The 144179-nt window shown below is 38.2% G+C and overlaps 5 protein-coding genes, 1 long non-coding RNA gene and 1 pseudogene across 14 annotated transcripts; 4 read left to right on the forward strand and 3 right to left on the reverse strand.

Annotated features, from left to right (window-relative positions):
- The first annotated feature begins 9156 nt into the window (after positions 1 to 9156).
- Positions 9157 to 18154, forward strand: LOC107767664 (uncharacterized). Of its 2 annotated transcripts, XM_016586739.2 has the most exons (12): positions 9157 to 9370; positions 9460 to 9515; positions 9665 to 9698; positions 9957 to 10055; positions 10163 to 10311; positions 11308 to 11346; positions 13998 to 14090; positions 14554 to 14652; positions 15573 to 15653; positions 16715 to 16798; positions 17368 to 17433; positions 17841 to 18154. In XM_016586739.2, exons 1-12 carry the CDS (start codon positions 9301 to 9303, stop codon positions 17925 to 17927), a joined length of 957 nt encoding a protein of 318 aa, XP_016442225.2. In that variant the 5' UTR covers positions 9157 to 9300; the 3' UTR covers positions 17928 to 18154. The 2 variants fall into 2 exon arrangements, with proteins under 2 accessions (XP_016442225.2, XP_016442226.1); XM_016586740.2 differs by lacking the exon at positions 11308 to 11346.
- Positions 18155 to 18675: 521 nt separating this feature from the next.
- Positions 18676 to 30645, reverse strand: LOC107767663 (peptide chain release factor PrfB1, chloroplastic). The gene is made up of 7 exons (XM_075228066.1): positions 30382 to 30645; positions 30060 to 30137; positions 28079 to 28299; positions 27367 to 27570; positions 26471 to 26686; positions 19821 to 20007; positions 18676 to 19188 (listed from the first exon to the last, which is right to left on the reverse strand). The coding sequence occupies exons 1-7, from the start codon at positions 30563 to 30565 to the stop codon at positions 18884 to 18886; spliced, it is 1395 nt and encodes a 464-aa protein (XP_075084167.1). The 5' UTR covers positions 30566 to 30645; the 3' UTR covers positions 18676 to 18883.
- A 2207-nt stretch (positions 30646 to 32852) lies between these two features.
- LOC107767661 (aspartate--tRNA ligase 2, cytoplasmic) lies at positions 32853 to 40782 on the reverse strand. Its single transcript, XM_016586737.2, has 10 exons — positions 40131 to 40782; positions 38792 to 38902; positions 38489 to 38602; positions 37599 to 37889; positions 37421 to 37531; positions 37170 to 37232; positions 34795 to 34874; positions 34559 to 34674; positions 33452 to 33566; positions 32853 to 33210 (listed from the first exon to the last, which is right to left on the reverse strand). The coding sequence occupies exons 1-10, from the start codon at positions 40659 to 40661 to the stop codon at positions 33084 to 33086; spliced, it is 1659 nt and encodes a 552-aa protein (XP_016442223.1). The 5' UTR covers positions 40662 to 40782; the 3' UTR covers positions 32853 to 33083.
- A 20879-nt stretch (positions 40783 to 61661) lies between these two features.
- LOC107804972 (OVARIAN TUMOR DOMAIN-containing deubiquitinating enzyme 12) lies at positions 61662 to 78854 on the forward strand. Of its 8 annotated transcripts, none has more exons than XR_012698047.1 (15): positions 61662 to 62109; positions 64055 to 64398; positions 64484 to 64653; positions 65999 to 66072; positions 66749 to 66803; positions 68167 to 68241; positions 68548 to 68621; positions 68703 to 68751; positions 71003 to 71087; positions 72914 to 72970; positions 73642 to 73845; positions 74640 to 74711; positions 76296 to 76336; positions 76470 to 76562; positions 77688 to 78854. XR_012698047.1 is itself a non-coding variant. In XM_075228067.1 (13 exons), the coding sequence occupies exons 2-11, from the start codon at positions 64071 to 64073 to the stop codon at positions 74708 to 74710; spliced, it is 1038 nt and encodes a 345-aa protein (XP_075084168.1). In that variant the 5' UTR covers positions 61662 to 62109; positions 64055 to 64070; the 3' UTR covers position 74711; positions 76296 to 76336; positions 76470 to 76835. The 8 variants fall into 8 exon arrangements, 2 of the variants coding, with proteins under 2 accessions (XP_075084168.1, XP_075084169.1); XR_012698045.1 differs by lacking the exon at positions 73642 to 73845 and having other exon boundaries at positions 77688 to 78615; positions 78687 to 78854; XR_012698048.1 differs by lacking the exon at positions 76296 to 76336.
- On the reverse strand, positions 77582 to 79404 carry LOC107769138 (COBRA-like protein 7; annotated as a pseudogene).
- A 13852-nt stretch (positions 79405 to 93256) lies between these two features.
- LOC107769140 (uncharacterized) lies at positions 93257 to 98295 on the forward strand. The gene is made up of 3 exons (XR_001644336.2): positions 93257 to 93389; positions 94339 to 94400; positions 97110 to 98295. It is a non-coding gene; the product is annotated as an uncharacterized LOC107769140 (long non-coding RNA).
- Positions 98296 to 110870: 12575 nt separating this feature from the next.
- LOC142168185 (uncharacterized) lies at positions 110871 to 134576 on the forward strand. The gene is made up of 8 exons (XM_075228843.1): positions 110871 to 111155; positions 111261 to 112924; positions 113044 to 113109; positions 113401 to 113586; positions 113640 to 113799; positions 114049 to 115199; positions 134078 to 134172; positions 134332 to 134576. The coding sequence occupies exons 1-8, from the start codon at positions 110871 to 110873 to the stop codon at positions 134574 to 134576; spliced, it is 3852 nt and encodes a 1283-aa protein (XP_075084944.1).
- The last annotated feature ends 9603 nt before the right edge of the window (positions 134577 to 144179 follow it).

Here is a 144179-nt window from a genome sequence, read left to right on the forward strand (position 1 = left end):
TCAACCTTAGTTCACAAACCTTAGAACCAATCCCCAACATCCGGAGTTTATCATAAGACTCGAATCTCACATCTATACACCGTACAAGTCTGAACAAGTCGTATCAAGCCATAACCATACTCCAAGATATAATTATATGATATTTCACATAACTTAGATACTCGTACCAATAATTTGCATCCACATAAGTTGCCCAATAACAAACTCGGTACCGGTAATAAACCTCATATCAAATAAAACCTTGGTCTAAACCTCCGTAGACCGCCAATGATGAAAGAAACACGCAAATACTCATAACCACCTATCAGATCAACAAGTCGTGGAGCTCTCTCGTCCGATAAGAACCATTGCCAAATTCTGAGCTGGCTAATGGCGTTATTCTTCCAACATACCATAATCAAATCCGATAGCACTCATTCTTGGTCTAATAACTTCATATCATCCAATACAAACCGCTTGACCGACATTCCACACCAGCACCACCTCGAGCCACATACCATGTAATCCATGCATCAAACAAGCAACAGCTCGAATGTACCCAATGGTGGAAAGAGAATCAAATGAGAGAACTGACCCACAAGCTCAACAGATACCACCACCAAGAGCCATGCTATGAACCCATCACACATATAGGAGAACCAAAACACATGAAATAAACACAAAGGATCATATCCCAACATAACTCCGTTGTGATGCGTGACCCAATCCAATTACTAGTCCACATGGATTACGCATTGCCCAACTTCTCATACTCACCAAACACGGGTATAACAATAGTAATCACGCGAAGCGTATGACCATAGCCATGAAGAAACGGATAACACAATATACCACAAATAGGAAGACCATAACCAAGGCTTCATCCATCCTTCAACACACCAAGAACCATCTCGCTTCGAATTTCGCTATAAGGCCCAGACGGAACCGCATCATGTGTGCAAATAGTCAACAGTCTCATAACCCATCGTAGTCTAAAAGAGTAAAACATGGAACATATCAGCCACAAATAAGATTAACTCTAACCGAATGACACACCCTTCAACAATAGTCGTGTTGAGCAAACAAATCCGACCAGATGTAGAATATACATCCTCATTAGGCCTACCAGTAGAATCCAAATCAATTCTGATCCTCCCGAAATAGGTAGGTAACCTCTAAAAAGTCCCCAATAACCTATCTATAACACATACAATCAATCGTCCGGCTCTTAACATATCTTCCAAATTCAAACCAAGTAATAATCTACCTCTGAGAACTCTAGTCTCCAAATCCCAAGAATACAAGAATCTTTATACTGGATCCCAACTTGGCCACTCAAATGAATGACACATCCCTCATACAAAATCATCTCGTGAGAAATACTCCCATAATTCTTTCGTGCCACATAGCAAAATCTGAACATCAGCAGCTAATCAACTAGGCGATTACCGTAATACCAGTCAAGCATCTGTAAGTCCAAACACAGTACACCGTCTAAAATGCGCACCTTTATTGGGTGATACCAGATAGTGCGAGCATTCTTCTAAATATCTGAAACCATCCATGTTGTCTAGAACTCATGACCTCCCATTCGAACAGGACCATAATCTCGTACATGTAAACCTCAACCCCATACGTAGCACTATATCTATCATGCCATTATATGAAAACACGAGAACCCCATTATCAACTCTGAATCACAAGTAGGCTATATATTTTGTCAGCTAGAAACCTTCCATTTGACCCCTATCCAAGAGAAAAATCACAAAACGCAACATATTTATCATGTCTGTCAAAAATATCCGGCCCAAGCCGTAGTCGAAACCATCGAGGACTCTTCGAAGAACCTTTGGCACATAACCAAGCCATCAGAACTCCTCTAACTCAACCAAGTTACGTAGATCGCCAACCCAAGAGTATGTCCACAAAACACTTGTAGAGTCTTACCACACAAGGAATCGATCACTTCTACTACTATGCTGATCCAACCCACTACCAAACTATCTTATTTCTTCGAGCTCCTCCCGACTGGCCTTCAAGTTAACACTTCTCCTTGCTAGTACACTACGATCCTTAACCAAAGCTCACCATAAGAGATCCTAGCATGAAACCACGTCATCCTAAAGCCCATAAGCCACGGTATTCCCTCTTAAGCACCTAAAAATACCGCAGCCGAGATACCCACTCTGAAGAGACCTTCTGTGAATTTGAAGCCATTTTTTTAACCTCTCTGATACTGAAATTTAGAATCACTAATATTACAGAAATACCGCAAGTCTCGACACCACCCACTGCAATTCTCAGATCTTAGCCAATATACAAAATTCGGGGAAACTCTCAAATACCACATATAAATCATGAACTCATGAGAATCTTCTCGAGAGTCATCTACTCTACTCTAATCTCCAATGCACCGCTAATACAAGCCGAACAACATGTTATCCATTAGCACATAAATATCTTAAGAAGCAACCCCTACCTTTAAGCAACCGAGTGAATCCCTTCTCCTTGGACATTACGTCCACCACAAATAACAAACCCAAATCAGTTCAAGATTTCCATATATCTATAGAGTGTAATACATCATGCATCCAGAAATTTCTTTACTTGAGTCATCCTCAACATCAACCTCTTCCAGTCATAATCGATCCATCAGTATGCCTCAGACCCAAACCGATATAACACATGACCATGCAATATGATCATCGATATGAGCCTCCCCTACGTGGCTCGAAGCCATATAACATAACATCCGATAACCCACCATACTCTTACTCCATGACTATCATGATCTCACACTGTAATCTAACTAAATCCTTCAAAAGCTCATATTACACTAATCACAAAGTACCTCTAATCATCTACTAAGCGCTTATTCATCCTCGTGACAGTCATGCGAACTTTCTCAAGCGATCCAAACTCAAATTGCAACACATTTAACCCACTGGTAGAAAGAAAACTCTTCACATAACATCATAAGGATCACTCATCCATAGACCACCCCACAGGTGATAACCCATATGTTTAGCCTCAAACTGGCATCTCTTTATGACCCTATCATGGTCACAAACCCTACGTAATCGCTAAATCATCCTGAGTCTGAACTCGTTAACAAGACACAAGAATCTACTTCATCCCACAATGAGCAACTGAAATATCCCTAACACACTCATAACTCAAGATTGTACAACACATCAAAACAGAATTCTAGCATACGTAGTCCTTTGACCTCCCAAGAAAAAAATTCTCCTCGTCACATCTGAACCATCGAAGCACATTCTGCCGTCACACAAAACTCATCATATAGCCATCCAACCACTCGTTGCACCACCAATCCCACTATTAGGGGCACTACCAGACATACAAGTCCAAAAGCACATACTTATACAACTGAAACTATCGAGCCCAAGGCGCAGTATGAATCTGGTCTCAAGTCCTCCAGACTGGCCTATCTCCACAACACCGAGAACACATCTCGCACCTCGTCCATGGCATCATAAGTCATCGATACACAGCTAATACCGAGTGCTCATGTAACATATAAGTGGATGGAAGGAAATCAAAGAGATACGCTTCAAGCTGAATCAGTGTTGCACGATAAGGAAAGAAAGATGGAGAAATTTCCTAGATGCCCTGTAGCCTCTCGAAGATAGGTATGGACGTCATCATACTAACCCGCAAGACTCTACTAGACACTTGCTCATGAATCGTAGAACCTATGAACCTAGAGCTCTGATACCAACTTGTCACGACCCAAAAATTCATCTAGTCATGATGGCACCTAACCCAACCCATTAGGTAAGCCAGGTAACAGTCAACACAACTCAAATGAGAATAATAAGAATCAATAAGTGAAATAACTAAATTTTTATACAATAACCCAAGGATTGGTAGTACAAGTCATGAGCTACTAAGACTTATATTTACAAAGCTTGTATGAAATAAATACAACATATGTTTAGAATGTACATAAACAGATTTCAAAACTAAAACTACTAAGGACAAGTGGTAGCTGTATCCAAAAGCAGGTATATCTTAAATGCCAGCTCCCGTCATCCTCCAAGATCTGCACGCAAGGTGCAGAAGAATAATATAAGTACAACCGACCCCATGTACTGAGGAAGTATCATAACTAACTCCGACGAGGTACTAATGGCAAGAATTATAAATAATACTCTCTAATCACCTGTACAGTTCATAATTCCAACAAGTATACAGAACAGTAATATGATCAAGTCATAAATCACTGATAAAACTACCTTGGAGCACATAATAACTTAACGTACTCTGCTCAGTCAATAATCTAACATAAAAAAGAAAATATGCAAATAAATCAGGTAAACAACCAAAAAATTACAAGTAAAGATAAAATTCAATAACCAAAACATCAATCCATTGCGGTGCGCAACTCGATCTAAATAGAAATCACAACGCGACTCTAAGGCCCACATCAGAATTTCATTAATCGAACCAAAACACAGATCGGCTATCCCAAAGCCCTCATCAACTAGAAAGTCGTCGATTTCTTACACTCCGCGTGTACACCATCAAGAAGAAACATGAGAGGGTGGCCCTAGGGGAATGGATCCATATCCACATGTTGCACGGCGTAGTCACATGCAATCAGCCCAACGTTATCACATGCTCAATATCACAATCCGCCTGGTGTGGTCACATGCTCAATATCACAATTCGCCTGGCATGGTCACATGCTCAATATCATAATTCGCACAGACTCAATATCACAATCCACTCGGCATGGTCACCGGCTCAATATCATAATTAGCCCGGCATGGTCACATGATCAATATCACAATCCCCCTTGCATGGTCACATGCTCAATATCATAATCTGCCCGGCGTGGTCACATGCTCAATATCACAACCCGACCAGCATGGTCACATGCTCAATATCACAATTTACTCGGTGTGGTCACACGCTCAATATCATAATCCGCCCGACATGATCACATGCTACCAGTCCAATCCATACCACACAAAAAGTAGATATACATGAATACATGTACATGATCAATAAATATCAAATTTCATACTCATGGACTTGCATAAGTGACATGCTAAGGTGTATGCATGTGCAAAGTATGCTATCATAGCTCAAATCAGGCAAATACATAATGGAAGTAGCAATTATCAGGTTCAATCAGAAGATTAATCTCTATGTGACCTCAAACATGGCTCAAATAGCTCACAGCATGGTACAAATATAAGAAACATCACAGCATGAAGCTTAGCATTCAATTCAAGTCATATTATAGTCTAAGTACTACCCCGAGCATGAATAATTACCCCGGTGCACGCTCATGGGCTCAACCCCACACATGTGCGTCACTCATACCACATAACTATCACAAATAACTCAGGAAACTAGTGCCTCAACCAAGTTTAGGTAAGATACATACCTCAAACAAGCCAAAACAATAATCTAGAAACACCATCCCGCGCGAATTGAGCTCCGAACGGCTCAAAACTAGCCAAAAGCAACTCAAAAATATCATATAATGCCATAGGAAATAAACCCAAACGATAAAGGTCGAATCTTTAATCAAATACTCAAAGTCAACCAAAAGGTCAACCGGGCTCGCACCTCAAAATCCGACAAAACTCACAATTTTCGATAACTCATTTGAATACAAGCCCAACCATGCTAGTTTCACTCAAATCCAACTCCGAATCAATCTTCAAAATCCAATTATTCACTTTAGAAAAGTTTTGATAAAAAACCCCAATTTCTCTTTTAAATTCATTAATCAAATACCGAAATCAAAGATGAACTCATGTAAAATAATTAAATCTGAGTAAAAAATACTTACCCCAATCCAAATTGTGAAAATCTCCTCCAAAATCGCCCAAATTCGATCTCCCAAACTCACTATGTGATAAAATAACTCAATCCTCGAAATATAAAGTCTGCCCAGGCATCTCCGCATATGCGAACCAAATAGCCACATGTGCGAGTTCCACTGAAGTCCCGACCTCTCACACCTGTGGAACATCTTCCGCTTCTGCGACATCGCAGGTGCGAGGAAAGATCCGCATCTACGCAATCACCCTTCCAGCCTTCCCTCTCGCTTATGCGCCAGAGTGACCGCTTCTGGTCCCGCAGATGTGCTAAGCACTCTGCATCTGCGAACTCCTGCCCCAACTCAATAATGCGCTTTTGTGCCTCATCGACCATATCTTGCGGGTCCGCACCTGCGCCCAAGGTTTCGCAGGTGCGACCACACCAGACCCCTACCAAAACCAGCAATATTCTACATGACCCAAAATGATCTGAAACCCGTCCGTAATGCACCCGAACCCCTCGGGACCCCGTCTGAACATAACAACAAGTCCCAAAATATAACACATTCCTACTTGAGGCCTCAAATCCCACAAAATAATATCAAAATCATAAATCGCACCTCAATTCAAGCTTAGTGAACTATTTCAAATTTCCAAATCCCAGACTTATGCCAAACATGTCTAAACAACTCAGAATTACCTCAAATTTTGCATACAAACTCCAAATGATATAATGAACCTATTCCAACTCCCAGAACAATAATCTGAACCCGATAACATCGAATTCAACTCCCTATCAAACCTCTGAACTTTTCAAACCTCCAAATTTCCAACCTTCGCTGATTAAAGTCAAAATCTCCTAGAAATATCAAAATGCAAATCCGGGCATACGCCCAAGTCCAATATCACCATTCAGACCCATAAGAATCATAAAAACTCCGATCCGAATTCAAATACATAAAATTTAAACTTGGTCAATTGTTCCAACTTAAAGCTTCCTAGTTGAGAATCATTCTTTCAAATCAATCCTAAATCACTCGAAAACCAAAACTGACGATACTTGCAAGTCATAATACACCATATGAAGCTGCTCAGGACCTCAAATCACCAAGAAGAATGCAAATGTTCAAAATGATCGGTTGAGTCGTTATAAATATATTGGCTGCACTTCAGACCTATTTGGCCTTAAGTGCATCTAAAGAGCAATGTTTTCACTTCAGACCTATTTGGCCTTAAGTGCATAAAAATATTAGTTGCATTTTAGTCCTATTTGGCCTTAACTACACCTGAAGTATAATTTTTTTATTTCAGATTTATTTGACCTTAAGTGCATGAAAACAATGGTTGCACTTTAAATCTGTTTGGCCTTAAGTGCATCTGAAGTGCAATTTTTTTACTTCAGACCTATTTGATCTTAAGTGCATGAAAATATTTATTGCACTTCAGACCTATTTGGCCTTAAGTGCATGTTAATTGTACTTTAGACTTACTTGACCTTAAGTGCATTGTACTTCAGACTAATATTTTTTAACTTCAGACCCGATAAGTATGAAGTTAACTCTAAAGTGGGTAGACTTGCAAAATTTTGTGCAAAGTGAGTATAAGTTCAATTATGACCCCAAAACTGGGTATATATGCAAATGCCACTCCGTTTGTTTTTCATCAATAAATTTATAACCAATATTATGCTTTTGCAAATTTTAGTTATGATCAATCCAATAACATGTAACAGTTAAATAATCATTGTCATTAGGACTACGACATATATGAGAAGTGACACACACTTTACAATTAAGTAGTAAAATACACAATATATATATATATATATATATATATTGAAGATAGTCATAATAAAATCTAAAAATATCATTTCTAACTATGTTGTAGGAAAACTTTGAAAAGCATGATTATACATTTCTTGTATATAATGCACAAAATCGTGGTGAGAAGGAAAACTAAAAGGTAAGCCATAGACAATAACTATTTTTGCTATATTTTTGCAATCTATGTCTTTGTTATATGGATGTTGTAAATCACCAGTGGTAGGTTTTAACTGTTATTGGACACAATTAGTACCCCGGCAGATTCACTAGGAGAGCCAATAACGACACTAGGATCTGGTACTAGGCCGACATCTATTCGAGCTTGTAATCATCCAGCTTTGTGTTTTTGCTCCAAGCGTCTCCTTAAAACCCCGTGCCATCTGCTCTTCCGCTGGATCCATGTGCAAATTGCAATCTACATTTGTTACAAGTAGCAACACATGTAATTTTCTATGACATGTTGCCTTAACCTTACCCCTGATATGAGGTACAAGGGAGGTCGAGCTCCAAACTGAAATTTAGTCTAAGTTGGAGCTTTTGTAACTGGACTAGATAATGTTTTATTTAATTCTTCTTCTTCTTTCTCATTAATATTACCCAAATCATTGCCAAAATATCTTTCTAAAGTTTCGTTATCTAGTGGCTCCTCCGAATTAATATCATAAAATTCAACGGGTTGGGTAAAAGAAGTTTTATCAAGATAAGTATAATCCTCTCTACGTTTTTAGTTTTAGGAAGAGGATTAGAATTATTACTAGAACTAGCACCTTTACTATTTTTTTCAGAAAATGAGTTGGGTATGCCTAATATCTTTTTAGGAGCCATAATTTTAAAAATATAATAAAATTAAACTTTAAATTAATTGAAATATAATAAGTTAAATACAAAAATAAATAAAATTAAAAGATGGACTGCGCGTACCAAACGTCTGCGTAAAAGCAGACGATTATAACCGTTACTTGAAGCTTGAAATTTGCTCTAAATTTTGCCCAAATACTTGAAGCTTAGATGATTAGCAAATTTAGAGAGAGAGCAAATTATGAAAAAATTGAAGAAGGATGGAGGGTATTTATTGTTTAGAATTAGGGCCATTATTGTTTAGAATTAAAATAAAAGTTGGGAGAGAGGAGGGGATAAAGGGCTGTTTTAGCCGTTTTTAGTTGTTGTCAACGACCAGTTTTGAAATCAGCCATTGGCCAACAATTAATTTTGTAATAAGCCGTTGGCCAATGACTAGTTTTTTTTAAAAAATAATTTTTAAAATAATCTGGTAGGATACCGAGACGGTATTGATCATCAATACTGCGACCCATCCCATGACTCGTCCTCGGTCTCCCTCCGCTCTAAACCGTCCCCGCTACCCTAACCTCGGACCGAGATTTCCCGTCCCATTAGATAATCTATAATAATAATAATAATAATAATAATAATAATAATAATAATAATAATAATAATAATAATAATAATAATAATAATAATAATAATAATAATAATAATAATAAGAATAATAATAATAATAATTGACATAATAATTTCTGTGTTACATAACTGTCTTTGAACCCCTAAAAACGCCAAGGCATATATCGCCCTTTGGAGCCAAATGCGCAGTGTGGGAGGCATTTAGCAGGAAATTCGTTATCCATTGGCGTCCTTTGCTCGAGCATTAACGACACTGTAAGCTGAAGAGGAAGAGAAACATGATGATCTTGTTTTTGATATTCCTTGCTATCTTCATAGCCTTCTTCATCAAGTTCCTCACTGCTGATGGTAAATACTCATTCATATGGATACATTTTGAATTTGAATCTGACTGTTTAACAAAGGATTGAAATTTCAAAATTTTATTATCTTATCAGGGGACTTTACATTACTCTCCAAAGGGAAAGTCAAACGCGAAGAAATCGAAGATAAGGTCTGAGTTTCTGATTTTTTGGGGAAAAGAGCTTGGTTTGGAGTACTATTCTGTTGATGTGTCTAGTTTACTCTCAAATTTTGAGCCGATACTTTTTGTGTGTTTTTCTAATTATTTATTTATTTTCTTAATTTTGAATTTAAGTGCAGGTTATTTGGGTTACCGGAGCTAGTCGCGGAATAGGTATTTGGTTTGTAGGATGTTAAAGTATTTTATCTTATCTATCTATCTATTTATTTATTTATATGGAACTGGTGTTTACTACATACGTAACAGTTGAACTTACTACATACATAACAGTTGAACTTCTCATCTTTATACTATGCTCATTGGTCAATAAAACTGTCACAAGTTTGTCATCTCACGTTAACGCTGTTACTCAAGTTAGTGTCACTCTCTCAATAAACTAGTTCGTCTGTACATTTGGATATTGGTGAAAAGGGGAGATTCTTGCCAAACAACTTGCAAGTTTAGGGGCAAAACTCATTATATCTGCTAGAAATGAAGCTGAGCTACAGCGGGTCAAGCAACAACTTACAGGTAATGCTTTCTCAATGATGCAGGATAAGCCTCTTGATTTCTTACTTTGACTTACTGATCTTTAAATCCTGGTTTTTGTTTCGCATTATTGTGTCAATTAAAATCAGGAAAGTATGCACCAAGAGATGTGATGATTTTACCACTGGATTTGACATCCGGGGAGGAAAGTCTGAGAGTCGCTGTAGAGAAAGCTGAATCATTTTTTGATGCAGCTGGAGTGGATTATATGATTCACAATGCAGCCTATGAGCGACCAGTAAGTAGATAATATTTGTTTATAATTGAAGCCACAATTAATTGCACTTTCAGTATTGGCCATTTAATTCTCTTGAATGTAAGTCATTTTTTGAATCAGATATTCTTTTGTGCTTTCATTTGGATTCATTAATTATAATATTATTCCTTTTAGTCTATGACGGAAGGTCTCGTTGGGAACAAACTCATCTTATGGAGTCCTCTTACCCAGGAACATTTCAACATCAAATAAACAGATCATTAGTAACCCTGTGAATATCGAGGATATTCAATTCTTTTGCTAGTCCTACAAAGCCTAGAACAAGAGGATGTTTTCAAGAATTGGAAACTCTAATGTTTTATGGAGATGCTTTGGCTAACTGTGTTCTATTTAGCATTTCAATCTAGGCAAATTGTGAACTTCTGCTATGGGCCTTACAATATCAGTTGTGCAACGAAAACTCATCCTTCACTTCTTAAAGATTTTATAGGAGTACTTATCAATCTTTATGTTTAACTTTTGTGCCTCTCCTTTTTTAGCTGGGGATGAAGCAAAAAGATATGAAGTCCAGTTTGTTATATATTTTACGAGGTCACAGTAGGAAGCAAATATAAAAGCAACACCACTTTCACACAGTTTCTTAAAGAAAAGAAAACTACAAATTTGTGGATTTCTTTAAGGTTGAGGGTTGACACTTTCTTAGGATGTTGAATTAAAACTTCAATTATTGTTCATTCTGTCTGGTTCCAATGTAAGCTAGTAAATTTAACCTTGAGTTCCCTTTTAAATTCCTTTGTGCTAAATCTTCTATACTAACTACTACTGAAGTACTGTGGAAGGGTGGGAGAAGAGAGAGAGAAATGACTATAAAGGATCAATTGAAATTTGCAACTCTCTCTTTGTAGCTTGTAGAACTTTAAAATCTGGGTTTTCATTGAGTTTTTGTTTGAATTGACTTTAGATCATTGTTAATGTTACGAAGATGTAGTTAAAAGTTACCGTTCTTCTTTATTCCAGAAATCTACAGCATTGGATGTGACAGAAGAAAGTCTCAAGGTATCATCTTTTATAAAGCTTGTTGTGCAGATAAGGTCCATATCCATGCCTAGCCTATATAAATCCAATATGCTAGTCTGTTCATGGGTTTTTTTCTTAATCATTTCAATCAGAGCTAGCAGCCTCGTAATTCAGTAAATATGCACCCACAATCACAACTAATTTGTTCTAACAGAAGATGTTAAAACACAAGAAAATGTTTGTCAACTGCTATACTATGTCCACAAGAAGAATAGTCTTCAGCTATTATTGTTTATCTGTTGGTTTCCAAAGATAGTTTCAGCTAGCACTACGTTCTTGCAAGACTATTTTGCCTTTCAGTGACTTTCATAAGCAATTGACTTAAGGAAAGAAGATATATCTCCTGAGTTAATTATCTATAAAAAGAATGGGCTGTATATCCTTAGTGTGCAAAAATTAGGAAAGTCTGTTGGAGGGCTCAGGCTTTGGAGTTCCGAAGATATTCTGCAGTGTGAGATTGAGGGCTTATTTCAGGCTGAGGTCAAGACCCTTGAGGTCCTTGAGGCAGTATCACTGTCAAGAAATACTAGTTATCGAGAAGGATGGTGGTTTTGCATGTCAGATTTCTTAGATATGTCGGGTTACAAGGTTCATTCTGTTGCCACCATGAGACAGGAAAGATCATACTGGGGTTGAAAGGAGATGGAGATGACAATTAGGGATTTCATTGGTCTGGCTTAGAATGGATGTGGAAGCTTCTGTACCATAGAAGTGAGAGATAATAAGATTTGTTGTGAAGTATGTGATGCTGGAAGCAGAGAAAAGAAGCCAGTTGGTTATACTGAGAATTGGGTTTTGCAATAGGAGCATCAAAATCCTTTGATCATTCATGCTGTGTGACAAAGTTCAATTAACGTGTTGCTTTTCATATAGTGAGATATGTGAATATATTTTGTATATCTAGGAGAGAGAAGAGGTTTTACATGCTGAAAAGGGAATGGAGGAATGTTATCTTTTTAGCACACTTGTGCACCCAAGTTACCTAGGGTAAGCAAAATGAGCCCGAACTAGTAATCATGAGAAATAGAGAAATCAAAGCCGTGATGAAATTTCTCGGGATAAAGAAAGCTAAGTTTGAGCTCAATTGCTTCCCTTGAAATAGGGGCTCAATATCTTGCTTACCTTACACGTCATGCGCAGAATAGAATGGTCAACTCTAGGGTGATAACACCAATATGAAGTGGATGACATTTTAATGAGAGGATGGTAGTTTGTTCTACTCTGGGGGTCATCCAAATGTGGAGCAGCTTTGCATTTGAAAGGTCTTCCTGAATCTCCATTATCTTTAGTTAATGTGGTAGGTTTATGGGACAACACAGAATTCATATGAGTAAATTGAGTAGTTTTAAGGAGTTGTATTGCTTTTAAAGTCAAATGAGGAGAGAGCCAGAATTTCTTATACTGAAGGATTTGGTTAAAGAAATGGAGAAGAGGCAAAAAATCATAGGTTGTGTAGCAAAGAGAGTTTAGGAGGCCAGGACACCACCGTCATAAAAAAAAAAAAGAAAAAAAAGAGAGAGTTTATGAATGAGAACAGATTGAACTGGTACAGTAATAGCAGGAAGATGGAAAGCCAAAGATTTCAAAGCAATAGCAGGAAGAAAATTGTAATTGTCGCTCACTGTTTTGATTTCTGAATATATGTTGCCCGTGCTGTTCTTGTAGGCTTTGTAGAATCTAGCTTGTAAGCGATGTCAATTTGAGGTGTAATTAGCTGGATGCTAAACTTTTTTTTCCCCTGAATTTGGTGACAACCCCTTCTTAGCGCACAGCTTTATATATATTGATAAATAACTTACTGTAAGAAAAGAACTGTTTCCTGTGGTGGCTCATCATTCCAACATGTAAGTATCTTTTGTTGTCATGTCATCCCTATAGCGGGTATGAGTAATTTTAAGGAGTCTCTTTTATTTCAAAAGAGGGGGTTGTCTTTTGCTCATGCAAATTGAGATAACATGCTATGAAGACGTGGTTAAAGAAATGAAAGGAAGAGGCGAAACTTGGAGGCTAAGAGCAAAGAGAACTGAGGAGGCTTGATCACAGAGTTCACAACTACCACAAAAGTAGGAGAATGGAGGGCAAACAGAATTCAAGCAACAGTGGAGGAAATTATAGATAGTACTTTAAGTCCATTTGGTCTCTAAATATGCATCGTGTGGGCCTCGTAGTTTTTCTAGATGTCTAGCTTGTAAGAGTTGCCAGTTTTGGGTTTGATTAGCTAGGTGCAATAGTGTTGTTTTCTTATTGCAGGCCTTTCCTGGTGCAGTTCTTAATATATTAACTTTTTTTCTTCAAAAGGGGAGCTTTTCTTTCTCCTGGTAGAGACTTTTGTCATCTAACGTATGAGCATCTTTATGTTGTTTTTATCTCTAACAGAGTGAATTATCAGAAAAAGAGTCCTAAGGCTCGTATGGCTCTTGTTTTAGTTTCTTTGAACAGGTTGGCATTGGTTCAGTTTTTATGTTTGAACTATTCTTATATTAGTGTTTTCTGTTCTGAATTTCATGTCCTTGTGGATATCCTCATATCCATCTACCCACTGCGACTTGATAATATATGACATTCGATTATGCATATATGTCCTCATTGTGTTACTTCAAATACTCATATTGTATCTGATCTGTTAGTAGGCAACATTAGATGTGAATGTTGTGGGCCCCATATCGCTGACGCGGATGCTTGTACCTTACATGCTGAAGCAGGGAAGAGGACATCTGGTTGTGGTAAGTAGAATGATCAGAGGTGCCGCACATTTTGGTGACAACAGTTTTCTTGATGCCATAACCTGATAGCAAATCTGTTCCAGCCAAAAATCTACAAATTTGTCAAATAGGCGAAGTAAAACTTTGCAATCTCATAAATAGTTCACCAAGAGTTATACATCCTTTTTTTCTTGGCAAAATTCTCTTGGCTAGGCATGCAAGTGAAACTCGACTATGTCCTTGATCTATAATCAATATGCCTGACATCATAATTCTCAGGGAAAAACTGTGATTTATCATTTTCTTATTAGAATCAGGTAGCTGCATTTTTGTATACCCTCATCGCAGGATTATGGAAAATTTGTCCTCCTTTGTATTTCAATTTCATTGTAATTATGGGCACAAGTGTTAGTTCTCTGTACTTTATATACCCCTGGATGAGGAGAGGGTAGAAAAAATTCATTTGATTTATTTTTATATCCAGATGAGCAGTGCAGCAGGAAAGACTCCTGCACCAGGTCAGGCAGTATACTCAGCTTCCAAATTTGCAGTAAATGGGTATTTCCACACCTTGCGTTCGGAGGTATACATCATAAATCATCTGACGGTTCCTTTCTATACATTAATACAAAATTTTTAGTTGCTTTCTTCAAAGGCTGCAAGATCTATTTGGATAATGACTGAATTTGATAATATGTCTAAAACATTTCAAATGCCACAATTGTATGCTTTTAATTATAGGTGTGAAGTGATAGGTGCCCATCCAAGAATGTGGAATGTTATGTGCTTGGAAAAAGATAAACATGAAATATACCTTTTCCATTGCCTAACAATTTTGTTTTGGGGTTCTAGCAATTACTTTCCATAACCTAACTGTCTTCACCATATCTAAAGGAAGTGAATTTTGAAGAAGACTGATTAAAAAACCTGCTGGTCTATAGTCGCATTACTTGAGCTACATCATATTGAGCACAAAAGGTTGCATCCTTTTGCATCTATGCACCCTTATGTACTCAAACTAGTTAAAGATGTATGGTGTCCTCGTCTAACTGATCTTCATTGAGTCCAGCAAATACTCTGTTCTTAGAGGAATGAGGAAGGATTACTTCCTAGCTATGCCTTCTCTACATATATACATTTCTTCAAGCTTCTGTGGATCCTATCTTTCATGGCGGAAGGCTTCAATTTTTGGTTGATACCATCATTCTTCTTAGTGCTCTATGACTCACTGAAGCTATGTGCTTCTCCTCATCACTTTTCTTTTCCTTTCTTAGTCAATGAAATTATTCAAGTGTGAAACTTTCATATGTACATAACAAACAATGTCCTTTTAAGCTGGTAGCTGAATTTGGGCCAGTATGAAGTTTGATTCCAACATCCACATTATTATCATTATTATTCTACACTTCCTCGATACCTTCATATATGTTCCGGAACCCTTGTTATTATCATCTTATTGCTTTTACTTATCCTAGCATTAATCTAATTCTTTTCCCTTTGCAGCTTTGTCGTAAAGGAATCAAGGTCACGGTAGTTTGCCCAGGGCCTGTAGAAACTCCCAATCCAAAAACTGGTTCAACTGAGGTGACTATCTTTCTCTTAATTCAGATTAGATGTTTTTGTTGCTGAAATTTTACAGTAATACCACTCAGGCTGAGCAATGCTGGTAGTCCATCTTCTGGAACTTCTAGGCAGAATGAAGGGATCTATTATTGGATTTTGCCAGGAGATGAACCATATACTGAGTGGAATTTCCCACGCATCTGTTTTCATGAAATGGGACATAAATGTGAAGTGCAGCTCCTATCTTAAAGTTAGGCTTAGTTATGATATTTATTCTCTCAGTGTTCTGACTTGTGATGATGTTTGAAGCATAATGTGATGAAACGATGGTAGGCTTTTGTCCTTGCCCGTTGGGACCTTTCATTTTAGGTTTCTGATCCTGTCATTTTAAAGATGGAGTCAAAATTTAAAAATTATTAAGGAACTCCTATGAGGATGTACTTCTCCTTTAGCATTCTAAAAAGTGGTTGATTTATGTTTAGTTGTGAAAATTCATTTTAGAGAAGCTATATTGTTGGCATCCTGGCTGTTCATAATGATTATTTGCTGTCAAGTGTAGCTTGGAGGATGATAGTTGACAAATTCACTTACTTTGAGAATCATCTGTTCTCAATCTCTCTCTCCCCTCTGATTTAATATTGTCTACTTCTCCAATCTCTTTTTTTCTTCTCTACTCCTGTCTTGTTAGCACAATAAAACATCTCTCTTGGTACTAAAGCAGTCCCTCATAGGATAAGAATCCGAAGCCTATACTGATGTTAGTATATGTGATGATCGTAATTCTGCCAACACATGCTACCGGAACTAGGAGTATTTTTCTAAACGGAGCACATAATGCATTAAAGCTTTCGTCACTCTCAGATGAAACATCTGCAACTATATTTTGCTACTATGGTACTCTTTGACGGAAAGAACAATTCATCTGATTTGGACCAGATAAATCTCTTCCCTCGACTATGCATATGCTTTCAGTATCAAGTTTCCTTTTGCTCACTTATTTTGATACATTCATAGCATGTGAAGCATGTGGATAATTTTTGCAAATTGTCGTGTTAACTCTTTTATCTTACAATTATATATAGCGGCGTGTATCATCAGAGAGGTGTGCGGAGCTGACAATTATCGCTGCTAGCCATGGTATCAAGGAAGCTTGGATATCTTATCAGGTTTGATCAAGACATTTACTTTAGCAGTTGTCTTTTCAGAAATTTGTTAATCATCGAGGTTCTGGCACATTTATCGTAATTTAAATTGCTACAAGGGTGTATACGAGGGACTAGCAATTTAGCATAAAGATTTTGTGACAAAATGCCGATGCTATAAAATTAGTCGTGATGTGTAGTTAAATTTCTCTTGTAAAGAGTATGTGGCAATAATATGCTTACACATTTATGGCTTATTTACGTTCTTTTTGTGTTTTTATACTCATGTGGTTGTTTTCAAGTAAACTTACTACACCAGCGTCCCCTCTTTGTTTAGTTGGTTGAAGGCTGTCCTGTTACAGTGTCCAATGTCTTTTAGCAATACATAACATGAAATATCTAATAACACTCTGTCTGCTAAATTGATCGAGTGTCTAGTTGTCCCATCCAATTCGCATAAGTAGGACTCCAACGTTCAGTACTTCATATTATACTCTTAATCCGTTCTGTACTCTTTTTTTCTTTAATACTAATTTCTCTTGCATATATGCAAATAGCAACTAGTAGCACTAATATTTTGGGTACTGTTGCAGCCTGTGCTTGCTGTTATGTATTTGGTGCAGTATATGCCAACGGTTGGCTATTGGCTTATGGACAAGGTACTATATGGTTATTGCGCAGAACTTTGGTTATTTCCAATTTGGAACTGTCTCGAGACCAATGGATTATGCATTTAAGTTATAGACTGATAGTGTTAAGTAATATTTACACTATTATAACAGGTTAATAAAACAACAACAACAACCCAGTAAAATTCCACTAGTGGAGTCTGGGGAGGGTAGTGTGTAAGTCATATACACTTGACAGAGAAGAATTTTTACACTATCATTGTACGTGACATGTTATAATAGGTTACTTATTATTATTTTGCGAATCAATGCTTATTATATAGAGTTACCTGGTATTTTTTTTAAAAAGTAATTGATTGTGTAAATTCTTTTTTTACACTGTCAGTGCATTAGCTCATCAGAAGTATTAGAACTCTAATCTTGTGTTTGTTATCCAGATTGGTGCAAAACGTGTGGAAGCTGCTGCACAGAAAGGCAACACATACTCCGTCAACTTGCTTTTTGACAAAAAGAAGGAAAGCTAGATAGAAGTCATGTTGGCAGTGAGAACCATGTTTTCAGCGTTCTTTCTCCTTTTCCTCAACTAACTTAGAGATCGTGGGAGTTAATAACAATCGTAGTCTTGTCATAGCATTTACACATGAAAGTAACTTGCAGAATTCCTATAAATGGTATTCCCTCCGGTTCTTCTTATGTCGTTTTAGCAAAAGATTTGTCATTCTAGAAAATAAAGAAGACATTAATTATTTGTTATTTGATTTTACCCTTACTACCTCAAGAAGGTTATAATATTAATTACTCAATTAAGAAAAAGATAAGAATAATTTAGTCAAACAATTTTTTATGATTACCGCTATTATTTAATTCTTTCCTTCCAGGCTCCGTAATGAAGATTAAAACATTAAACTACGGATAAAAATTACCAGAGGGAATAAGTAAACAATCTCCCCATACCAAATCATTGAAAACCTTTAAAGGATTTATGAGAAAATGCTAAGACCAAGCTAATAGGATATCCATTCGAGTGTTCGACCACCCCAGGAAGGACTCACCTATTTGAGGACCCTTCCCTTTTTGATGGAAATGCGTTTTCATTAATAGTTCACTGAAGAAACGAAAATATATTAACTTATCATACAACAAATTTTGTATGGAATTGAAAACAAACAATAATATAACCATAAGCTCTTGCGAAAATGCATACCGTATTTACTATGTTAAACTCTACGAATAGATTATACCCTGGAAAAAACAAAAGCAGAAAGGGGAAGAACTTGGACCTTTTTGAAGGCATTTATTTCACCTCAGGCACAACCATACACCAATATAAGCTATAATAACATAAAGAATCTTCTTTTGAAACCAAAATGGAAAAAAATAAAATAAAAGATCATGTTGCGTTTGGAGCCTAGCTAGTTTTATTTTACAGAATTTTCTTTCCAACTTTTCTTTTACATAGTGTATTTAATGTACAACAAAATCAACTAACTACACTAGTGTTTGCTGCCAAACTGTACTTGTGCTTAAGGTAGGACTTAATAAAAGGATCTAAGTCACCATCCATCACAGAAGTGATGTCAGAAGTTTCATAACCAGTCCTTACATCTTTCACTAGCTTGTAAGGATGAAACACATAGTTTCTTATTTGCTGTCCCCATTCAGCCTTCACTGCATCTCCTCTTATTTGCTTTATTTCAGATGCCCTTTGCTCCTCAGCAATCACCAACAGTTTAGCCTTCAATCGGCTTAGCGCTTTGATCTTATTTGCTAGCTGTGACCTCTCCTCTGCAATGGTGACATTGAAAACCAGTATAAGCTATATAACAACTACGCCTCAACCCCAAACGAGTTGAGATCGGCTATATGAACCCTCATTGACAATGTTGCTCCATTTAAGCTCATCTCAAGCCAGTAGTATAAGCTATACATTTGGGGGGGAGAAGTCGACTTTGATCTATTCCTTGCATTAGATCTCGTTTGTAACTGTTTATTTTTATTTAATTTGTATTGAATATTCTGAAGATGTGTATTGTTCTTCCACGAATATGCCATGTCTACTCCAGTAGCAGCTAGAATATTATAATAGAGTTTTGCAATTAATAGTACTTCAGAAACTACTTGACAGCGAGAAACTCAGACAAGAAAAATGATCTTTGCCATAGTTTTTAAATCTTGCAAGGGAAAGAGGCAAAAAGATGGGAAGTGAGAAAAAAGACAACGAGCTAAGATCAAAGGTAGCGTCGTGTATAACGATTTTACAACTCTAATCTCTCTGAGTCCATCTGTCAATGTACGCCACAAAGATCAAACATTTATTCACTAGACCCAAAAAAGGTACCCCCTCTGAAAGTCGGAACAAAATTTTTCGCTACAGATGTGCACATAATATATAGAGAAACAGGGTATCAAAGAAGAACCTGTACAGCGAACAGCTACACCAGTGGGAATATGAGTGATGCGAACTGCAGTCTCAACCTTGTTAACATTTTGACCTCCTTTTCCACCTGCTCTTGTAAAGCTGATATCCAAGTCTTCTTCAGGAATTTCAACATCCAATGAGTCTTCAGGAAGAAGAGGCATAATCTCAACACCTGAGAAGCTTGTCTGCACAGTGGCCAGTTCAAAGATTTACATATTGTCCAATGTATGTCAATGAGAAGAAATATTTGGTACAAAGATAGACTAAGATGCACGGTGAAATCAGATAAAGAGGTCAACGAAACAATGATACATTGCTCATTTTTCACACAATGATACATTGGGAACTTTCACAAATAGAGAAACAAGAATAATTCAAACAATCTATTAAAAAAGCCCCCTCATTCAGATTTATACAACATCTGTCCATTTTGGCACACCCCAATATATTTGAAGCCATTCACTAATAAAAATATTCGATGCAACTTCATAACTTTCACCAATTCAAATTTTTATTATAAAATCCATGTCCAGTCAAACAAAATCGGAGGGAGTATTTTGTTAAAACCTGTAGTGCCCGCGAAATTTTGAGCAAGCTCGAGTCTCAGTGACACTTGACCATGGGTGATGCGGGTGTATCATGAGCGGACGACTCTAGGTGAGCATCAGGCTCGGACGATCAGGAAACTAGGTAACAAATTAATGTTGGTCGCAGCTGGACGCGTGGGACAAGCGGGAATAGTGATTCCTTGATGTGACAACAGCGCTATAGAGTGAATATTTAAAGGAATGGTCTACAAGTGAATATGTAACTAGTGATACAGTGACCAAGACCTAGAAGTCTGGACTATAAATAGGAAAAAATGGGATTCTTGTTCCCAAAGACAAAAAACCGAGAATCTAGGCATCTGTCCGAGAGTTTCCATCGTACATTTATGAGCATTTGGCCTATTTATGACCCATAAATGAGGATCTAATAAGCAAACACTAGGGTTTTCTTAGAATCTCAAGGTTCTAGAATATCTTCTAAAAAGGAGCAAAAGCGAGATTGACTACCAAAAAGGTAACACTTGTCTGAATCTCGTTAGATAATGTACTGGAGTATGAGTATAGCATTTATAAAGCGTATCTATGATTTTATTGAAATTAGAAACAATTAATGGTGGTAGCTGCGTGTTGAAATATGATGAACAATGGATGGGTATGTTAATCAGTCTTGTAAGACCATAAGTGGCACGAATACCCTATAGATAACATGGAAATGGTGCGGGTGACTTGAGATATCACCCAAGACCATGTATGGAGGTCTGTGAGTGACATGTTTACTGTAAATGTGTAGATTTATCCGTTGAAGACAAGTTGGGTCAATTGAACGTCAGAAACGTGTCAAGGTCAGTGTTGTCAAAGGCGCGCTTAAGCCCCGAAGCGAGGCTCAAAACATGTTGAGCGCTTCGCCTCACTCTGTGGGCGCTTTAGTATCGCATCAAGGCTCATAGGCATACGTTTACTTGACAATGAGTGTAATCCTGAAAAGGCATCATTAAACAATTGATATTTCACTTTATCGTAAATTTTTTTCAATTTCTTTGTCCATATATTTGTTATTCATGCTTATAATCATTAGTCTTAGACTACATATACATATTTTTACTTTTTCTCCAGTTGCGCCTTTTTTCATTAAAGCCCACGCTTTATTTGCGCTTAAAGCCCCAACAGACCTTAGAGCTTTTTTGCGCTTTTCGCCTTTGTTAACACTGGTCAAGGTTGAGATAAGTGGAGACCTAATCTTTCTTTAAGGCTTTTCCCAGAAGTACATGTTACATACATTTTAAAGGTATGGTTTCAAAAGTGGACGCACGCTCGTCCACACAAGCGAGATTGCGTCTCACCAGGTTTGTGACTATGCATTGATCGAGCTACTTTAGGACTCAACTGATATGTTCTGAAATGGAATACAAACTGTTGATGATATTACACAGTTAGAAATGATATTCATGAAATATAAATCTTTGCGGGTAGAAAACTGTGAAGTCTCGGGTTCGAATCCTAGCGGAGACAAAATTCACAAGGTTATTTCTTCCCATATGTCTAAACTTTGGGGGACAGAGAGTTATGGAATTTGGCTATTGACTGGGATTGTTTCCTTTAGCATTGTTTGACTTCCTTGATGCTACTTGGCTAGGTTTTGGGCAATTGGAGGTCAAGAACAAAGGAAAAAGCATAATTTGGGGTAGAAGACTAGCCCGGATAAGGTAAGAACTTGCTTAACCTCGACTTGAGGGAATATTTTCTAAAAATGAAATTATATGCTACATGCTATGTGTTTGGGGGTGCGACGTATATGCGAGGTGACGAGCGTATATGCGGGCACCAAGGTTATATCATATTCGGGGTAGATTTTAGACTTCTTTATGCCTGCTAGTAGGAGGTAGCAGGTACCCGATGGAGGTCGAAGTGCGCGCAAGCTAGCCCGGAAACCACCGTTATTAAAAAAAAAATCTATCATGATCAGTGAATTACTGTAAAAACTGCTGCCCTATGTGCTGGTGCGATGTGAGATAGACTGATATAAGCCCTGATGGGCAAGAGGATGGATCGTTCGACGTTAAGAGATTATGGTGAAACCGACAGATGAAGGACCTGGCAAACGGGAGGTTGGCTCATCTGCTGTGCAAAGGACATGGTAAGAAAGATTGTGATACGCTAAGGCAAGAGGGAGGCTAGCTTGTCCACCATGAGAAAGATGTGCTGAAACTAAATTGATTTGAGTTTGAGCTTTGTCGATCGGGTGGTTGGGTCGATCATCACATAAATGGCGAACCAGAATGAAAAGCTTAGGTGAAATTGCTGAAGAATATGAATTGCTATGCCTAAGAACCAACTCTGATTTCAAAGACTGATTCAATCATGAATATCAAAACTTATGAAATATTTGAAAAGCTATGGAACATATATGATCCTACCTTTTGGAGAGGGAGGTATGAGACTTACAGAGTACATGTTGTGCTCACGAAGAATCAGAGAAATTAAACAAATTTCGAGATCCAGAAACCTATTTATACGCCTAGCCTTAAGCAAAAGAAATATCATTAGTCCTACCATAGAATTCAGCGTTGAAAGTATGCTGCATCTTTAGCGCAAATGGAACCATTTCTCAAAATAAAAAGGAATCCTCCTCTTGAGGTTGGTAAGCTAGCCCAAAACCATGCTCATGGGAAAAAAGTATGAGGAAATTAAAAGAAACCTTGATGTCTTCGCCCTAAGTGCATGCCAGGAAACTCATTCCTCTCATGATTGGAGACTTTTGTCTATTTTTCTCTTACAAGGATAGGATCATTCGTGACTAGGAGAAAGTTAGAATCATCGCCCATCCCAGACTTCTTTTGGTGAACCACACTTCATGTTCAGTGGTGGCCTATCTGGCCAGGAAGCGTCCCCAGCATCAATCTTTTTCTTTTGTTGTCCATAGAGGCTCATGACACACTGTGGATGTTATGTATAAGTATTGATGGCCGTCCGTATTATTTAACCCCAATGGGTCGTATTTCAGTATAAATGCATATTTTGTTCGTGCTAATTTATTACGAAGATACTGGGATAACTGGACCATATATTGCTCGGTGCATTCGGACGGAAATGCTAATTGGTTCGCTCGGTGGGGGATGGAGACGCCAGGTGCCGATCATGCGGCCCTCTGGATTTGGGGCATGAAAAAATCAACATGAGCCTATTTTGAATAATATCAAAGCTCATTTTACTCCATCAGGGATGACTTTTTTTTGGGTACCAGATCCTTTTCCCAAGAAAAATAAGAGATATTTTCAAATAGATAAGAGAAGGTCAATTTCAGGAAAAAATCTGCATCATTATGTGACCATTTAAGGTAAAGAAGGGATTTCGACTTTTCAACACAAATCACTACTTTTAGCAATGAACCTCACCACACAAGCGAGGGGAGGGGGAAAAGCTCCAAAGTGACCACAGAATGACCATTAGTCTACCACAGTTACAGGAAGAAGATGTCCTCAGAAAATAAAAATACAAAAACTGGAAAAAAATCATGAAACGAGTTGATCGAACCACCAATACTTTCTACTTTAGCTCAATTAATACAACTACCCCATACATGCTCTTGCTCTTTGGACCATAAAAGAGCAAATGGAACCATTTTCTCCCACTTCAGAAGCGTAAGAGAACAATTACATGCTCTTGCTTCGAACCATAAAGATCAAACGAAACCATTTTCTCCCACTCTCTCCAGATTCATCAGAGTTCTCTTTGTTTTTTTATCATGCTCTGAAATTTTTCTCTCAACTTCATCTTATTATACAGTGAGATAACTAGTACCATAAAGAAGCAAGCATAACCATTTTCTCCCATTAGAGATGGCTTCCTAATTCTCAGATGCAGCAACTTTGCTCAAGCTTATGCAGATAATTTACTCTTGATATACTCCCACCGTTCCTATTCATATGAACTTTCTTTAGAACTTTGGAACGTTCCAAAATGTTTGGCACCATCTACAACTTTCAAGAATTCAAATTTATCAAATCATTCAACTTTTAAACTTTGATGTAATATTTTCCCTACCAGAGAAGGTCCAAATATACCCCTGTACTTTCGAAAATGGTCTAAGAATATCCCTCGTTATACTATTGGGTTATTTATACCCCTGCAGTCATACTTTGGGTTCAAATATACCCCTCATTTAACGGAGGGACACCTGTCATCGTCTTATTGGCCAATTCTAAATATCTCCTAATTAATTAAAAATACCCATTATCCATACCCGAAAAACAATTTTATAAAGCAATTTTTTTTTTTGTAAAAACTGGAAAAAAACTGATTTTTTTTTTACTAAAAACTAAAAAAAACGAAAATATTTTTTTTCCAGTTTTTACAAAAATACTTCTTCAAAAAAAACTGAAAATTATTTTTTAAAACAATGTTTTTGTAAAAACTGGATAACAAAACTGAAAAATAATTTTCTAAAGCAATTAAAAACTGAAAAAAACTGATTTTTTAAAACTAAAAACTGAAAAAAAAGAAAATATTTGTTTTTTCAGGTTTTACAAAAATATTGCTTTAGAAAATTGCGTATCAGTTTTTGTTTTTTAGTTTTTACAAAAATAATTGCTTTAGAAATTATTTTTCAGTTTTTTTTAAAGCAATGTTTTTCTAAAAACTGGAAAAAAATATTTTCGATTTTTTCAGTTTTTAGTAAAAAAAAAATCAGTTTTTTTCCGTTTTTAATTGCTTTAGAAAATTGTTTTTCAGTTTTTACAAAAACATTGTTTTAGAAAGTTTTTTTTAAAGCAGATTTTTTTTGTAAAAAATGAAAAAATAAATATTTTCGTTTTTTTAGTTTTTAGTGAAAAAAATATCAGTTTTTTCCAGTTTTTACAAAAAAAAAATTGTTTTATAAAATTGTTTTTCGGGTATGAATAATGGGTAATTTTAATTAATTAGGAGATATTTAGAATTGGCCAATAAGACGATGACACGTGTCCCTCCGTTAAATGAGGGGTATATTTGAACCCAAAGTATGACTGCAGGGGTATAAATAACCCAATAGTATAACGAGGGATATTCTTAGACCATTTTCGAAAGTACAGGGGTATATTTGGACCTTCTCTGGTAGGGAAAATATTACATCAAAGTTTAAAAGTTGAATGATTTGATAAATTTGAATTCTTGAAAGTTGTAGATGGTGCCAAACATTTTGGAACGTTCCAAAGTTCTAAAGAAATTACTGAATGGGACTTCTTAAACATGCTTAAATGCTTATTCCGATTCTGTTGGTATCTTTTATAGAATGTTATTATGATCCAGAATTTATTCTCGGATTTCACTTTTCACTGAACTAACAATTCAATATCAAAAATAAAAAGATCACTCTGTTTTCTTTTTCTCTGTAATACCAACTATCAAATGGTTTCAAGACTAGTAGTCTGATTTCTAGGAAGATATCAGATATGGAGAATCACCCTTTCTCTTTTTTCACAACTAACTCTTAGAAGTTATGCTCAGAAGGTATCCACTTGGCAAATTGATACTTACACTTTAGGAAAAGGGAGAATTATTCTAAAATGGAGCAAACCACAAGGATAGTATATGCTTGGACTGTTGGATCACGTTGAATTTAATAACAAGCTCACTTGGTGCTATAATTAAGTAACAACAATAACAACCCAGTATATTCCCACAAGTGGGGTTTAGAGAGAGTAGGATGTACGCAACCTTACCCCTACCCCGCAAGGGCAGAGAGACTGTTTCCGGTAGACCCTCGGCTAGAGAAAAGATGGAAGAAGCACCGATAGCAAGTAATAACAATACAGGATAATTAGAAAACTAAATCCAAGATAGCAAAAGAGAAGATGAAAGAAGTACTGATAGCAAGTAATAATAGTGCAAGATATTTAGTGATAGCAAACTAGGGTGCTATAATTAAGTATAAAGGATATAATTTTATTTCCCATAACTCATTTGTGAAGCAACAAGATTTCTATGATTACCATTCCTAGGTGCTTTTATTTTGAAGTAGCACACTCAAACTCATAGTAAGTCTTCCATATCTATGTGAGAATCTAGAAAGTAGAGAATATAAGGAATCCCAGAGCAGTATTATGAAAACATAAAGATTTATAACCTGACGAAGGCCTTTAGAGTTGAAAGGAGACTGTCGAACAATCCTGTGAGTTCCTTTCTCCCCTGACAAGTAACCATATGCATACCGTCCTTCAATTTCAATAGTGGCTGACTTGATCCCAGCTTCTTCTCCCATAGACTTCTCAACAACTTTCGTCTTATACCGCTGCTTTTCTCCCCATCTCACATACATCCTGAGAAGCATATCAGCCCAATCCTGCACTGGAATTAATCAAAAATATTCTAATGTAAAAGAGCCACAAAAAAAGTAAAGAAAACTGTAACACAGTGATTTCGCAAGTTTTAAAGACGTGAAACTATGATAAAACAGGAGGACTAGCAGAAAATATAAGGAGCAGAGACCTATAATGAGAAAGAGCAGGACAAGGTTTTAAAGCAAAAATAGAGCACCAATCATGTGTACTCTACATCATATCTTATCATTCTATTTTTTTTTTTTACAAGTGAAGATTAATAATATAAGTCATATCATGCTTTATTTGAGAATCTCCCTCTGATCAAAATGCAACTCCAAAACGTTCAAGTCGCCTGTTCAACCATATATGAAGGCTTTTAAACAGAGAAAACACACTGAGTTGAAATCTATATGGACAATGATAGTTAATGCTCACAGCAAAGAATGAATTTCTACATTGCAGCAAGGCACCTAAGACTGTATTCTGGTTTTTATAAATGACCATTACTGCATTATCGTAATCAGCTAAAATGAAAAAGAACCCTTTCGCATAGCAGGAAGTATATGGGATACTGCCTCACCGCTTCGAGTGAAAAACCATGATGATATTCATGAAAAATGTGAACGAATATGAAATTTTAATCATTGGGGTCCATATGCAATCAATAACTCTAGTCCCTAGCAATCAGATCCAGCATTACCTGTGCATCAGTGCCCCCTGCACCAGCTGTGATAGTAACCACAGCTGCTTCTTTATCATAGGGGCCTGAAAGAAGTTGAGTCAACTCATAACGATCCAGTGCCTTGTTCAATTCCTTTATGATACCAGCAGCCTCCTGAAGAAGCCCTGAGTCAATAGAGTCCATCTCCTCAGTGAGCTTAATAATTGTTTCTGCATCATCAGCCTGTGGAAGTGCGAATTCCTGAATTTGTCATAGTCTGTCGTATTGACACTGTGGATTATGCATGTATATCCAAACAAGTGGTGAGATACCTGAGATGTTTTAGAGGACCGGGAGAAATTCTAAAAGAGCAACAAACAGATCGAAGATTTGCAAATTGTTGAAATGGGTATCAAAGGGAACCAAAAGTAGACAACTGTCTGCACTATACCTTCCTCTTTGATTTTTAGTTTACCATCCAAACTTTGGACAGAAACAAGGAGGTATTAACAAGAAATGAAAGGAAATTCTACAAGTACATCATAAGATTGGTAACCACTCGATTGTTAAATGTCCTTGAACCATTGACCATTTACGGACAGGACAAACCAAAGTTAAAGTTGGCATGCACCTCGCAAGATAATATAGGAACTCCAGTGTAAGATTAATCTAGTACAAAAGATACGTCACCAAAAACAAAAAATAACAACTTCAAACCAGTGCGCGCTCTTTGGGGGAAAAGTGTAGGTACCTGTGTCTTGAAGTCATGGAGAAGCTTTAATTTGTCTTTGTAATCAGTTAAAGCTTGAAGTGTTTCCTGAGCTTTAGCACGATTATCCCAGAGAGAGCTATCAGCTGCTGCTGCTTCTAAAGCTGCAAGATCATGTTGAAGTTGCTTCAGACCAGCAGCAGCTCTAATCTCTTCAACACGCTCGAAGACGGTCTCTACATCCTTCCTTAAAGTATAGAAATCTGTAAGCAAATAAACAGTGAGAACAGTCCAACTTCATAATATTGTAAACGACATATAATGAGCCAAATACTCCACAAAACATTCACACTTCAGCAGAAGATAGCACAAAGATTTTGAGTGCTAGTCAGAAAATTGTGACTGCAGAAAGCTACTTCCTATCCACAAAATTTGAACTTCGAATTTCGATAAAAGTGAATTTCATTCAAAGATGACTAAAACGAGCCCCTTCCCTACACGCGATTCAGAAGGAAGTTCCAGTGGAAATATTTCAAATGTCAAACTAAATTTCATTTCGAAAAATAAAAAACCCAGTTGGATTCTAAGTACAAAAAGAATTACAATCAGACCAGTGAGGTGCATCCATATGCCAAAATACAGACACCTGACCCTATCAAAAACAAAGAAAACAGAGATTCGACTCTCTGCTTTTCCTGAGCCGAGGGTCCATCGAAATCAGCCTCTCTACCTTCACAAGACAGGGGTAAGGCTGCGTACACACTACCCTCCCCAGGCTCCACTTGCGGGATTACATTGGGTCTGTTGTTGTTGTTGTTGTAGATTCGACTCTCCATTATTCATCTCCACCTACTTAATCCATTTCAATTTTCAGACACTTTCTCGTTTTGCCACCCTCGCCAATCGTAATCCTCCTACCTTAATTAAATTCATGTGTGACATCCTCTTTGTTATAAATGAGCCCCAGAATCTAGCTTTAGCACCCCCTATGCCGCCACCTTCAGATTAATATTACTAAGGTCCCTTGCATTCCATTTCTTTCAATTAGTTAACAAATCCCTTTTTTCCTGTGAAGGTTTGCTGGGAATATGGCAACGGTTCCAAAGCAATATTACAGTTGCAATCGTTTTTACCAAAGAAAGCTATGAATCCACCAAATTTTGATACTTATAATGTCAAAGAAACGTAAAACTGATTACAAATATGAGAATAGAACCGTCCATTTCCTTGATGTTGAACTTTTTTGCACAGGTTTCATGGATTACAGCTTGCCTCATTCTCCATATACGACCTTTTAACCCTCACTTCCTTTTTCCAGTAAGGAGTTGAGTATAAGATTATTATGGGGGGGAATTGAGACAGGCTTCGGAACTAAAGAAACAAAACAAGGGGTCAGGATATACTTCGCTGGTTGGCATTACTGGATATGTTTATTCGGGTAAGTTTGAAGGATTCTTGTCTACAGATACTTCAAGAGAGCGTGTTAATCATATTTCAACTGATGAAAAATCTCAAGTTTTAAAGTAGCATAGTATGTGTGAATATGTGGACCCCACCTGTGTGATTATACTTGAGTTTGTTGTTGTTGTTGTTGTTATGTCTGAATACGTAATGTCCTGCTAATAGGTAAGGTTTCAAGTTTTTAATTTCTTCTAGGCCATATTCTCATAATGTTACAAATGCACAGCCATGCAATCATTACATTTGCAGAAGATACTGCAGAAGTAAACTGCTAGAATCAGCTAAGCATAAATACTTCATATTACACATAATCTTTTGTTTTCATAGTTCAAACATTACATCTCAACTTAGTAGTTCGGTCAAAATGCAGACAAGACACATAAAAACAAACTGCAAGAAGATCTAACAAAGTTCAGAATACACCTAAATCATTAATGTCACTATAACAACCCAATAATTTCTTATCAAATTTATTGGAAGAAAAACTCAACAATTCATTATACTATTTCTTCGAGACACGGAAGACAACAATTTAGCATCATGGTAAATAGTACAGCTTTACCTTGCATGGCCCATTCACGCGTTTCAGTATTGCTAACTCCCACCTCAGGCGTTGCAAAAGAAACTGTTCCACCTTCAACTGAATTCATGAAAACACCAAACAGTAGGCAAAAATTTCTTTTCCTTTTTCCGGATAAGTACAAAATACTAACCAAATATAAGGCCCCAAAACAAGTATATTTGTCAGAAACAAGGTGGCAGCCTAACAATTCAAGACTGACAATTACTGTTAAGTTAAATAGCAAAAGGAAAAGGAAAAGAAGGAAGACCCACTAATTGCAGTGCCCTTTTTGGAGTAAAAAGCAGAAGAAAGAAGTAGATACCCTTTGGAGAAGAAATGGAAGGCAGAAATGAGTGAGAGCTGCTGCTCTGTTGTGGAATTCTCAGTCTTCTCCCGCTATGTATTGCTGTTATTCGAACTGATGTTACCACTGTTGGGTTTCTTCTGGTTAAGCTGTGGAATGGCTTCGAATATTGAGGCACTGAACTTTGAACCATACCCTCCATGGCTAAGCTGTATCTGTTTGCCTAGCAAAAGGATAAGAGGTCTCGAATTCTCTTCTTGTCTGTGTAAGGATTAAGGAAGAACTTTGGGACTAATCTATAATTTCCAAAACTTATGCTCTTTTTTTCATGGGTGTGTTTAATCGAAGTTTTGACCAATATTGTTTCTTATCGGGCATGTCTATTTTGGTCCTTCAAATATAATACTTAGCATATTTAGTTCCTTAAGTATGCTAAAGTGGAGTATCTTTAGTCTCCTGACAGAGGTTTTGACCAATATTGTCTCTTATCTTTGAGAGTAGGTCTATTTTGGTCCCTCAAATATAACTCTGAGCATACTTAGTCCCTTAAGTATGCTAAAGTGGAGCACCTTTAGTCTCACTCACACAATATATTCAAAAACTAACACTATTACCCAACTCTGATTCATAAAGCAAATCTTCTGCTATAAAGCAAAATATTTCCTCTCATTTTATTGGATAACGCAAATTATCACTTTAATTCCTCATTTTTAGATAATACCTTCTAAAATTTTGATCTTGAATATATCCCATTTTGTGCCAGTTTTCAATGAGAAAATGACAATGTATAACCGCTATTAAAATAATAGCCGAAAAAATGTATAAAATTTGCAAATTGTTTTGTGTATATATATACATTTAAAAATTTCGGTTGATTTTTTCAAAAAGAAAAGTTAAAATTTGAAAAAAAATAGAGCTGTCAGGATCACTTCTAGGCATATTATTGAAGCAAACGAATAACCAGGTTGTATTATCATTTTTATCCCGTGCCAAAAACTATTTACATCTGGTAACGGAAAAAGTATATAAAATTTGTATATGCTTAAAAAGAAATATATATATATATATATATATATATATATATATATATACAAATTTTATACATTTTTCGGCTATTATTTTAACAGCGGTTATACAGTGTCATTTTCTCATTGAAAACTGGCACATAATGGGATATATTCAAGATCAAAATTTTAGAAGACATTATCTAAAAATGAGGAATTAAAGTGATAATTTGCGTTATCCAATAAAATGAGAGGAAACATTTTGCTTTAGAGCAGAAGATTTGCTTTATGAATTAGAGTTGGGTAACATCGTTAGTTTTTGAATATATTGTGTCAGTGAGACTAAAGGTGCTCCACTTTAGCATACTTAAGGGACTAAATATGCTCATGGTTATATTTGAGGGACCAAAATAGACCTACCCTCAAAGATAAGGTACAATATTGGTCAAAACCTCTGTCAGTGAGACTAAAGATGCTCCACTTTAGCATACTTAAGGGACTAAATATGTTCAAGGTTATATTTGAGGGACCAAAATAAACCTACCCTCAAAGATAAGGGGCAATATTGGTCAAAACCTCGTGTTTAATCAGTACAATTACATTATTTACACCCTTTTAAAAGTCGAACTCTTTCCTCAACTTTAAACTTTAAATAAACTTTAAACAATAGATATTCTCCTTTCTTATTCTATATATGCCATATCTATTTTGCCTTTCACATTTTCAATCATCCATTTACGCAAGCACCTTTTTATATTATATATAATATTTTTTAACCGAGTATTTTACCTATAGTTTAAATAATTTAATATTTTATTATTGATTTTTATTTAAGTTAATTAACGTTATAACTAGAATATCTTTTTACAATTTTTTTGAAAATCTAATGCTATTTTTTATGATTATTTTATATGTTCCATTTCTCTCTTATTCTTTATCGTCTATATAATAAAAGAATTTTGATTGTCGTTAATAAAATATTTTTTTAATTATAATTTAAAATTTATTATAATTTAGAAAATATTGCATTATTCTATTTATAATATTCTTTATCGACTATTTAGAGAAAGGAACTTTTATCCTAGTTTTAATAGTACTCAGAAATTTGTTAGGTGAGGTTATATAGAGTATGCTGGCATTAATTTTGTTCTTTTTGAGCTGTGAACCTGCTCACTTTTAATTTGGTATATTACCAAAAAAAATATTTATAATATAAATAGATAACTTGTTATAAAATTTGGTATAAATCTAATTTACCAAAAAAAATCATTTAAAAAAAACATAAACTTTAGTGTAACGTGCGAATTTGAATTAATTAAATATGGGAGCTTTTGATACAAATGCCTTAAAATATAAACATTGCTGGGTAAATCAATTGCTTTACTCTTTCCCTTTCTCCCTCCCCCACAATTATAGTTGTCTGTGCATCAACACGACAGGAGCACATCCCAGAAAGCAAGGTGATAACCAAGTTAAAACAAATTATTCAAAACGTATTAACTGATATACTCATGGAATTTCGTCAGAAGCAAGCAAGGTCAAAATCGAGTACTTCAATGGATATAAGTTGATTCATTTTTCTTCCATAGCCCCAAAATCAGGCGAGGGAGGGGTTCATGAACAATCATGGCATTTTGTTAATTCTCTTCGAACTACAATGTTCGTGCCTCATAAATGAAGGTAAACTTAGAGCATGTCTAGCGATGAATATAGGAATCAGGGGGCAATCCTTTGTGGGTCACGAGGGAAAAGTGATGTCTTGCGAATATTGTTGAGCGCGCAGAAAAGCATCACCACACGCTCCAGTCCGACTCCAAATCCACCATGAGGAGGAGCACCATATCTTTAACATGCGGGAAAAAAATTAGTTACTAAATTTCAGTCAACTGAGAATGAGCTTATCAAGTGTAATTGGGGCGGATGTCAAAATTTAGAGAACAATTAGAGCAGTTAGTCACAGCTTGAATTTACCAGATGACAACAATTCCAAGAAGTTTAGCAAAATAAGATTAACGTGAGTTGACTAAACCAGTTATGAAAGAAATCTAATAGTAAGGGGAAAATTGATAAGCCAAGAAAAGTACCGGAAAGAATCAATATATGTTGATATTGTCTTCACATCAATTCCACATTCTTCAGCACGTTTTGCCAAGAACTCAGGTACATGGACACGCTGAGCTCCGGAGATAATTTCTTCCCCTGATAAAAGGCAATGGAAAAATGTCACCAAACTCTCCAAGCACACTGCAAGTAGCTTGTGTTTTGGCAGGAAACCCATCTCCACATCAGAAATTGCAGTCATTTTCTTTAATGTTCTAATTGAGGCTCATTTGGACAATATTTGGTTGAAGTAGATAAAACACTATTTAAAGTTGAAATTGAAACAGAATATTTGGAAGTTGAAATTGTACTTGGACATAAAACTTCACTACGAAAAGAAGCCGAAATTTTGTGAATGAACCATTATCTCACTTGAAATACTCCTCAAATAAGTTTTTCAACTTCAATATTCTCTATTCAAGTTGAAGTTGAAATAAGTAATGTATAGAATTGTAAAACAAACACTAAGTTGCAATTATTTGCAAATAATATGTACATCCAAACGCCTACTGAATTCACAAAACATAGAGCTAGACAGCTAGCATAAATTGAGGCACTTGCAGACAAGAAGCTAACAGAATCACGAAAAGGAAGCCCCACAAACAGTGTGTGGAGATGTCAGACATGTGTGAAAATCATTTTCCCTCAAAGAAAAATATCAATTTCAATTAATAAATAAAAAGTACGGTTGATCATGCTCTGATACCATGTTTAAATTGTGTGACCATCTCATATAAAAGCTTCAGTTGTTAGACAAAGCACACTTTTATTTACTCAATTATGTCCTCAACAAAGAATTCCTACCTGACAAGAGGATAATAACACACTCAGAAAAGAGAGGAATATTTACTGAGTAATTGCATCTCATTTTGCCAAGAAAAACAAAATGTGAACTATAACCAACAAAATAGAAATGGAATAAAGAAAGCTCATCCTGTCAGCATAAAGAACTAGAGAAAAACTGGAAATATGAGATCTGTTTCCATTTTTAGGAAAGAAGAAGATAAAACACACTATACCAAACTAGATTGTTTTTGGAAGGAAAAAAGAATCCATCTTCGCAAAATACTGAAATAAAAAAGTTAACATACCTCTAATGAAGACATCAAAAGAATTACTGTAAGCTGGATTATCATAACATGGCATAGTATAGAATGGACGAACTGCCAAGGGATATTTGTGAAGTATATAAAATTCAGTTCCATACCTAGAACAACAAGGAAAAACAGAAAATTAGACCAATACCATCACGAATATCATGCAGAGAATTAAGAACAGAAAGGTGGGGAAGGAAATTTAGATTTTGGGAGATGGAAATGATAAATACTTCTTTGCAACAAGCTGGCCCAGCTTTCTTTCTGATTCTGTATTTAGGTCCCCAAAAGGATCGACTTCAATACCAGCTTCCTGTAATAGCAGAACAACATTAAAAGGTTAAGTAATAACTAATAAATACTCTTGATTGCATGCCTGAGGCATAAGCAGACATGAGATCTCGTGAAGCTTCCTCAGTTCCAGTTCAACCAATTATCCAAAAGAAAGGAAAGCAAAGAATAAAAAAATTCAATATTCACTTATGTGATAGGATTTCTCTATGCAGTATGCACAAGCTCCTAACTCTAGCTAGGTGATTGAACTTTCTCTTTTCATATGACTAATCATTTAACTTCTTACTGATGAAGTTAAATAATGGAATCCTAACCCTTTAAAAGAAGCACCAAGTGATGTTATACTGACCCACGTACAGGCTGTTTGGTGTGACTACAATACTGTCAAAACATTTTTGTGACAGCCACAATAGCATTCAATTGACTGAAGGCATCTTCCTTCACAAAAAGGGTTGAGGGAAGGAAAAGCTGCAATTCTTCCACTTTTACTAGAAGAATGCCCGAGTATTTGCACGCCCAGATCAGAATATCGGGGTTCCTTATCGTTCTTTCTTAATTTTCTTAAAGATTAGTAATTGGGGTTTCTTATTGTTTCAGGCCAATAAATCTTGAATACTCCAATGGTTTCTTCACATTATCGATTGCCAGAGATACTATTATTTTCTGCCGATGCAACAGAAAATCAATATCAAAATTGAAGGATAGCAATCTAAGATCTCCAAATACACCTTGCGAAGAACAAGAATTTCTTAGTTGAAGATGTACCAACTTTTAGTTCTTCAGCCAGAACCCTAAATTCTGTGGATTAACTGTCCTCACACATTTGTTACACTAACTTGGGGGATCTTACTTCTTTTACCAGAACCCCAAACTGTATGGTGAATTAACTGTCATATACATATTTATTACACCCTTAAAAGAAGGATAGTTACATTGAAGAGACAATGCATGTCAATCAAATTTAAGGTAACATGTATGGTTTACTCAACAGCATCCCTACTTACAAGTTATCAGTTCATAATGCACAAATTAGCGGTAATAATATTTTCCAAATGCAGCTGTAGTTTCCTGCTAGGAGGAAGAGGATGGTCCATTCAAAATCCTTATAGACTAGAAAATGGACCTAAGCCTGGAGGGAACTAGGAATGGGAGGATAGGGATCTAAGAAAGCACAAGCAGAACCTTCTCCTTGGTGGTTATCTAAGTTACCCGGACTCGGATGCAGGTGCCCGATACGGGTGCGTATCTAGAGGTCGGATCCATCGTGATCTAAATTTTAAGATACGGGGGTACGGATTCATGTATAGATACGGGTGCAAGGATTTGGCTAAAAATAATTCAAATATCAAATATCTAAATAGTTATAAAAATGTCTAAATTATTAGACATCATGTGAAAAATTACAATGTATTCCAAGAAGGAGAAATAATGATCAAGAGGAGATCCGAGAAGGAGATAAAGAGAAAAGTACTGACATCAAAATTTTCATATACAAGGTATTCCATTTTTTTCAATTTCACCCTAGCTTTTGTTTTGATTTTAGAAATCATTGTATCTATCCCGAGTTTCTTTATTAATTTTGGTCAAAATACCCAAAATCGGTTGACCACATTCAGTACTCCCACACCCCCACACACACCCATGTTGTGTCGACATAGTTGTTGCACCGAAAGTGAAGAGTCCAAACAACTTAGGTGGTTATGGAGATAGGAAGCAGACATGGACAAGCGATCCACCCACAACTACTTGCAATTCATTATAGAAGCTAACCAGCAAATATGGAGCTTATGAAATTTAAAGCAAATAAATGTTCAACAGACGAGGCTGAAAAGGACAGAATTTTTCAAGGCAAAACCAAACAGATACATTCTTCTTTTGAAGAAAACTTTTCCTACATCCGCAGATGTCAATGAGTTGCAGGGAAAAAAAGGAAATCGCCAGAATATCATCTCCTTCTCCACTGTGAAGTTTCCTAGATTCTCTGGAACTATGTTTTCCCCATTATGACAATATAACATGCAATTGACATGGGAACTAAGTGCATGCAGGTGTAGTATCCAAGGATTTACTTTAAACTTTCTAACTCTTTCTTAGTGATAGTCCATTGTCCATAGCTTTATTCTGAGGATTCTATTCAATTTCCTACTTTATTTTGCTACTGCACCTCTGGTGCACAAACTCTTCATCAAAAGGGCCTTTAGCACCAAAACAATAATAATAGCATGTTTGACTGTTGTCTTAAACATTACATCACTGGTCAAAAGTAAATATCCTTCGCGTTGCCAGACAACCAATTTCTGCAACAAACATTTACCTTCAACATTTGAACTCCCTCTTCAAAAGTAAGCCGTAAGGTCTTTTTATCTCCCCGAAAATACTGCATTTTCAATAATAAGTAGTTAGTCCCTCTGAAGAAAGTGATAGTGAAATAAGATAACTGAAAGCTAACGGAAGAAAGTCCCCTTTCGCCACAAATAAACAAGGGAATTCCATTGAACACTCCTATTTGTGGAAGCTTAACTAACCATAAGCAGCATACTAATCATTCAAATCCATCTCAATTACCTTCAAAGGTTCAAAAGGATATTGCCTTCCAATGGCTTCCAGTTCCTTTTTGCATTTGTCATTCAAACTATCAAATATTGTCACAAATAAGCGGTCAACAATATCCATGACCTGCACAAGTAAACATTAAGGTCAAGCTACTAGCAACTTTAGAACATATAAATCCAGTATGTCATACCTCTGAATAGTGTTCTTTAATCTCCATTTCGACATCAAGACCTGTAAACTCACACAGATGTCTGTGTGTGAAAGAATCTTCTGCTCTAAAGACGGGACCAATTTCAAACACACGGCCAAAATCACCACATATTGCCATTTGTTTGTGAAGTTGAGGTGACTGTGCCAGACATGCAGGTTGCCCTTTGTAATCCAGTCTGAATACAGCTGAACCACCTTCACTAGACCCTCCAATCAATTTTGGGGTATGGATTCCAACAAAACCTTCAGACAGCAAAAACTGCCTAAATATCTGCACTTCCGCAGGAGAGAGATTAGCTCTTTATGCTATATTTGGTGATGGACACAACATAAATGTACAAAATAATCTACTGAACTATTTCTTTGCTTTATTTATCAAGTGTTTCTTTATTAACTCCAGAAAGGAGCTGAAATCAAGTCTAACAGCAGTTTCTAAATGCAATTATAGAGGTTCTGACTTGCTTATATCCAAAGAATATTAGAAAGATGATCAAAATGTACAAACAAAGGAAATTCGAACTGGAGCTCATTGTCTCCAGAAAATATTACAGAGAATATTTTTGAATATAATGGAGAGAGGTTTGTAAAAAACCTACATATTTGTTTGTGTAGATCCAACTCAAAGAAAAAATATTAGGTTACTAGTTTTCAATCTCAAATTATCATAAGAAGACCTTTAAAAAGAAGCAAAACATGAGAATATGTAAAAAGGACGTGACACAAGCAAGCACAAAGCAAAATTATTCATATAAACAGAATTGGATGTGTGCGAGTGTCCCTTTTTTTTGTTGAGTATGTGTGGATGTCAATACAGGATAACATTTTTCTCTTTTTCTAAAGAAATAAACACAAAAGGACTCCGTAACGAACATTTTCAACTTGAGATTGGATGCGGAAGATCCCTTGATTTGCAGGTGTGCGCATATCTAGAATTCTGTAGTTCAAACGAGTATCCTGATTTACACGAACAAGCTGCTCTCCTTTCTGCATTTCATATAGAGAAGTTAGCAGAAAATAATTCCACTACCCACACAGACCGTCTTCCATTTTCAGAATTTGTTGCATACTAAAATATACTAATGACCTTTTCCGAACAAGATCTTTCTAAAAGATATGAATGGTGAAGTTCATTAACCAAACATGACACATTACAGGAGAAAAAGAACATAATACCTCTAACGCTTGTTCTATCTCCACCTCGCTTCTAGCAGCATCCTCGATATTAATTGGCAGTGTTGGCACAGCCTTGTTGACACAATAAAGTTTGCTTATCTGAACTTCCACCTAGAACAACCACAGAAGTTATAATAAGTTGAGAACCATAAAACAACAATGAACATATATAAAAATTAAAAGACTCCGTGCATCACAACATTAAGAATCTTCTATTGTTTAGACAATATACCAGAAATTGTAAGCTAAGAACATAAAAGGATAGAACTATGATTTACCTACTTAAATTGGACACTGTTCAAATTCAAAAGTCAAATTAAGCATATGACTCCCTCTTATCCCAAAATAGTTGTCTAACCTTCCTAAAGTTACACTAGTCCATTTGTTATAGAGGAACTTTTTCCCCCATGGGAAATGATTTTCGTGGAAAATGTTTTACCTTGTGAAGCCTGTTTTCTGGAAGATTTTCTAATGTTTGGTTGGGTATTAAAGAAATGTAATATATGGTAATCCTACAAGGAGTAGAAAATGAACTCCATAGAGATACTTTTGATGACATTTTTAAGTATTAAAAGCTCACAACAATAATTATGTGTAGTTGTGAAAACATATGACATGTGTGGAGTCCTTTGGCGTTGCTAGAGATTTATATGCTTGTTGAAAATATAGAGAGCTTGTCGTACATCTTATTTTTATTTGTAAAGTATTTGTCTGAAATGAATTTAAATGGAAACATGGACAGTAAGTAGTCATATAGCCCACCCCCACTTGTTTGCGATTGAGCTGAAGTTGTAGTTGTATTACGAGTTGAGAACAAAGCCGAGATGTTGAATGAATCAAATATTTTGCAGTTAAGAATTGAGCTATTTGTAAAGGGAAATGACGTCCACAAGTGATACAAGTCACTTTCCCTATTGGCGGAAAATAGTCCGTTGAGCAAGTAGCAAAACACTGCACAACAATATGAAGGTAAATATTTTGCATTACCATACACACCTAAGTGCTCAACTTTACTTTACTATGGTCAAAACATGAATCAAATTTTTTGCAATTAAGAATTGAGCTGTTTGTAAAGGGAAATGACGTCCGCAAGTGATACAAGTCATTTTCCCTATTGGTGGAAAATAGTCTGTGGGGCAAGTAGCAAAACACTGCACAGTAATATGAAGGAAAATATTTTCGCAATACCAAACACACCTAAGTGCTCAACTTTAACTTACTATGGTCAAAAACATGAATTAAATCTCTATCTGATTCAGTTACAAAATGAGTCAAATTTATCATCCGTAGACAAAAAGAACAAACAATAATTCAACATATACACATGTACTGTACATACCTGTTGTTGAGTGGCACCCGTAATTGGCTTCTCCGGGACAGTAACAACACCTTCAACATCAACAATGGACTCTTTGCTCAAACTTGTTGCGAATTTCACCATATGCGCACTCACCAACTCCGGCTTTACCGTCAACACGCACTGCACTGTGAAACCTCGTTCCCTCACGACAACGAAAGCTATCTTCTTCCCAACGGGCCGGATCGTCTGAACCCTACCCCGAATCAGGACCACCTGGTCCCTCATTTCCGGAGCAAGTAACTCGACTTTGGTCCATTGGCGACCGGACACCACCTTGGATTGCAGGTCGTTGAGCAGAACGTCTCCGTAGTTGCCTGCAAGCGGGTCCGGTCCTTCGTCAACGGAGACAGCGGATAAGGCAGCGGTGGCAGCAGATGCAGCAGCCTCTTGACGTTTGCGCTGGCGTTCGAGCTTTGCGGCTTCTTTTTTGGAGAGTTTTTTACCTTGATTGCTGCCTTCTTCTTCTTGGGATTGGTTTATTTGAGGGACTTCGGATTCTTCAGACGCCATTGTTGAGACGATTGAGAGTTTCTGTTAGGGTTTCCACAAAAAGGCTTCAGAGTAGGCAGTGGTTTTCTGATTCCTATGAATAGACAGCAAAGTTGTAATCTAATGCTTGTTGGATGGTGGTTATTATTTGTAGTAGTATTTATACCCGCTTGTTACGCGAACAATATATTCTACTATCTTCACAGCTAGCTTAGAGCATGGATGGGCCACTTTTAAACAGTTATTAACTTGGGTAAATGTTTGTCAATCAAAAAATGACTTAAAAAAAATTAAAATCTGTTTTAAAAAAAAGTTAAAATCAATAAGTTAGAAAACATAATTTTTTTAAAATTGGCTTAAAAGCCATATTGCTTTGACCAAGAATATTACATTCTTATCCCTTATAATTTTTCTTAATCCCAAAATTACCTCTAAGTAAAAACCCTACAACATGCTATTTTTTTTTCCTCCATTCTCCAATATTTGTTAATTTCTTAAAGTTCTTAACGTGAAGCAAACAATAGTTTTTTAAATAATATTTGATACATTCCAATATTTTATAAATATTATTCTTTTTGCTTCGATTTTTGGTCGTTGAATCCTTCCTTTTTTTTAATTGGTGTAACTATATTCTAAAATCAAATCATTCAATAAATTTACGTGTTACCCCTGAATTTGAAGTTATGAACGGAAAATATAATATTATAGTCATCATCTTCTTTATAATATTAACAACTTTAAGGATATTTCAGTCATTTTAACAAGAAAAAGTATTTACCGGCACTTGTTTACCAAACACTTCATCAGTTTGTTTTAAGTTTCAGCACTTTTATCCAAACACGTAACTGCTTATTTATAAAATAAGTTCCAACACTTATAAAGTGCTTTTAAGCACTTAACTTAAAAGCCATTTTTTTAAGTCAATCCAAACGGCCCCTTAATCTTATGAATAATATTTTTTTGTCCGCTAAGTTACTTTTTATTATGCTGTCACTTGCTTAATATGATATCTTTGCCTTTTCTTTTATTATATATAGATAATATATATATACACATCCTTTAGTATAACATAGATAATATAGATTCCTTACTTCATCCAAAATATATGAATTTTATTATTTTATTAAAAATGTATCAATTTTTTGATTGTTTTTTTCTACATTATATGGAATAAGCAATTAGACTTTTCTTCTGTTTTATTTTCAATAAAATTTTGATATTTACATTTTTTACTTCGTCCAAAATATATGTTCTTTTTTATTTGTGTAAATGTATCAATATTTTTAGAATATATTTTCTACATTATATGAAATAAGCAATTAGACTTTTATTTTATTTTATTTTTAACTATGTTTCTTGTAATTATTTCAAATTCAAATTAGACTTTTCTTCTACATTTAAATTAAAATTAAAAAAGAGTAACTAATTATTAATAATAAATAATGCATAATGTAATTTTATTAAAATTTAAATTAAAAAAGAAACTAATTATTACCTAACCTAACTAGCTTTATCCTAAAATTGCCAAGTGGGTTCTTATTATGTTGCCACTTGGCTTAATATGGTGTCTTTGCCTCTCCTATTATATATAGATAAATATTTTCTACATTATATGAAATAAACAATTAGACTTTTTTCTATTTTATTTTTAACTATGTTGCTTGTAATTATTTCGAATTTAAATTAGACTTTTCTTCTACATTTAAATTAAAATTAAAAAAGAGTAACTAATTATTAATAATAAATAATACATAATCTAATTTTATTAAAATTTAAATTAAAAAAAAAACTAATTATTACCTAACCTAACTAACTTTGTCCTAAAATTGCCAAGTGAATTCTTATTATGCTGCCACTTGGCTTAATATGGTGTCTTTGCCTCTCCTATTATATATAGATAAATTTAAATTAAAATTAAAAAAGAGTAACTAATTATTAATAATAAATAATGCATAATCTAATTTTATTAAAATTTAAATTAAAAAAAACTAATTATTATCTAACCTAACTAACTTTGTCCTAAAATTGCCAAGTGGATTCTTATTATGTTGCGACTTGGCTTAATATGGTGTCTTTGCCTCTCCTATTATATATAGATAGATTTTAACTATGGTGCTTGTAATTATTTCAAATTCAAATTTGACTTTTCTTCTGTATTTAAATTAAAATTAGAAAAGAGTAACTAATTATTAATAATAAATAATGCATAATGTAATTTTATTAAAATTTAAATTCAAAAAGAAACTAATTATTACCTAACCTAACTAATTTTGTCATAAAATTGCCAAGTGGATTCTTATTACGTTGTCACTTGGCTTAATATGGTGTCTTTGCCTCTCCTATTATATATAAATAGATTGTTACTTTAAATACAATATTTATTTTGATTATTATTTAAATTTTATTGTATGTATCATTAAATTTGTAATGATCAATTTGGTGTGGTCGCGTCATTACCTTATTTTTTTCTCTTATAGCCTTTCCTGATTTACTAAATACTCTTATTTTATCATTTACCCTATATTTTTATATAATTATCACGTACCTTACTTTTTATTTGTAAGGTTTTCAAATGCGATCATTGGCTTGCATTTGCGAGACCTGAAGCACCCGCAAAACTCTGAACTCTCTCAACTCTCTGAAATGCGTCTGAAACTCACCCAAGCCCACGAGACTCCACACCAAATATTCACACAAGTCTAAAAATAATATACGAACTCGCTCGCGTAATCAAAACACCAAAATAACATCTGGAACCAAGAATTAGATATCAAAACACATGAAAATCACAATGAACTTCAAAAACTTCTAAAAACATAACCACGCGTCTGATTCCAATCAAACTAACTCGAAATGACACCAATTTTGCAGACAAGTTCCAAATAACAAAATAGACTTATTTCAAGTCCCAAAATTAAAATCCGAACCCGATATCCGTAAAGTCAACATACGGTCAAACCTAAGTAATTTTTAAACCTTCAAATTGCCAACTTTCGGCAAAATAAGCCAAATCAACCTAGGAACCTTCTAATTCAATTTCGGGCACATGCCCAAGTCCAAAATCACGATATGAATCTATCGGAGCCATCAAAATACCGTTCCGGGGTCATTTTCACAAAAGTCAAACCTCGGTTAATATTTTTCAACTTAAGCTTCTCAAGTGAGAATCACTCATCCAAATTCATCCTGAAACATTCGAAAATCAAATCCAACCATGCACGCAAGTCATAATACACAATTTGATTCCACTCAAGACCTCGAACCATTGAACGGAACCTTAATGCTCAAAATGACCGATCATTGTCATTACATTCTCCCCCTCTTAAACAAGCGTTCGTCCTCAAACATGCCAAGAATCATTCCAAAGCCATCACATCACTGTACAAACTCACCATACACATACACACGGGTGATCCCACGCCACCCCAATCCACATAAGCCCAATGACACCATCTCAACCGAAGATTATTCCTTCCACACATACCGACAAGCCTTATAACCAAATTTCAACATCCACCAAAGACCTGATTCTCACATAAACACACTGTATCAACCTCAATCAGTTGTAATAGCTCATACATAAATTCACACGGTATAACCACACGATGTAATATATCACCCATATGTCCATAACGACAACTCTGACCACAATAGCTGCCCCATTACCAAATCTGGTACCGGTAAATAGCCTCACTCTAAGCATGAGTTTTCTATCATGTATATCCAATATTGCTCTACCTGCTGCTAAGAATGGTCTTCCTAATATTAGGGGTATCTCTTTGTTCTCCTCCATCTTCACCACTATAAAGTCTACTGGAAATACGAACTTATCTACCCGAACTAAGACATTTTCTACTATTCCCTCGGGTATTATAGTTGTTTGGTCTGCCAGCTGCAAAGATATTGGTGCAGACCTTATCTCTCCATGCTCATTTTCCAGTTTCCTATAAATAGATAAAGGCATTAAATTAATTGAGGCACCAGAATCACACAAAGACATATCAAAATTAAAAGTGTCTAACGAGCAAGGTATAATAAAACTCCCTGGATATCCATACTTTTGTGGGAATCTGTTTTGCAAGATTGCACTTCAATGCTATGTGAGCTTGACTACTAATGTTTCTTCTATCTTTCTCTTCTTTGTTAGGATTTCCTTCAAGAATTTGGCATAAGCTGGCATTTGTGAAAGAACTTCTGTGAATGACAAGTTTACATTAACCTGTCTCAGCATATCTAGAAATTTCTCAAACTGCTAATCCAGCTTTTCTATATATAGATTTTGGGGAAAAGGTAAAACAGGCATATGCTCGCTCTCATTAGATTCCTCCCTTATTAAAGTTTCCTCTTTCTTATTTTTCTCAGCTCCCTTCTTGCCTTTCTTTTTCTTATCAACTTCATTTTTCAGCTGCTCCCCACTTTGTTTTTCAGGTATCACCTCTTTTTGGATAGGGGTGGTCTCTTTCACTACTTGCCCACTTCTCAGAGTTACAGCATTTACCGTCTCCTTGGGGTTTCTCTCAGTATCAGATGGCAAAGTACCTCGGATCCTTTCAGACAATATGGTGGCAATTTGTCCCACTTGCTTCTCCAAGTTTTGCAACCCTGTGCCAAGTTCTTTGATAGCCACACCATGAGTATCTAACCTCCCATCTGTCTTGACAATAAAGGACTTCATCATATCTTCTAGCCTAGGTTGATTGGATTGTTGAGGTTGAAACTGCTGCCATTGCTAATTTTGGAAGCCTTGAGCTCCTTGTTTCTGGAATCTGAAGTTGTTTTGTTGCCATGCATTTGCAGTACCCCCAGGTGAACTCCATGAAAAATCGGGGTGCTTCTCACCCATTGCATTGAAGTTATAATTTCCCACAGTATTTACTTCCTCAGTTGAGGCTTGACACTCATGAGTAGGGTGTCTTTTTCCACATATATCACAAGGTGTGTTATTCTTACTTTGTATTGAAGCTAAAGTCAGCTTCCTTATCTCTTTCGCCATGGCATCAAGTTGTACTTACACAGATGTGTTAGCATCAACCTGGTGAACACCATTCGCCCTTCTTCTTTCAGTACTTTCAGAGGGCCACTGATTTGCATCTTCAAATAATTCATCGAGAATAGTGACTATCTCCTTTGGTGTCTTTTTCATCAAAGGGCTTCTAGCTGCATTACTCAATGTTCTAAGTGAGGCCGGTGTCAAACCATCCAAAAATCCCGGAGTTGCATCCAAAGTTCAATTCCATTATGTTGACACTTTTGAACTAATTCCTTGAACCTCTCCCACGCTTCAAACACAGTTTCAGTCTATTTCTGGCGATGGTTATAGATTTCTCTTCTAAACTTGTCCGTCTTAGCTGAGGAGAAATATTTATCAAGAAATTTTCTGGTCATCTCCTCCCATGTTCTAATTGATCCCTAGGGCAAGCTTCTAAGTCACTGCTTTGCCTCATCTTTGAGTGTGAAGGGGAATACCCTTAAATACACTGCATCTTGTGACACACCATTGTATTGAAAGGTGTTCATAATCTCCTTAAAGTCCATTAGATGTGTATTTGGAAATTCGTTTGGGTTCCTTCTAAAGACACAACAATTCTGAAGAGTTTGGAGCAACCCTTGCTTCAATTCAAAATTATTCGCAGCCACTGGAGGTGGTCTAATACTTGATAAGCCTTGGTTCTAGACTGGTCTAGCGTAATCCCCAAGTGGTCTCCCAGCTCCGGGAGCTATATTTCCGAATTGGTCTGCACCCACAGGTCGATTCTAAGCAATTCTCCGAGCCCTCTCCTCTTCATAGACAAGTTGTGCATTTTGAAGAGCATCTTCCTCCGCATCTCGTGCAGATTTTTCTCGTTGTTGGGCTGCCTCTCTTGCAGCCAAATCAACATTATCATCATCTCCAGCCATAATTTCTTTGGTTGAGGATTGCCCAACCTTCTCTATATTCTTGGGGAGATTTCCTTACTGTCGCAGTTGTTTCTCAATTTCTGGTTCGTATGGTAGCAATTCTTTCCCAGAAGATCGAGTCATGTACCAATCTAACATGTAGCATGCGCACAGTTAAAAAGCACCAACGTAAAACAAAAATAAATAAATAAATAATCCTGAATTAGCACTACAAACTATTTCAAACACTATTGATTATCAATCCCCGGCAACGGTTCCATAATTTGACGAGCATAAAAGACACACTTAAATATGCTCGCTAGGCGAATATAGTATAATATAATATCGTATCCACAGGAATTGGAGTTAAATAGTATTTTCGTAGTTTATAGCTTGATTGCTATCCAAGATAATCAACAGTTTAGAATTATATGATTAAAAACTAAAATTAACTAAGAATCTAAAGCTAATTGACGAATGACAATCGAAACAAAAGTAAGCAAAGAAGATATCGATAGGGGAAAATAGGGATTGATTGGATAGGTACAAGATAATTGTCTGGGACTTAACTCTAGTTAATTCACTTCTAATGTTCAAGTGAGTCTCTCGAATTCACTCAATTATTAGTTCAAACATTTAGTAGAAACTCCTCTCTCGATTAAGTTTCAACCTCACAATGTGACTCAATTAAAGCTCGGTGAAGATATGCAAGAGTTCGTAGTGGATTTGTCTTTAGGAGAACCTCTTCTGATTATCCTCCTAACTAGGTGTAAATAATAATTCAACTAGCCTCTTTCGATTACTAAGAAGAATTAATGATTTCAATCAACAAGATAATTCAAAGATATCACAATTATGCCTCTCTCGATTACATGAACATGTGAATATAGATGCAACCAATAAAATACCCAAAACGATTCAATGCATAAAAACTAGAGTTAATATCCATAAACAAATATCAATACACCAAATCCATCAATCCCTAAAGAGAACTACTCCATAGATACGGAGTAATACATCATAAATATAAAGAAAAATATAAAACGATCCAAACTCTTGTCTTGAGTGAGGATTGAATGATGAATCCCTTGTGCTTTCGCTTATCCACCTTCTCTCTAGCCTCCTTAGGTCTTAGATGTGTCAAAAGTCCCAAAAATAATGTTTTCCATGTATTTATACCAAGTAGGGTCGGGCCCAAACGAAAACACCTTTTCCTATGCAAAATAGGACAATTGCTCTGTAAATTTTGCACAGGCGCTCCGCATGGGGCGATGCGCCAGGCGGGGAGGCAGTGGAAAGCTTCATAGAGTTGTTTCTGAAGGGCAGCAGTCATTTTATATAGGCGCGTCGCGCTGCGCTAGTGTAGTTTTCTCACAGTCCAGCTTTTTGCTTCGATTTTGACATCCAGCCTTGGTCCTCGACCCCCGAACGCGATCCCGGCTTAATCCCTTGGGATTTTACTCAGATTTCAAAGCTCCAAATAGCTCAAATTAGCTCAATAACATTTACATACCTCGGAATTCTCCTACAAGGCATAAAATACACAATTAATGCAGAACACTAGCAATTAAAGCTCAAACTAAATTAAAGTGCAGTAAATTAGAGTGCAATTAGCGACTAAAATACGAGATTATAGCCTACCATCAGAGCCGCAAACTTCAAAAGAGTGGGCATTGGAGCTGGTTTGGTATCAGAAACCGGTCAACATTACCCGGTATACATCAAGCTTAGATTCCCATGTACCAACAATATGGCAGAATATGAAGCTAGCATTTTGGGACTCAGGTTGGATGTCGTTATGAATATTCAGAAATTGTTAGTAATCGGAGATTCAGATCTGCTAGTACATCAAGTACTCGGAGAATGGGCCACTAAGAACACCAAGATATCGCCATATCTGTACTGCGTGCAAGATTTGATCAAGAGATTCACAAAGATAGAGTTCAATCATGTTCCAAGAGTTCAGAATGAGTTCCACGATGCGCTGGCTACCTTGTCTTCCATGATACAACATCCAGACAAAATTTTTATTGGTCCTATCCCGATAGAGATTCGTAAGAACCTAGCTTTTTGTGCTCATGTTGAAGAAGAGTTCGATGGAAATCCATGGTTTCACGATATCAAGGAGTATTTGGAGAAAGAAGAATACCCAGGAAATGCTACACACACTTAGAAGCGTACACTTTGAAGATTGGCCAACCATTTCTTTTAGAGCGGAGGAATTCTGTATAGAAGGACTCCTGACTTCGGACTACTTGATGCAGTCTGTCTCCATAGTTCACCTGGCCTTTCTATGCCTGGGGCATGGATGTCATTAGACCAATTGGACACGCTGCTTCCAACGAACATAGATTCATATTGGTAGCCATAGATTACTTCACAAAATGAGTTGAAGCCGCTTCCTATAAATCTGTGACTAAGAAGGTCATAGCCGACTTCGTCCGGGATCGTATTATTTGCCGATTCAGAGTACTTGAGTCAATCATTACCGATAATGCTTCCAATCTCTACAGTGATCTGATGAAAGCCATGTGTGAAACATTCAATATCAAGTACCGGAACACTACATCATATAGGCCACAAATGAACGGAGTCGTGGAGGCCGCCAACAAGAATATCAAGAAGATATTAAGGAAGATGGTGGATAACTACAAACAATGGCATGAGAAAATACCATTTTCTTTTCTCGGATACCGCACCACAATCCGTAAGTCAACCAGGGCAACCCCTTATATACTAGTCTATGGTACCGAAGTTGTCATACCCGTCGAGGCAGAGATTCCTTCCCTAAGAATCATATAGTAGGCCGAGCTCAGCAATGCGGAATAGATGCAGAGCCAGTATGAGCAACTGGATCTCATTGACGGTAAAAGGATGAACACGGTGTATCATGGTCAACTCTACCAGAATAGAATGGCAAGGGCTTTCAGCAAGAAGGTTAGACCAAGGCAATTCATACCGGGGCAATTGGTGTTGAAGCGGATCTTTCCGCATCAGGACGAAGAAAAATAAAAATTCTCACCTAACTGGCAAGGCCCTTACATGGTTCACCGAGTACTGAAAGAAGGAGCACTCATACTTGCAGAGATGGACGAAGAAGTTTGGCCAAAACCTATCAATTCGGACACCGTCAAGAGATATTATGTTTGAGATCATTTGCACTTTCTTTGATGAAGCATGAACTACGTTTGACCCGATTCCCGTTTAAGAGGGGATATGTAGGCAGCCCTGTGGGTTCGGTCACATCATAATAAAATCTTCATTCCCCTCCACGGTCAGGAACTGGGGCAAGATTTCGAGTTTTCGTCAATCTCATTATGTCAAGGATCGCCAAGAAGTGTATCATCGGAAGTATACATTAAACTAGGGCAGAATTTTTAGGGGGTCCTCAAAATTCCGAGTTAAGAAGGACGCAATGTCTCAAAGCATTTCATGGTCTATGATTCGACCAAACTGTTTACTTTTGTTCATTATTTTTTAAAGCAATTGCATTACTTACAAATGATTTACCATAAATGCATATTTTCAAAAAAAACCGCATTTTCTGTAGTAGACAGATGCTACCTAGGGTGACTCGAACAAAGTGTCAAGACAGGAGCAAAGGCGAAATGAGGAATCGAGAACACGAACCGGCCTTTTTCCAAAACACTCACGATTATTCTTTGGATGCAGGCATAATGGACATAACATGCACATCCATAACAAACATATATACAACAAGACAACTATCCTCACACCGACAGAAGTCGCCAAGCACAAACGCATCAAGCTAAGAACCACTTTGCTTCTTCATACTTAAATCGACACTTTTCTTTGCATAGGTCTAAGCACTACCCTCATCACTACATAGGACTAAGCACTGCCCTCATTTCCTTGAATGAGACTAAGCATTGTCTCCATTACATTACATGAGACTAAGCATTGTCTCCATTACATTGCATGAGACTAAGCATTGTCTCCATTACATTGCATGAGGCTAAATATTGCCTCTATTATTGTATAAGGTTAAACGCTACCTTCCTTTGCATGAGACTAAGCATTGTCTCCATTACATTGCATGAGGCTAAGCATTGCCTCCATTATTGCATAAGGCTAAATGCTGCCTTCTTTCACATGAGACCAAGCACTGTCTCCAGAATTGCATATTGCTAAGCACTACCTTCCTCCGCATAGGGCTAAGCACTGCCCTTATTACATTGCATGAGGCTAAGCACAGCCTTCATTATTACATAAGGCTCAGCACCACCTTCTCCTGTATAAGGCTAAGCACTGCCCTCATTACATTGCATGAGACTAAGCGTTGTCTCCATCATTTGCATAAGGCCAAGCATTGCCTTGTGTCATTATCGCATATGACTAAGCATTGCCTGTTCCCTTTATCAAGCAATAAATATCAATGCATCCATGCATTTCATGGGCTCAAATGTCGCCACATTATCCTAAGGCGTCATCCTCGTAGCCTAAGGATATCATGGCATGGCCGGAGGATCTCTCGAAATTGCATATCATTATTCAAAGGCGTCATAGTCTAGAGGCACCATCCTCATGGCTCGAGGACACCATTTCATGGCCTGCGAATCCCTTATCATACGCTTCATTGCCCAGGACGTCATGGTCTAAGGACATCATCCTCATCGTCCAAAAGACAGCTCTAATGGTCTGAAGAAAATTTGCATCATGTTTAAATTAACGCAATAACTACATATATTTGCGTGCATCATGTTTTAAGTTTTGCAGGTAACTCGGGAGGTAACCGTTCTACAAGCAGGAGCAATTCTCGCTCTGATTTCCGTCTACAACGTTCGCATCCTTTTATTACCTCCAATTTAACCGATCACTAGCAATTGATTGTTTCCATCTTGTAAGTACTCAAACGCTTATCTTGTCCATCCATAACGTATAAATTTGCATTCATAACTCCACCTGAAATGATCCGTTATTTATGGCACAACCCTATCCAGAGAAGATATTTCTTAGAAACGTACGATCATAGTTATAGCAACTCCATCGGTTTCGTTCGTCGTTGGATCTAGAACTACACACGGCCTGATTCCCGTAACACCAGGGATATATAGGCAACTCAGGAACCAGGGTTCGACCCCTATTTTTTCAAAAAACACCTCATCCTTGCTCATTCGGACAAAATTGGTCATCATTTTCTTTACCCGACAACTCTTTCATCATTCCCAAGTAAAGAGGGGCAGCTCTTGATACCCAATTTTGCCCTGATATTTTATAAAGTATTTTATATACTTTCAAAAAATTATTTTGCATTATTACCCAATTTACAAGGGTCATATAAGTATTTTCTATAATTTCTAAAGCTTTAAAATTGATTTTCTTGCATTTAATTTGTTCAAATATTCATTAATTAACCCTTTAAATTATTTTTAGGGTAATTTAATCATCCAAATTTATTATTTTATAATATTTTATCTTATTTTTACATAAAAATATTTGTAGTTTTTTCTATTTTATCTACACTAGTTACAATAATAACCTATATTCTATACATAATTGCGTTTATTATATTATTTATGCCAAAATTTTATTTTATAGTTTTTATAATTTTAAGCTATTATTCTCAAGCATTTTACTGCATAAATAATATTTTTATTATTTATTAGCCATTTTCTATAATTTACTTTTTAATGAATTTCGTGTATTTAATATATAGCCCAATATATGGCTAATTTCGGACCAAAAATAGGCCCAAGCTACTTAGCCCATCCCATTTAACCCTTCAGTAGCCCAAACCAAATGACCCCTTCATTTAACCCGGTCGGAACCCATTTAAAACGACCTGCCCCGCTCATTTCTAATCCTGGCCGTTGATCTCTCAAGATCAACGGCCCATGATCACCATGTCTATTTAATTAACCAAACCCACCCGAAACCCTATAATTTATCTAAGACTGCCGCCCCCAAATCCTCTCACCCTCTCTTCAAACCCTAGCCGACCTAGAGATCTCTCATCGCCTTCCTTATACGCGTTCATACGTGGATTCTACTTACCTTTTCTACTATTATCACTCAGTTATGGTAACTTTCGTTACCATTATACTTATGGCAAGTTTGATACTCACAAATCTGGATTTGACCCTATGGATCTGGGTGCGATTGTGGCTCTATACACTTAGGAAGAGAAAATTTCTCTTGGTTATGGCATATCTCCGGTGATTCTGTCGTGATTGGGACTTGTGAAAGATTTGCCCTAAATTCGATTCCAACTAGTGTTTGAAATTCTTACTTCCTCTACTGTTTCGAGTGTGCATGGGATATATTCTTTTCTTTTTTGTGTTTAATCGACTGGTTTTCCTTGTTTGTGTGTTTAATTTTGCTAATATAAAAACCCCCTTCCTCTTGTCCCATAATAGACCTTGACTATTGTTATTCTCTCACTCTCACACCTTATATACTATACTGCACTCTTGATTGTGGCCGGCTGAAAGCCAAGGCCACCGAAATCTTCTCTATCGACCTCCATAGTGCGAGCACTACTCGGGGCTCACTGAAGCTCTGTAAACTCTGACGCACTAGGATTTAGGATTCTTACTGTTCTCTTTCAACTGTTGTCACTGCTGAGATTCTAAGTTACTCACTCTTGTGCTCGTTTATCTTTGCAGCTCGTTAGTGTTCTTGACCCATTACAGCCTTAATTGGCAGTCCTCTACTTATTCATGTAAGTGTCTTCTGCGTGCCAACACTGTTTGAATAGATAAGCATGACGTAAGTTTCTTTGCTATTTGTGAACCCCTAGTATTGTATTGTTGTATGCTTTACTATAATTTTATTGTCTTAGTGATGTTCTGCAGTTCCATGTTCTCTAGTATCAAACTTGATAGGCTTCAATATATGTAGTGTACTCTCATTATGCGCATTTGACTCAAATGGTTTCTAGCCTTCTTAGGTTTTTCCTGATTTGTTATGCTCGTGTTAGCCCTGAATTTTATATTTTCTGCCTGTTATAAGTTAATATTCATGCCCTGCTTTAGATTTTTTGGGACCATTTTGTGGAGACTGATATCTGCCCAGAATTTATTCGAATGTGTTTTACTTTAAGAGTTTCATGCTAAGTCCTTCATATATGCATTGCTACCTGTCAGTTCCTCTGAATTAGTCCTCAACTACATCTATTTTGATTTTCATGCTGAACCTTTACTTGTGGGAATTGTTACTTGTTACTAGAATTGGATCATGATTTGTTTGTCGCGAGTTTCATACTAGTCTTTCCTATAAGGATTCTTTTTCGAGTGTAGGATCAGTCTGACCATGTTTTCCTGTAGATATTCATGATGAGATTTCCCTGTATGAATTGCTACTTCTTATCTACTCTGAGTTAGTTCCAAGCCAAACTTTGTTTTAGGCTTTCACGTTAAGTACCTCTCCTGCAAAAGTTTACTTGAAATATTCCTTGACCACATTCTATCATATATGTTTCATGCTAGGCTCCCATATATGAACTTCTACTTAGTTTCGGATCAGTTTTGGAGAATGTTAGCCCCGAACTTTTGTTGTCATGTTCCTTGTGATCAAGTCTTAATTATTCTAAAGTGTCTATTGTTACCTTGAGCTAATTTAATGAAATTGTAACCCATCTGGTATATGTTTATTGCTTGTTTATAATAACGATTAAACAAGATATTTACTCCAATTGTTTGGGCCTGGTCTATTGGTCCTGCTTTTGGTATTGGGGGTCTGAAGTACATTGTCAATACCTGGATTTTGGGCATGCCATCCACGTGAAGTTCTAAGCCTATTTGAAGGCCCAGATATGTTACTGGGTAATCCTATATTTGTAATTGGGCCTGTAATTATTCAACGTGGTCTGTAATAACTGTAAAATTGAATAATGGGGAAAATTAGTAAAAGGGGGTCGGGTACTCTAATTCTCGCATGAATGGGTAGAAAACATGCCTATATGGTCTAAATGCTTTATTTGCTATCTTGTTTGACATGCTCTATTTTTATACACTAATAGAAAGCATGCCTATAGGAACCTAAGCACTTTACTTGCTCAACATGTCCTATTCCTGTACACTGTTAGAAGACATGCCTATAAGAATCTAAGTGTTTCACTTGTTCACATGCTCCATTTTCACACGCTATTAGATAGCATGTCTATAGGATTTAAAAATCATTGGTTATTTGCTCAACTTGCTCTATTGATATGTGATTGTTAGATATCATGCCTATAGGATCGCGTTAAGTAGTTAAGACTTGTTTCCACTGATATTTCCTCCAGCCACGTGACTCATCTAGATACCATGTCTATATGACCTTAATTGATTAATTAAACTGTCGTTGTTGCTATTTTTATCACACTGCTACCTAGAAAACATGCCTATATGGATAAACAAAATGAATTTGTGTTCAAATACCAACTGGTTAGAAAGCATGCATGTAGGATCAAAGACGAATAATTCTGAGTTTTCAATGGTTTCACTGCCCAAGCGCAAATCACCTAGAGATTATGGCTATAGGCTTTTAATAATGTTAATAATCTGTAGCTTCGATAATCCGACTAGAAGTACTGTCTACGAGATTTTATTTAGTCATTCAATCACATAGAAACCATGTCTATAGGTTGGAACAACTTTAATACATTTCAATTCCAAAACTGCCAACTGCATCATCGCCAACCTTGTTAGAATAAAATCTGAGACTATTTCGCGTGTATTTGTGCTTATGTGTGGAGGCTAACTTGAGCCTTTAATTGCTATTATGTGCACTCCTACCTGTTTTGAATGTGTGCCGAGTTTTATCATTTTGAGCACCCTAAGTAAAGTCTAGAACCACCCAAATAGTAGGTCCAAATCCTCTTGGACCATAGGCATGGGGAGGGTAATGCACGCATAGGACGCGGTTTAGAATTGAACTAGAGCGCTTTAGGTAAACAACTTTAACATAGTAATTGGGTAGCAGGAGATGATAGTCTGTGCCCGCTGAATAATATGAGCAACTCCTATCTAAAAGGAGTTGCGAAGTATTATTTATATTGCACGGGGTGATCCTTTAGGCTAAAAAACTTAGGACCCCCCTTTTCTCTTTATACACTTAGTCATCTAATACTTACACCTTTGTTTATTCGAACTTAGAACAAATTAGGTTGTACTTTGTAATCTACAAGAACTTGTACCAATCATCTATTAATGTATAGTCTATTTCCTTCATATGTGCAATCTTCTTTATACTTGTTTTACATCATAGTTGGATATTTGAAATCCTTATCTTCCTTTAATTTACATGATCACATAGGACAATTATAATCCAATAATCCCACATAGCATAAAATTCGATCGGAAACCACATTTTTGGACCTCAAAGAGTGCCTAACCTCTTCTTTTTAAGGTAATTTGAGCCCTTACTCGATCTTTGGTGATACGGACTAGTTAAAACAGAGTTATTTGCGAATAGGTGCCCTAACGCACCTTAAAAATCGTTAGGTGGCAAGTCTTTCTCTTAATACCAATTTAAAAGAGTTGTCACATGTCGAAACTTGCTTTCGTGAGAAAAGGCGCGACAATAAGCAATAACCTAGACATGGTTTCTAGCATGAATAATAGCTCACGTACTCATACAAGTGGAGAAAATGCGGTATCAAAGAAGCATGATAGCAAAACAAGGCATGTAATAGCTTAAGTCTATCCAAATTATGAATAACAACGATGCATGTATATGTGCTCGTCACCTCGCATATGCGTCACCACCCAACATATAGAAGATATCATAACTGGCGGGGAAATACCCTTAAGATTAGGCAAGATACTTACCTTGAACGAGCGAGAATCAATACTCCAAAAATCCTTTGCATCTCAAATCGGCCTTCAAACGGGTCAAATTTAGTCAAATAACACACTACAGTGTCAAATAATACTAAAAGAAATAATTACGAAGCATAAAGGCTCAATCTTTAATCAATTATACAAAGTCAACCAAAAAGTCAACCTGGGTCTGCTTCCTGAAACCTGACAAAACTCACAAATCTCGGCAAACCTGACAAAACTCACAAATCTCGGCTACCCGTTCAAATACTAGTCCAAATATACAAGTTTTATCCAAATTCGACTCCAAATTGGGGTTCAAATCTCAACTATTCACTTTTCTAAATTTAGCACAAAACCCCCCAAATTTCTCTTTCAAATTCATAATCTACGTGTAATAATACATGGGAAAACAAGATATATTATCAAAAATCAAGTAGAAATAACTTACCCTCCAAGTGGTGATGAAAATCTCCCCAATGATCGCCTCTACCGAGCTCCAAAACTCAAAATAGTGAAAATAAGCCAAGCCCTCAAAATATATTCTCCTACCAATGATTCCACATTTGCGGACCACTAGGTTGCTTTTGCGACGTCGCATTTGCGGCAAAACCTTCGCAGATGCGAGATTCACTAAACCAGCCAACCCCTCGCTTATGTGACATACTTCTACTTCTGCAGATGTGCTTCTGTGCAAACACCCTTGCACAAGCGACCCCGCACCTGCAAACTTCAACGCATGTGCGATCCACTCGGGCCACCCCTCATCCCGCTTCTAGGAGCAAAATCCCGCACATGCGGCTCCGCAGGTGCTATGCACCAGATCCCTGCCAAAACCACCAATGCTTTAATTCACTAACATAAATCGAAATTAATCCGAAACATACCCGAGCCCTCCAGAACCCCATTCATTTATACCTACAAATACGAATACATCATCCAAATGCCCAAAACACTACGAATAACATCAAAATCAAGAATCGACGATCAAAATTAATCTCTTAAGTTATAAACTTTCCAACTTCGCCAAACATGTACTAATCATGCCTAAACATTCTAGATTCCAATCAAATTTCACAGACAAGTTTCAAAGCACTAAATAAATCTATTCCAAGTCCCAAAACAACAATCCGAGTCTAACATTACCAAAGTCAACTCCCGGTCAAACCTATAAACTTTTCAAACCTTCAAATTTTCAAGTTTCAGCAAATAAAGTCAAAACATCATAGGAATCTCCAAATTCAAATTCGGACATACACCTAAGTTCAAAATCACTGTACGAACCTACTAGAACCTTCAAATCACCATTCAGGGGTCATCTACTCAAAAGTTAAACATTAGTCAACTCTTACAACTTAAGCTTCCAACAATAGAACAAAGTGTTCTACTTTACTCCCAAACCTTTCCGAAACCAAACCAACTATCTGCAAGTTACAAAACAACAAACAAGCATACGGGGAACATCAAATAGGGAAACTGGACTCAAACACGCAAAACGACTAGCCAGGTCGTTACATTCTCCCCCTCTTAAGCAAACATTCATCCTCGAACGAATTTAGAATTATACCTGGAATGTCAAAAAGATGAGGATATATGCTTCGCATATCATGCTCGGTCTCCCAAATCGCCTCCTCAACCAGTTAACCTCTCCACTGAACCTTCACTGATGCAATGTCTTTAGACCTCAACTTCCGAACCTACATATCCAAAATGGCCATTGGTTCTTTTTCATAATCCAGATTCTCATCCAACTGCACTGAACTAAAATCCAACACATATGACTGATCCTTATAATACTTTCAGAGCATGGAAACATAAAATACCTGATGAACTCCGATAAGCTAGGTAGTAAACCAAATCTGTAGGCCACATCACCAACTCTCTCTAACACCTCAAATGGACCAATATGCCAAGGGCTCAACTTGTCCTTCTTCCCAAATCTCATCATTCCCTTCATAGGCGAAACTCGGAGAAGAACCTTCTCACCATCCATGAAAACCACATCACAAATTTTCCTATCAGCATAACTCTTTTGCCTTGACTGTACTGTGCAAAACCGCTCCTGAATCAATTTCACTTTATCCAAAGCATCACGAACCAAATTTGTGCCCAACAACCTAGACTCAGTAGGCTCAAACCAACCAATCGGAGAACGACATTACCTCTCATATAAGGCCTCATACAGAGCCATCTCAATACTAGACTGATAGCTGTTGTTATATGCAAACTCTACCAATGGTAAAAACTGATCCCAGTGGCTTCCGAAATCAATCACAGCCCCTCAACATATCCTCCAAAATCCGAATGGTCAGCTTGGACTACACATCCGTCTGGATGTGTAATGCAGTGCTCAGCTCAATATGCATGCCCAACTCACGCTGAACTGCTCTCCAAAAATGCAATGTAAACTGAGTGCCCCGATCCGAGATGATAGACACAGGCATACCATGCAAGTGGACAATCTCTCTAATGTAGATCTTAGCCAGTTGCTCTTAAGTGTAGGAAGTCATGATTAGAATGAAATGCGCAGACTTGGTCAGTCTGTCCACAATGACCCATACAACGTAAAATCTCCTCAAAGTCTGTGGGAATCCTACTACAAATTCCATAGAAAGTGCTTCCACTTTCATGCCGGTATCTCTAACCTCTGAAGCAAACCGTCCGGTCTCTAATGCTCGTATTTGACCTGCTGGCAATTCAAACACCACAAAAAATATCCAACAATGTACCCTTATTCATCCTCCGCCACCAATAATGCTGTTTTAAATCACAGTACATCTTTATAGCACTTGGATGAATAGAAGACCGCGAACTATGAGCCTCCTTAAGAATCAACTCTTTCAAACATTCACATTAGGAACACAAATCCGACCCTGAAGTCGCAATACGCCATCATTGCCAATAGCCACCTCTTTAGCTCCACCTCGCAACACCGAGCACTATGAATATGCTGAGATTTTGTATACTTGATGATTATATTGTGTTGTTGTTAATTTTGGAATGTATACTTGTCATGCAGGCATAAAGTTGTATTTTTACTCATGCTAATTGGTATTTGATGTTTAGAGCTTGAAGTCACAGTTTACTTTATTAAATCCATGTCTAGGTGATTTCTCTGAAAAAGTTGATGCCTTGACTGATATACTTAAAAAGCATGCTTATTTCTCCTCTTATTGTTATAGAGTTGAACCAGATATTATTTGAGTTGTTTTACCTTTTGCATTATTATGCTGTTATTATTGTTGTTGACTATTGAAAGCGAGTATTGGACCTTGCCAACCTCGTCGCTGCTTTCAGGCAGAGGTTATGCTTGTTACTTATTGAGTACATGGGGTCGGTTGTACTCATACTATACTCTATACTTAATGTGCAGATCCATGTGTTGCTGATAGCAGTGGTTGCTAGTGTGTCATCATCTAGATTTGCTCGGAGATTTCGAGGTAGCACTGATGTCCCACTCGCAGGCCTTGAAGTCTTCTCCTTTATATTATGATATTGTTTTTTTAGTCTTGTAGAGAGTATTATGTTTTATTCAGACTTTGTTTTTAGTACTCTATAAAGCTCATGCACTCGGTGACATCAGATTTTGGGTAGTTTCAGTTGTATCATCTTTTGACTTTATTTATTTATACTATTCCACCAATTGAGACTATTTCTTACCGTTTTATTTCCATATAATTATTGTTGGCTTGACTAGCAAAAGGTGTTAGGCGCCATCACAACTCCGATAGAATTTTGGGTCGTGACAGTCCAACGTCAATTTGTCACGACAATAGTAGAGACCGAGATCTTCATTCAATGTGTTGTTTTTATCCCCCATTATTGTTTGACAGAGAAAGCTTGAATTTTGTACAATAAAAAGTTGTATACAAGTTGTATATAAATTGTACGAATTGATCGAATTTGTATATATTTTATAAAAAAATAATTCTATCTACTTTTTGTAAATAGAAAAGGCTAGCTAAAGCGGGTAAATATTGACCTAATTTTATATTTATAGAAAAATATTACTTCGTTTCTGTTACATATTCAAGGCTCGAAATGGAAATATTATTAATATCTGATAGCTAGCTCTTTAATAATTACTTAAATAATTTCATACTGTAGTATTTTGATATGAAGAATTATGTGTTTTGGTAATATTTGGCTCCACATGGACAATAACATATTAAAAAAAAAATGAGAGCAGCATAGCAAATGGGTGAAATTAAAAAATAGCTAGATTTACAAGTGATAATTAAAAAATAGCTACAGTTTTAAAAGTAATAAAATTTTTGTCACTTTTCATGTAAAGATAAATCTGAACGAAAACACTGTTCAAAATCCGAAAAATATTCCAGCATAATATACTAGAGTTCCAGTATAATATACCGGTCCAGCATAATATGCTGGAAGTTCATACACAGGTGCTCCAATCTCCAGTATATTATGCTGGAACTTTCCGTGTGTTGGAGTTCCAGCATAATATGCTGGAAGTTCATACATAGGTGCACCAATCTCCAGTATATTATGCTTTAACGGTCCGTATTGCAGCAAAATAGTGACTATTTTTCAATGAATTTACAAACGCTGGCTATTTTTGAATTATCAGTCCGAAAACTGGTTAGCTCGTGCTATTTTTATCTTTTCGAGCCTTGAGCAATGTTTCGTGGGTCTTAACAGCTAAGCCCAAATTATCTGCACACTTCTTGAACTAGGCTTGTAAAGTTGAAATGGTCTATTCACCAAATCCAAATATAAGTTGTTGGAAAAACTTTATTATATACCTCGCACATCCTAAGGCTTTGTTTTGTCTCACAATAAAGTGGATCTAAAATTTTGTGGACTCAAATGTGTTAGAATTGGGTCCACTTTGTTGTGAGACAAAACAAAACCTCACACAACTAGTGTCAGTTGTGTGAGTCACAAAATAAAAACTTTCAAGTTGTTGCCATGAATTTGTTGTTAAAGTATTTTGGTTGTCTTGATAAATTGTTAGAAGGATAAAAGATATTTGGTTATGCAATGTTGTGAAAGAACACGATTGTCATGTTCAATGCCGCTCGTATTTGTTATTGGCCTTGGAATTTTACCTTATTTTATTGCTGAACTTGCTTATTCAAATTTAAACACATCATAGCGCATAATTACAAATTTACAATTAAATTTCTCGCACATCAATGATACAAAATCTTACATATAAATGCATTTCACATTATCAAGTTTAAATTATACTATATTTTTCACATTAATGTATTAATTTTACGTTTAAATTATACATGTTCATGAATCTAACCACCTCAGGATTTATCGGTTCACTCCTCTTTTTTTCCGTGAAGTACACTCCTCTCTCACATTCTTAAAAGAAATTCTCAATTAATAAGTCCCAATAAATTATGGAATCTTTCGTGTTAAGGATCACACGTTCCACTAACACTATCCCCATATCTTTATCCGTAGACGTCACAATAACCAAGTCACGGACGTCTGCCGGTTGCAGATTTACAGGTGCCACCGCCCAGGACACGTGTCGGTTTGGCGGCGCATCTTAAGTTGGTTTCACAAATACTGAGGAAGATTAGGTGGGCCCCCACAGCTTAGGAGTCCCATTTCACGCCGGAAATTCGGACGTTCGTTCCTTTCGCTTTCCCATTCAAAGAATGTTTATGATGCAATCTTTCTTCAACTACTCCACCACGGCGTTTCCAAATACGGCGGCGTTCTGCTGATTTCACGCTTTTACGCGTCGAACTCTTCGATTGTTTTAAAAATATATTGAAGATTTTTCTTTTTCTTCTTTAGACGTAAAGATTTCTCCCCTAAGTTTGAAGCTTTGTGGCTGTTCAAAGGTTCGTATATTCAATTGCATCAGTTCAATTTCATACTTACGTGTAATAAAATTTTTGGCAGTTTCAGATTTTTCAGAGATTTTAGGGATTGATTACACTTCTATGATCCTGTTATTAGATGAACTTTTTTTTGTTGCTAATTGGAAATTTGTGTGTTAGAATTGGAAAAAGCAACTAAATGCTTTTGTAGAGCAGAAATTTTGTTTTTCTATGTTTTGTGATTTAATTTTATGTTTAAGAAGATCAAATCTTTGTTCTAGCATTTTGTCTGGCTATGTCATGACACGTTGCTGTTCCCGAAAAGAAAAGTCTTTTTTCTGATCGCGTGTTAGTTTGGTTTTACCTGACCCCACTTGCGGGAAACTACTGAGTTTGTTGTTGTTGTTTGCGTGTTAGTTTGGTTTTCTTTAATTAATTATAGAAAGTTAGTGAATTACTATCCAGGAAAGAGAAGTAGTGATAACGTATGCTAATGTTATGCATGTATTTTAACTTGTTTTTTGGGTGAATCTGTAACGTTGATGTGCCATATTACTTGTGAGAAAGAGCTTCTAAGTAGTTCAATAAGTCTGTCATCATTGTGACTTTGCGTTGAAGTTTGTTTATGTTCTTGGATTTTTATTGTTGGGTCAATAAATCACTCATTTACTTCTTGAGAAATGTCATTGTTGTGACTTAGGCAACTGTTAATGGTTAGTAACTTGGTATAAGTTGTACAGATATGTGAGGCTTATCATTTTTGTGTAGTAGAAATTTGATAGTAGGCGCAACAAAATTTGGACACCCCCTTTTGATGTTGCACATATATTAACTATTACGAGTTGGAATTAAGAAATAAATAAATTTTTTAGTGTTTTTATTTATTTTGCCACCACTTCCTAGAATGAAGGGGATCAGGGGAGCTTAACTCTTGCAAGATAAATGAATCTTTGAATGAGAATTTCTATAGGTATACTTTGTTGTTTTAAATGTATTTGCAGCCAACTAGCTATGTTAGCTATGCTGCTAGATGAAGTGTGAAAAACTTGGTGCATTATCAGAGCTGATGTGTTTCCTGGGTGGGAGGAAATAATATTGTTTACTGTAGGTTGTCTGGCACCATTGGCCCCACCTATTATGTCTTTCCATGCAATAATCCATTTGTGGAATTAGAAATTTTACTTTGCTTATCTATTTTATATAATTCGATTTGTGGGTGGTTTGAAAGTAGAAGGATTTTGTATTTTACATAATCTTCTTGACCTTTTAGCTTGTCTATCCTACAGCATTAAAGGAGTTCTATTTAGTGACTGACTTTCCTTTGGATGTCATTTATTTAAGTCCCACAAGTCAACCATATAAGTAAGTATTTATTTCAACAAAGCTAGTAGATTCCTTTAGAACTTCCCTCCATAGGTCTGAAAAAAGCAGGTAGATATGACCCTTTCGGAAAGGAAATTTACCAGAATACAATCACTCTGTAGCATATGTTGCGGGATTATAGGCAGAGCTTGAACCGTTACTGAAATTTGTTGATTCATTGAATCAAGTCCTATTTTGGGAAGTGTAAGTGACAATGGGAAAAAGCCCTTCTTCTACAATAAACAGAGAGTACAAAGTTTATGGAGGTAAAGGAACCATAAAGCTTTAGGATTTTACCTTTGATGTATTATGTCCTGCCCTTCTTTTAAGATGCAGAAAGACTAGATGTCACCGCTATGGGCACAACTTTAGTCGCAACGTTCTGACAGCTCCAATAAATGTCTGTGTCATGTGTCTCTGAATGTATGAATGTGTTTGTGTGAACTCATTTTTCCATTTTTTGTTTAAAATCTCTTCCAGAGGATATGGATGACTATTGAACGTGACTGATATTATTGACGTGATGCGTAAAACCTATTAGCGTAAAAACTTTTGGAAAGAGATGTGTTGACTCCATTTCTTGCTAATTCTTTGGGGACTGCAGGAATTTGTACACATAAATGACTGTTTATGAGCTAGATCCTGACGTAGTGAGGTGGAATCTCCACCTTATAGATGTTTGTTCTATAAACAATGGTGGTTCTCTCGGAACTGTTACTCAGTATGACAGGGATTTTTCTCAAGATGGATATGTGAGAGAAGGTTATTGTGAGCCTACGCATGTTAACGTGGAGAATGATGAGGTAATTGCCCGTGCCCTTCAGGAGGAACTATCACGACTTTCAGTCGTGGATTCTGTAGAATCTTCACACACTGAAGAAGAACATCGAAAAGCATCAGTTCTTGCTCAGGATTGGGTTGCATCGACGAGGAGAAATTACAATTTTGGTATAGAAGAGGCGTTAGTTTTATGTACATGGATTAGACAGCTCTGCTTTGCATACTTATGTTGATAATACTTTGGAATGTGCAGCACTTGATGGCAATGAGGAAGACAGAGATGGTAACGGAATGATAACATTTTGCCCTCGCACAGCTGCATCATCCAATTGGGAGCATCAAGAAGTTTCACCGGAGATAGAGGATGAATCTCTTCTTGATGGTGAAGTAGGGAAACGGCTGAATCAGTTGGCTGCCATCCCTGTGAGTTTTACTTGTAGCTAAAAAAATTTACTCTTACTGATTTTAGAGACAGTACTTAATTGCTTGAATTATTTTCCGATGCCAATGATAATTTGGCATAAGTGAAAGAGAGCATGTTACTGTATTTGGATATAGGGGTTTCTGCTTGGTTTTTGCATTAGCTGTAAATGGGATGTGCTTTTGGAATTGCAATCGCGGCTAGTCATAGTTGGACACTATCTTCTTATAGTTTCTGGAAAAGTAAAGTAGGGTTCCAGCTTTTTAGTAGTGTACGTTGACACAGAAACAATTTATTAGTAAACAGGCATAGGGGAGCAAGACTGTTAAACATCAACTCACCTTAAGGTTAGCTTTATGCTCATGAATTCGCATCCACAGCTAGAAAATAAAAGCCAGATCAGCAGTAATGAACTTCCAGTTCCTTGTTAACTTCAGTTTCAGCTTTAAGAAGAATACAGGAGAGTGAAAGGGAGACTGCCATCATCTTCCCCTTGACCGAAGAAAGTGCTAATCAGTTGAAAGCATTCTTTGTTGTCTGAAGAGGAAAAATATGTCTTCAGCTGTTGCCTTTCAGCATTTTATTTTGGAGGAAGGACATACCATTGCTTTTTTATTTCTGTGGCATATAATCGACTCTTTCGCTTCTCTGTTCTGTTCTTTCCTCTTAAGATCTAGAAATCAGGCACTTGTTTGTTGCTGTTTTAATTACTTGATGTAGTAGAGGAAGGATTTTCTCCATATTCCCTTTTCCCAATTTCTTATATTTAAAATGTTTTACTTTGTGCAAAGTGAGGGAAATGGTAGACTAGATCAGAAGTACTAATAGGTTACACGTGATTAGGCCAATCTTAATTCATCCCCAAGGTTGTGTTAATGATGTTCTTATATGGAAAGCTAGAAATCTTATAGCTGTAACTCCTCATGCGCAGTATCCTTTTTGGGACCTGTGTGCTTGTCCTTGAAAGAAATGCTAAAAAGCTTTATCTATAGTTGGTCACTTCATTATGAGCTATAGTGGTTTTTTTCATTTTTCTTTATTTTTATCCCATAAATTTCCAGCATACAAATCTATGGTTCATGCAGCTGCTGAGGGGTTGATGTTTGGGCCATTTCAATAGTTTGTGATATTCTGGCATCCATCTTTATTCTTTGATGCTGCTTATGTAGTTCCTTTCAAACACCCCCCCCCCACCCCCCGGCCCCGGCCCTGTTATTTTTTCCCTTGTGAGATGGCGAAGTGGTTAATTCTCAAACTTCCATTTTTCCCCTTTCCTGTTTTAGTTTCTATGCCATTAATTTCCGAACAACTGGAATTACTTTCAACTCTGATCCCTGGTTTTTTCAGCATGTTCCCAAAATCAATGGAGATATACCCTCAGTAGATGAAGCCACGTCAGATCATCAAAGGCTGATGGACAGGTAACTTTAACTTCTTTCCACTAATAGTTTTTTGCTAGCAAAAGAAGTTGTGGACTTGTCAGACAAGTTATGTGACTTTTCCAGTCAGGTACTCTCTATCTTTGTCTTCTCCAAGCTAGCTAGCGAGTGCCAATGAATACTCTATGAGATGAAGTTTCTGAGAGTTTCAAATGCATTTAACCTCTCCTTGAGACAGTGTTTTGTATGTCAATTGTGCATGCATATGCCACTTATATGTAAAAAAGAATATCTTGCATACATATGCCACTTATATGCAAAAACAAATTTATTTCCCCCTTCATTTTCCTTGCTTAGCATTTCCTCCCAAACTTCATTTCAAAGTATTTCCACAGACGATCTCTTTTTCCCAATTTAGCACATTTGCTTGTTAAAATCCCATATAATAGAATCAGGTACCATACTTTAGGGAACTTATTCATAGTCGTTAGGTGTTTTTTCTTATCATGGTGCATTAATTCAGATATTGCTAATACTATTTCTATTCCACATTCTTTGTTTCTGGTAATAAAACAGTATATTAATCCCTATACAAGTTATGTAATACTTATTTTATATATATTTTTTTTAAAATTGATACTTTAAATAGAGAAAAGCTTTCTTCTAATTGCTTTGTGTAATGATAGATGGATTTTTTATAAGAACATTTTTTCTATAGGTTGGAAGTATATGATCTATTTGAGTTAAAAGTATCTGGAGATGGCAACTGTCAGGTTCGTTTATTTTCATCTTTTCTAATACCTCCTTCCTGATCACTAGAATATTACAATATATTAATTCCTTTTTTTTGGGACTAAAATCACTTGCAATAGGTTAATTCTATAGAGAATAAGATATTTTTTTATTTCAAATCTCTGTAAAATGCATTTTTTCGCTTTCTTTCTATTTTTCCCCTAGTTCCTAGAATTTTTACATTTATCATGTCAGTAGATTTTATCCATGTTTATCGCACCATACTTCATATGGGTGATATCCCCACTGCTCTATGTTGCCTTCTGAAAATATTAACGTCCATTCTGTATTATCCTGCTGGGTTGCACATCCAATTTAATCCGGGGAAACTTGAAAAAGTGACCTTTGCTTTGATGCATGATACTTCTGGAGTTGCCTTTTTGCTCTTGATCTATCCCCTTCTTTTCTTTCTCTGTCCCTCTTCCCATCTCTTTTGGTGCTGTGAGTGACACATTCCGATCTATGTTAGCGTTTGGTTATACAAAGAAGGAGAATCAATCCCCTCACTTAATTCAACATAACTTTTACATCGTTAGTTGCTTGAATAAGGAGAATTAACCTCCTCAGTAATTTTGTCTTTCTTATGAATAATACCCGCATATGTCATGCGGGAATCTATAGGTCACGGGTTCGAGCCGTGGAAGCAGCCATTAATGCTTGCATTAGGGTAGGCTGTCTACATCACACCCCTTGGAGTGCGGGATGCCTTATGCACCGGCTGACCTAAAAAATAAGCCATACGGGAATCTATGTATTATTTTATGCATGGTAGAATGTGGAATAAGCATACGGGAATTGGCAATACATGAATTAAAACTACGGATACCTCAAAGATGCCCTCATCTATTCAGACATATATTGTTTTTTAATACAATAAACCAAACATCCAACAAGAATTAATCCCTGCATTGTAATCCCTACAATACTATCCTTGCATTATTAATTCCTGCATTACTTATCTCTGCTTTACTGATCCTTGTATTACTAATCTTTGCATTAGTAATCTCTGTATAACTAGTCTTTTAACCAAGCGACTCTTTAGTGAATTACTAGCTGGATTGTGTTTTTTTTTTTTTTTTTTTTTGGGGTGGGGTTGGGGGTTAAGGATTGTTTCACCTTTGGTTTGGAAGTAAACTTGAGAGATCTACTTTTTAGATCCCCACCGCTGAGAGGATATTGTAGGGGATTGAAGAGGTAAAGCTTTTCTCGCTCTATTTCAGTTGTATCAGAGACGGGTCTTTCACAACTGTGTTTTTTGAAATCCTATCTTGTGCTCTATTACGCATGATATGATATATGAGGTAACACTTGTTAACTTCTTAATGCTTTATGACATTTTTGCAGTTCCGCTCATTGTCAGACCAAATATATCGCAGTATCGAGCATCACAAATTTGTGAGGGAACAAGTTGTTAAACAGGTTCTTCTCAAATTTTTTTGTTAGTTTCAACCTCGTTTAAATACTATGGTTGCATGTAAACCATAAACATAAATAAAAAAGAAAAAAGTTGCCTGTCAGCAAAAGGACTGCTCCCTGCATAAAAAAAAAAAAAAAAAAAAAAACTAGGAAAGTATAGGCACAAAGAGGCGGCCAGGCAACCCAAAATTTACATATGCATACCTTTTCTAAGACAAAGTTACATTAAATCATGACTATGCATTGTGATCATGTCCTTCTATTTACTTCTTCATACTATTGATTACTTCTAATTGTTGTTATTATTAGCTCAAGTTCCGCAGGGAGTTGTATGAGGGTTATGTTCCGATGGTCTATGATGAATACTTGAAGAAAATGAGCAAGTAATTACTGAAGCTCCTTACACTTTTTTTCCCACTTTTTAATGATTGATTACGCTCTTATTTAAGTGCTCCTTCTAACAGGGCTGGCGAATGGGGTGATCATATAACTTTGCAGGCTGCTGCTGATTCAGTATTGTCCTCTTTCCCTCTCCCTGTGTTCTGGTGTTTTGAGTTTCCCATAGTGATTTGTTGAATGGATTTGCTTAGAAATTATCCTAGCATATATTGACAAAACTGATAGTTACTTGCAAGTTGATTGATTGGAGCACCAGAATTTGGCTATTATGGTAGTTTTGAGGTCTGTTGAACTTAATTGGTAATTTGGCGGGGCATTAAGTGAATTATTTACCAGCTAGCCTTCAGCGCCATTTTAGATGTTTCAACAGGGGTCTGGTTCTTGCTTAGTCACCCGTGTTTGGATTAAACCGGCTTCAGTTCTTTCTTAACGGATGGATCTTTTAAGTGGAGAAAACTCTTTTGGACGTGAAGAAGGACAAAGCTCTTGAATCAAATAGTTGTATAGACCTCATTCTTAGTGTGTTCCTCAATGCTATTGTTATGTTGAGTCCTATTAAGACAATTGAACAGGAGTAGTATGGCAGTAAAAGTTTATATCTTTTTAGAAATTTATTTAGGCAGCCTATATATTTTAGACAGCCTATATGTTAGATCAAATGTAGTGACTTTGTATTCAATGAGTCTACTCCACCAGTCTTCGTTCTTGATGCCAGTTGCTTTGATGGCTTAGATGCGTCTGAATGAGACATTATGGAATTCCGATATAAATCCTCTTTTGAAATATTATAATATGAAGAGCTTACGTGCTGACATAAATATGCTCTTAGGCTCTTGGGATTTCTAAAGTAAAACCCTTGGATTTTACACAAAATTGCTAGTGGCTTCTAGATTTTTTTCTGACACATACAGAGAGAGAGAGCTTCTTGATTTTTTCCGACACAGAGAGAGAGAGAGAGAGAGAGAGAGAGAGAGAGAATTGCCAGTAACTTGAGTTACTTTGGGCTCCTAGTCATTGACCAAAACCTTGTTGATGGATTTAGGTCTTCTTGATGTGAATGTTAGCTCTGACCTCTTATGTTTTATGAAGTAGTCTCTTGACTAAGAATTTGTGAATTCTGTTTTTATGACCTTATTATTCGAGCCAAGTAAACAAATAGTTTGATGATTTGAATTCGACAAATCATAGGTTTTCACAGAAGTTTATCTATAAATTCATAAGAAACGAGAAATGTATCCTGATAAGATCTGTTATTAGGAATTTCTTGGTGCTTGTTGAGGAATTTGAAAATGTATTTGCTTATCATCCCTTTTGCTATGTGGCTTTATTTTTATCCGCCTGTCCGGAGCATAGAACCTACTACTATTTACAGAAAACAAACATAAGCTTGTTTTATGTATTGTGAGAGTTTACTTTTTGACTTTTATCAACCAGAAGAAATGGGGTTGATTTGGTAATTCACTGGTATTTTCTGTATTTCACAAACAAGTGCAAAGAGGATGAAATTAAGGCTCTTGATGATTGCTGGATGAGATTAAGTTATTCACACTATGGCCCATGCATCAGATGTCAAAACTGATAAGAGCACATATAGTGGCAAGATGAACAAACCCTCTAAAGCATGGGGACTCTTGTTATCTATGGATTTTGATGACAGGGTAACCTCTCAAAAAGATTAAAGACTAGTTACTTTAGAATCAAGATGATGTTCCTTAATGATTCTAAAATGTAATACATCTTATTCCTTATTACCAAATTTTGGTGTTTCTTACCTGTTTTTGTGAAAGATATAGTAACCGTTATTCCAGAATTTTAAATTCAGAAGAAATTCCGTTAAATTCTCCGTTAAATTCATTTGCATCTTGAAAGCAGCTGTTATCCTTGCTATTATAATAAATACTGTATGGAAAATAAGCAGTATACCTCTAAGAGCACCATACAGAAGTTAAGAATAAAAATGTTGCTATTATAGGGTCTCATTATTCACTTTATTCTGGATAACAATGCATGTCATGGCTATGTTCTTTTATGCTCTCCCAAACCCCAATTTTTGCTAGAAGTAGCTGATTAGGCAGGGTCGTCGCCGCTCTTCCATTTGATTCATTTAGATTGATTATGAATTTTCTTTCAAGGAATCTTAGTGCTCAGACAATGGTTAGGAGTTCCTGAGTTGGCTTCCCTAAAGAAAGAGACCTTTGATTGGTTCCTGCCAGCCATTTTCCATTCTTTTCCTAACACAGAAAATCCTAATTTTTCCCTCTTTTGTTGTTTATTGTCATATGATTGTGATCTACTATTCTCTCAATTCAAGTGTGTATTTTAAATTTTCAATTGGTGACTGACGTTTGTTCCAATGTTATTACAGTATGGTGTTAAGATATTTGTCATTACTTCATTTAAGGATACCTGCTACATTGAGATTCTTCCACAAATTCAAAAGTCAAAGAGAAGTAAGTTTTTTTTATCAATGAGTGTTTTTTCCTGTTGTACATTTCAGATTTGAATCCGAGTAAGCTTGCTTTATTTATTTTTCCTTCTTTTTCTTTGGGTGAGAGGGATCAAAGTTAGCTTTCTTCTTTCCTTTTCTTTTGTGCGCTTGTGTGTAATCTTGTTGTATGAGAGATAGCAAACGGTGCGGTGCGGGTGCGGGTGCGGGTGCGGGGCGGGTTCTACCTTAACCCGCAAAATTTCAACCCGCCCCGTCCCGCATTGCATTTTCACCCGCATCCACCCACGCGTTACCCGCCCCGCAAAATTTTCCTCTTCTTTTTTTTTTTCTTCCAATTTGTCTTATTTTTATTTTTGTCTTTTCAATTATGTTTATATATGTCATTGCTAATGTAAAAGTTTCTATCAGAATCCAGTGGCAAACCAAGGAAGTCATATTTTGAATACGCATAACTAGGGAATAACTATAAATCCTACCGAATGCTATTAGTATGTCATTCTAATATACAATTCAGATTGTACAATGTAATGAGATCATATACCTGAACTTAGCTTAAAACAAATTAACTATATAGTTAAAAGTGAGACTTTGGAGCAGTAAATAAAATATAAAACAAGCAGCTCTTCTTCCCAGTGATGCAATTAGCAGAAGCATTCATATTTACAATAAACTGAATAGACGTATACTATGAATCAATTTAAAAAACTAAATCAATTTGAGACTACAATGATCCAATTCGTAGGAGAACGGAATTATAAGTCCAAAACTGGAAAACAAATATCTCTTCGTTGAATATCAATGATCGATAGCTGAAAAGTTGTACTTATTCGAAAATTATAAATCTTAACCCGCACCCGCACCGCACCCGCAAAATACTGAATTTGTTGTTATGTTGACCCGCCCGTCCCGCATATGTTTAAACCCGCACCGCCCCGCACTCGCACCACCCCATTGCCATCCCTATGTATGGTAGATTTATTATACCTAAGAAGAAAAGAAAGCTATAAGAAAGGCAGGATCCTAAAATTGGCAATTACAGGAGTTTCTAGGTCGATTCATTCATCACTGTTGCATAGAGCTGCTGATGTAGGATGAAAAGGGAGAAGAGAGAAAGACCAGGTCTAAGAAGTGAAAATTGAATCAGAGTAGATAGGGAGATCAGAATATGAGGATCATATTCATGGATAGTAAGGTCTGAAGAAGTTTGACCTCTTAAAACAACTAGAAGTCTAACTAAAAAAATAAGATTATATAAAACCTTATCTCGAAGATCTCTATTTTAATTCTGAATAATAGATAAAAATGAATAATATCAAGTGATAGATGATGTCCTAATGATCTGTATCAGCTACACATACAGTTTAGTCTTGTTGGAGCTATCCCCTTTAGTACAGTGAGTAGAGAAAGTTTGTGGAATATGAATACAACTGTATGAAGTACAAGACAACAAATAGTGAGAGAATCTAGAAGCAGCACTAATTCTGGAAGGAGAAATGTACATGGGTACTGGTGTTGTATACGGGGAGGAATTGGATAACACTAGACCTTGGATTCTAGTATACATGGATATAACACTGAAGACTGAGGAAAATTTGGCACATTATCTTCCTCTGATAAACGCACCTTGTTCAATTTCTGTTCATTCTCTCTCAGAACCTATAACAATTTGTCTGGTTCTAATTTCTTTTTTCGTGTGAGGGCAGCACCAATAACATTAGTGCTGCTAATTTGGCACATTATCTTCCTCCGGAGAGGGATATGTCTTGTTCTCTTTCTTTTCTTTCTCTCTCAGAAAGACCGAATGATATGTCTCTTTAATTTATGCAGTCATCTTTTTGAGCTTTTGGGCCGAAGTGCACTACAATTCAATCTATCCGCAAGGAGGTAAATGAGCATTGTCATTTTTTCCTTTTTGTGCTAGAGAATGCATTTAATATCTAAGCGCCATGCTCTTTTATTGAACAGATATTGTTTTTACATCTTATTCGTATTCATCATACTTTTGACCTAGTAATAGAAGTGTTCTAATTAGTCTCTGATGTATGTTTACAATTTTCTGAAAAGCTCACATTATCTTGAACTCCACCCTCAACCCAAAAACTACCCTTCCACATTTGCCAAGGTTTTGAAAAAAGAAAACCCACTCTTCCACGTTCGTCGATGTTTTGAGCTTTCCCCCTCAAACTGATTGTGAATTACCAAACTTGTTTTGTCTAAAAATTTCATTGGCTATATCTTCTGTTCTTAATCAGTGGCCTTGCATCTAGTTTTCCCCGATACTGTGTCTCGGAGTGCCTGCTGGGAAGTCCTATATAAAGACAATTAGCTGAGAATTCAGTGATCTTTTAGGATTTTTTTAACTGGTTTTATCGGACCAGAAATTTAGGTTGAACCAGTATACTTCTAATTTAAGGATTTGCTTTGACAGGACAAGTTTAACAAGATAGTTACATAGTGGATTTACCTGGCTAAGAGGGCTTATCTTTTTCAGTAGTAGTAGGGATATAAAATGCAGTATTGGTTAAACGGTTTCTATTTGTGCTAATTTATTACAGAGTTTCCTGCTGGAGAGACCCGAAAAAGAAAAAAATGGTGGTGGCTAGGCTGAGACTTGAGAATAGCATTCGCCAGCTTCTTTTGGATGATTAGAACTTAGAAGAGAGATTCTTTCCTGGAACAGAGCACCTTATCACGAGGATTAGGGACACTGTGACAACACCTTCGGATTGTATATATTTTTTTTTTATTCTTTCTCTTAGGTACACAACAATTTTGCCATTTCACGGCCTTCATTCTTTGTGTATATATCATTTCTTATTTTTAGTTAGCTCTATCGACTCTTGATTTATATATATGCAATGCTACTTTACACCAGTTACCTGCGACTTGCAAGTTTCAATTCTTGCACAGGTCCCCATTTTGGATTATTTTTTTCTTCAGTATCACCGCTTGATGTCTACTGTATAAACTTTCTTAAAAAGATATAGATTGAAAAGGAAAATGTAAAGGTCTGGACTTGCAACTTAATGGCTGTAGATTCCCACTACACTTTTAGCTAATAGTTTTTATTAATCTTATAAAAGATCCTTCACTCTATGTGTCACGATTCAAAACCCTATCCTATCCGGCATTGGATGGGATACCAATTTCGAGAACAGTAATTTTGAGATAAAATACTAAAAGGACAAAGATGCCTTTCTTCAATGCTAGTCTTCCAAAGTCCTTTAAAAATTTAAGGTTAAAATTCAAATAAAATTTATCTAATGTAAATCAAACATGTTTTGTGTTATATCAGGTATATCTCATTTCTAGTGCAATGAACCAAACATCTTTGAATACAAGTTATTATTTAATTCCCGTATTATAATCTTGTCATTATAATTCTGGGATAACTTGTTGGGGTCGTGTAGTTATCAGGATATAAAAGACAAGAGGATATGAAGTCTACATACCCTCAGATATTCCAAACTGAAGGTTTATAACAATAATCGTGAAATGCGTTCCTCTTATTCCTACTCTATAACGATAACCTTATCTTTTGTACCTTGTTTAGGTAATGATCGTGACGAGGAGGTGATAGACGCAACCCAGGTTACAACCCAGGTCACAGGATCAAACACTTGAGGTGAGTTATGGCTTACTATATGACTCTTTTAATGGTAGACGGTCGTGTGAGGCCGATGTGATGATATATGTTATATTATATGGCCCTGTGAGGCAGTGGTTCTATTTTCCGGCTGCATGACAGGTTTCGGATAGTCCTATTTATAGAGTAAACTCTAGCGAAATTTCTAAAAAATTCCGAGAGTTAGAATCTTCATATATGTTAACCCAACATTTGAGGACCAATGTTCTTAAAGGGGATGTTACATCCCGTATTTTTCGTACGTTAAGTTGCGTCGTAAGTTAGTCGACATAAGCTCGAAGGATAAGATTATCCTTGAGGTTAAAAGTGTTTACGCTATTTTTAACAAGTGATAAGTGAGTGTCGTGAAGGTTCGAGGTGAAACGATTTGAAGAGTACAAGTTTCATCAATGTAGTGCCCCGGGCTTTTCTGGCTATGGTTTGAACCACTCGACATATGTAAGTAGGCTCGAGCCACGGAGAATTTTGGTCATATTCAAGTATGCAAATAAAGAGCCTGTTGTATAAAAAGATGAAGTCCCGAAATGATTTCAAACTTAAAAGTGTGACGGCGATGATTGGGAATAATATTTTTGTATGTGGCAAAAGTGGCTATGTACTAGTACTAGTTTTATATCACATGATTATGATGTGGGGTATGTGAAGTGTGTTAAAAGTGATTCATATTTAAGTAAATTAAGATCAAGAAATTAATTAAGATTATTGGATAAATATTATATAGACAAAACCAAGTAGATTATTGACAAGTGGCAGTCAACGGCATATCTATACATACACAAGTTTAAATGATGATAAGATAAAGGTGTACTAAATATATACACGTGTAAATGGGGTTTTGATGACAAATCAAATGGGTATTCAATTAATGACATGTGTAAGTGGTTACAAGCCCCTTTTAAAATATTTTACTACTTTGTTGGCTTCCTCTATATATATAGAAGGTGCTGCACATTAGTATTATATATACATAGAGACACACTATATACATTTTCTTAACATCTTAAAGTGGAGATAATTTTCTTTAGGAAAATATGGGCAGCAACATAATTTCCGTGGTGTGCAGCAACGTTTTCTGTATTTTTTAGAAGATAAATTACATTTCTTCTCAACAAAAAGATACTAAGTCCTACGACTAAGGCGAACACGAAGAAGCATAACGATTATACCCACGTCGGTTTCCTTTAGGGGATAGCAAATCAGAGATTTCTTCCAAGTGAAGTAAGGTAGAAGGAGAGTAGTTCTTGGCATATAAGATAAGAATTCTCCTCTCCCAGATATATTTAAGTTCGTCCAGGTCGTAGTTAAATTATGGGATGAGAAATACAAAATTAATAATGGGAAATCGTATTTTGATGTTGTTATTATCGTGTGGGCTGTTTGATAGCTATTCTAAATTGTTTGATGATTGAAATTGGTGAATTTAAGATGATTGTTGTTGTTCTTGTACTTGTGGAAGTTGGAAGAAATAGGGGAGTCTGATTCATTATAAAATAAGCTTGTCGCTCAAAATACATGATATACCAGTATTTTCTTAGCTTAACGGAAGCGTTGTCGTCATTATAGGTTGAGGCACTAGACAAGATGCGTTGGTTGGGTTGTCCCAGGTTGACCCTTACTGTCTTTCCCTTGAGTTACATTTCTATATATATTTTATCTGCCTTACATGTTAGTACATTCTTTCGTACCGACATCCCTTTGCTGGGGCACTGTGTCTTATGCCGTGTCTTATGCCCGCAGGTTGGGTAGATAGGCCGACGAACCTCCCCAGTAGGTTGTCCAGTTCTATGGTTGATCGACGCACGCCACTTCTCCTGGAGTTGCTATAGAGAGGTAGGCTGTGCTGCTTATGTATATATGCATTTTGTTTTGGGTATGACGGGGTCCTGTCCCGATCTTCTCTAAGTTATGCTACTCCTAGAGGCTTGTAGGCTTGGGTCGTATGTACAGCTATTTTGCATGGCCTTGCCGGCCATCCTGTTGGTCAGTTGATATATATTGTGGCCTTGTCGACCTTACATATACGTATATGTTTAGGTGGTTCTTCTCTTACACTTTGTTATGTACATGTTGTCTTATGGGTATCATTTTGAGGCCTTGTTGGCCCAGACGCTTGCATGTCCATGTTATATTTCAGAGGTGGTACGCTGGGTCCATTAAGGCACCGGGTGCCGGCCATACCTGTACAAAATAATTTTCGGGCTAAACCGTAATCAAACGTGGGATAAAATAATTTTTATATTTTATTTTGGGATAGTTACCCCTTATCCCACCAATCAGACGACCCCTAAGGTCATAATCAGTATTCGATGACATGATCCTTGTCGGATAAATTTAACTCCTGTTACATAGACATGACACATAAGAAATGAAAACGGAGGTCCAGGCATTTTTGTGAAAGAGTAGGCTTGGACTGCCTATTATTATAACCACTCTTGTCTCCCAGATGGAAATGGGCCTCTTTCTTTCTCTTTCAACTATGTCCCTCTCCTGATAAGATTCATAACAGAGAGCAATGTCAACTACCTCTGAATAGGTATCATCTTGCACGACTCGTGTTACAGGACCATGGTAACGATGCACAAGTCCATCCATGAATCTTCTCACCTTCTTTCTCTCATCTACAACCAGTGCGTGCATACCTCGATAAATCAGTAAACTTGTAGCATCTTTAGCCATGCTTCTAAAATTGCTTATTTTGAAAAGTACTTTTTAAAAATGTACTTTTGGTGAACAGCAATTTGTATTTGGATAATTATTAGTATTTTTTATTCAAACTGAGGTATTCATTCTTGCCCACTAGTCATACAGGTACTAACGTATATGTTGTCTGTAAAAAGAATTCCAGAATATGCAAATCAAAACTTGCCGAAGAGATCTTGTCCCGAGAACACATTGACATAATCTGATAAATTGATTAAAAGACTGGCATTATCTAAAGAATGAATCAATTGGCAGGTATGGAATAAAGAGAAAATGTCGCATTTCAGTGCTATTGTCGCATCAACATAAAAACCACAAGTGCTAGTATGGAAGTAGTGACAGTAAACGAAGATATGAGCTGCTTGTTGGGAGTATCTTTGGCAATGAGCACTCTTCTCTTCTTCATTAGAGTATACCCATCACAGCCAGGAATGCTGATGCCAGGGATAATCTTCTTTGTGAATGAGATTACTGGTTGTTGTTTCCCAGGGTACTCGGGGATCTTTCTCTGGATTAGCTCCATCTGTTTCTGCTACTATATATATAGCTCAAGCCCTTCATGAACAAGGTATTGTTAACTCCATCTAATATAGTTCCATTGAAGGAACTACATACACCGCATCAAAACCAGGGGCTGCTTTATCCAGTTGTATCATCCCAGTTAAAGAGGGTGAATAAATGCCAGTTGATGCTGACACCGCAGTTATCTCCGCATGGCAATGGGTTCTAAACTGGAAGATGATTAATATTAGCCCAGGCAAAGGACATCTTGGTTCTATTTTCAAACTGGAAGATGATTTTGTGCTACATGTCCGAGCGGTATTAGAAGGAAAACCACAGGAGCATGTTAGACAAGGAATGATGGATTCATTGAAGAAAACAGAGAAAGATACACAGCATCTAGGGCTTTCTCCTTTTGGTTGGGTGATGTTGCATACAACTTGCCAGCTTGCAAATGCTGCTGTATCGCTAGGATCAGGAAACTGGCTGGGGCTTACACGGAATGGAGGTCCACATTTATAATCTGGATTCAGTCTGCCTTCAATCTTCCAATTCTGAGGAGGAGTGAACAAGGAGCGATTGAGATCCGGAGGCATTTTAAAGACGTTTATCTGGAATGCTGAAGCAGACTTGCTTGGGTCCATGGCAGGTGGCAAGATCGTCCCATTTCGGCAACAGAAAGGTATCATCCCCAACTTTGTGTCATTGGTCTTTTCCAGAGGTTGATCGATTATTGTTGCCCTTCTCTCACAGTTCATTCCATTGGAGAAGTCAAGGCTATGATAAAATTTTCCCCGTTGCCCGAAAACGCAATCAGAAGTATCAACAACATAGGAGTATGCACTTTAAGTAGCAATTACAGTTTGATCAAACTTTTTAAAAGTGCTTTTAAGTAAATTTTAGAATTTGGCCAAGCTTTTTAAAAGTGTTTTTAAGTAAATTTACCTCAAAAGTACTTTTTACTTTTCGGCTTCGCAAAAACTGCTTCTGTTCTTACTAAAAAAGTATTATTATTTTCTTCTAAAAGCTTCGCCAAATACTTTAACTTTGGAAAAAAGTATTTTTGGCCCAAAAATACTTTTTGCCAAAAAGAAGAACGCTCAAACAGGCTATTAGCCTCATACTCTATAACAGTCATGGTATCCTAGCGTAGTGCTCGATCTAACATTTCATACCATCGTGTATACTCAATGGAATGAACATGTCCATAAACATGAGTTAAAACTCTAACCAAGTGATAAGAGGTAACCTTGCTCGTCTATCTCTCTGAATCGAAATTCACCACGACTCTACATATCCTAAAAATTGGAAAGTAGCAAACTTCATACCAAGTCTCTTTCAACACCAAAGTAATCAGTATCTTCTCACCATGCTCAATGAATTTCTGAGGCTCTATAAATGTTGGTATAACATCGAACTCTGGTGGCTTAAGACTCGTGAAAGCTCTAAGCTCTTTGGATTGCCCTATCATTGTTACTGGCTAAATAACCTTCTTAGGGACCATCTCATATGGTGTTTGTATTTGTGAAGTAGCCCGATGAACTGTAAGCCATCCTGAATAGGTACAAATTTCTCCAACACATTCAACAATCTAGCCTTTACGTCTGTAGGTAAGAAAATAGTAGGTACCACAGCTGGTAGTAGTGGTGGAACATCCTAAATCGCTCTGGCACAAGAGCTTGGAGCTAGGCTCCATTCACAACTTCAGGTTGAAGAGCGGCATGTGCCCTAGTCAGGGCTCCCGTCTGATGAGCCCTAGCTTGACAACCACCTCGAGTAGTACCGCGTCCAGCACGATGTCTAGCACGTGCATTTGATTGTCCAATAGAGGAGGATGTGTGTGTCCTATTCATCTGCGAAAGAAATTTTTTAAAGTCAAACTCGATTCATCTCAATGCATATCAAAGAATGAAAGAAGAAAAAATATCTTAAATTCTTAGTAGTCTCAAGAGCAGTATGAGCTCCTACATGCCCATGAAGAAGACTCTACTAAACACTGCTCAATAATTCGTGATTTAAAACCTATACTCTAATACCAACTTTGTTACATTCCAAACTGCCCCTAGACGCGATTAACACCTAACTACCACTACTTATAAGGTAAACCAATTTTCGTACACTAAACCTTAATTAAACCATTGAGAGAAATATAGGTGCAAGTCCAAATACATTAATAGTAATTAAATAGGAATGTAATTATCCAAATAAATTCATAAATAAATTATAAATACTAATAATCAATAAATTAATAAATCTCTAGCCCAAATTTCGTACTAAGATCATGGGGCATCTAATAGAATGAGTTTAACTATCGGGCATGCAAATCCCTAAAAAGAAATAAATAGCACAAAATAGATAAAGATGGAATAATGGTCTCCACGAGCATTGTGGAAGTTCACCTCAACAACAGAATCCACTCGAATGAATTCATCATCCATTAGCTTCGTAGTCAGCAACAATATCTACGTGGACATGCATGTAATGAGTGAGCTATACATAACTATAATCCAGTAAAATACTCAACTTACCACTTTGAATACTCCTAGAATAAGTGTTAGGAAATACAAACTCACAACATTATGCGTGATACAATAAACACAATAGTTATATCACAACACGATATATAGGTATCAATAAAGATAAGGAGGATTAATGTCACGATCCAAAATCCCACCAATGGTCATGATGGAACCTAACCTGCTTTCTAGGCACGCCAACACTCAACAACTATAATAGAATTCATTTATTAAGGCATTAACTGAGATGTGATATAAATAACAAGCGAAATATGTCTCAAAATATCATCAAAGTACATAAATCACATACATGATCTAAACACAATCAGAACTGTCTCATAGCTCTCCCAAGACCCGCTGTCACAATATCACAAGAATCTAACAAGCATATATAGTCTCAATGGAACAACAACATTCGTCCGAAAAAAGAAAAGACAAAACTAGAAAAGCGGGGAAAGGGAACTCCATGTGCTGAGGATCGGATCAAGGAAGAAGCTCACCACGAAATCTCTAATAAATACTCCTACTCAGCTCGATGGGTACCTCTAGTACCTTCCTCAGAACCTATACAAAATATATAAAAGTGTAGTATGAGTATAAAATTACGGTAGTCAGTAAGCATCAAGTCTAGCCTCGAAGAAGTAGTAATGAGAGGCCGACTTTGACACTTAATAATAGTCCAATAAAGTATATGAAGCATAAATAGTGCATGGAATAAAGCATGATATCATCAATCGAGTATGCCAACAGAAACATAATAAAACTTGAATTTGGACATGCTTAGCAGACAAAGAGATAGAATACATTATCAATTATCTTAGTTCTTCTCATAATCATAATACGGGTCAATCAACATTTACATATAATATAGAAGCCACTACATGCATCTAAGCTGCCAATGAATGCTTAAACAAGGGGGATAACACAATATCCATTCAATGTCAATACCTCACTGCACAAATTTATATACCTGATACTGACCAAGTGTCCAAACTAGCACCAATTTGGGTGCTTGTGCTCACAAGGCCCAAAGTAACATGGGTAATTACCTGACCTCGGAGGGACGGATCTGTAACTAAGCATTTGTAATGATCCGGCCGGTCGTTTCGAGAGTCATAGCCTCGTTTCCCCCATTTATGCTTCCTTTTATGCTTTTTAGCTAATTATGTTATACTGGGTTGGTTGGTTCGGGTCCGGAGTGATTTCGGAGTGGAATGAGACACTTAGTCTCTAAAGTAGAAGCTTAAGTTGGAAAAGTCAACCGGATATTGACCTATGTGTAAACGATCTCGGAATTTAATTCTGATGGTTCCATTAACTTCGTTAGGTGATTTTGGACTTAGGAGCGCATCCGAAATGTGATTTGGAGGTCTGGAAGAATTAGGATTGAATTGGCAAAAGATGAAAATTTGGCGATTTCGGTCGGCAATGAAAAATTTGATATCCGGGTCGGAATGGAATTTCGAAAGTTGAAGTAGGTTCGTAGTATCATTTGTGACGTGTGTGCACAATTTGAGGTCATTTGGACGTGGTTTGGTTGGTTTCGGCATCGATTACTGAATTTGGAAATTTAAAAGTTTTTAGGCTTGAATCCGAGGGTAATTTGATGTTTGGATGTTGTTTTGAGTGATTTGAAGGTTCGACTAAGTTTGTATGTTGATATATGACTTGTTGGTATTTTTGGTTGAGATCCCGAGGGCCCCAGGGTGATTCCGAGTGGTTAACGGATTTGTCGAAGTTGGAAAATGCAGCTGAAGCTGCTACTACTGCTATTTTCGTACTTGCGGAAGGAGGAGTCGTAGGTGCGAGGTCGCTGGTGCGCAAGGGGAGTCCGCAGGAGCGGGCAGTGCTGGACTACGCAGGATGCGCAGGTGCGAGTTGGAGGTCGCATCTGCGAGCCCGCAGGTGCGAAACCGGGGGCGCAGATGCAGAAAGGGGGAATGCTAGACAGCTTTGCAAAAGCGGAAGGAAAACGCACAGGTGCGCTTTCGCAGGGGCGGGGTTTTGGGCCGCAGATGCGGAACCTGGGCTCCTAAGTGAGTTCCGCACCTGCGATTGATTTTTCGCAGGTGCGGTGGTGCAGAAGCATGAAATTGTCCGCAAGTGCAAAAAGCCTAGGCAGAAACCATAAATAGAATCCTTCACGAATTTGGTTCATTTCCACCATTTTCAAGTCAGTTTTTGGAGCTTTTGGAGTGATATTTGAAGGGTGATTCAAGGGCTATCAGTGAGGTAAGTTTCTTGAGCCCTAATACTCGTATATATGGTGATTTCTCGTTATTTAATCATGTAATTAGTGAAAATGAGGGGTTAGGGCTTGAGAGTTTTGGAGAGTAATTTAAGGATTTGAAGGAACAAACAATGTCGGATTTTGATGAATTTGGCATGGTTAGACTCGTGAGTGAATGTGCTTTCTAGTTTTGTAAATTTTGTCGGACTTCGAGAGGTGGGCCGGGGGCCGGGTTTGAGCCAATTTCAGGTTTTGAGTCTAATTTGGTATTTTTCTTGTGAAATTCATTCCTTTAGCATAAATTGATGGTGTTGTACTGATTGTGAATAGATTCAGAGCATTTGGAGACCGAATCGAGGGGCAAGAGCATTTCGGAGTAGGAGTTCTACGCTGTTGAGATAAGTAACAGTTTTAAATCTGGTCTTGAGGGTATGAAACCCGGAGTTTGGTATAATGTGACTGTTTGGAGGTGGCACCCATGCTAGGTGACGGGCGTGTAGCTGTACACCGTGAGGGATTGAGACTTGGTCCGTCCCGGGAGACTGTGAAGTCTAATAGACTTTATTTGTGTTTATATGCATTCCTATTTTTACTAGAACTTGACTGTGTTTCATGTTAGAAGCATGCTTAGGCTGTATTCCATTCATGGTAGTTATACTCAGTCATAGTGATTCTTGTACATGTTTACCTCAGTCTCTGTTATTTGTTTTTCCCTGATTATATATTGTAACACTTTGATTTGGGCTGCTTTCCCTTTCTTTATTGAGAACTATGAGACTAGAGAGGTTCATGACTGAGTAAGGCCGAAGGCCTGGTTGTGAGGTATTGTTCTATGGCACGTGAGTTATCCATACGGATCCTTATATTTATACTATAGCACGTGAGTTGTCCGTGCAGCACGTGAGTTGTTTGTGCTTATAGCGCTTGGGCTGTAGAAGCCCCCATGAGTCTGAACACCCCCAGTGAGCGCATGTACCTATTGAGAGTGTGTATTGAGGGCTGTGAGCCGAGAGTGTGAGGTTGAGATGGGTTGAGTGACTGTTGCCTTGAGAGGCTGTACCTGCATTATTTATTGTTGCACTTGGTTGTATCTGTTGTTGTTATGAAATTTCTGGAAGATTCATATCTGTTTTACATGAGCGCGAACTGTTTTGACTTATACCACAGGATTTGAAAGCACGTTCACTCTTTGCTGAAAACTTTTAAAATGAACTGTACTGTATAGCTCGTCACTACTTCTTAGTTCCTTATTTATTTCTGTTACTTGTTGAGTTGGTTCTACTCATGATACACCCTGCACTTCATGTGCAGATCAAGGTGTGTTTGATTTCGGAGGTCGTTGAGTCTGGGAGGATCGAGTACCGGAGACTACGAGGTAGCTGCCAGCGTCCGCAGGGCCTTGTCTCTCCTTCTATATATTTCTTTCTGTCTTGTATTGATACTTAGACACTGGTTGTATTAGTTTGGTTATCTAGATGCTCATGACTTAGTGACACCCCGATGTCGGGCTATTTTTCCATACTTATGTTTTTATTTGGGTTTTACCCCGTATTTATGAAAAACTCTGGTTATTTTAAATGTTTTAATTCACTTCTCTTAAAATTTTGAAAGAGTCTTGGAAAGGTCGGCTTGCCTAGAACCACGATAGGCGCCATCACGATAGGGTTAGCTTGGGTCGTGACAGATTGGTATCAGAACCTAGGTTATATAGGTCTCACGAGTCATGAGCGGGTGTAGTAGAGTCTTGTGGATCGGTACTGAGACATCTGTACTTATCTTCGAGAGGCTGCAGAACCTTTAGGAAAAATTCCACATTCTTGAATTCTTATCGTGCAAATCTGTTGATTCTAGTAACTAAACATTTGTTGTTTCATTCTCTCACAGATGGTGAGGACTCGTGCTACCGGTCAGGAGGGTCAGCCACCAGTACCACCAGCCAGGGCCGCGAGAGGCCGAGGCCGCGGTAGAGGCCGTGCTAGGGGTAGAGGTGCAGCCTATACAGCAGCTGGGGCAAGTACCTGCAGATCCACCGGTTGTCCCAGATCAGGACCAGGTTCCAGTTGTTGATGCACCAGCTCAGGCACCACCTGTGCCTATTGTGATTCCAGGCCTTCAGGAGGCCCTAGTTCAGATTCTGACAGCGTTTATCGGCCTTGCTCAGGAGGTCTCTATGTCGACTGCCGTAACCACTTTTCAGGCCGGGGGAGGCATTCAGACTCCCATTGCTCGCACACCCGAGCAGGTTGTTCAGGGGCTTCAGACACCGGAGGCACCACCAGCCCAACTGGTTGCAGCTGCACAGGATTCTGTGGTTCCTGCTATGCCTGAGGATGATCAGCATAGGTTGAAGAGGTTTGGGAGACTCCAGCCGCCACCTTTCAGTGGCACAGAGAGAGAGGATGCTCAGGACTTCTTGGACAGGTGTCAGAGGATACTTCGTACTGCTAGTATTCTGGAGACTTGTGGGGTCTCATTCACTACCTTTCAGTTTTCTGGGGCTGCACTCAGATGGTGGGAGACTTACGAGAGGTGTAGGCCTATTGGCGCAGCACCCCTTACTTAGTAGCAGTTTTCCGTAGTCTTTTTGGAAAAGTTTGTGCCTCAGTCCCGCAGAGAGGAACTGCGCAGGCAGTTTGAGCAGCTTCGCCAGGGCGACATGTCTGTGACGCAGTATGAGTTGCGATTCTTAGAGTTGGCCCGTCATCCTATCTGGTTGGTTCCCACAGACAGGGAGAGGATCATGAGGTTTATAGATGGTCTCATTTTTCAGCTACGGTTGCTCATGACCATAAAGAGGGTGTCTGGTGCTACCTTTGATGAGGTTGTCGACATTGCTCGGCAGATTGAGATGGTTCACGGTCAGGAGAAAGTTGAGAGGGAGGCCAAGAGGTCTCGTGGTCAGGGTGGATTCAATGATGCTCCTTTTGGGGTCAGTTCCAGCAAGGTAGGGGTCGTCATTTCAGACAGGCTCAGACAGCTCGGCTATTTCACCGTGATGCATCATCTTGCCATGGTTCTCACAGTCATCAGCAGGGCCAGTCATCATTCAGTGCACTACCAACGCAGAGTTCTCATCATGCCTCGCCCGCTCAAGTATCCTCAGGTAGTTCTTTTGGGCATCAGGAGCAGCAGTTTCGTCAGAGGAGGGGTTGTTTCGAGTGCAGAGATTTTGTTCACATTATGAGTGATTGCCCTAGGCTATTGGGTGGGACTCCACAGCGGAGTACTCGGCCGATAGCACCAGCACCAGTTCCTCCACCACCCGCTCAGCCAGCTAGGGGTGGAGCTCAGTCAGCTAGGGGCGGAGCCCAGTCAGCTAGGGGTTGCCCTAGAGGGGGAGGCAGATCAGGGGGTGGCCAGGCCCGTTTCTATGCCTTCCCTGCCAGACCAGATGCTATTTTTTCAGCTGCTGTGATTACAGGTATTGTCTTAGTTTGTCACAGAGATGTCTCCGTATTATTTGACCCTGGTTCCATGTATTCATATGTTTCATCGTGTTTCACCCATTTTCTGGATATGCCCCGTGAGTCTTTAGTTTTATCTGTACATGTATCTACTCCTGTGGGCGATACTATTATTGTGGATCGTGTATATCGGTCATGTGTGGTGACTATTGGGGTTCTGGAGACCCGAGTAGATATATTGTTGCTCAGTATGGTTGACTTTGATGTGATATTGGGTATGGATTGGTTATCTCCATGTTATGCTGTTCTAGATTGTCACGTAAAGACCGTGACGTTGGCTATGCCAGGATTTCCGAGGGTTGAGTGGAGAGATTCTGTAGATTATATACCAAGTAGGGTGATTTCATATTTAAAGGCTCAGCATATGGTTGAGAAGGGTTGCCTGTCTTATTTGGCTTTTGTAAGGGATGTTGGTGCAGAGACTCCTACCATTGATTCTGTTTCGGTGGTACGTGATTTTCCGGATGTGTTTCCTGCAGACTTGTCGGGCATGCCGCCTGACAGGGATATTGACTTTGGTATTGATTTGGTGCCGGGCACTCATCCCGTTTCTATTCCACCGTATCGTATGGCACCGGCGGAGTTGAAGGAATTGAAAGAACAACTTCAGGAACTCCTTCATAAGGGGTTTATTCGGCCTAGTGTATTACCTTGGGGTGCACCGGTTCTATTTGTGAAAAAGAAGGATGGTTCCATAAGAATGTGTATTGATTACATGCAATTGAACAAGGTCACAGTCAAGAATAAGTATCCTTTGCCTCATATTGATGATTTATTTGACCAGCTTCAGGGAGCGAGGGTGTTCTCCAAGATTGATTTGAGGTCCGGGTATCACCAGCTGAAGATTCTGGATTCGAATATTCTTAAGATAGCTTTCAGGACCCGATATGTCCATTATGAGTTCTTGGTGATGTCTTTTGGGCTGACCAATGCCCCAGCAACGTTCATGCATTTGATGAGCAGTGTATTCTAGCCCCATTTGGACTCATTCATTATTGTATTCATTGATGACATCCTGGTGTACTCCCGTAGCTAGGAGGAGCACGCTCAACATTTGAAGATTGTATTACAGAGATTGAAGGAGGAGAAGTTGTATGCAAAGTTCTCCAAGTGTGAGTTTTGGCTCAGTTTAGTAGCATTATTGGGGCACGTGGTGTCCAGTGAGGGTATTCAGGTGGATCCGAAGAAGATAGAGGCAGTGCAGAGTTGGCCTAGACCGCCCTCAGCCACGGAGATTAGGAGCTTTCTTGGTTTGGCGGGTTATTACCGTCACTTTATGGAGGTATTTTTATCTATTGCTTTGCCCTTAACCAAATTGACCCAAAAAGGGTGCTCCATTCAGGTGGTCGGACGAGTGTGAGGAGAGCTTTCAGTAGAACAAGACTGCTTTGGCCACAACTCCAGTGTTAGTTTTGCCATCAGCTTCAGGTTCTTACACCGTGTATTATGATGCCTCGAGGATGGGAATTGTTTGGGTTTTGTTGCAGGAGGGTAGGGTGATTGCCTACGCCTCGCGCCAGTTGAAGACCCATGAGAAGAATTATCCTGTCCATAATCTTGAGTTAGCAGCCATTGTTCTTGCCTTGAAGATTTGGCGTCACTATTTGTATGGGGTTCATTGTGAGATCTATATTGATCACCGGAGTCTGCAGCAAGCATAAGGATCTTAACTTGCGTCAGCAGAGATGGTTGGAGCTTCTTAAGGACTATGATATCACTATTCTGTACCATCTGGGGAAGGCCAATGTGGTGGCCGATGCTTTGAGCCGCCGGGCGGAGAGTTTGGGGAGTTTAGCATATCTTCCAGTAGCAGAAAGACCTTTGGCATTGGATGTTCAGGCCTTAGCGGGCCAGCTTGTGAGATTGGATATTTCGGAGGCTAGTCGGGTATTGGCTTGCGTGGTCTCCAGGTCTTCTCTTTATGACCGTATTAGGGGGCGTCAGTATGATGACCCTCACTTTCTTGTTCTTCAGGATAGAGTTCGGCAAGGTAATGCCAGAGATGTGACTATTGGCAGTGACAGTGTGTTGAGGATGCAGGGCCAGATATGTGTGCCTAATGTAGATGGGCTTCGGGAGTTGATTCTTGGGGAGGCCCACAGCTCGCGGTACTCCATCCATCCGGGTGTCGCGAAGATATACCAGGATTTAAGACATCACTATTGGTGGAAGCAGATGAAGAAGGATATAGTTGGGTTTGTAGCTCGGTGTCTCAACTGTTAGCAAGTTAAGTATGAGCATCAGAGACCGGGTGGCTTGCTTCAGAGATTAGACACTCTGGAGTAGAAGTGGGAGCGGATCACCATGGACTTTGTAGTTGGGCTCCCACGGACTTCGAGGAAGTTCGATGCTATTTAGGTTATTGTGGATTGGCTGACCAAGTCCGTGCACTTCATTCCAGTTGGTACTACTTACACTTCAGAGCGGTTGGCTGAGATTTACATCCGAGAGATTGTTCGACTGCATGGTGTCCCAGTTTTCATCATTTCAGATAGGGCCACTCAGTTCACTTCGCAGTTTTGGAGGGCCGTGCATCGAGAGTTAGGTACTCAGGTTGAGTTGAGCACATCTTTTCACCCCTCAGACGGACGGGCAGTCCGAGCGCACTATTCAGATATTGGAGGACATGTTGCGCTCTTGTGTCATTGACTTTGGGGGTTCATGGGACCAGTTTCTGCCACTCGCTGAGTTTGCATATAACAACAGTCACCAATCAAGTATTGAGATGGCTCCGTACGAGGCTTTATATGGAAGGAGGTATAGATCTCCTGTAGGATGGTTCGAGCCGGGTGAGGCTAGGCTCTTGGGTACAGACTTGGTCCAAGATGCATTAGATAAGGTAAAATTGATTCAGGAGAGGCTTCGCACGGCGCAGTCTAGGGAGAAGAGCTATGCGGACATGAGGGTCCGTTATGTATCTTTCATGGTTGGGGAGAAGGTTTTGCTGAAGGTATCACCCATGAAGGGTGTTATGAGGTTTGGGAAGAGGGGCAAGTTGAGCCCCCGGTTCATTGGGCCTTTAGAGGTTCTTCAGAGGATTGGGGAGGTGGCTTATAAGCTTGACTTGCCACCCAGCTTGTCGAGTGTGCACCCAGTGTTTCATGTTTCCATGCTCCGAAATTATATTGGAGATCCGTCCCATGTTCTGGATTTCAGCACGGTTCAGTTGAAGGGTGATATGACTTATGAGGTGGATCCGATGGCTATTTTGGATCGGCAGGTTCGAAGGTTGAGGTCAAAGGATATAACTTCAGTAAAAGTGCAGTGGAGAGGTCAACCTGTAAAGGAGGCCACTTGGAAAATCGAGTGGGAGATGCGGAGCAGATATCCACACCTATTAGAGACTCCAGGTATGTTTCTGGACCCGTTCGAGGACGAACGATTATTTAAGAAGGGGAGGATGTAACGACCCGACCGATCGTTTCAAGAGTCATAGCCCCGTTTCCCCCATTTCTGCTTCCTTTTGTGCTTTTCAGCTATATTATGTTATATCGGGTTGGTTGGTTCGGGTCTGAAGTAGTTTCGGAGTGGAATGAGACACTTAGTCTCTAAAGTAGAAGCTTAAGTTGGAAAAGTCAACTAGATGTTGACCTGTGTGTAAACGATATCGGAATTTAATTCTGATAGTTCTATTAGTTTCGTTAGGTGATTTTGGACTTAGGAGCGCGTCCGGAAATTGATTTGGAGGTCTGGAGTGGAATTAGGCTTGAATTGGCGAAAGTTGGAAATTTGGCAATTTTGGTCGGCAGTGGAAAATTTGATATCGGGGTCGGAATGGAATTTTGGCAGTTGGAGTAGGTTCGTAGTGTCATTTGTGACGTGTGTACAAAATTTGAGGTCATTCGAACGTAGTTTGGTTGGTTTCGGCATCGGTTGCCGAATTTGGAAATTTAAAAGTTCTTAGGCTTGAATCCGAGGGAAATTTTGTATTTGGATATTGTTTTGAGTGATTCAAAGGTTCGACTAAGTTTGTATGTTGATATATGACTTGTTGGTATTTTTTGTTGAGGTCTCGAGGGCCTCGGGGTGATTCCGGGTGGTTAACAGATTTGTCGAAGTTGGAAAATGCAGTTGAAGCTGCTCCTACTGCTATTTCCGCATCTGCGGAAGGAGGAGACGCAGGTGCGAGGTCACCGGTGCGCAAGGGGAGTCCGCAGGAGCAGGCAGCGCTGGGTTATGCAGGATGCGCAGGTATGAGTTGGAGGTCGCATCTGCGAGCCCGCAGGTACAAAACCGGGGGCGCAGATGCGGAAAGCGGGGGGACGCTGGGCTGCTTCGCAGAAGCGAAAGGAAAACGCGCAGGTGCGCTTTCGCAGGGGCGGGGTTTTGTGACGCAGATGCGGAACCTGGGCTCCTAAGTGAGTTCCGCACCTGCGATGGATTTTCCGCAGGTGTGGTGGCGCAGAAGCGTGAAATTGTCCGCAGGTGCGAAATGCCTTGGCAGAAACCATAAATAGAACCCTTCGCGAATTTGGTTCATTTCCACCATTTTCAAGTCGGTTTTTGGAGCTTTTGGAGTGATATTTGAAGGGTGATTCAAGGGCTATCAGTGAGGTAAGTTGCTTGAGCCCTAATACTCGTATATATGGTAATTTCCCGTTGTTTAATCATGTAATTAGTGAAAATGAGGGGTTAGGGCTAGGGATTTTTGGAGAGTGATTTAAGGATTAGAAGGACCAAACGATGTCAGATTTTGATGAATTTAGTATGGTTAGACTCGTGAGTGAATGAGTTTTCTAGTTTTGTAAATTTTGTCGGATTTCGAGACGTGGGCCAGGGGGCCGGGTTTGAGCCAATTTCGGGTTTTGAGTCTAATTTGATATTTTCTTGTGGAATTCATTCCTTTAGCATACATTGATGGTATTGTACTGATTGTAAATAGATTCGGAGCATTTGGAGACCGAATCGAGGGGCAAGAGCATTCCAGAGTAGGAGTTCTATACTGTTGAGGTAAGTAACAGTTTTAAATCTGGTCTTGAGGGTATGAAACTCGAAGTTTGGTATAATGTGACTGTTTGGAGGTGGAACCCATGCTAGGTGACGGGCGTGTGGTTGTACACCATGGGGATTGAGACTTGGTCCGTCCCGGGAGACTGTGAAGTCTAATAGCCTTTATTTGTGTTTATATGCATTCCTGTGTTTACTAGAACTTGACTGCCTTTCATGTTAGAAGTCATGCTTAGGCTATATTCCGTTCATGGTAGTTATACTCAGTCATAGTGATTCTTATACATGTTTACCTCAGTCTCTGTTATTTGTTTTTCCCTGATGATATACTGTAACACTTTGATTTGGGCTGCTTTCCCTTTCTTTATTGAGAGCTATGAGACTAGAGAGGTTCATGACTGAGTAAGGTTGAAGGCCTGGTTGTGAGGTATTGTTCTATGGCACGTGAGTTGTCCGTACGGATCCTTATGTTTATACTATAGCACATGAGTTGTCCGTGCAGCACGTGAGTTGTCCGTGCGGATCCAGATATGATATTATAGCACGTGAGTTATCCGTGCAGCACGTGAGTTGTCCGTGCTTATAGCACTTGGGTTGTAGGAGCCCCTCATGAGTCTGAACACGCCTAGTGAGCGCAGGTACCTATTGAGAGTGTGTATTGAGGGCTGAGAGCCGAGAGTGTGAGGTTGAGATGGGTTGAGTGACTGCTGCTTTGAGAGGCTGTACCTGCTTTATTTATTGTTGCACTTGGTTGTATCTGTTGTTGTTGTTGTTGTGAAATTTCTGGAAGATTCATATCCTTTTTACATGAGCGCGAACTGTTTTGACTTATACCACAAGATTTTAAAGCACATTCACTCTTTGCTGAAAACTTTTAAAATGAACTGTACTGTATAGCTCGTCACTGCTTCTCAGTTCCTTATTTATTTCTGTTACTTGCTGAGTTGGTTGTACTCATGCTACACCCTGCACTTCATGTGCAGATCTAGGTGTGTTTGATTCGGAGGTCGTTGAGTCCGGGAAGATCGAGTACCGGAGACTACGAGGTAGCTGCCAGCGCCCGCAGGGCCTTGTCTCTCCTTTTATATATTTCTTTCTATCTTGTATTGATACTTAGACACTGGTTGTATTAGTTTGGTTATCTAGATGCTTATGACTTAGTGACACCCCAATGTCGGGCTATTTTTTCTCACTCATGTTTTTATTTCGGTTTTACACCGTATTTATGAAAAACTCCGGATATTTTAAATGTTTTAATTCACTTCTCTTAAAATTTTGAAAGAGTCTTGGAAAGGTCGGCTTGCCTGGTACCACGATAGGCGCCATCACGACAGGGTTAGCTTGGGTCGTGACAGCATTTTTGCGGCATACAACTAGATCCACTACTAATATTGTTGCAGCGTGTGATCCGATCTAATCATATTACCGTTACGGCGTGCAACCCAATCAAATCATAATAATACTAAAGCGTGCAACTCGATCCAATCATAATACCATCAATAATCAATATCCGCTCACGATGTCCTTGGTGTCAAAATTCTCAATTCTTTTCAATATCCAACTCTCTCACTTATACATATGTGTATGAGATGATATGATTAAGAGGCACCGCAACACAATAATAGAAATGCAGATAAAAACTCACATGGCTAAAAGATGGTTATAGCTAATCATGTAATTTAATTTATCATAACAATTCGCTGAGCAATTTCAACATTGATGAGTCTAGTCATAATATTTAACATGATTAAATTAAGTCATTTGACCACCAAATTACGAGTCAAATAAGAGAAGAATATGACTACGGCTTAATAAGAAAGCTTGATATGGAAAAATAATCCTTTATGTCCAATTCAACAAGTCATAACCTTAAGCATGATTCTAAGATATAATCATGAGTCATCACATAGTCATAAAATCAATGAAACATGGATAATAAATTCACATAATTCAAATAAGTCATATCATAAGTCAATCTCTATCGGATATGGTCATAACCTAGCTGTGCATATACGCTCATCACCTCATATATGTGTGGCTCCTAAATCAAGCAACTAGCAGCACACTACAAAAAAATGGGTAAATTTCAGAGGTTTATTTGCGGAGGGTATAAGTAACCTCCGGAATTTGCATAAATTTGCGGCAATTTGTTATCCCCACAAAATTATACAATGTAGGGGTTGGGGGGGAGGGGGTTGTAAACTTCCGCAACCCTAAAAAAATGCCTAATTTATTTCACACTCCTCTCTCTCTCTGCAGGAAACCATAATCTCTTCAAATTGAAATTCTCACTCTACAGGTATTTTGATTTTGGATATATTGTTAATTTATGTTAGATGCTTTTGGATTCAGCCACTAAATCCCCTCCTGTACCATTTCACCCATTTGATGAACAATATATTTTTTCAGCCATTGTGATATTTTAGGAACAAGATATTTTTTACCAGTTGAAATCAATTCACGTTGGCTGTGGGATTAACATGAGGTTTAACCTTTCTACCAACTGCTTGTTGTAAATAGTGGAATCGTGATTAGATAATGAATATTTCATACAGTTCCCCAATTACTACTTCTTATGTTAGATGTTTTTTGATTTGTACCAAATTTTTCCTTTCTTCATTGTTAATTGAAGTATTCTTTTTTAATAGTTGTGAAAATTTTCGAAAATTTATATACACTTGTGCATGCACATATGGTAAATCATAAGAAACGTTTTACTTTTTTTCTTGTTTTTCACTGAAAAATTGGTTAACTTTGCTGAAGTTCTAAGGATTTGAAGTCTAGTATTTTTTTTTTCTTACAATCAGTTTGCATTTTTTTCTTTACTTTTGGTTGAGCCTACAAAAATTTGAAATCACATTTATTATTTAGAGTTTTGACATTAATATTACCCTGTTTGTCTAGGTAAAATACTTTAAAGTTGGCCAGTTCCTTTTACTGTTTAGGGTTTCTTTTTTCTATTTTTTATTTTGTTGTTTTGGGTAAGTAATTTAGATAATTTAAATTGCATGATGGAAAATCTAGTTCATGCCGGTTTCTTCTAATTCTGGATTTTTGAATTTGATTATAGGCACAACATTTTACTTAACATATAAGAATTATTGACTTTTACTTTTCTGTCATGGAGTTTGATTTGAAAAATAAAAACTAAAAAGTTCTCTGTATTTGTAATTCTGCTTTATGTAAGTTTTTAATTGGTCAAATATTTTTCTGTTTCGAGTATAATTTTTATTGTTTTGATCAAATAGGACATAGAGGCTAATTTATCGAAAATTATAGTAGACGGTTTTGGAATTCTGTCGATATGGAGGTAAGAAATTTATTTTGTATGTTTCAATTCTTTTTTAAGTATTTTTTGTTTATTCAAGTTGTTTAGTAATGTGTAAGTCGTTAGTTCTCAAATAACTTTAGATATAGAAATAGTTCCTTCATAAATTGTAAGTTGTTTAGTACTGTATAAGTCTTTAGTCCATAAATAACTTTAGATATACTTATAAATAGGGTTGGATAAGAGTTGCTCCATATTTCTGCTTCTTTTTTTCCTGATCTATTGGAGTTTTCCAAAATTTCTATCTTCTATGAGATTTCTGTATTTATAGGCCACATATTTTCTTATACAATAAAGGAATTTAAATAACAGATTCTTCATATATGAATATTTAGAAAGCCAAGGAACACCAGTGGATATTTGCTTGGTTTAAATAAGTTTTTAGATTTTGTATTTGCTAATCCTATTGTAGGAGATAGAATAAAATGTCCTTGTCCAAATTATAGATTCGCAAAGTGGCACGCTAGAGATGTAGTGCTTGATCATTTGATTTGCAAACCATTCCCTCAAAATTATGTCACTTGGGGTATTCATGGTGAAAGGAATGCGTTGCCTAATTCTAGAAATATTGAGGTTATACAAAATACATTACCTCCTGAAAATCCTGTGAATTACTGATCAATGAAGCATTTGGGGGCCTAAGTCATGATGGGGTTGATGTAGGTCCATCACAAATAGTGGGTGGTGAAGATAGGTTAACAGATGAGCCTGCTTCAAATGACAAAGACTTTTTCGAGTTGCTTAGAGATGGAAGTCAAGAATTGTATAAAGGATCCAAGTACTCAAAAGTAGAATTTTTATTAAAATTGTATCACATAAAGTGTTTGTCTGGGCTAAGTGACAAGGGAATGACCATGATACTAGATTTGTTGAGGGACGCATTTACATTTGCAAGGACCCCTCATTCTTTTTATGAGGCCAAGAAAACCATTAGTAAACTTTGTCTCGATTATATCAAGATAGATGCTTGTCCAAATGATTGTATGTTATTTTGGGGGAATGATGCTAATGAGAAAACATGTAAGTATTGTCACACTTCTAGGTGGAAGCCTAACAAGAAGAGAAATGAAGATCTTGTGTCTGCTACAGATTAGAAGAAAATCAAGAAGCCTGCAAAGATTTTGTATTACTTTTCATTAAAACCAAGGTTGCAGAGATTGTTCATGTGCTCTAAAATAGAAAAACATATGAGATGGCATGCTGAGGATGGTAACAGAGATGGAATCATGAGGCATACTAGAGATGGTGAGGCATGGAAGAGGTTTGATACAATTTTTTTTGAATTTGCTTTTGAACCTCGAAATATTCGGCTAGGCCTAACTAGTGATGGCTTCAATCCTTTTGGTACAATGAGTAATAATTATAGCATTTGGCCAGTTATTTTAGTTCCATACAACCTTCCTCCTTGGTTGTGTATGAAACAACCAAATTTTATTCTCTCAATGATCATTCCTGGTCCACGTACGGCGGAAAATAACATAAATGTTTACCTACATTTCCTTATTAAGGAGTTGAATGAGTTGTGGAGTGAGGGTGTCGAAACTTTTGATTCATCAAAGAATGAGATTTTTAGATTGCGAGCAGCTCTTATGTGGATAATTAGTGACTTTTCTGGATTCGATATCTTATCTGGCTGGAACTCACATACTGGTTTAGCATGTCCCACTTGTAATTTTGATGCAGAACCTTGTCGGCTTCGCCATAGTAAAAAGTGGTGCTTTATTGGTCATCGTAGATTTTTAGCAAAAAATCATAAATTTAGATTGATGAGGCATCACTTTGATAGAAATGTGGAGGAAATAAACCCATCAAGAAAGTTATCTGGATATGATATTTTACAATAACTGAAAGATATTGATGTTACATTTGAAAAACTGACTGAGTTGAATGAGAGAAGGAAAAAGATCTAGACAAAGAAATATTGGGCAAGGTGCAGCGCAACAATGGAGGAAAAAAATATATTCTTTAATCTTCCATATTGGGAATTCAACTCGTTGTGCCACAATTTAGACGTCATGCACACCGAAAAGAATGTGTTTGACAATATTATATATTCATTGCTCAATGATAAAGACAAGTCAAAAGATAATATTAAGGCACAAAAAGATTTACAAGATATGGGTATAAGGTGTGATCTTTGGCCTGATGAGAATGATAATTGTCGGCTTGCTGTGTTTACCATTTCAAAGGAAAAGAAAGTGGCCTTTCTCACAACTTTAAAGAATATTTCATTGCCGGATGGTTACTCGAGTAATATTTCTGATTGCATTGATCTGGACCAAAGGAGAATCTTTGGATTAAAGAGTCATGATTGATACATTATGGAACAATTGCTACCAATAGCAATTCGCAATGTGCTGCCAAAGGAGGTTGTTGTAGTCTTAGTAGAGCTTTCTTCTTTTTTCAGAGAACTTTGTCTTAAAAGTTTGAGTTTGGCGGATCTTGAAAAGTTACAAGATCGCATTGTGCTCACACTTTGCCACATGGAGATATTATTCCCACCATCGTTCTTTACTATAATGGTTCATTTAACTGTCCATCTAGTAGATAAAGCAATACAAGGTGGTCTGGTACATTACATGTGGATGTATTTTGTTGAAAGTTAAAATATTTCTTATTCGAAATTTTGATATATGTTATATTAATTCAAGTTAAGTGCTTGTTCTAAACCTATTTCATTTTATGTTATAGGTTGTTAGGTCATTTTAAGTCCCTCGTAGGGAACAAGGCACAACCAGAAGGTTCCATAGCTAAAGGTTACATTGTTGAAGAAGCTCTAACTTTTTGTTCTCGTTACTTTGAGAGGATTGAGTCAAGGCTGAATAGGCCTAGACGTGTAAATGATGAACCAAATCTTAATGAGGCTTCTGAAATGTCCTCTATCTTCCCTCTACAAGGTAAACCAGTTGGAAGCTCCTCAACATTCCCCTTGACTCCATTGGTGAAGACGCAAGCTCATCGATATGTGTTATTTAATTGTGTAGCAGTGAATCCATTTATTGAGTAAGTAAATAAAATTGATATGAATAACGGTAAAAGTTTAGATTAAATTAATTAAAATTGATATAGTTAGCTCCTTTGAAGTGAGTTTAGGGATCACATAAAAAAGAGCACAAGAGGACGGAGACCTTCAGCATCAGATTTAGAGAGGAAGGTTAATAAAGAGTTTCCTTATTGGTTCCCAAAGCGGGTGAGTGAATGGTATAATAATATTTGCTTTACGTAGCTATTCTCCTTGGATTTAATATGCTTGACTAAAATAAGTTTGTTATTATTAGATTATGAACCCAAAAATTGCAGACACCATCTCTACTGATATAAAGTTTCTAGCACGAGGTCCAATGCCAGATGCTAGAAGGTTCACTGCTATAACATTAATGGATTCAAATTTTGAGTTTTGTCTAGAGATCAAGGATTAAAAACTCAAAATAGTGGAGTTTTTCTTACCTCTGACACCTCTTGTGTTGCATCTAGTGCTGATAGAAGTGCAAGGCAAGCAGACTTGTCGTACTATGGGAAGTTAGAAGATATTATTGAGCTTAATTATTTTCTATTAACGGTTGTGCTCTTCAAATACCAGTGGGCTGACACTACTCGTGAAAGAGGGTTCAGAAAGATGCTTGGAATTTTAACTTTGTTAATTTTTCTAAACTGAATCATATTGGTGATCGTGAGGATGATGATCCTTACATTGTAGCATCTCAAGCAAATATGATTTACTATATTGATAATGAAACTGATAAAGAATGGAGTGTGGCTGTACATCTAAAGCTGAGAGATTTATATGATATGGGAGAGGTTGATGAAAATGAAATATATGAGAATCAACCATACCAACAACAAGAACTTGAACAATTTTTTGATGTTGCTTATGAGAATATCCAAATTACAATAGATGAGCATATGTCTGAATAGGCATGTCAATTTTTGTGTATCTTTGTTTGTTTATTTTTTCTTATATATATATATATATATATATATATATACACTTTATTTTTTATTTTGTTTTCTATCACTTTTTTTGTTGATTGTAGATATGTCGGAGACCAAACGTTTCTAGAACCTGCAAAAGTCAGTCCAATCAGTGCCCCCTTCACAACCTATTGATGTGACACAAGATATGACATCACAATTGGGTCCTTTATTCCCGACTACATCGCACCCGACTCCTTCATTTCAGGCAACATCACTACCATCTCCTTTATTTCAAGCCACAAGACAGCAAACCGCTTCATTTTAGGCCACAACAGTGCCTACTCCTTCATTTCAGGCCATAAGACATCAAACTCTTTCATTTCAGGCCACGAGGCTGACAACTCCTTCCACAAACGACTCTTTCATTTCAGGCAACATCACTACCAACTCCTTAATTTCAAGCCACAAGACAGCAAACCACAAGACAACAAACCACTTCATTTCAGGCCACAACACTGCCAACTCCTCCTTTTCAGGCCACAAGACAACGAACTTTTTCATTTCAGGCCACGGAATAGACAACTCCTTCCATTCAGTTGACTCCTTCGTTTCAAGAAACGTCACTATCAAATCCTTCATTTCAGCCTCCTGTTAGTCCCACACCACCAGAAGTAACATCCAATAAGCGTGCTATACGTGAGTCTTCACATCCTTGGACTGTCGATGGAATAGGTAATCATTATCCTTTCGTTAAAATTTTTGCTTACAATTTCTGGCGTGGTTGATGTATAGGACATTAAAGTATAACCGAAATGTATTACTCTGTAGTCTTCAATTAGTAGTAAGGAGCAATCTATGAGGTAGGCTAAAGTTGTTACTGTTTGTTTTCCCTCTCAACTCCTCTTCTTTCTTCCTCTGTTCTTCTCATCCTTGTTTCTACTACTTTCATATATGTCCCTTTCAGAATTGTTGTTCTTTACTTTCCTGGTCATAATCATTTACATCAGTGATTAAAATTTATAAGGGGTATGTATGTGTGAATCAGATCGTTACATTGGTGCTTTTACTGAGAGTCGAACTGGCTCGAAACCAGCTCATAGTTTTATCTATTTTATGAAGTTCTGCAATATTTGTGAGTGCATTCTTTTGGTGTTTCTGTAGGCATTTATTTTTGTCCGTGACATTTACAATGTTTTCATTCCTTCTATTTTACAATGGCTTAAAAGGCAAACTGTCACGACCCAAAATCCATTAAGGTCATGATGGCGCCGGACACCACTGTCAGGTAAGCCAACAATAATTACTTAATTGGGTTCTCATTTTAATATTTTTGAAATCATATTTTTCCTTCAACTTAAATAGTAAGGAATGGAGATTTACAAAGTAAATAATAATACTTTTAACAAATTCAATATAGAACAACCCATAATTATGATGACCTAAAAAGTCATCTTTAAATTTAATAATTATTTTTATGATCTAAGACCTCAAAAAGTACTATTTATCATTCTTCGACTTGCGTGCGTAATCCGTATAATTTTTCGGAAAGTTTTATATGAAACAAATTGACTAAAATATGAAATACGGCCTTAAAACTCAACTGAGTTGACTTTGGTCAACTTTCTAAGTAAACGGACTCTGATCAGTATTTTAACAGTTCCAGTAGGTCCGTATTGTAATTTGGGGCTTGAGCGTATGCCCGAAATTTAATTTGGAGGTCCCTAACTTGAATTATCGCCAGCTGGCGAAAACTAGAAGCCTAAAGGCTTAAAGATTTTAAAGTTTGACTACAAATTGACTTTTATTAATATCGGGGTCAGATTTGAGTTCTGAAAATTTTTATAGGTCCGCTATATCATTTATAACTTTTCTGTTGAATTTGGTGAGAATCGGAGTTGATTTGACGTGATTCGGACGTACGGTGGTGAAAATAGAAGTTTTAAAGTTTTCTTAGAAATTTTATTTGATTTGGTATCTGATTCATAATTCTAGGTGTTAAATTGGTGTTTTGATCGGGCGAGCAAGTTCGTATGAGGTTTTTGGACTTGTGTGAATATTTGGTTCGGAGCCCCGAGGGCTCGGGTGAATTTCGGATGGTTACGGATCAAAAATTTGGACTTGAACAGCTGCCGGAATTTTCTGATATCTGATTCTGTTTTTCTTCTACGCGATCGCGTGAATGTGTCTGTGATTGCGTAGGCTTAGTTGGCTAGTAGAGTTTTGTTCTATGCGATCGCGTGGAGATATCCGCAATCACGTAGGGATAACTGGGGGCTGCTGAATTTGTTCTACGCAAACGCGTGATGAGGGCTGCGATCGCGTAGAGTTGGAATCGTGTGCTTCGCGATCGCGTGAAAGTGTCTGCGATCGCGTAGAGTTAATTTGGGCAGTGGAAAAATAATTCTTCGCGATCGCGTGTGAATGGGGTTTCAACTCATTTTTTACCATTTTCGATTATGAGCTCGGGTAAAACGAGTTTTGGGAGATTTTTACGGGAAAATATTAGGGTAAATGTTCCTTATCCTATATTGATTATATTTCATGATTCCATACTCATTTACATCATGAATCCGTGAATTTATGGAAGAAAAATTAGATTTTTATAAAATCTTCCAAAAATATAAAATGAAGATTTGAAAGCCAATCCGATGTCGGAATTCGATAATTTTTATATGGTTGAACTCACCTCGGAACGGGTGTTCGGATTTTGTTAGTTTTTTCAGGATTCGAGACGTGGGTCCCACTATTAATTTTTAAAATGAATTTCAGATTTTTATCCGAAAAATTTATAAATTCATATGGAATTAATTCCTACGATTTGTATTGAGTATATTGAATTGTTTATGACTAGATTTGAGGATTTCAGACACGAATTCGCGAGGCAAAGGTTTATTGGATTCTTGAAATTTGGTTGCAAAGCGAGGTAAGTGTCGTGTTTAACCTTGACTTGAGGGAGTAGGACTTAATTGTCTATTTGCTACGTGATTTAATATACGGGTACAACGTATATGTGAGGTGACGAGTAGTTATGCATTGTGGTTGATTCAAAGCATGTGAGTGAAATTTTGTTTATTGTGAATAATTGTCTATTTAATTAAGATATTCCTGCTTAAGTTTATTATTGATTATTTGATCATTATTCGTGAAATTATTATTCATTTAATTATTGTTGAATATTTGGAAGGTGAAGTCGGTATTTTGGTATTGAATTGATTGATAAGTGTATATCCCCGCACTTAAATACTCTTCCGAATTTATATTATTATTTTCATGATAAGGAAGAGTGTAAAGGCACGAAGGGTGTTGCCGTGCCATTTGTGAGTGTAAAAGCACGAAGGGTGTTGCCGTGCCATTTATGAGCGTAAGAGCACGAAGGGTGTTGCCGTGCCATTTATGAGTGTAAAAGCACGAAGGGTGATGCCGTGTCAAATGAGAGTAAAAGCACGAAGGGTGGTGTCGTGCCATTTTCGTATTATCATTTACTCATTTTATTGTTGATAAATTAATTGGCTGCTAAGTAACACTCCTCCTGCTGAAATTATTATATCCTTCCCCTTCACATGTTCCCTCCCAATTTATAAATTGTTATTTGTTGTATTATTGTTACTTTGTATTTGTATATACTTGTACAAGTGGTTTACATACGTGTATTGTCATAGCCTCGTCATTACTTCATCGAGGTTAGGCTCGGCACTTACCAGTACATGGGGTCAGTTGTTGTCACGCCCAAAAACCGAGGAGCGCGACCGGCGCTCTACCGAGTGAACCCGACTGAGCAAGCCTGTTAGATTCCTTTTACCCAAACTCATTCATGAATAAAGGGAATATATATTTTTCTTAATTAAACAATAAAGTGGTCATGTCTGCAATTACCAATTTCTTACCATAAGTTTTACCATTTTTAAAGTCTCAAATGGACAAGTAATACAACCATAACATAACATAGTTTGTCTTTTCCAGCACCAATACATAACCCACACTATGTCTACGGAGCCTCTATAGATAAAGAAGGGTACAATGATAATGCCGGAAATAAGACCCCGGCTATACCTCAACCATAATACATAAAGAACAAAAGATACATGACCCCGGGATGAAGTGGGGCTCACCAAGTCAGCTGGAAAGAATGTGTACTGCTATCACTAATCAATGTCTCCTGCTGTGGAACCACCTGCATCCATTTAAAGATGCAGCTCCCCCGACAAAAGGGACGTTAGTACCGTCGAATAGTACTAGTATGAAAACTAAACACCAATTTAAGAATTTAGAAATACAAGGTAATTATGATGAACCAGTGCGGCAATAGAATAATATAGATAACCATCTCAACCATAGCAAGCTTATTAAAAGCTATCAATAATATTTATAGGATTTAAGATAAGATCCTCTATAACCATCTTCACACAAAGCGGCCCCGCTGCCTCACCCGATGTAGGCAGGTGGAGGTGTACGTATAATACCACCACTCAAATCAAGCGGCCCTGCCACCTCACCTCAATGTATGTGGGTGGATGTATAACCACAGTTCCAAGAACCTACACAAAGCGGCTATGCCGCCTCACCCCAATGTATGCGGGTGGTAATGCATCAACGATACCAATACCAACACAAAGCGGCTATGCCGCCTCACCCCAATGTATGCGGGTGGTGGTGCCACAACAATACTAAAACCATACACAAAGCGGTCGTACCGCCTCACCCCAATGTAAGCGGGTGGAGGTGCAGTCCCACAATATCATAATCCCTACACAAAGCGGTCATGCCGCCTCACCCCAATATATATATGCGGGTGGAGGTGTATCACAATCACAATCTCTATACCATAATCCCCACACAAAGCGTTCATGCCGCCTCACCCCAATGTATGCGGGCGGAGGTGTATCACAATCACAATCTTTACACAACTTGGCATAATAACGTTCACATAAATCACGACTAGAAGTTATAACATGTGGATACATAATCCATAGTTTGGGACACATACTCAGTTAATAATGCAATATGAAAATAGCATTTGAAATACGAATTTAACATATATCTTCATCACAAAACTTATCGGAATACTCGATTTATAATCAACATCTCAGAACTTACAAGGATAATGAGAATTCCAATTCTTAAAGAAGAGTTTAGCCAACATACCTCAATTGAGCTTCCTTAAACTCTAAAACATTCCGGAATTCTTAGCAACTTCAATCTATTTTAGAAATATAACAAATTGGACCACAATTAGGAAGAAGATCATGTTTCTAGCTGATTTGAGCATTTTATCAAACACAAGGTGTGCATAAGGTTTCAAGGTCCCTTTTATGGAGGATTCCATCATCCCACAACCCAATCTTTACCATTTTTAGCTCAACAATCTTCCTACACCCTTTGATAACACATTCATGTAAAATAACCAATCCTCTTGCCCAGAAATTATCTTGCTTATTATTCATTTCTACACAAAATTCGAAATTGAGGGTTAGGGTGTAGAATCTTACCTCTAGGATGAAGACATAGTGAGTTTCCCTTCTTAATCTTCCGAAACTTGGGCAAGAATTGAAGGACAAATATTGGAGAATATCTTCCCACTCTAGGGCACCCTCTCTCACTCTAAAATGTCAGATAATAGCTCAAAAATGACCCAAAGAGTGTATTTAACGAAATAGGGTCAGGTTTTAAAAACTCAAAAATGGAGCTCCGGAACAAGGTATGCGATCGCATAACCGATATGCAGATCGCATATCGGTCGCATAGTTGGTTACAAAATAGTCAAAATAAATGTCTGTGTATGCGGTCACTATGCGGTCCGTATAACCGTTATGCGGTCGCATAATGCACCGCATAACAGTTATGCAGTCGCATAGTCGACCGCATAATTGCTTCCAATTGGCCCAATTAACTGCCTCACTCTGCGGCCATTATGCGGTCCGCAGAGTGATTCTGCGGTCGCATAATGGACCGCAGAAATGCACTTTTCTGCCAAAAAATTTTCTTTACTTTCTGGTGCATTGTTCAACCCAAAAAGTCCTAGCGGCGGCTCGCAAGCTCGCCACAAAGAATTTCTATAATCCTCAAACACGTAAACCTAGTCCGACACCATGAAACACTATTTTCTTTGCAAAATTTACCGAGCTTACCACTTAAGTACTTCGAATTTTTTCGGGGTGTTACAGTTGTACTGATACTGCACTCTGCACTTCTTGTGTAGATTTTAGAGTTGGTCCCAGCGACGTACTATAGATTTGCCCGGTTATAGCTACTAGTGGAGACTTGAGGTATAACTGCATAACGTTCGCAGTTCTGAAATCCCCTTCTATATTATCTCAGCTATATATTATTTTTCAAACAGATTGAATTTTATTCAGACTTTTATTTGTATTATTCTAGAAGTTCGTGCACTTGTGACTCCAGTTCTGGGATGGTAACATCACTATTATTATGGATTATTCACTACATTTCAGACTTTACTTTCGCATCTGTTTCTTTGTTATTAATTAATTTAAATATTTTTTAAAATGGCTAATATTATTCTAACGTTGGCTTGCCTAGCAAGTGAAATGTTAGGCGCCATCACGGTCCCGAAAGTGGGAATTTAGGGTCGTGATAGTTGGTATCAGAGCACTATGTTACATAGGTCTCACGAGTCACGAGCAAACCTAATAGAGTCTGAAGGAGCGGTACGAAGACGTCTGTACTTATCTTTTAGAGGCTATAAAGTTAAGGAACAATATCACTTCTTTCTTATTCTGTCGTTTGATCTTATTCTATCATCGATAATTAAACCATTCTATTCTTATTCTCTCGCAGATGGCGAGAATACGTAATATATCTACCAACGGACAGGGACCAGAGCCCCCGATGGAAACTATGACCAGGGGTACAGTTCGAGGCCGAGGACGTGCTAGGGACCGAGGCAGAGGCAGAGGTAGAGCTCAGTCTAGATCTCGAGCAACAACACTTGTTGTAGAAACTCAAGTGGATCTTCAGGAGGAGGTTCCCGTTCAGACTGTTCCAGTTGGACCAGTTTAGGTCCCGGAAGGATTTATAGCTACTCCAGTGCTTCGGGACGCTCTAATCTATTTGGTAAGTCTTATGGAGGGCGTGGCCCAAAATGGTACATTTCTAGTGGCACCAGCTGTCTCACAGGATGGGGGAGGAGCACAAACTCCCACTACTCCTGCTCCGGAGCAGATATTTCCCCAGAATTAGTCTCCAATAGTTCCACCAGTTGGGGTAGTTCAACTAGTTATTGCGGCACAGGCCGGTGATAGGCCTGCCATGTCTTCTGAGGCCTTATTGAGACTGGATAAGTTTACTAAGCTCTTTCCAGTTCACTTCAGTGGTACACCTTCTGAGGACTCACAGGATTATCTTAGCCCCTGCCATGAGGTGCTGAGGAACATGGGTATAGTTGAGACCAATGGGGTCGATTTTGCTGTATTTCAGATGACGGGTTCCGCCAAGAGGTGGTGGAGATATTATACATTGACCAGACCAGTTGGATTGCCTAAACTTACCTGGGAACAGTTCTCACAGCTATTTCTAGAGAAGTTTCTCTCTATCACATTGAGAGAGGATTACCGCAGGCAATTTGAGCATCTACAGTAGGGCAGTATGACTGTTACTCAGTATGAATCCCGTTTTGTGGATTTAGCCCATCATGCTCTCCTTTTACTACCTACTGAGGGAGAGATAGTGAGGAGATTTATTGAGGGACTCACTCACCTTATCAGGCTTCAGATGGCCAAGGAGGCCGGAAGTGAGATTTCCTTTCAAGCGGCTGCTAATGTTGTGAGGAGGATCGAGATAGTTCTGGCACAGGAGAGATGGAAGAGGTCTGATAAGAGGCCTCGTCAGTTCGGTGGTTTCAGTGGTGCCTCATCTGGAGGCAGGGGTAATTTTAGTAGGGCTTATCCTCCCAGACCGTTTCATTCAGCACTTCAGGCATCTCCCGGTGCTTCAGGGAGTTACGGTCCTATTATGCCTTACTCTGGGCAGCCAGCATTTAGTGCACATTCAGCTCCTATCAATGCACCACCACTCCAGAGTCACTACCGCAGTTATTCGGCCTGTTCGGGTCAGCAGTCACAATAGCCGAGGTCCTGTTATACTTGTGGTGATCCGAGGCACATTGCTAGATTTTGCCCCATGTCTCAGGGCAGCATGCAGCAACAGGGTTCTCGTGCTATGATTCTAGCACCGGTTGCTTCATCGCCTGCTCAGCCAGCTAGAGGTAGGGGTCAGGCAGCTAGAGGTGGAGGTCAGACCATTAGAGGTGGATGTCAGGCCGTTAGAGGTAAAGGCCAACCAGTTAGAGGCCGTCCGAGGGACGCAGTTCAAAGTGGTGGGGCCCGGCCCCGATTTTATGCTTTTCCAGCTAGGCCTGAGGCGGAATCATCTGATGCCGTGATTACAGGTATTGTTCCAGTTTGCCATAGAGATGCTTCAGTTCTATTTGATCCAGGATCTACTTATTCCTATGTGTCCTATTATTTTTCTTCATATCTGGTAATTCCTCTTGATTCTCTGAGTGCTCCTGTGTGTATGTCCACTCCGGTGGGAGATTCTATCTTGGTAGATCATGTCTATCGTTCATGTGTGGTTACTATTGGAAGCCTTGAGACTAGTGTGGATCCTCTACTTCTTGATATGGTAGATTTTGATGTCATCTTGGGTATGGATTGGCTGTCACCTTATCATGCTATATTGGATTGTCATGCCAAGATGGTGACCCTAGCCATGCTGGGGTTACCTCTGTTAGAGTGGAACGGAACTCTTGGTCATTATACCAGCAGGTTTATTTCTTATATGAAGGCTCAACATATGGTCGAGAAAGGGTGTCTAGCCTATTTGGCTTATATTCGCGATCCCAGTGCGGATGTTCCTTCTATGGGCTCAATACCAGTTGTTCGTGAATTTGCAGAAGTATTTCCTGCCGATTTTCCGGGAATGCCACCCGACAGAGATATTGACTTTCGTATTGATTTAGCTCCGGGCACTCAGCCCATTTCTATCCCACCATACTGTATGGCCCCGCCAGAGTTGAATGAATTGAAGGAACAGTTACAAGACTTGCTTGATCAGGGATTCATTAGATCTAGTGTATTGCCCAGGGGTGCACCAATACTATTTGTAAAGAAGAAAGATGGTTCAATGCGAATGTGTATAGATTATCGGCAGTTGAACAAGGCTACTATCAAGAACAAGTATCCACTGCCAAGAATTGATGGCTTATTCGATCAGCTTCAGGGTGCCAAGGTGTTTTCAAAGATCGACTTGAGGTCTGGATACCATCAGTTGAAGATTAGGGCATCTGATATCTCTAAGACAGCTTTTCGGACTCGGTATGGGCATTATGAATTCCCTGCGATGTCATTTGGGTTGACAAATGCCCAAACAACATTTATGGATTTGATGAATCGGGTGTTCAAATCATATTTGGATTCTTTTGTGGTTGTATTCATTGATGATATCTTGATTTACTCCAGCAGTCGAGAGGAGCATGGACAACATCTTCAGAGTGTGCTCCAGACTTTGAAAAATAATCAGTTATATGCTAAATTTTCAAAATGCGAGTTTTGGTTAGACTCAGTTGCCTTTTTGGGGCATGTTGTATCGACAGAAGGCATAAAAGTGGATCCTAAGAAGATTGAGGCTATTCAGAATTGGCCTAGACTATTTCAGTTACAGAGATCCGGAGTTTCAAGGGTTTGGCAGGTTATTATCGTCGGTTCATGGAGGGGTTTTCATCTATAGCAAGCCCATTGACCAGACTGACCCAGAAAGGTGTTCCATTCAGATGGTCAGACGAGTGTGAGTTGAGCTTTCAGAAGCTTAAGACAGCTTTTACTACGGCTCCAGTGTTGGTATTACCCACAGGTTCAGGGTCTTATACGGTGTATTATGATGCATCTCGCGTTGGGCTTGGTGCAGTATTGAGGGAATCGTTTTGTCTCAATCAATCAAGAATGCCTCAACTGGATAGTATTGATGCAAGATGGCAGGGTGATTGCATATGCGTCGCAGCTGTTGAAAGTTCATGAGAAGAATTATCCTGTTCATGACTTAGAATTGGCAGCCATTGTCCACGCTTTGAAGATTTGGAGACATTACCTTTACGGTGTCTTGTGTGAGGTATTTACTGATCATCGTAGCCTCCAGTTTTTGTTTAGGCAAAACGATCTCAATTTGAGGCAGATAAGATGGTTGGAGTTGTTGAAAGATTATGATATCACCATTTTGTATCACCCCGGAAAGGCTAATGTGGTGGACGATGCTTTGAGTAAATGATGTTTGGCTATAATTTTATATTTTTAGTGCATTACTTACCTTGCATTTTAGGTGCTTTAATGCTAAACTATATTATATTCGTGCTTAATTGAGTTTATTTTATGTGTAGGTACGTTGAAGACGAAATTAGGAGCAAAGTAGAGATTTTGTGTGTAATTTATATACAACAAGAATGAAGTATGATTATTTAATTAGTGGGTATTTAATTATAAAAGAAGATAAAAGTGTAACAATTGAGAAAGAAGACAAAAACGTGAAAAGAGAATGTTAGGCAAAAGCAACAGAATTGATTGAAGTAGCGAAGAAGTCAGCGACGCAAGCTATCTTACTCGCGACAGAGCTGGTGATGCGAGATGCCAAGCGCGCTACAGGGCTGGCGAGGCCAGGTCTAAGGCGAGGTGGACTGTGCGTTTTGCCTAGCGAGACGAGGTCCGTAGCGAGCGGGTTCCGGATTTGTAAAGCCTATTTTGTCTCCTATTTGGTTTTAGACTTTGTTATTTTGTTTAGGTCTCTTTCCTACACATATAAATAGTCAAACAACACCATTTTTAGGGGAGTTCTTGACCAGAGGCAAGAACATCACGTGGAACCACTTTTGGAGGAGAAAATCATAGAGTTCTTCATCCCTTTATCTTTTCTTTGTAATTTGTTTATGCAAAATACTTGGAAAATTGTTACTACGAACATGAGTGGCTAAGCACTCTACGTTCTAAGGTTGTGGTTGACATGATTATTAACGTTTATTAATTACATCTTCGTTAATTTTGATTATCATCTTGTGGTTATTTCTTTAATTCTAGTTGTGAATTGTTGTAGCTACCAATTCACCCTACTATCTATGCTATGCTTGGAAAAGCCGTGTATAGATTAGAGTAGAATTAGAGAGAGCTTGTTTCTGAATCCATGGCTCGGGGAAGATTTCGCGGTTAGGATAGGAATATATCTAATAGTCCTGCTTAATTAAATAACGTATTATATTCGTTCATGATAGACTCAATACCATAGGAATATAAGATTGATATATTTTGGGCAGGCGAGTAGTATTGTGGGAACATACTATTCATATAAACGATCTGGTTAATTAGCAACCATAGATAATCTGGATTAATGAGTGTAATTATTGAATTTAATAGGATTGATAAAACAACCAAAACCATGGAATTTTCATCTCCTCTGAAGTAAAATATCATCATACGCATTTGCATTCTTGATAATTTAGTTGTTACTTGTTTAATTTCTGCAATAGTAGATTAATAGAAAAATGCAACTCTTAAATAGCTTGGATAATTAATTGATTTTAGTTTGCTTAGTTAACGATCAATCTAAGTCCCTGTGGGTTCGACATCCGGCTTTCGAGTCACTTTATTACTTGACGGCTACGTATACTTGCGTGTACTTGGGGAACCAACAAGTTTTTGGCGCCATTGTTGGGGACTTAGTTATTGATTGTTTAGTTAAGTTAAGCATTTATTTGTTATTTGTTCAAGTTTTAATTTTTTTAGTTTGCTTTATTTGTGATAACGCAGGCTCTTCTCTTGAATGCGGAAGAGTAGAAGCGCAAACAATCTCCTTTCTCTTGATCCTGAAATCGAACGAACACTTCATAGAGTGAGGAGGGAAGTCGAATCTAGAACTAGAATTGAAAGTGAGTTGGACATCATAGTTCAACCACATCCAATAGAGATGGCAGGTAATGAAGAGCGTCCGGTGATAGAGGCTGCAAGGCCCAATCTGGCTCTTATGACTCAGGCGATTGTGAAGCCTGATATCACGGGTCACTTTGAACTCAAACAGTACATGGTACAACCGATTCACTCCACAAGAAAATATGTGGGTCTATCTCATGAAGACCCACAGAGGCACATTCAAAACTTTCTGAAAATTATAGACACTTACAATTATCCGAACGTTTCCAAGGACTATGTCAGGCTGACACTGTTTCCCTTTTCACTGATGGGGGAAGCTAAGGAATGGTTACAAAAGGAGCCCGCGAACTCAATCCACAATTGGGATGATCTAGCAAGGAGATTCTTAATCAAGTTTTTTCCCACAAAGAAGACAAAGTTACTGAGGAGCCAAATTCTTGGGTTTCAATAACGAGATAGTGAGACTCTTCGACAAGCTTGGGAAAGATACAATAGGCTACTCAGAGACTGCTCACACCATTGTCAGACTGATGAGGTTTTGGGTCACACTTTCGTTGATGGGTTGGACGAAGCATCAAAGATGAATCTTGACTCAGCATGTGTGGGTAGTTGCATGGCAAGACCGTATAGTGAGATCCAGATCCTGCTAAACAATTTCACTGCTAATGATAATAATTGTCAAGGAGATGGGGAACCACGAAGAGCACTTAAACAAAAAGCAGCAGGTATGATCGAGCTTGATGATTTCTCAGCAATGAGGGCAGATATAGCGAGATTAGCGAATCAGATGAATAAAATGACAATGCACCACGCACAACAGATGTGTACTTGCTGCGAGTTATGTGGTAAAGGTCACACAAGTGACATATGCCCCGTGAATCCTGAATCCATCTACTACGTGGGGCAACAAGCTAGAGGGCCGATAAATTAAAATGCTCAATATGGTAACACATATAATCCGAACTAGAGGAATCATCCTAACGTCTCTTGGGGTGGAAATCAGAATATCAGGCCTCAAGTGAATTACAATCATCCACCTCAACCTCCACAGCAAGCAGAGGAGAGTTTGACTGACATGATGAAAAATCTCTTGATAGACAATCAGAAAGTTATGGCTGAGAATCAACAAGTCAGGGCAGAGAGTCAACAAGTCAGGGATGAAAATCAACAATTGCGCACATATTTCAGAAATCTAGAGAGGCAGTTTGGGCAAATGGCCAACAATCAGAATACTAGACCTGCTGGAGCTCTTCCAAGTAATACAGAGAAAACTCCTCAAGCCAATGCAGTGACGTTGAGAAATGGGAGAGAGTTGGTAGAAGTGCCTAAGAAGAAAAATGAGCAATCTGGGATTGAAGAAGAAAGAGTGCCAAAACCTGTAGAGGTAGATGATAAAAACAAAAGAGAGCTTGAGCAAAAATCAGAGAGGGTGCCACCCCCTTTTCCTCAAAGATTGAGAAAGAAGAATGATGACCACATGTTTCACAAATTCTTAGATATGCTGAAGCAGATACATTTGAATATCCCTTTGGTGGACATGCTCTTTGAAGTCCCAAAATATGCAAAATATATTAAGGATATAGTGGCAAATAAAAGGAGGTTAACTGAGTTTGAGACTGTAGCACTTACTGAGGAGTGCACTTCCAGGATTCAACATAAGCTTCCACAAAAGCTTAAGGATCCGGGTAGTTTTACCATCCCCGTGAGGATTGGTGAATTTGATGTGGGTAGAGCCTTGTGTGATTTGGGTGCAAGTAACAATCTGATGCCGTTGTCAGTGTTCAAACAATTAGGCTTAGGAGCTCCGAGACCCACCACGATGATACTACAGTTAGCTGATAGATCTTATATTTATCCCGAGGGGGTAATTGAGGACGTCCTGCTACAGATTGGGAAGTTTAGTTTTCCTGCAGATTATATCTTCCTAGATTACCTGGCTGTTGAGTTAGTTCCTATCATCTTGGGACGACCTCTTTTGGCCACTGGAGATGCAATTATCAAAGTCCGAGAAGGTAAGATGATCCTAAGGGTGGACAATGAAGAAGCAGTCTTCAATGTATATCGAGCCATTCAGTTGCCTCATCATTACGAGGACCTGGCCATGATTTCGGTGGTGGAGATAAATGAACTAGCTGTAGAGCCAAGGGCATTTAAAGAAGATGCACTAGAAAAGGCATTGATGTTGTTCAATCACTTGGAACTTGAAGAAGAGGTTGAGGAGATGTTGTACATTCTGGATGCATCGTGCGAATACATAAGAGAAAGAACCCAATTTGAGCCTCTGGATAGGCCAATCGGCCCGCCTCCTAAACCCTCAGTTGAGGAGGCCCCAAAATTGAAACTTAAACCCTTACCATCTCATCTTCATTATTCATATTTAGGAAATTCTAACACTTTACCTGTGATTGTTTCTTCTCATTTTTCTGATTTGCAAGAAAAAAATCTCTTAAGGGTGTTGAGGGAGCATAAGCATGTCATTGGTTGGACGATGTCTGACATAAAAGGTATTAGCCATGTATTCTGCATGCACAAAATACTCATGGAGGAGGGACACAAGCCTAGCATGGAGCATCAACACCGCCTCAATCCAATCATGAAAGAGGTGGTAAGAAAAGAAGTAATTAAGTGGCTCGACACAGGTATAGTATTTCCTATCTCCGATAGCAAGTGGGTAAGCCATGTTCAATGTGTACCTAAAAAGGGGGTATGACTGTTGTAGTAAATGAAAAAAATGAATTAATCCCAACTAAGACTGTGACTGGTTGGCGAATATGCATACACTATAGGAAGTTGAATAATGCTACACGAAAAGATCACTTCCTTCTCCACTTCATTGATCAAACGCTTGACAGGTTAGATGGACAGGAATACTATTGTTTCCTTGACGGCTATTCGGGGTATAATCAGATTACTATTGCCCCGGAAGATCAAGAAAAAATCACTTTTACATGCTCTTATGGAACTTATGCATTTAAGAGAATGCCATTCGGGTTGTGTAATGCACCTGCGACTTTTCAAAGGTGTATGATGGCTATTTTCACCGATATGGTGGAACGGTTTGTGGAGGTTTTTATGGATGATTTTTCTGTGTTTGGACCGTCTTTTGATGAATGCTTAACCAATATTGCTAAAGTGCTTGCCAGGTGCGAGGAGACTAATCTGAAACTGAATTGGGAAAAGTGCCATTTTATGGTACGTGAAGGTATAGTGCTGGGATACAAGGTGTCCAAAGATGGACTTGAAGTTGACAAGGCTAAGGTGGAAGCAATTGAAAAGTTGCCACCACCGATTTCAGTGAAAGGAGTTAGGAGTTTTCTGGGACATACAAGGTTTTATCGCCGATTTATAAAGGATTTCTCAAAATTTCCACTCCTTTGTGCAGGTTGTTAGAGAAGTATATGTCATTCAAGTTTGACGATGCTTGTCTGAAAGCATTCGAGGAGCTGAAAAAGAAGTTAGTGAGTGCACCAATCATAGCGACACCTGACTGGAACGAGCCATTTGAGCTGATGTGTGACTCTAGCGATGGAGCAATTGGGGTCGTATTGGGCTAGAGGAGGAGCAAAATATTTCACTCTATTTACTACGCAAGCAAGACTCTTACTACCGCTCAAATAAATTATACTGTGACAGAAAAGGAGTTGCTTGCTGTAGTGTGGGCGTTCGATAAATTTTGGGCCTATTTGGTTGGCACCAAAGTCATCGTCTACACAGACCATGCAGCCATCAGGTATTTGTTTGAAAAGAAAGATGCTAAACCAAGGCTAATCCGTTGGTTTTTACTCTTGCAGGAATTTGACTTAGAGATCCGAGACCGTAAAGGAACAGAGAATCAAGTGGTTGATGACTTGTCCAGGTTAGAAACTCGGAATCATGTAGCTGGGGGAGATGTCATCAAGGAAACATTCCCGGATGAGCAATTGTTGGCCATTACTGTTGGGGAGGTGCCATGGTATGAAGATTTTGTGAACTATCTGGAAAGTGGAGAGATGCCGCCTAATCTTGAACCTTATGCTAAAAAGAAGTTCTTGGGAAATGTGAGGCCATATGTGTGGGATGAGCTATTTCTGTTCAAATCGTGTATTGATCAACTAATGAGAAGATGTGTGCCTGAATCTGAAATAAATGCTATCTTACATGAATGCCATGCATTGCCTTATGGTGGTCATCATGCAGATGACAAAACAGCAGCTAAGGTATTGCAATCTGGTTTCTATTGGCCTAGGGTATTTAAAGACGCCCATGAGTTCGTGAGGAGATGTGATAGGTGCCAGAGAACAGGAACAATTACGAAAAGGCATGAGATGCCATTGCACGGTATTATGGAGATTGAAATTTTTCATGTTTGGGGAATTGATTTTATGGGTCCGTTTCCTTCGTCCAAGGGGTGTAAGTACATTTTGGTGGCCTTTGATTATGTGTCGAAGTGGGTAGAGGCCATAGCTCTTCCTACCAATGATGCCAAGGTTGTGGTTAAGTTTGTGAAAAAGAATATCTTTACAAGATTTGGCACTCCGAGAGTGATGATAAGTGATGGGGGCACCCATTTCTATAACAAGCTCTTGGACAATATCTTAGCGCAATATGGGGTCAAACATAAAGTTTCAACCACTTACCATCCTCAGACTAGTGGGCAAGTTAAAGTCTCAAATAGAGAGATAAAGCAAATCCTGGAGAAGACAGTTAGTGCAAGTTGGAAAGATTGGGCTGCAAAGCTTGATAATGCTATATGGGCATACCGAACCGCCTACAAAACTCCCATCGGAACCTCCCCTTACAAGCTGGTTTATGGGAAAGCATGGCATTTATCGGTGGAACTTGAGCACAAGGCTTATTGGGCAATAAAGAAGCTGAACTTTGATGCAGACTTAGCGGGTGAAAAGCGATTGACGCAATTGAACGAGCTTGATGAGTTTCGCTTGCATGCATATAAGAATGCCAAGTTATATAAAGAAAAAACCAAGCGTTGGCATGATAAGCATATTCAGCATCGCGAGTTCGAACCGGGCCAATTGGTTCTCTTATTCAATTCGAGGTTGAGACTCTTTCCGGGGAAGCTCAAATCGAGATGGTCGGGTCTGTTTGAGGTAGTAAGAGTCACTCCACATGGTGCAATTGAGCTGCGCATCTTAGGTGGCGAGAGAACGTTCTTAGTGAACGGACAAAGAGTAAAGCACTATTATGGAGGTGACTTTGATTGTTAGAAGTTGAAGGTGTTACTTGTTAATGATTAGACGAGATTCTGTGTCATGACGCGACGTTAAATTAGGCGCTTGTTGGGAGGCAACCCATCTTTACTGCTTTCTTTTATTTTTATTTTTATTTTTATTTTTTTATCTTATTATTGTTGTAAGGTTGTATTTGTTTTGTAGGATTAAAAGAATATGAAGAATAGCCATTGGAAGAACGTAAAAGCAAGTTAGATGGTGAGAACTAAGTGTGGGGTGCCCACATAAAGGATCATGCTTGGGGGAAGTCTGAGTACCCCGTAAGCCTCTATTTCTTCGGCCTTTCAGGGAGTTTCTTGTCCACCCTTGTTATTGTTTTACTTTATTTGTGCATTGGGGACACTACACTCTTTTAAGTGTGGGGTGGGAGAAGTCTCTAGATAATTAGTAGTAGGATGTAGAAAAATGTTAACTTCTTATTTTTGTTTTCGTAGTTGTGTAGTATTTTAGTAGCTAAAAAAATCGAAAACAAATGTAGAAAAATTGGACTCTTCCCGATAATGGATCTCCTAGACAGTTTTCTTAAGGGATTTAAGTCTAAAGAAAAAGGACAAAAAGATTTTCTTTATAGGTAGTGTAGTAATTCCCCCTTGGTTTTTCTTTGTGTCGTGGTTCTTTTCCAAGGGTTTTGTTTGAACCGGGTATAGGTAGTTTTTTTTTAGGAGTAGGATCCATTGTGATATGAATTGAATTGAAGCAATATCTCTTGACTTTGTTATGCCTTGAGAATAGTGAGTACTTTGGTTGTGACGCTTAGGCTCAGCTTTTGACTCTAGCATAAGTACCTTAAATTGTATAATCTTAAATTTGCTTAACTACTTTGGCTAGAGTGTCTTGATGAAACCAATCCTGAGTGAGTTATATGCCATATGTGTGTGAGGTTTGTGTGTTATCCTGTGCATTGCATTTTATGTCTAGAACTTGCCCCGTGTGTTTGCAAAGCAAAATAATAGTGTTGTTCAGTCTTGGAAGTGATATAGGAGTTTCTTTGTTGAGCCAGTTATATGCTTTTACTCGCCTAATTGTTATGTATCGTAGTTAACCCCTTTTGAGCATGTAATCCTATTTCTTTGGCAACCACACTGCAAGCCTTACCCACTTGTTTGAATTAACCATCTATTTGAACCTTTTCACCTCTCATGAGCACTTGAATTGAAATGAACTTTATAAAAGTTAAAGAGTGGGGTGGTTGGTTTGGCTTTTGAGTGGAACTAATGAAATAAAGAGAAAGGTGCACTGTTTTGAAAAAAAAATAAGAGCCACTTGAAGTGAAAAAAAAAAGAGGAAAAAATAGTTATATCGCTGTGGAAATATTCCTTGATCGTGGTGATTCTTGACGTAATTGCGCTTAAAAGAAGTATGGAGTTAATATATATTGATGTGAAGGTGGAGTATGGTTTGACATAAGTAGTGGGTTTGAACGTTAAAGTATATGTATTAAAGTGCTTTGGGAGGTGTAGTCACTCATATATCCAAATGTATCCTATCCAACCCGCAACCTACATTACAACCCATTAAAGTCTTGCTTGATCCTAGACTGAATGAGCTCGATTAGTAGAGTAGTACACTACGGATAAGCCTATGGTGCATCTTTTGTAGCATATGAATGTTATTTCTGAGAGTGATTGAATTCTTTCTATCTTGAGATCCTAATTGTTCTTAAACTTTTATTGTGTATGGAACTACTCTCTTTTGTTGTGTCAGGGCACTTGATTCATAAAGGAAAGGTAATGTAATTGACCTCTATGTTAGAGTAAGTGAGTGAGTTGTGAATAATGTGTGGTACTTGTGAGTCAAATCTTGAGGTGAACATGTTATACCCTTGTGATTAGTCTATTTTAAAGATTCTTGGTGTGATGAATTAGGAGAATTGTTTAAAGAGGCCGTGTCTATATAAAGTGTAGTTTGATTGCTCGAGGACGAGCAACGTTTAAGTGTGGGGTAGTGATGTCTGGCTATAATTCCATATTTTTAGTGCATTACTTACCTTGCAATTTAGGTGCTTTAATGATAAACTATATTATATTCGTGCTTAATTGAGTTTATTTTATGTGTAGGAACATTGAAGACGAAATTAAGAGCAAAGTAGATATTTTGTGTGTATTTTATACACAACAAGAAAGAAGTATGATTATTTAATTAGTGGATATTTAATTATAAAAGAATACAAAAGTGTAACAATTGAGATAGAAGACAAAAACTTGAAAAGAGAATGTTAGGCAAAAGCAACAGAATTGATTGAAGCAGCAAAGAAGTCAGCGACGCTAGCCATCTTGCTCGCGACAGAGCTGGCGACGCGAGATGCCAAGCGCGCTACAGGGCTGGCGAGGCCAGGTCTGAGGCGAGGTTGACTGTGCGTTTTGCCTCGCGAGGCGAGGTCCGTAGCGAGCGGGTTCCAGATTTTTAAAGCCTATTTTGTCTCCTATTTGGTTTTGGACTTTGTTATTTTATTTAGGTATCTTCCCTACACATATAAATAGTCAAAAAATACCATTTTAGGGGAGTTTTGCGACCGGAGGCAAGAACATCAAGTGGAACCACTTTTGGAGAAGAAAATCATATAGTACTTCATCCCTTTATCTTTTCTTTGCTGTTTATGCAAAATACTTGGAAAATTATTACTACGAACATGAGTGGCTAAGCACTCTACATTCTAGGGTTGTGGTTGACATGATTATTAATGTTTATTAATTACATCTTCATTAATTCAGATTATCATCTTGTGGTTATTTCTTTAATTCTAGTTTTCACTTGTGAATTGTTGTAGCTACCAATTCACCCTACTATCTATGCTATGATTAGGAAAGCCGTGTATAGATTAGAGTAGAATTAGAGAGAACTTGTTTCTGAACCCGTCGCTCAGGGGAAGATTTCGCGGTTAGGATAGGAATATACCTAACAGTCTTGCTTAATTAAATACCGTATTATATTCGTTCATGATAGACTCAATACCATAGGAATATAGGATTGATATATTATGGGCAGGCGAGTAGTATTGTGGGAACATGCTATTCATATAAACGATCCGGTTAATTAGCAACCATAGATAATTTGGATTAACGAGTGTAATTATTAAACTTAATAGGATTGATAAACCAATCACAACCCTGGAATTTTCATTTCCTCTGAAGTAAAATCTCATCATACGCATTTGCATTCTTGATAAATTAGTTGTTACTTGTTTAATTTCCACAATAGTAGATTAATAGAAAATCGTGACTCTTAAATAGCTTGGATAATTAATTGATTTTAGTTTGCTTAGTTAATGATCAATCTAAGTCTCTGTGGGTTCGACATCCGACTTTCGAGTACTTTATTACTTGACGGCCACGTATACTTGCGTGTAATTGGGGAACCAACAGTAGAAAGGCTGTAAGTATGGGCAGCCTTATTTATATTTTGGTTGGTGAGAGACCGTTAGTTGTAGATGTCCAGACTTTGGCTAATCAATTCGTGAGGTTAGATGTTTCGGAGCCTAGTCGGGTTTTATCTTTCACAGTCGCTCGGTCTTCTTTATATGAGCGCATCAGAGGGCGGCAGTATGATGATCCTCATTTACTTATCCTCAAGGAACGGTGCGGCACGGTGATACCAAACAGGATATTGTGGGGGAAGATGGAGTTCTGCGAATGCATGGTCGTATTTGTGTGCCTAATATGGATGGGCTTTATGAATTAATTCTGGAAGAGGCCCACAGTTTTAGGTATTCTATTCATCCAGGTACCGCCAAAATGTATCAAGATTTGCGGCAATATTATTGGTAGAGGATAATGAAGAAGGATATAGTTGCGTATGTAGCTTGGTGTTTGAATTGTCAGCAAGTTAAGTACGAGCATCAGAGATATGGTGGTTCCCTTCAGAAGTTAGAAATTCCTGAGTGGAAGTGGGAGCGTATCACTATGGATTTTATTGTTGGGCTCCCACAGACTCAGAGAAAATTCGATGCAGTCTGGGTCAATGTGGACAAGTTGACCAAGTCAGCACATTTCATTCCAGTGGCAGTACCTATTCTTCAGAGCGTTTAGCTGAAATTTACATTCGTGAGATTGCCCGCCTTCACGGTGTGCCCGTGTCTATTATTTCAGATCGAGGTACGCAGTTTACCTCACACTTCTGGAGGGCTGTACAATGTGAGTTAGGCACGCGGGTTGAGTTGAGTACAATATTTTATCCACAGACAGACGGACAGTCAGAGCGCACTATTCAGATATTGGAAGATATGCTACAAGCTTGTGTTATAGACTTTGGAAGTTCTTGGGATCAATTCTTTCCACTTACAGAGCTTTCTTATAATAATAGCTACCAGTCAAGCATTTAGATGGCTCCATATGAGCCATTATATGGAAGGCGATATCATTTGCCAGTTGGATGGTTTGAACCGGGAGAGGCTCGATTGTTGGGTACCGATTTAGCACAGGATGCCTTGGATAAGGTCCAAGTTATTCAGGATCGACTTCACACAGCTCAGTCTAGGAAAAAGAGTTATGTCGACCGTAAGGTTTGTGATATTGCATTCATGGTTGGAGAAAGAATATTGCTCCGGGTTTCACCTATGAAAGGTGTAATGAGGTTCAGAAAAAAGGGTAAGTTGAGCCCTAGGTATATTGGACCCTTTGAAATTCTTGAAAGGGTGGGTGAAGTGGCCTACAGGCTTGCATTACCACCTAGTTTATCGGCGGTTCATCTGGTGTTCCATGTGTCTATGCTCCGAAAATATCATGGTGATCCGTCCCATTTTTTAGATTTCATCTCAGTCCAATTGGACAAAGATTTGACTTATGAGGAGGAGCCGGTAGTTATTCTAGCCCGGAAGGTCCGACAGTTGAGGTCTAAGAGTTACCCTTCAGTTCGGGTGCAATGGAGAGGTCAGCCGGTAGAAGCATCTACCTGGGAGTCCGAGTCGGACATACGGAGTAAATATCCACACCTTTTTACCAGCTCAGGTACTTTTTCTAACAACGTTCGAGGACGAACATTTGTTTTAGATGTGGAGAATGTGATGACCCAAAAGGTCATCTTTAAATTTAATAATTATTTCTGTGATATACAACCTCAAAAAGCACTATTTATCATTCCTCGACTTACGTGCGCAATCCGTATAATTTTTTGAAAAGTTTTATATGAAATAATTGACTAAAATGTGAAATAGAGCCTTAAAACTCATCTGAGTTGACTTTGGTCAACATTCTGAGCAAACAAACTCGGATCAATGTTTTGACAGTTTTGGTAGGTCTGTATTGTGATTTGGGACTTGGGCGTATGCCCAAAATTTAATTTGGAGGTCCCTAGCTTGAATTATCGTCAGTTGGCGTAAACTAGAAGCTTAAAGGATTAAAGATTTCAAAGTTTGACTATAAATTGACTTTTATTGATATCGGGGTCGGATTCGAGTTCTGAAAATTTTTGTAGGTCCACTATGTCATTTATGACTTGTCTGTCGAATTTGGTGGGAAACGGAGTTGATTTGACATGATTCGGACATTCGATTGTGAAAAAAGAAGTTTTTAAGTTTTCTTAAAAAATTCATTTGATTTGGTGTCCGATTCATAATTCTAGGTGTTAAATTGGTATTTTGATCACGCGAGCGAGTTCCTATGAGGTTTTTTGACTTGTGTGCATATTTGGTTTGGAGCCCCGAGGGCTCGGGTGAGTTTCGGATGGTTAATGAATCAAAATTTTGGACTTGAACAACTGCTGGAATTTTCTGATATCTGATTCTATTTTTCTTCTATGCGATCGCGTGAATGTGTCTGCAATCGCGTAGGCTTAGTTGGGCAGTGGAGTTTTATTCTATGCGATTGCGTGGAGATATCTGCGATCGCGTAGGGTTAACTGGAGGGCTGCTGAGTTTGTTCTACGCGAACGCGTGATGAGGGTTGCGATCGCGTAGAGTTGGAATCGTGTGCTTCGCGATCACGTGAATGTGTCTGCGATCGCGTAGAATTAATTTGGGTAGTGGAAAAATTGTTCTTCGCGATCGCGTGTGAATGTTCGCGATCGCGATAAGTAAAAATCTGGGAAAACAGAACTTAAGTTCTGGAAATGGGGTTTCGACCCATTTTCCACCACTTTCGATTTTGAGCTCGGGTAAAACGGTTTTTGGACGATTTTTACGGGAAAATATTGGGATAAGTATTCCTTATCCTATAATGATTATATGTCATGATTCCATACTCATTTACATTATGAATCCATGAATTTATGGAAGAAAAATCATTTTTTTATAAAATCTTCCAAAAATGTAAAATGAAGATTTAAAAGCCAATCCGATGTCAGAATTCGACAATTTTTGTATGGTTGAACTCGTATCGGAACTGGTGTTCGAATTTTGTGAGTTTTTCCACGATTCGAGATGTGGGTCCCACTGTTGATTTTTAAAATGAGTTTATGATTTTTATCCGGAAAATTTGTAAATTCATATGAAATTAATTCCTACGATTTGTATTGAGTATATTGAATTATTTATGACTAGATTTGAGGATTTCGGACACGAATTTGCGAGGCAAAGGTTTATTGGATTCTTGAAATTTTGTTGCAAAGAGAGGTAAGTGTCGTGGTTAACCTTGACTTGAGGGAGTATGACTTAATTGTCTATTTGCTACGTGATTTAATGTGCGGGTACAATGTATACGTGAGATGACGAGTACTTATGTGTTGTGGTTGAGTCAAAGCATGCGAGTGGAATTTTGTTTATTGTGAATAATTTTTTATTTAATTAAGATATTCCTGGTTAAGTTTATTATTGATTATTTGATCATTATTCGTGAAATTATTATTCATTTAATTATTGTTGAATATTTGGAAGGTGAAGTCGGTATTTTGGTATTGAATTGATTGATAAATGTATATCCCCGTACTTAAATACTCTTACGAATTTATATTATTATTTTCATGATAAGGAAGAGTGTAAAAGCACGAAGGGTGTTGCCGTGCCATTTGTGAGTATAAAAGCACGAAGGGTGTTGCCGTACCATTTGTGAGTGTAAAAGCACGAAGGGTGTTACCGTGCCATTTGTGAGTGTAAGAACATGAAGGGTGTTGCGGTGCCATTTGTGAGTGTAAAAGCACGAAGGGTGATGCCGTGTCAAATGAGAGTAAAAGCACGAAGGGTGGTGCCGTGCCATTTTCATATTATCATTTGCTCATTTTATAGTTGATAAATTAATTGGTTGCTATGTAACACTCCTCCTGCTAAAATTATTATATCCTTCCCCTTCGCATGTTCCCTCCCAATTTATAAATTGTTATTTGTTGTATTATTGTTACTTTGTATTTGTATATATTTGTGCAGGTGGTTTACATACGTGTCTTGTTATTGCCTCATCATTATTTCGTCGAGGTTAGGCTTGGCACTTACCAGTACATGGGGTCGGTTGTACTGATACTGCACTCTGCACTTCTTGTGCAGATTTTGGAGTTGGTCCCAGCGGCGTACTGTAGATTTGCCCAGTTACAACTACCAGTGGAGACTTGAGCTATAACTGCACAGCGTTCGCAATTCTGAAGTCCCCTTCTATATTATCTTAGCTGTGTATTATTTTTCAAACAGCTTGAATTTTATTCAGATTTTTATTTGTATTATTCTAGAAGCTCGTGCACTTGTGACTCTAGTTCTGGGATGGTATTTAGACATCGCTATTATTACGGATTATTCACTACATTTCAGACTTTACTTCCGCATTTGCTTCTTTGTTATTAATTAATTTAAATTGTTTTAAAATGGCTAACATTATTCTAACGTTGGTTTGCCTAGCAAGTGAAATGTTAGGCGCCATCACGGTCCCGAAGGTGGGAATTTTGGGTCGTGACAATAATCATCCCGAAACTCGGTGTCACTAGTGCATGAGCATTCACTAGGAATATAAAATAAAATACAGCAGTTGTCCGGAATACAAATTGGACCGGAAAAATGTAAATACTCTGAAGGAGACTCTGCTGGCTGCGGGTCAACAAATGGAATGCAGCTCAGCTAGGTCCCCGCATGTATACACGCCTCTGTTCTCACATGGCCTCTAGACATATATGTACCTGCACAAAAATATGCAGCAAGTGTAGTATAAGTACGTAAGCAACGTGTACCCAGTAAGTAACTAGCCTAACCCCCAAAGAAGTAGTGACGGGGGGTTGACATCGACGCTTACTAGTGGTACAATAAGAAAAATACAGTAAGAAGTAAAACAGATATGGGGCAGAATAAATACGCGAATTAAACAAATATAAATATGTGGTACAATCTTCCTCTCAACACTAAACTCAACTCTCGATTAGCAGTCACCTCCTCCCCCGGAGTGTGTGTGTGTGTGTATATATATATATATATATATATATATATATACATATATATATATAATGGACCTCACCAGATGGGTCGCCATAATTCAAATCAGGAAAACTCCCAGATACACTAGCCCTTTGTACAATTAATACGCACGATTGCCTAGAAGGATTTTTACAGAAATACCGAGGCGTACAGCCCGATCCCATCATAATATGGTATATAACCATAAATAAATCTATTATATATATATATTTCCGAGGCGAACGACCCGCTCCCATGAGAGTGTGGTACATAATCCTGCCGAGGCAAATGCCCTGATCCCATAAAGTGTGTGCACTGCCCAAGGTCGAACGGCACGAACCATAGATGTATCTATCATGCCGAGACGAACGGCCCACTCCCATTAGAATAAAGAAAGCTTTGACGGGTCCTTGACCCCACTCACGAAGGGACAACTGAGTTTTAGGAAAGCTTTGGGGAAAGCCCTACGATGAGAACGCGTAACGCGGGGAAAATTCGTAAGAGGAGTACAATTATTTCGTGGCAAGTCATAAAGTTCATCCGATCTCTACAATAACGAGTCTACCGCTCTACACAAGTATAGTCGCAAATTTTAACATGTAATAAGGAACCTAATAGGCAAGAGACAACTCAAATAGTACAGTTATAGCATGGCATGAACCTGAGTCTACCCGGACAATAACACGAATATAGCTACGTACGGACTCTCGTCACCTCGTGCGTACGTAGCCCCTTCAACAAGTAGCAAATAGCAATTACAACACCTAGGGGGTAGTTTTCCCCTCAAAAAGTTAGACATGAGACTTACCTCGCTCCGAAATTTCATAACCGACTACAAAGCCTCTCTAACAATTAAGATACAACCCAATCAAAATGTACTCTAATATTCATAATTAATAAATTTATAACAATTTCCAACTCCGCTCGAAAAATTAATAAAGCAACCCTCGGGCGCACATGCTTGGATTCAAAATTTTTTTGAAGATAACTATTGCCCATAACCTCACGAACTCAACTATATAATTTATTTTCAATTCCATGTCCAAATTCGTGGTAAAAATTCAAAAATACCAATTTCTACCAATTTTCATGTTAAAATCTACTCATAATCTATGTATTAAACTCACATTAAGTAGAAATTACTTACTTCACAAAGCTAGGTCAAAATCTTATCCTTGAAAGCTCTCAAATCGCCTAAGAGTGAATGAAATTACTTAAATGAACCCTCACTGCCCAGCGACTTTCGCACCTGCGGTGCTTTGGGCCTCATCTGCGGTCCCGCACCTGCGGTAAATGCCTCGCAGGTGCGCCTTTCCCTAACCTGGATGGACTCCGCATCTACGGATAAGGAGGGCCACTTCTGCAAGCCTAGCCGCACCTGCGACCATGTCTCTCGCACCTGCGCTCACGCAGGTGCGCCCAATCTTCCGCATCTATGGATTTTGGGCTTCCCTCCATTTCTTGCTTCTGCGGCTCGTGGCTCGCACCTGCGAGCCCGCACCTGTGGCTGGCCAAGCGCAGGTGCGATTATGACAGATCTGGGAGCTTTAGCTGTTACTCCAAGCTTCCGACTTGGTCCGAGCATCGTCCGATTGACACTCGGGGCCCCCGGGGCCCCGCTCGAACATACCAACAAGTTTAGAATCATATAACGTACTCGCTCGAACTCTCGGAACGACCAAAATAAGATTAAAACTAAGAATCGCACCCCAAAACCAATTGAATCAAACTTATGAACTTCAAGTTCTTCTATTCACTCAAAATGCACCACAGCGTACTTAGACTATTCGGATTAACACCAAATTTTGCGCACAAGTCATATATGACATTATGAACCTACTCCAACTTCCGGAATCAGAATCCGACCCCGATATCAAAAAGTCTACTTCCGGTCAAACTTCTCAAAAAACCTTCAAAGTTCCAACCTTCGCCAAATGACCCCGAAATGACCTACGGACCTCCAAATCCATATCCGAACGCGCTCTTAGTACCAGAATCACCATACGGAGCTATTCCCAGACTCAAAAATCCCAACAGACATCGATAGCATTGAAATGCACTCTAACCCAAATTTATGAAATCCTTCCAAAATGCCAACTTCCACAATAGGCGCCAAAACGTTCTCGGGTCATCCAAAACCCGATCCGGACATACGTTTAAGTCCAAATTATCATACGAACCTGTTGGAACCTTCAAATCCCATTTCCGAGGTCGTTTATTCAAAAATTACCCCATAGTCAATTCCTCCAACTTAAAGCTTCTGAAATTAGAATTTGTTTCTTTCCAAATCAACTCCGAACTTCCCGAAATTAAATTCCGACCACGCGTACAAGTCATAATACCTGAAGTGAAGCTGATCAGGATCTCAAACCGCTAAATGATGCGCTAGAGCTCAAAATGACCGATCAGGTCGTTACATGCTCTCCCACTTAAACATATGTTCGTCCGCGAACATGCTAAGAATTGCTCTGGAGTTGTCTGAGATCGTTGTTTAACACCTCGTGCACCTACCCGTGCTACCATAACCCAGTTGAGAACATTTGCTCAGTCAAACCTGAAAATCCTCCCTCTTATCTAGTCAAATAAGCCTTAGAGCCAAATTCCAACATCTGAAATCCTCTACCAGGTCTGTTTCCAACATACGAACACCATATTAATCACTACACGATGCACCAATACATATTTTCATACCTCCGCGGAATCCACACCATGCACCTCATAATTCACATGACCATAATAACATCCCCTGATAACAACAGCCGAAATCCCCCGAATCCGATGCTCACAACACACCTCATGACCCATATAAGTCCTGTTCCAACTCTTGCAATACTGCCACGACAGAGAAGATGTGTAAATCTCATAACCACCTGCCGAATCACAATTTATGGAGTCTCTCCTCCCAACAAGAACCATTACCTCATTCTGGACTGAATAACGATATTTACTCTTTAAAATGATTCATATAAATCTGATCGCACTGATCCCAGGTCCAATAATATCGTCTCACCCAGTACAAGATGCTCAGGCAATACGCCACCTCAGACACTGCCAAAAATCTCATATGATGCCACAATGTGCCAACAAGCTACAGACTCGAAGGCGATACATAAGGAAAAACGAACTTTGGAAAGAACTACTCAACCCACGTAACTAATTAAACAACCGAAAAATAATAGATATGGGAAATTGTACTCAATAACACATTGTTGTAGTGTGCAACCCGATCCACACATGATACCATTGTGGCATGCAACCCAATTCAACCATGATACCCGTGGCGACGTGCCACCCGATCCAATCACCATGATACTCGTGGCGGCGTGCCACCCGATCCAACCATATACCTGTGGCGGCGTGCCACCCGATCCACACATAATAATCTAAAGAAAACACATATCGGGCCGTAACGCTCATACACACGAAATGCCCGAATATCAACCATAAGCACACCAAGTGCATAATACAAATCCTGGGGAGACGGGTAGCATCACGCACTACAAAACGCAAGCACCACTAAGGTGCGATATATGATTTGCATCTCGAGAGCCATCCTGCTCACATAATACCATAAACCATACGGGATCTCAACACGAGTGCGGATAATCAAACCACCTCACAACCCACTTGGTATAATATATATTACACAAGATAGCTGACGACAGGAATAACATCCAAGGCCCGAAGACCCTTCCGAAAACAACGATATGCTGAGATGAGCACATCCGTCCTGATATAGAGCCCACATTCACATTTAGATCCATCCACGGACCTCAACCAATTCTGATCATACCATGCTTGGCTTAATAGCCTCTCAAGGACCCACAATGACCTATTCACGACACATAAGAACAGCCGTCAAATCTGGAACAAACTTCCACATTCCACAACCAAATGAATCGAGCGCCCTTCAGGCATAAATTCTCATATTAGCGATAGTACCACAATCTCCATACTTGGTTTTAAATCTTTAACCAATCAAGTGACAACCTGTCATGCTTATACAATCTTTCCGTGGAATACACTCCCACGACCCTCCGCACCAGGTAACAAGTGTGCACATCCATACCACCGGTCACACTAATGCTGTAAAGCAAATCAAGAAGCTGCAAATCAGTACACAAAACCTCTTACATAGGACACCGATCTCAGGTGACGCTAAGGACAATACCAGCTTACTCTAAACATCTGAATTCGTCCCTGCTTATCCGAGCTCGTGATATTCTTATCAACACCGAACCGCAACCTTGATCCTTAGCTTCCAATTTCTCATGCCGCTCACTGCACCTAACATGCCAATATGTGAGAGTATCGCAATTCCATAATAACCCCTGATCCACTAATAGGATAAACACTTCATCATATAGAAACCTTTTACTTAGCTCATTTTGGAAGAACCAATGGAACACGCAACCTAATTCCCAAACCGCAGAAAATATAACCTCATGTCATAATATAAATTGCCTTAACTCTTCCGAAAATCCCTTTACATAACAAAGCCTTACGAATCGAATACCTCCCAAACCAACCAAGTTGTGGTGGCGCTCAAGCCCAAGTGTACAACCACATACTACATGAATAACTTCACGCTGAAGAGACTGGCCACTGCCATAACCGTGCAGATTCAACCATTACCAACCGAGCCACTTCTTCTAATTTACTCGGGACTTGCCCTAGAAATAATGATAGCTCCATTAAAAACATCATGAACCCAAATCCGCACTCATCCTGAGTGACCTTATTTCACGAGACCACGTTGTCTCCAAAACCCACGAACCATCTCATACCCTCCTTATGCGTATATTTGCATCTTCAACTGGTACACCCATTCTGAAAACCCCTCTATGAATCCGAAGTTATTTTCTCCCATTCCTTAAATGCCACACCGCAGATCGACGATAATGTAGAACACTCCAAGCCACCTTTCATAATCCACTGCAAAAACTCAAATACTTAACCATACTACTGGCTCGAAATCCTTAGGCACCGCACTGTTAATAATTTTGTTTTTTGAACCTACTAGGACCATTGTTGAGAGTCACCCACTCTGTCTTGCCCTCGAATATAATCGAACTCTAAGGCTCTGCTAGCACATGAACACCCTTTCGAAGAAGCAACTGGTTGATTTCCTTTCCTTATACATCGCGTCCACACGAAGCATAGACTCCGAGTCTTACCAAAACCTGGACATGAACTGATAAGGCCATATTTAGCACACATTCCTCCAATCCTTTGCTCAAATTACCACTGATTTTTTCTTTTCTTAGTCGTAATAACCCACCAATACACCGATAACCAGAAACCGCACGAGTAGACAACCACACAATCCAATCATAAACGGTGGGGCTCTCCCACTTAGCTTGAAGCTACAATTACATAACCTTGGGACCCACCGAGATTCCCTCTCCCCTATTGACATCATTTGAAAGTGCAACAATACATCCCAAACTCGAAGTCATGTTGCATCCAAATAAAATCCGTGAACCTAGTCATTGCCCATCATGAATCCCCAAATTATTGTAGACTTTCCTCAAGGCGTGTGGCTATCCTACCACAGAACCCATATGCAACTCTGCCACTCTCTCACTTTGGTTAAACCCTCTCCTTTAAGCAAATCCTCGACTGCTGCTTTTCATTCTTGACCTTATAGAAATTCAACCACCGCAAAACACCTCCCGACATTCCCTTCCTCATACTTCACTGCCCGAATATTGCCCTAAATCAAATCCATACCTATAGCACCTGAATAAATGAGTCGCTACCAACTCTAAACCTCCTAGAAGATCATCTTTCTCGAGCCATCAAGATTAGAAACACCAATTCGATTTTGAACTGTGACACACCACTATCTCTAACAACCGCTCCTCAAGCACCATTTCGCAACACCCTGCCCCGAAGGCCAAAAATCAAAGAAGACCATTACACCGGGGAACCTTAATGTTTCAACAAGGACGACAATGCTACATCACAATTGAGAATTTTACCTCGCTAGAAGATACCAAGTCTCGTCATTTCATCAACCAAGGCCTGAACATCCATAGTCTGATTGCCTTCCTTCCACCGGAATTTAAATGCTGAACCTCTAAGCCGGGAATTGAGAAATCCTCCTTTCAAGTCACTCATTGTCGCGGGCCATACATGAGCACCCTACCATTACACCAGCACTGTGTGATTGCAATGCACGAATCATCATTACAATCAGTGCCCCATCTCTAAACCATAAGCAATATCGATTACTAAACTGAAACGATAGAACATCCTTCCGCAAGGCAACGACAATAGCCCGATCAAATAGCAAGGAGAAACATCCTGCCCCACATCCGCAATACCATTACAATTCCTAGATTCCCAATCGATAACAAGCGCTTCACGTCGCATAAGATTGAGTAGGAAGGAAATAAAGGCATAATCCTCAAAGGAAACAAATCGCACAATGAGGAATCAAGAAGGGAAGTACTCCTATCAGCCCTGTAGCCTCTTGAACATAAGTACAGACGTCTCCGTACCGATCCGCAAGACTCTACTAGACTTGCTCATGACTCGTGAGACCCAAGTAAACCTAATGCTCTGATACCAACTTGTCACGACCCAAAATCCATAAAGGTCGTGATGGCACCGAAAACCACTGTCAGGCAAGCCAACAATAATTACTCAATTAGGTTCTCATTTTAATATTTTTGAAATCATATTTTTCCTTCAATTTAAATCGTAAGGAATGGGGATTTACAGAGTAAATAATAATACTTTTAACAAATTCAATACAGAACAACCCATAATCATCCCAAAATCCGGTGTCACAAGTGCATGAGCATTAACTAGGAATATAAAATAAAATACAGAAGGTGTCCAGAATACAAATTGGATAGGAAAAATGTAAATACTCTGAAGGAGACTCTACTGGTTGCGGGTCAACAAATGGAATGCAGCTCACCAAGGTCCCCGCATGTATACACGTCTCTGTTCTCACATGGCCTCTACACATATATGTACCTACACAAAAATGTACAGCAAGTGTAGTATAAGTACGTAAGCAACGTGTAACCAGTAAGTATCTAGCCTAACCCCAAAGAAGTAGTGACGAGGGGTCGACATCGACGCTTACTAGTGGTCCAATAAGGCAAATACAGTAATAAGTAAAACAGATATGGGGCAGAATAAATACGCGAATTAAACAAATATAAATATGTGGTACAGTCTTCCTCTCAACAATAAACTCAACTCTCGATTAGCAGTCACCTCCTCCCTCGGAGTACATATATAGATATATATAATGGACCTCACCAGATGGATCCCCATAATTTAAATCAGGAAAACTCCCAGATACACTGGCCCTTTGTACAATTAATACGCACGAATCCCTAGAAGGATTTTGACAGAAATACTGAGGCATGCGGCCCGATCCTATATAATCCGATATATAACCAAAGATACATCTATTATATATATTGCCAAGGCGAATGGCGCGCTCCCATGTGAGTGTGTTACATAATCCTGCCGAGGCAAACGGCCTGATCCCATAAAGTGTGCGCACTGCCGAGGGTCGAACGGCACGAACCGTAGATATATCTATCCTGCCGAGGCGAACGGCCCTCTCCCATTAGAATAAGAAAGCTTTTACGGGTCCTTGACCCCAATCACGAAGGGACATGTGAGTTTTAGGAAAGCTTTGGGGAAAGCCCATCGATGAGAACGCATAATGCGGGGGAAATTCGTAAGAGAAGTACAATTATTCCGTGGCAAGTCATAAAGTTCATCCAATCTCTACAATAACGAGTCTACCGCTCTACACAAGTCTAGTCTCAAATTTTAACATGTAATAAGGAACCAAATAGGCAAGAGACAACTCAAATAGTACAGTTATAGCATGGCATAAACCTGAGTCTACTCGAACAATAACATGAATATAGCTACGTACGGACTCTCGTCACCTCGTGCATACGTAGCCCACGCAACAAGTAGAAAATATCAATTACAACACCTAGGGGTAGTTTCCCCCTCACAGAGTTAGACAGGAGAGTTACCTCGCTTCGAAATTTCATAACCGGCCTCTCTAACACCTCAAACCGGTGTTCGTCGCTCCAAACTAGTCAATTAAGATGAAACTCAATCAAAATGTACTCTAATACTCATAATTAATCAATTTATAATAATTTCCAGCTCCGCTCAAAAAATTAATAAAGAAATCCTCGGGCCCACGTGCCCGGATTTCAAAACATTTCGAAGATAACTATTACCCATATCCTCATGAACTAAACTACATAATTTATTTCCAATTCCATGTCCAAACTCGTGGTCAAAATCCAAAAATATAAATTTTTAGGTTTTCTATCAAAATCTCACAATTTTTACCAATTTTCATATTAAAATCTACCCATAATCTATGTATTAAACTCACATTAAGTAGAAATTACTTACCTCACAAATCTAGGTCGAAATCCCCTCCTTGAAAGCTCTCAAATCGCCCAAGAGTGAATGAAAATGTGATAAAAATGGCTTAAGTCCCGTATTAAATGAACCCTCACTACCCAGCAACTTTCGGACCTACGCTGCTTTGGGACGCATCTGCGGTCCTGCACCTGCAGCAAATGCCTCGCAGGTGCGCCTTTCCATCACCAGGCCGGGCTCCGTATCTGCGGACAAGGAGGGTCGCTTCTTCGAGTCTAGCCGCACCTGCGACCATGTCTCTCGCACCTGCGCTCACGCAGGTGCGCCCAATCTTCCGCATCTGCGGATTCTGGGCTACCCTCCATTTCTCGATCTGCGACTCGTGGCTCGCACCTGCGAGCCCGCACCTGCGGCTGGCTAAGCACAAGTGTGATTATGACAAATCTGGGAGCTTCAGTTGTTACTCCAAGCTTCCGACTTAGTCCGAGCCTCGTCCAATTGATACTCGGGGCCCACGGGGCCCCGCCCGAACATACCAATAAGTTTAGAATCATATAGCGGACTCGCTCGAACTCTTGGAATGCCCGAAACAATATTAAAACTAAGAATCGCACTCCAAAACCAATTGAATCAAACTTATGAATTTCAAGTTCTTCTATTCACTCAAAATACACTGAAACGTACTTAGACTACTCGGATTGACACCAAATTTTACGCACAAGTCATAATTGACATTACGGACCTACTCCAACTTTTGGAATCGGAATCCGACCCCGATATCAAAAAGTCCACTTCTTGTCAAGCTTCTAAAAAAACCTTCAAAGTTCTAACTTTCGCCAAATGACCCCGAAATGACCTACAGACCTTCAAATCCACATTCGGGCGCGCTCTCAATACCAGAATCAGCATACGGAGCTATTCCCAGACTCAGAAATTCCAACGGACATCGATAGCATTGAAATGAACTCCAACCCAAATTTATGAAATCCTTCCAAAATGCCAACTTTCACAATAGGCGCCGAAATATTTCCGGGTCATCCAAAACCCAATCTGGACATACATCCAAGTCCAAAATTATCATACGAATCTGTTGAAACCTTCAAATCCCGATTTCGAAGTCGTTTACTCAAAAATCACCCTATAGTCAATTCCTCCAACTTAAAATTTCCGAAATTAGAATTTGTTTCTTTCCAAATCAACTCTGAACTTTCTGAAATTAAATTTCGACCACGCGTACAAGTCATAATACCTGAAGTGAAACTGCTCAGGGTCTCAAACTAGTGAAAGACGCGCTAGAGCTCAAAACGACCGATCGGGTCGTTACCCGAACACTGTCCCCTAAAATGTGCCGAAATGATTTTGACAATCTTGTGAATGTTCTGCTCAATTTTTGTGAGATCAGTGATAGGTTGAACATTGAGGGTTTCATGCTTTCTTAGTTTTTATATGTCTTGCTATTTGCCGGTTCCAAACTTGTTGCTCATTCTGTTGTAAGAGATTCCAAAATTCATTTTTCTTCTGAAACATATTTTCAAAATGTTTCTGTGAAGAATACGAACTCAATGACTTCTTGAACTATAAAAAGTAGTAAAAACATAAATATCAATCAATCAACAGCTTTTAAACTTGAAAACTGATGTTTTAAGTTTTAAGAAAATTATTTCTGAGGCTATATCTAGTAGTTAGGCTTCTTATTTCTAAAATTAGATGCTAGCTTCTTTCTGTGCATGCAAATTGACGTTTCTGCCCATAACATGAGCAGAAACGTTTCTTCTCATAGTCAGATGAATCGTTACTGTGATAGAAGTTTTTATTGAGTATGAGATGGCTACAAGGTGTTTGTAGTATCTTCTTGCACCTAAGTTAACAAACAAGGCTTACTGTTGTACTTGGTTATGCACTCTTCAGATGCTGTATGATAAGTGGTATAGATGCCACAGTATTTGAGAAGTTCAAGGTCACAAGATCTGTTGTTATATACACTACAAGTTCTGGAAAATGGGGTAAACGTAGGAAATAAGAAATTTTCTTGAGATTATACTATCTGCATAGTATAAAAAATTAGCTTCTTCTTTAATTGAGAAGTTAACGATTATTCCAACTTATTCATATAGTCCCTTATACTAAAGCATAAGCAATTTTATTGTTTTTTTATATTACAGATTCACAAGGAGATACCAAAAGGCTCAAATTGAAAACTAGAGAAGCATTAAGTTTACCTCGGGGAGAACGTGTTGCGGTGGAGTTTGATTGCTTGGATCCGATTGGCGAAGCACAAGGCCTTCTTGCAGGTGTATGTGGCCTTTTAGCAACTGATTGTACCATATTTCCTATTAGCTTTGAGAGATGGTCGGATATGCGTAAGTCATACTTTAATGACTGCTTTAATAACATTACAAAGGTATAAGCTCTATATCTTTATAACTATATCTCTCTTTTGTCTTTGGTTTTATATTTGTATATAAAAGATGAATTAACCAAGATTTATTTTTGAAGCCTCAATTTTGTTTTATGGCCATTGAGGAAGTTGCACGAGATTATGTTTATTGCTCTATTGCAAAGAAGTAGGCGGCAAGTAGGAAGAAGATGTGGCATGAGTTTGAAGACCCACTTAAAACCAAAGATGAGATTATGGATAATGTTCCAGTAGGTAATACTCGGAATCAATGGACTTTCTTTGTGAACTACCGTTATAAAGAAGAAACTCGGGTATTTTTCTGAAAACTCACATTGAAATGCATAAATATATGATTATTCACTTAGTTTACTGAAATGTATCTTGTTTTTAGAACATGTGTAGAAGAAATGTTTAAAATCGAAAGAAACAAACAGTTTCACACACCGGTGGCTCCAAACCTAATTCTAGAAGAAGGGCTGAAATGGTAAAATATGTCACTTTCTTTGTAACGACCCGACCGGTTGTTTTGAGCTCTAGAGTGTCATTCGGCGGTTTGAGACCTTGAGTAGCTACACTTCATGTATTACGACTTGTACGTATGGTCGGAATTGGATTTCGAAAAGTTCAAAGTTGTTTCGAAAGAAAAATTCTCAATTCGGAAGTTTTAAGTTGGAAGAGTTGACTAAGGTTTGAAGTTTGAGTAAACGACCTCAGAATCGGGATTTGAAGGTTATAATATATTTGTATCATGATTTCGGACTTGGACGTATGTTCGAGTTGAGTATCGGGTGGTCCGAGAGTATTTCGACGCTTAATATGGAAAGTTGGCATTTTGAAGGTTTTAGAATTTCCTAAGTTTGGTTTGAAGTGGAGTTCGGTGTTATCGATGTCCGTTTAGCATTCCGAGGCTTAGAATAGGTTTGTATCATGATTTGTGACTTGTGCGTAAAGTTTGGCATCATTCTGGGATGTTTAAGTATGAATCGGACGCGTTCGTCGAAATTTAAATGTTTGAAAGTTTGGAATTTTTCCTAAGTTTGACCATGGTTTGACTCTATGGCTATCGGGTTCAGATTTTGGGTTCGAGACTTGAAATAGGTTTGTTTCGTCATTTGGAACTTGCCTGCAAATTTGGTGTCATTCGGAGTTGATTTGATGTGGTTCGGACAATTGATTGCAATTCTAGACCTTGACTCTCTTTCCTTTATTTCCGTTATTATTGTTCTATTGTCCAGATAGTTGTACTAAGGATTTTGGTTTATATTTTGATACTCAGTAGTGCTCATGTAACCAGATTTTGAGAATGGTTTTAGCGGTATTGTTATTATTTTTATTAGATAATTATGACATTTCCGTTGTTAAGTTTATTAAATCATGTTTATTCAAACGCATAATTATTATGTAGATATTGGCTTGCCTAGTATGTAGAGTTAGGCGTCATCGCGGCTCCGGTGGGAGTTGAGTCATGACACCCTACAAGTCATAACACATCAAAAAAGAATCATACGGAAAACATCAAATAGGGGAACGAGGCTCTAATACTCAAAATAATCGGCCAGGTCGTTACATTCTCCCCCTTTTAAATAAACGTTTATCCTCGAGTGGATTCAAAATCATACGTGGAATGTCGTAAATATGAGGATATCTGCTTTGCATATCATTCTCGGTCTCCTAAGTCGCTTCCTCAACCAGTTGACCTCTCCACTAGACTTTCACTGATACAATCTCCTTTGACCTTAACTTTTAAACCTGCCTATCCAAAATGACCACTGGCTCTTCTTCATAAGCCAGTTTCTCATCGAACTGCACTGGATTGAAATCTAACACATGTGACTTGTCTTCATAATACTTTCAAAGTATGGAAACATGAAATACCAGATGAACTCCCGACAAGCTGGGTGGCAAGGCAAGTCTGTAAGTTACCTCACCAACTATCTCTAAAACCTCAAATGGACCAGTACACCTAGGGCTCAACTTTCGCTTCCTCCCAAATCACATCACACCCTTCATAAGTGAAACTCTATGAAGAATATTCTTACCTTCTATCAAAGACACATCATGAACCTTGCTATCAGCAAAACTATTCTGCTTGGACTAAGCTATGTGGAGCCACTCCTGAATTAACTTTACCTTATCCAAAGCATCACGAACCAAATCCGTACCCAACAACTTATCCTTACCATACTCAAACCAACCAATAGGAGAACGACATCGTCTAGCATATAAAGCCTTATACGAAGCCATCTGAAAACTGGACTAGTAATTGTTATTGCAAGCAAACTCCGCCAATGGTAGAAACTGATCCCAATGGCCTCCAAAATCAATACCACCACCCTCAACATATTCCTCAACTATCTAAATGGTATGTTCGGACTGGCTATTCATCTATGGATGAGAAGCAGCACTAAGATCCACCTGCATACCTAACTCTCGCTGAACAACTCTCCAAAAGTGAGATGTAAATTGAGTACCGTAGTCTAAAATGATAGAAACAGGTACTCCGTGTAGATGGACAATCTCTCTTATGTAGATCTGAGCCAACTTCTTTGAAGTGTTAGAAGCCATCACCGGAATGAAATGCGCAGACTTGGTAAATCTCTTCACAATACCTAAATAGCATCAAACTTCCTCAAGGTCCATGGAAACCCCGCTACAAAGTCTAGTAATGTGCTCCTACTTCTACTCCGGTATATCTATCTTCTAAAGCAAATCACCTGGTCTTTGATGCTCATACTTGACCTGCTGACAATTCAAACACTATAAAAAAATGTCCAACAATGTCTTTCTTCATCCTTTGCCACTAATAATGCTGCTTCAAGTCACGATACATCTTCGTAGCACCGAGATGAATAGAATACCTTGACCAAAGGGTCTCCTCAAGAATAAACGCCATCAAACCATCCACATTAGGAACACAAATCCGACCCTGGAGTTGCAATACACTGTCATCTCCAATGACCACCTCCTTAGCACCTTGAAACACTGTGTCCTTAAGGATAAGCAAATGGGGATCATCATAAGGACGAACCTTAATGCGCTCAAACAAAAACGGCTACAATAACACAAGCAAAAACTCTGATAGACTTGAAAATATCCAATCTCACAAATCTATTAGACAAGGCTTGAACATCCATAGCCAAAGGCCTCTCCTCAACTGGAATGAATGCCAAACAACCCACAAGCCATCTCTGTTACCTCAAATTAAAATCTTTTGCCTGAACAAGTGCTGAAGACTTTGATGATCAGTGTAAACTTCACATGACACACCATACAAGTAGTGTCTCTAAATCTTGAGTGCATGCACAATAGATGCCAACTCCAAATTATAAACTGGATATTTCTTCTCACGGGGCTTCAACTGTCACGACGCATAAGAAACCACCTTGCCATCCTGCATCAACACCGTGCCAAGACCAACACATGAAGCATCACAATACATTGTGTATGGCCCTGATCCTATGAGCAATACCAACACTAAAGTTGTAGTTAAAGCAGTCTTGAGCTTTTGAAAGATCTTTTCACATTCATCAGACCATCTAAAAGGAACCCCCTTCTGAATCAACTTAGTCAATGGTGTTGTGATAGATGAAAACCCCTCCATAAAGCGACGATAGTAGCCAGCCAAACCCACGAAACTTCTGATCTCTATAGTTGTAGAAGGTCTAGGCCAACCCTGAACCGCCTCAATCTTCTTGGGATCAACCTTGATACCATCACTAGACACCATGTGACCCAAGAATGCCACCGAATCCAACCAAAACTCACACCTGAAAAACTTAGCATATAACTTCTTCTCCCTCATAATCTGAAGCACAATCCTAAAATACTTCTCGTGATCCTCCCTATTACGGGAATATACCAAGATATCATCAATGAATATAATGACAAAATAATTGAAATATGGCTAGAATATAATGTTCATCAAATGCATGAAAGTTGTTGGAGCATTAGTCAAACCAAAAGACATCACCAAAAATTCATAACGAGTCATGAAAGCCATCTTAGGGATATCAGAAGCCCTAATCTTCACTTGATGGAAGCCCGATCTCAAATTCGAAAATACCCTGACACCCTGAAGCTGATCAAACAAATCATTAATACATAGTAATGGATACTTGTTCTTGTTAGTAAACTTGTTCAACTACCGGTAATCAATGCACATTCTCATAAAACCATCATTCTTCTTTACAAACAACACTGATGCATTCCAAGAAGAAATACTAGGCCTGATAAATCCCTTATCCAGCAACTCCTATAATTGCTCCTTCAATTCCTTCAACTCAGTTGGAGCCATGAGATATGGTGGAATAGATATGGACTAAGTGTCTGGCACTATATCAATACCAAAATCAATATTATTGGGTGGCATGCCCAGTAGGTTTGCAGGAAACACATCTAGAACTCGCTCACTACTCGGACTAAATCAACAGTAAGAGTCACAGCACTAGTATCTCTAATAATGGCCAGTTATGCCAAACACCCCTTCTCAACCATCCGTTGAGCCTTCAGAAATGAGATCACCCTATTAGGGGTATGGCCAAGAGAACCCTTCCATTCCAACCTTCGTAACCCCGGCATAACCAACATTATAGTCTTAGCGTGACAATCAAGAATATCACGATACGAAGATAGCCAATCTTTACCCAAAACCATATCAAAATCCACCATATTTAGTAATATAAAATCAACCCTAGTCCCATTACCCCTAATGTACACAAGACCGATACAGACAATCCACCACAATATAATCACCAAGGGGTGAAGAGAAATGAACAAAAATATCAAGAGAACCACGAAGTATATTCGAATAAGAAGCAAAATATGATGACATATATGAATAAGTAGATGTCGGATCAAACAACACAAAAGCAACTGGATCAAACAATAAAAAAACATCTCTATGACAGACCGAAACCATACCTGTGATCACATCATCTAAGAACACCGCCTTGGGTATATTCTGAAAAGCATAGTGATGAGCTTGACCGCCACCGGTCTGACCTCCACTTACCTAGCCCCCTCCTTTAGGGTGACCTCTAGCTGCATGTCCTCCCCTTCTAGCTAATTAAGTAGGGGATGGAACAATGCGGGAACCACTAGCTAATAAATCTATGGAGTTGTGCCCCTAACAAATCTGGGGTAATGCCTCCTCATGCGGCAAAAATCTTCACACTCATAGCAACCCCTAGCTGACTTAGGCTGTTGAATCTGAATCTGCCCCTAATGACCTGAATACCCTCTAAAAGAAGCCTGAATAGACGGAGCACGGTACGAACTCACTGGGATAGCATTGAAAGATGATGGAACTGTAGTGCCAAAAGATGATCAAGACACTACTCCATGGGCTACATGTTGCGCAGAATGAGTTGGCCTACCATGATGGCCTCTACCAAACTGACCCTTACCTCCAGATGAGGTACCACTGAATCTACCATAATGATGAGGTCTTTTATCTATCATTATAGCCTTTCTCCCTTGACTACGAATATGCTCAATTATCTGAGCTATCTCCATAGCCTGATGGAAAGCATTCCCAAATATCTGACTCTTTAGCCATAGAAATTCTGCCATTATTCAAACCCTTAATAAATTGCTTTATCTTCTCTGCCTCGTGGGGATCAAGAAAGAAACATGACAAGACATCTCTGTGAATCTTGCCTCATACTCAGTCCCAGTAATGTGATCCTACTGAAAATGCTCAAACTGGCCTCTCAACTCATCTCTCCTAGTGTGAAGGATTTACCTATCAAGAAACAACTATGAGAACTAAATCCAAGTAAGAGGACAAGAACCTGCTGGCCTATGAAGCTCATAAGTCTACCCTCATCTCCTGACAGCCCCTCTCAACTGAATGTAGTGAAGTCCACCCCATTGGACTCTACCAAACCCAAATTGTGAAGCATCTAATGACATCTGTCTAGAAAATCCCAGCATCCTTTGAAGAGTAACCATGAAAGTGTGGAGGATGTAAACTCTAAAATTTCTCCATCCTCTTCTGCTCATCAAAAGACATAGCAGGCATAATCACAAGTATAGTTGCTATAATAGGATGCTCTCCGCTAGCTGGCAGTACTCCCGATGTCTAAATCATCGTTGATGCATGCTAGCTGAGGTCTGAACTCCCCCTTCAACCTGAGATGTGGCAGGAGCCACTGGAACTACTCCAACATGAGTCAATGCATCAATAAAGCTAACCATCTTGGCCATAACCTCCTAAATTACCGGTGCAGCAACAAAACCCTTCGAATGCTAATTTGGCATTGGAGCCTCAACATAATCATCAATTATCTTATCCTTCAACTAATCATCTAGCTAATCTGCTGACACCACCCTGGTGCACTCATGGGCTCTAGTGAGTGCTCTTCCCATGGCTATGATTGCACGACCCCTGGTGAGAACCTTGGCCCTGCCCCTGGCCTTACCCCTTATGACTACAGCTAATGGTACGGCCTCTCACTCACCTGCTGCTGCTAAAGCGGGCATCCTCACCATCTATGAGAGAGCAGAAGAGTAAGATTTAGGCTTAGACAATAATCAAATCATGATAAGAAATCAAGAAAGCTGAATATTCCTAAAGCCTTGTAGCGTCTCACGGATAGATATTGGTGTCTTTGTACCGATCAACAAGACTCTACTAGGCCTGCTTGTGACTTGTGATATCCTTAGAACCTATATCTCTTATACCAACTTGTGACGATCCAAAATCTCACAAATGCTCGTGATAACGCTTAACCAGCTTGCTAGACAAGCCAGCACTCAACAACAATAATTGAATCCATTTATTAAGTCATTAACTAAGATGTGATATAAATAAAAAGTGGAATATCTCTCGAAATATTACAAAGTACATAAATCACAGACAGGGTTTAATCACGATCACAATTGTCTTACAACTCCCCGAAAACCCGTGTCACAACATCACAAGCATCTGACAAGAGTAAATAGTCTCACATTACCAATAACATATGTGCCAAAGGAAATAAATAGACAAAACTAGATAATTAGGAGAGCGGAACTCCATATTCTACGGATTAGATCAAGTAAGTAGCTCACCATGAAGTCTCCAACAAATACTCCTACTCAGCTCGAAGGGTACCGCTACTACCAGCCTCAAAACCTGCACAAAAATATACAAATATATAGTATGATTACAAAATTATGGTACTCTGTAAGTATCAAGTCTAGCCTCGAGAAGTAGTAACGAGGAGTCGAATCTGACACTTTCTAACGGTCTAATAATCACGTGGAAACATAATTAGAACATGGAATAAGGCGTGATATCATCAATCAAATCTAATAGTATAGGCAGAATAAATCTGGAATTTAGACATGTTTTTCAAACAAAAAGTTAGAATAAAATATCAATTATCTTAATTCTTTTTATAATCATAATATAAATCAGTCAATATTTGTATATTAAGAGCCATTGCATGTGTTTAGGATGCGAATGCATGCTCATGATCCAATGTCAATATCTCACTGCACAAATCTATATACCTGATACTTGGCAAGTGTCCAACTAGCACCAATCTGGGTGCCTGTACTCACAAGGTCCAAAATAACAGGGGTAATCACCTGACTTCAGAGTAACAGATCCATATTCAAGCATTGTTGAAATGTGAAACCTTATCTACTAATAAAACTGTTGCGACTTGTAACCCTCTCTAATCATATTATCACTACAGCGTGCAACCCAATCCAATTATAATATAGTTGCGGCGTGTAACCTTATCCGATTATAATACCATCAATAATAAATATCCTCTCAGAATGTCCTTGATGCCAAAATTCTAACCTTTTCTAAATATTCAACTCTCCAACTCATGCATATGTGTACGAGATGATATAATTAAGAGGCACCGGAACACAATAATAGAAATATGGATAAAAGCTCACATGGATAAAAGATGGCTATGGCTAATCATGTAATTTAATTTTTTATAATAATTCAATGAACACTATCAATATTCATCAGCCTAGTCATAACATTTAACATGAGTATATTAATCCATTTAGCCACCAAATCACGAGTCAAATAAGGGAAGTGTATGACTACGGATTAATAAGAAAGCTCAACATGGCAAAATAATTCTTTTTTCCCAATTCAACAAGTCATAACCTTAAGCATGCTTCTAAGCCGTAATTATGAGTCATTACATGATCATAGAATAAATGAAACATGAATAAAAAATTCACATAATCCAAATAAGTCATATCATAAGCCAAACTTTATCGGTTATGGTCATATCCTAGCTACGCATATACGCTTGTCACCTCGCATATACGTGGCTCCTAAATCAAGCAATAAGTGACAAATAGATCACATGTTTCAAAATTCCCTCTTACAAGGATAGACAAGAGGCTTACCTCCACCTGGTAACACCTTCAACTATACTTGTTAATCGGGCCGAGCTGACCCGTTTATAACCCGGTTCAGCCCGGTACTGTAGCATTGGGTGCGGGCTGGGACGGGTTGGGCGGGGAGCGGGTTTCAAACGAATAATTTTTTGATACCGGTGCACCGGAACCCGCTAAGCCCGCTAACCTGTTAACGGGTTTTTAACGGGCTACAACCTGGTTTAACCCGGTATCTGTTACAATTTTTTATTTTTTATTTTCTGGACCGTTGCCGACGGTCAAATTCAAAGAACCTCATGTTGACATGGATGAACTTACAAAAATGATGCAAAGCATGTGATGTACTATTTCTTATTTTTTATAATTGTTGTAAACTTTTAATTTGCAAGTTCAAAAATAAAAAAATCAAAAAAGAACTTGCAACTTAATTTGAAGTATTATATATTATTCAATAAAAATATCAAATGAAAGCCTTCTGAGCCTGATCCTTACATATTACCTATTGGCCTTATTAAATAATTTTTGTAGCCACTTACTTTCAAATTTCAATTTTAAACTTTTAAAATTTAAAATTCAAATTTCAAATTTAAAACTTTAAACTTCAAAGTTTAATTCTAAACTTTACAAGTTTGCAAACACTTAAGTATCAATAACATTGAATAAGAAAGACAAAATTTACTTTAAAAAAAAAAAAATAGCCCGGCCCGGTCCAGCTTGCTAAGCCCGAACCCGGACGGACCAAAAAAAACCCGAAAAAGTACAACCCGCTAGTTCAACCCGCTACCAGCTCGGAACGTTAAACAGACGAGCTGGTTTTTTTTGTGTACAGCCCGTCCCAACCCGCCCGTGAAACACCTCTACCTTCAACCTTCCAAAACTACTTTTCCTTTAAAATCTACCTCCAAATGACTCGAATCTAGTCAAATATTACTCAAATGAGTCAAATAATACTATAGAAATCAATCCCACATAATAAAAGCTTTAATCTTTAATTATTTCTAAAAATTCAACAAAAGTCAACCGGGGTCCACACGATCAAAACTCGAGTCTAGGGGTAGATTCCGACTACCCGTAACCCCACGAGTCGAAATATATAATTAAATTTCAAATCGGGTTCCAATTTCTTGTTAAAACCCCCAAATTTACTCTATTAAGTTCATACCAAAAATCTCAATTTCTACACTTTAAATCCTTAATTTAAGGGTTAAGTATAATCACAAATGAGTAAAATTTACTTACCCTCTTGCCTTGTAT

This window comes from Nicotiana tabacum, chromosome 13, assembly GCF_000715075.1.
Source record: "Nicotiana tabacum cultivar K326 chromosome 13, ASM71507v2, whole genome shotgun sequence".
Classification (NCBI taxonomy): domain Eukaryota; kingdom Viridiplantae; phylum Streptophyta; class Magnoliopsida; order Solanales; family Solanaceae; genus Nicotiana; species Nicotiana tabacum.

Excerpts from the sequence above, each read along its gene's own strand:
- LOC107767664 (XM_016586739.2), top strand. The coding sequence starts at position 9,301 with ATGATGATCTTGTTTTTGATATTCCTTGCTATCTTCATAGCCTTCTTC. Across the intron at positions 14,091-14,553 it reads GAAGAGGACATCTGGTTGTG|ATGAGCAGTGCAGCAGGAAA; the intron begins GTAAGTAGAATG and ends TTTTATATCCAG. Across the intron at positions 14,653-15,572 it reads TCCACACCTTGCGTTCGGAG|CTTTGTCGTAAAGGAATCAA; the intron begins GTATACATCATA and ends TTCCCTTTGCAG.
- LOC107767663 (XM_075228066.1), bottom strand. The coding sequence starts at position 30,565 with ATGGAGGGTATGGTTCAAAGTTCAGTGCCTCAATATTCGAAGCCATTC. Across the intron at positions 28,300-30,059 it reads GCGTGAATGGGCCATGCAAG|ATTTCTATACTTTAAGGAAG; the intron begins GTAAAGCTGTAC and ends ATTTGCTTACAG. Across the intron at positions 27,571-28,078 it reads TCCATGACTTCAAGACACAG|GCTGATGATGCAGAAACAAT; the intron begins GTACCTACACTT and ends GCACTTCCACAG.
- LOC107767661 (XM_016586737.2), bottom strand. The coding sequence starts at position 40,661 with ATGGCGTCTGAAGAATCCGAAGTCCCTCAAATAAACCAATCCCAAGAA. Across the intron at positions 38,903-40,130 it reads CGGGTGCCACTCAACAACAG|GTGGAAGTTCAGATAAGCAA; the intron begins GTATGTACAGTA and ends TGGTTGTTCTAG. Across the intron at positions 38,603-38,791 it reads AGATAGAACAAGCGTTAGAG|AAAGGAGAGCAGCTTGTTCG; the intron begins GTATTATGTTCT and ends TATGAAATGCAG.
- LOC107804972 (XM_075228067.1), top strand. The coding sequence starts at position 64,071 with ATGACTGTTTATGAGCTAGATCCTGACGTAGTGAGGTGGAATCTCCAC. Across the intron at positions 64,654-65,998 it reads ATCAGTTGGCTGCCATCCCT|CATGTTCCCAAAATCAATGG; the intron begins GTGAGTTTTACT and ends TGGTTTTTTCAG. Across the intron at positions 71,088-72,913 it reads AATTCAAAAGTCAAAGAGAA|TCATCTTTTTGAGCTTTTGG; the intron begins GTAAGTTTTTTT and ends TAATTTATGCAG.
- LOC142168185 (XM_075228843.1), top strand. The coding sequence starts at position 110,871 with ATGGCAAGACCGTATAGTGAGATCCAGATCCTGCTAAACAATTTCACT. Across the intron at positions 112,925-113,043 it reads TTTCCTATCTCCGATAGCAA|GAAGTTGAATAATGCTACAC; the intron begins GTGGGTAAGCCA and ends CATACACTATAG. Across the intron at positions 113,110-113,400 it reads ATTGATCAAACGCTTGACAG|GTGCGAGGAGACTAATCTGA; the intron begins GTTAGATGGACA and ends AGTGCTTGCCAG.